At 35.6% G+C, this 136,505-nt stretch overlaps 2 protein-coding genes and 1 pseudogene across 3 annotated transcripts in view; 1 reads left to right on the plus strand and 2 right to left on the minus strand.

Annotated features, from left to right (window-relative positions):
• The window catches only part of LOC148942963 (uncharacterized), a 2,538-nt gene extending 2,077 nt beyond the window's left edge, over positions 1–461 (minus strand). Inside the window, exon 1 of the mRNA XM_089102413.1 lies at positions 1–461. This exon is cut by the window's left edge and continues 2,077 nt beyond it. Within this exon, the coding sequence (XP_088958539.1) occupies positions 1–461 (461 nt within the window).
• Positions 462–17,843: 17,382 nt separating this feature from the next.
• LOC148942964 (UBX domain-containing protein 4-like) lies at positions 17,844–109,306 on the minus strand. 2 transcript variants are annotated; one of them, XM_089102065.1, is made up of 11 exons: positions 109,210–109,306; positions 82,454–82,536; positions 76,278–76,418; positions 74,028–74,158; positions 60,359–60,790; positions 57,381–57,550; positions 43,520–43,642; positions 38,030–38,149; positions 28,224–28,341; positions 25,489–25,700; positions 17,844–18,052 (listed from the first exon to the last, which is right to left on the minus strand). In XM_089102065.1, exons 2-11 carry the CDS (start codon positions 82,533–82,535, stop codon positions 17,920–17,922), a joined length of 1,662 nt encoding a protein of 553 aa, XP_088958191.1. In that variant the 5' UTR covers position 82,536; positions 109,210–109,306; the 3' UTR covers positions 17,844–17,919. The 2 variants fall into 2 exon arrangements, with proteins under 2 accessions (XP_088958191.1, XP_088958190.1); XM_089102064.1 differs by having other exon boundaries at positions 38,030–38,152.
• Positions 109,307–134,120: 24,814 nt separating this feature from the next.
• On the plus strand, positions 134,121–134,844 carry LOC148942965 (uncharacterized; annotated as a pseudogene).
• Positions 134,845–136,505: the final 1,661 nt, after the last annotated feature.

The raw sequence follows: 136,505 nt of genomic DNA on the forward strand, positions 1-136,505 counted from the left end.
CAAGTATCATCACCCATCTGTACAACACTACTCTTTTGTCTCAGCAATTGGTCAATGATGTTGTCCTCACTGATCTCTAAGCCACCAAAGTTGAATGCAGCCTCAATGAATGTTGGAAAAGTTCCAGTTGTCATACTTTTCAATCTTTGTAATGTAGTGGTCGGTGGATCTGCTACTAATTTATAGAGTCTTGAATGACTGGTATTCTGTTTTGATAATTTGTAAACTTTATTAAGACCAGTGGAGCTCATTAAATCATACTTCCTGGAATATATGATAAACAACACGACTTGACCCCACATTGGCTGTCCATGATATATAGGTAGGTTGTTAGTATTAGGAGTCGAGACCTTTTGGAGCAGAAATCCTCTGCAGAAAAACACTAGGCCAAACAATGCAACCTGGCATGTGAGAGCCAAACTTAGCCACATACTTTGGTTTCTTTTAGATAGTATTTCCATTGCAACAAGCTGTAATTTAAGGGAGGCTGCCTAAAAGTGAATTTTGTACAGATAAATAATTTTATATCAGTAATTTAACAGCATTATAAAGTGAGAATTGTTTCTTAACGTGTTTTCTTCTCAATAGCCCCAAATAAATTTGCGTTAAATATAATCTAGCTTGGATGAAAGTGAACGTTTGTCTTTTTTCATTATTGGATAATTGCTCCTGATAAAATTTTTATATAGAAACGATACTGGAACCTTTATTGGTACAATAAAATCGATGAGCTTGCAAGATAATTTCAATCTGAAATACAAAACTTCGGATGTCATATGGGCAACCAAGGTTATGAAGTAAAATAGTCACAGTAGTTATAGCTCCAACCTTATAAAGTTCAAGCCACATCAAAGAGTAACAAAAACTTAAGCTACGCGTTCAAAAAAAAGGCAAGTGAGAAAAATTTGTCATTTCTAGGCGATTCAGGAATGTGTTTTCCTAGATATTCAGTATATTTCACCTTTGTTTCTTCCTGGCTATAGAGCCTTACGAGGAAGACTAAGTTAAAGTATTTTTGTTCTTTATTGATGTATGAATAAACCCACAACTTAACTCTTATCTAAATTAATCTTAACAGTAAACGGTTATTTTGAAAATAAAGTCAAGAAAATTTCGAATAATAGCCTGAAATCCATAATTAAGATACGAATACGGCCCATAGTAAAAAATTATTTGTCTTAAACCTCTAAAACTGGTATCTGATCGAAACAAAATGTATCTTTTTTTCACCCACGCCCGTTTGTCCTAATTTTGGTCCAGTTAATACCGAAAACTGCATATGTCAAATGAAGTCTTTTCTTTTTTAAATTAAAATAACGAGTTTTTTCAACTAAAATTGGGCAATTTTTCTCAGGCTTGTAACTTTTGATGGGCACCATTAAGCTTCATGGATTTTACATATTAAGACAAAATGTTTGATTAAAAGTAGGATTCCCTATTTTTCCTTGTGTTTTAAATATATAAATGGCTGCTTGAGTTTCCACTGAGACAATTCAAATAAATAAGATTTCACAACAATTCAAGATCTTACTTTCATTGTCATTGGTATATCATCTAACTATTGCTGAAACTTTGATAGCTGAAAGTTAGCAAGGACTGAATCACGGCCCATAGTGTCCAAAAATAAAAACCCTTTTTAAAAAAAAATCAAGGGATAAAAATTTCGGTTAAAAGCAGATGAAGAAATGGTAAATATATTTCGATTAATATTAACGGTAAAAAATTGTCACAGAGACAAATTCATGGAGTTTCGAATGATAGCCTGAAAACTCTCACAAATAGGGCGGTATTGAGATGAAAATTACTTTGTTTAAATCGCCATTTTCAAAACCCAAAACAGGAGAGGTACAGAGCCCACGTTGAACAACAAGGAAAATTACTCTTTCCTCCACTGTACATCTTCTCATTCTTGTTTTTTCCGTCATTGTTAACAGGGAACTGAAACAAATACAGAACTGTTTAATGACTCATTTGAAAGAAAGTTGCAGGATCTATTACCTTTTGTAGTGAAAAAAGATAACATTGAAATAAAATAAACTTTTTGACATAAAAACAACATCTTCATGTGCAAGAAGTTGAATGGCGTCTTGCATCGCAGCTTACAATTATAAATAACGTCATATCAAAACTTTGATTATATAAAAACAGTGCAACACCCATCGCCATTATCTTCTGTACCAATATAAAGTTATTACTGAAGTTGTCTTAGATAACCTTGTTGACAGGGTAGTTTGTTGTTTACTACACTTGTGAAAGAAAAACGGAAAAGGAACTGTGTGAGATACATTGTTAAGGGTCCTAGCTGCAGCTGCAACCTAGCAGAGTGAACCATGGCCCACATTAACCTGTCGACCCCAGAGTTTTAATTTCTAATGTTGGAACTATTTTTAAGAAAATAGTCATCTCCAATTTTTATGGGATGGGTTTATCCTTCCGATAAACCCAAAGGCGTGGAGGGCGGGAGGGACTTGTTGCCCTCCAATCTTTTTTTACTCAGAGAAAATGAACTAGAACTTTTAATTTCCATTCAAATGAGCGATCTCTGAAGTTTATACGAGCATCCCTTTCATAAGAACAATATACGGCGCCAGAACGTAGCTTACAATGCCTGCCCCCTGGGGGGTTGTGTCAACACCGGAGTTTTTGTTATCTGACCTTTGAACTATTAAAAAAACGAGATGAGTTTGGGGAAAAAAGGGTGTAAGGGGAGGGGGCTAGGGGCCCTCCGATCTCTTTTGACTCTTAAAATTTGAGCTAGAACTTTCGATTTACATTCAAATTAGCCCTCTCGAAAGTTTACCCGGGCATCCCCTCCATAAGGACCATATATGTCCCCAGGGCATAATTTTCAACGCTTGCCCCCGGGCCCTGGGTGGTTGTGTCGACACCGTAGTTTTTTTTTTATCAAGTCTTTGAACTATTTCTAACAAAATTGCTATTTCCAATTTTTTTTTTGGATGTATTTGGGGGAAAAGGGGCGTGGGGGATAGTTGCCTTCTGATTTCTTTTGACTCCTAAAAACTGAACTAGAACTTTCAATTTCCAATCAGATGAGCCCCCTCTGAATTTTATGCGAGCATCTCTTCCACAACAGCTTTATATGCCCTCCTGGCATAACTTACAACGCTTACCCCGGGCCCTGAAGGATTGTGTCGACCCTGTTTTCGCTATATGATCTTTGAACTGTTTTGAACAAAATGGCTATCTCAAAGTTCTTACCGGATGGGCTTGAGGAAAATAGGAAGTGGAAAGGGGGACTAGTTGCCCTCCGATCTCTGTTGACTCTTAAAAAGTAAACGAGGACTTTCAATTTCCAATCATATGAGCCCTCTCCGAAGTTTAAACGAGCATCCCTTCTACAAGAACTATATATACCCCCAGAGCATTACTTACAACTTCTATCTCCGGGCCCTGGGGGTTGTGTCGACCCCGGAGATTTAATTATATGATCTTTGAACTATTTTTAAAAAAATGGCTATCTTGACGTTCTTATCGGAGGGGTTTGAGGCAAGACGGGCATGGAAGGGGGGGGGGGCTAGTTGCCCTCCGATATGTTTTGGCTCTTTAAAAGTGAACTAGAACTTTCAATTTCCAATCAAATGAGCCCTCACCGAAGTTTATGCTCGCACACCTTCCATAAAACCATATATGATCCCAGAGCAATACATACAACCCCTCCCCCGGCTCCTGGGGGGTTGCGTCGAGACAGAGTTTTTCTTATCTGACCTATGAACTATTTTTAACAAAATGGCCATGCGTAAGAGTTTGGTTATATGATCTTTGAACTATTTTTAACAAAATGGCTACCTCAAACTATTATCAGATGTATTTGGGGAAAAAGAGCTTGGGGGGCTAGTTGCCCACTGATCCCTTTTGACTCTTAAAAAGGGCACTAGAACTTACGATTTGCAATCGAATGAATCTCCTTTGAAGTATATATGACGACCCTTCTATATGAAGCGCCTCTGGGAAAACAAATAAATGGAGTGTGGGGGGAGGCTTCTGCTCTCTGATCACTTTTGATTCTTAAAAAGTGAATTACAACTTTCAATTTCCAATCAAATGAGCCTTCTATGAAGTTTATACGAGCATCCCTTCCATAACAACCGTATATGCTCCCAGGGCATAACTTACAACGCCTACCCCCAGGTCCTGAGGGGCTGTATCGACAGTGGAGTTTTGGTTATCTGAACTTTGAAAAAAAAAAAAAAATATCAATCCCGAAATTTTTATCTGATGCATTTAGGGCATGGAGGGGGGGGGGGGGGCTAGTTGGCCTCCGATCTCTTTTGACTCTTAAAAAGTGAATAAGAACTTTCAATTTCCAATCAAATGAGCCTTCTCCGAATTTTATACCAGCTTCCCTTCCTTAAGAACTATATATGCCCCCAGAGTATTACTTACAACGCCTGCCTCTGGGCCCTGGGAGGGTGCGTCGACACAGGAGTTTTTCTTATCTGAGCTTTAAACTATTTTTCGTGAAATGGCTATTTTATAAATTTTATCGGATGAGCTTGGGGGGAAAAGGTTGTGAAGGGGGGGGGGGCCTAGTTGCCCTCGGATATCTTTTGACTCTTAAAAATGAACTAGAACTTTCAATTTCGAATCCTTTTTTCTGACAAACTGAACACCTACCCCCTGGGCTCTGGGGGTTTGTCTTGACACCGGAGTTTTTGTTACCTTATTTCTTAACAACTTTCAAAAACTGGCTATCTCAAAATTTGTAGCGAATGGGTTGGGGAAAAAAGGGCGTGAGGCAGGGGAGTTGTTGCCCATAAATATCTTGACTCTTAAAAAGTGAACTAGAACGTTCAATTTCCGATCAAAGGAGCCCTCTATGAAGTTCGTACGAGCATCCCTTTCAAAAGAACCATACATGCCTTTAGGGCATAGCTTAGAACGCCTTCCCCCGAGCCCGCGGGGTGGGGGGGTTGTATTGACACCTGAGTTTTTCTTATCCAAACTTTGAACTATTTTTAACAAAATATCTATCTCAAAATTTTCATCAGATGGGTTGAGAAAAAAAAAGCGTTGGAGAGGGGGGGGGGTTGTTGCCTTCGGATCACTTGTGACTATTAAAAAGTGAGGTCGAACTTTCAACTTCCAATTAAATGAGCCCTCGCTGAAGTTTATACGAACATCCCTTTCATAAGAACCATATATGCCCCAGGGCATAACTTAGAGTGCCAGCCCGCGGGCCCTGGGGGGTTGTGTTGACACCTGAGTTTATATTATCTGACTTTTAAACAATTTTTAACTTAATGGCTATCTCAGAATTTTTATCGGATACATTTGGGGAAATAGGGGCTTAGGGATCCCTAGTTGCCCTTCAATCTCTTTTGACTCTCGAAAACTGAACTAGAACTTTCAATTTCCAATCAAATGAGCCCTCTCTGAACTTTTACGAGCATCCCTTCCATAAGAACCATATATTCCCCCATGGCATAACTTACAACGCCTGCCCTCGGGCCCTGGGGGGCTGTGTGGACCCCAGAGTTTTTGTTATATGGTCTTTGAACTTTTTTCAAAAAAAAAAATGGCTATCTCAAAGTTTTATGCGAATGGGTTTGAGGAGAAAGGGCCTGAAGGGGGGGGGGGCTTGGTACCCTCCAATCTCTTTTGACTCTTAAAAAGTGAACTAGAACTTTCAATTTCCAATCAAATGAGCCCTCTTTGAAGTTTATACGAGCATCCCTTCCATAAGAACCCTATATGCCCCCAAGTCATAACTTACAACGCCTGTCCCAGGGCCCTTGGGGCTCTGTTGACACCGGAGTTTTTGTTATCTAACCTTAGAACTATTTTTAACAAATATCTATCACAAAATTTTTATCTGATGCATTTGGGAAAAAATGGCAGGGGGCTGGTTACCCTCCGATATATTTTGACGCTTAAAAATGAACTAGAACTTTCAATTTCCAATCAAATGAGCCCTCTCTGAAGTTTATACGAGTATTCCTTCCATAAGAACTATATATGCCCCCAGGGCATAACTTATAACCCTTGCCCTGAAGACTCTAAGGGGAGTGCCCTGCTCAAAGATATAATTTCCAGAACTTTCAACTGCGTTGAACAAAACGGTTACCTCAAAATTTTGAGTGGATGTGTTTGGGGAAATGGTGGGTGTGGATGGGGTGTCGGTTGCCTTCCAATCATTTTCGACTATTAAAAAGGGCACGGGTCATTTGCATTTCCAATTGAATGAGCCCTTTTTGAAGTTTCTACGACAACGCTTTCAATAAGAACCTTATATGCCCCTAGGGTATAACTAACAACCCTTGCCCTGAGGGTTGTGGGGGGGTTGCCATCCTCAAAGACTTAATTTCCAGAATTTTCAACTACGGTGAACATAATGGCTATCTCAAATTTTTGATTGGATGTGTTTGGGGAAAAGGTAGGTGTGAGAGTAGTTGCCCTCCAATCTCTTTCTTTAGTTCAGAACTTTCAGTTCATTTTAGTTCATTATTAACGCGATTCTTGAGGACACCAGTTAGTTTGCCTTGACTAGTGATAGAATATAGTGTCTCACCATTAAGATTTGGGATTTGCCAAGAACCAAAGAACAGGCAATTATATTTTTCCAGGATAAGGGGTTGTTACCCAAAACAAAACACTGCGTCAATGGACACACCATGACTGGGAGCCTATTTCCAAGTTGTAGTTTTCACAATTTTGCAAATAAAATATTCAATTTTCATCATATTTTGTTTTGTTTTTTATTAGCATTAACCAAACTTTAATTCTCGAGTGTGTTTTATATACTAGACAAGCACCATTTATCATCTACACTTATGGTTTTTCACGGATGTAGTAACCTCCATTCCATTCAACATCAGTGATTAAAAGCAAAATTGAAGATAAAGAGAAGCTACTAGCTACAAATCCTTAGAGGATCATTCTTTACCGGGGTTGTCCGTGAAAATTAGGTAAGAATCTTCAGACTTTTAAACAACCTTTATGAATTTTATTTTATTTATTTCATGTGTGTGACTCAGCATCTAAACAAACCATCACCAACGTTTCGTCTCCTTCGAATTAAGTGACGATCTCTCAAATCAAAAATGCGGAAATCGAAACACACCAAGGGTCCACTATGCCTCTCACATGCCTGTTTGAGTCTCAATCTCGGCGATAAACGCTTTAAGCCGAAGATCATCGTCAGTCAAGCAGCCCTGTGACTGCTTGACTTCCTCGTTCACTCACAACACAAGGCAGTCTAAAATTATTACCATGCGCATAGGCTAAATTGTACAGTTGTGGCACAAATTGTGCAGTTGTGTAAGAATGCAAAAATAAAATGATCTGATTAAAATTCAATTAATTAATCCTTATCTAAAATCTCAATTCATCAGACTCGTCAGAAAAAGAATAAACAGTTCATAAACATGTTAAGAGATAACAACAAGTAAAACTAAATAAAAAATATGTAAAAAAAAATAAAAATAAAAGCCACATTAAAAACGTGAGGGTTGCACTCAGGGTTTCCATTACTTTAGACTAGTATTTTCGGTTTTGAAACTTGACGCATTTTTGTCAGGAACCCTGAAATTAGCACAATGATAATGTGTAATTAAGTAGCTTTATAATAAAAAGCTAAAATAGTACAATAAATAGTAAATCTGATCAGATACTAAAATAAATAGCTTGATAGTGAGTAAAAAAAACGCTTTTACAGTTATTCTTTTACATGTTAAAATTTTCTTAGACTGATTCGCAAAGACCTAGCAAAGAATTTGTCAGGCGAAAATGGTTCGAGACAACCTGCAAACCTGTTTTCCTGTGTTTTAGATTCATTTTTATTGGGAAAGACCATTGATTAGAAAAGCCATTAGCCAGCTATCTACGTAAGTAGTTATTATAATGAAGACTCTATTGTTGGGACAGGCCATAATTTTTTAGTGGGACGGACCAATGACTAGAAAAGCCACTAACCGACTGTCTGCGTTAGTAGATGCTAACGCATTAAGCCTCTATTGTTAGGGACGGGCCATCATTTTTTATTGGGAAAGGCCAGTGGTTAGAAAAGCCAGCAGGTAATTATCTACGTTAGTAGATTTCATCATTAACGCTCCACTGTTGGGAAGGGCCAACATTATTTATTGAGACGGGTCAATAGTTAGAAAAACCCTTTAGTTTTCTATCTACGTTAGTGGATATCATAGGCAGCGCATATCATAGGCATATACTTAGGCAGCGCAATCGCGCTGCCTAAGTAAAGAACGATGTTAGCACAACGTATTATTTTCGTTTCCTTTAGATCCGGTCACTGCGTATCGAAGGAGTTGTCGTAAAAACTTGGAAAAGGGCTCATTCGATTGGAAATTGGAATGGTTAGTGCCGTTTTTAATAGTCGAAGTGACTGGAAGGCAACTAACACCCCTTCAACGCACACCATTTCCCCAAACACATGCAATGAAAATATAGATATAGCCATTTTGTTCAACGTAGTTGATTTCCAGATAGAAATTATGTTTTTGAGGGGGACACTCCCCCACAGCCCTCAGGGCAAGGGTTGTAAGTTATGCCATGGGGGTATATAAGGTTTTTATAGAAAACTTTGTCGTAAAAACTTCAAAAAGGGCTCATTGATCGGAAATTCAAAGGCCTAGTGCCCTTTTTAATAGTCAAAAGTGATTGGTGGGAAACTAACCCCCCTCTCACGCCCACCTTTTCCCCAAACACATCCAATATAAATGAAAGTCGTTTTCAATAGTCGAAAGTGATTGGAGGGCAATTAGCGTAACCCCCCTCTCATGCCCACAATTTCCCTAACACATCCAATCAAAATTTTGAGACAACCATTTTCTTCAACGTAGCTGAAAGGTCCGTAAATTATGTCTTTGAGGAAGACAACCCACTCACAGCCTTCAAGGCAAAGGTTGAAAGTTATGCCCTGGGGCACTTAGGGTTTTTATAGAAAGAGGTGCCGTAGAAACTTCAAAAAGGGCTCATTCGATTGGAAATAGAAAGGGCTAGTGCCCTTTTTACTAGTCGGAATTAATTGACGGGCAACTAGCCCCCCTCTCAGGCCCACCATTTCCCCAAAAACGTCCAATCAAAATTTTGAGATAGCAATTTTGTTCAACGTAGTTGAAAGTTCTAGAAATTAGGTCTTTGAGGGTGACAACTACCCCAGCCCTCAGGGTAAGGGTTTTAAGTTATGCCCTGGGAGCATATAAAGTCTTTATTGAAAGCGTTGTCGTAGAAACTTCAAAAGGGCTCATTCAATTGGAAATGGACAAGACCAGTGCCTTTTTAATAGTTGAAATTGATTGGAGATCAACTTACGCTCATCTCACGCCCACCATTTCCCAGAACAAATCCGATCAAAATTTTGAGATAGGTGTTTTGCTCAACATAGTTTAAGTCTCTAGAAATTAGGTCTTTGAGGATGACAACCCCCTCACGGCCCTCAAGGTAAGGGTTGTAATTTATACCCTGGGGGGATATAAGGTGTTTATAGAAAGCGTTGTTGTAGAAACTCAAAAAGGCCTCATTCGATTGGAAATTGAAAGGGCTAGTGTCCTTTTTAATAGTCGAAAGTGATTGGAAGGCTTGACATCTTTATAGTAAAGATCGATGTGGGTACAATGTATTGTTTTCTTTTTTTAGAACAGGGCAGGTCGCATCGAAGGAGTTGTTGTAGGAACTTTGAAAAGGGCTCATTCGATAGAAAATAGAAAGGGCTAATGCCCTTTTTAATAGTCGAGAGTTATTGGAGGGCAGCTAATCAACCTCCCACGCCCACCTTCCCATTTGCCCATTATGTTTAAAAACTAAGTATTGCCTTAAAATTAAATCAAAATGCACTGTGTTAATGCTAATTCCCAATAAGGCATCTCAGCACTAACCCAAGAACGACTGAGGGTATTATGTTCCAACTTTCCGGGCTACTTCTGCTCTTAAAATTTAACCAAATCAAAATAGCGTAAGTTTATCCAAGCTATCAAAGAAAGTAAACAGACTTTTTTGCAAATGGTATCAAGTTTTCCATTTCAGGTCAACTAGAGGAGGTATGAAACTCAATTAAACACTACTTTTTGCGTCCAGATTTTTAGAAGGAGGTATGTTGTTAAAAATTGCTGAAAACTTTTTTCCAGCATACAAATAGCAGGACAAACTATAAAGTCTTAAAAAAAAACCAAAGGATTTAAAGTATTATTTTCTTTTTCCCTGAAAAGACTATGTCAATATAAAACGACCAGAAATTAATTAAATAAGCTTTTTCCACAAAATAAGCAAAAAAAAAAAATCTGCAAAAAAATTTGCAAAAATAAAATCAAATAATCTACCAAGCGTGAAACAGCCACAAATTAGAATTGATAAATAAATGAAACCCAAAACGAACAGAAATTACAATAAATGACCGAGTAAAACTCAAAACGAGCAGAAATTAACATGAGTAGAAACTCGGTTATCTATTGTAATTTCTGTTCGTTTTGTGTTTCATTTATTTATAAGGCTGATAACCCACATGCCTTTTCAAAATCAGAAAAAAATCGGCACTTTACTGAAAAAAAACTTTGGGACCCATTGATTGGGCGGTTATTCCCACATTGGGAAGCATTTTTTGGGCTTCTGTGGCGGTCCCAGACAGGAGACCGATGTTGTCTCCGTAATCTAGACCGCTCAGTTTAAAATCGGGACTAACTTGCGTGCCATCAAAGGTCGACATTGCCCTGGACATTATCCAGTCGATTACGAAGTTGAAAAGCACAGGTGAGAGAACGCATCCCTGTCTTACACCGTACTTTATGAGGAACATCATGGAGAGCTCTTCATTAGCCTGGATTTGGTCACGTATATTGTCCTAATACGCTTTCATCAGTCTCACCAGCTTGTCCGGAACTCCGTCTTCATTTATAGCCATCCAGATGCTACCTCTTAGGACTTGAAGTCTATAAACTAGGGTCCGACCGATATTATCGGGCCAATATGAGGGTCAGTGTCATTATCGGATATCAGAAAAAATATCGGTTATCGGCCAATATGTATATATTTTTTTTTTCGCAACTTGCCCAGAAGATGGCGCCAGATTTCCTCAAGTAGTTTTTGCTTGCCCAGTCCTTGGAGGCCGAGCCACCAGCTAAGTCTGACCAGATAATTTCGAAGACCACACTGCCTTTCCATGACGATCAATAAAAGTTCAAAGAGCGATAAAATCCTTTTAGTAGACAGTGATGATGATAACAGTGACTCATCATCATCACTGTCTATTCTTTTGGTTGGTCTGACAACGAGGATCCTCCGAAGGCAAGAATGGTCAAAGACTTTCAGATCATTATTTCTGATGCTTTCAGCGTCAGAAATCAGACTCGCATCCGTATAGGAGAACCGATCTGACGAGGGCCTGGTAGACACAGATCTTTGTTTGCAGCGGGATTGGACATAGACAACAGTTGAGCTGGGCAAACACTTTTGCCGCGGATGCAATTCGAGGGCAGAATTCGTTCGAGCTGCTTCCGTTGCCGTCAATCCGAGATCGTAGTTTAATTCTTCCATCACCTTAATTTCATCTTGTTGGAGATAGATCCTGAATTAAAAGCCGTCAAGAACCACCCTAAATTGTTGCCGAGGAAATGGAAAGTCTGTGGTCGACCAAAGAGAGGTTAAGTATTTGATTTAAAACATAGGTTTAAGCTGTATTTTAAACGGTATTTACGCAGTGTTCGATATAAGGGCTCTGATTTTCCTAAAGATGCAGCTCAATGGAGGTGTGTTATCAATTCAACCAAGATGAATTGGTCTGTTGACAGTGGTCTTTGTATTTCTAGTGACGCTTGGCTGAATCATTATAAAGGGATTTTTGATGTAATTAATTATGATGTGCATTATTTTTTCACAGATCTTTGCTGTAAGCTTTTGCCCACAAATGTCCAACAAAAACGTGATTATTCCTGTTTCCCTTGCGACTGTTCTAAATAGAGCAAATCATCTTAAATAAAAACTAGGACTCTGATGGTATTTGTGTGAATCACTTGAATTCAGAGTCAGTTGCTTTGATTTCACATTTAAAGTTAATTTTCCAGATGTGCTTGTTATCTTCCCTTGTTCCAGATTCATTTTTATGCGGAACTGTTACTTCTATTTTGAAACACGGAAAAGGCCCCTTGAATTGCAATTCTTCACCAATTACAGTTGCCTGCAATCTAAATCAGGTATTTGAATATATTCTTCTGCCACATATCAAAACAAACTGTGAGCTTGATGTGAATCAGTTCGGATTCTCTTCACGTTTTGATTGTCAACATGCTCTTCACACTAGCTATTCCATTGCAGGATGCTCAGACCAACGGTCATGAACTTAACATTTGTACGCTTGAATAATCTAAGGCATTTGTTTCTGTTTGCCATGCTCAGCTTTGGCATTCTCTCGCTGTATCAGGAGTTAAAAAAGAAACCCCGTCTGCACTGGTACGGGCACATCTAACGCCGACCACCTGAGGTACTGACTAAAAATGTCCTCCACTGCCAGCCTCTCCCCGGCTGAAAGAAACACCAAGAGGGACAACGCAAAACATGGCATGCCTGCGTCAAAGTTGACCTAAAACCCAAAGAGGGATTTCTCCGCTTTGACCAACGGTGGGACAAGAAGTGGCTCAAAATCACGCAGGAATGGATACTAGACCACCAAAGATGGAGCTCAATCGTTGACAAACTATTGGATGCCAGGGAAGGCTCACAATCGCTGTCCTGACCCAAGTACAAGTACAAATTATTGTAATATTTATTCTCTGTTCTGCTAATCTTCTATTTCTTTTGAGAGCGGGTATATTTCGATTGGCTCCTAATTTATATTATTGTGTATTAAATTAGTTTCCATGATTATTCTGTGTACATAGGGTTCAATGTGTACTCACTCACGTCTCTATTCAGGGATGTATTATTATTTAAGCTTCGTTTGATTTCAATTGCTTCGCGGACAATTTATTTGATTCCTAGGTAGTTGCTAATTAAAAATACGTCGTCAAATACCACAGAATGGTTCGGATTATCGAAAACGCGGCTGCTTAAAGCTGAATCAAAAGATACTGATTTGTAATTGGATTCTAATGATTTTTCTGTACTTTCTTTGTGCTGCTGTAACCGTGTTCCTTGGTCTTGGTGAGTTAGACTAACGTAATAGTTTCCACAATTACACGGTATCTGATATACTTCTCTATGAGGAGCAACCAATGGCTTTTATTTACGGAGAGTATACTTCAATCGACCCAATAGTGAGTGCCTTTATATCTAAACACGTCAACTTTGAATTTTTTAACAAAACTTCTGGGCAAAATCTCAAACCCATTTGGAGAGCTATCAGCCCCTGAAATACCCCTTGCGATGATTGTCTTCTTAATGATGGTATCTACCTACGTAGACAATCGGCTAATGACTTTTCTAACCATTAGCCTGTCTCAATAAAAAATGATGGTCCGTCCCAACAATAAAGCTTCAATGAATGCCAGTATAGGCTATTTTCACGAGTTGGTTCGTTCAATTCTGATTTTTTTTCTCTTTATTTAAATAATGTGGAACTGAAATGGGTACAACAGTTTAGATATCTTGGGATAATTATTGATGAAAATTTGTCGTTCTATGAACAAGTTAAAACTCTATCGTTAAAAATTTCTAGGAATGTTGGGATTGTGTGCCGTCTCCGCCATGTTTTTCGGGTTAATCAATTTGCGTTTCTCTGGTCCACCCTTTTTTTCTATATTGTGTTTCTGTGCAGCCTTCAACTTATCCTTCAGTTTATAAGCCCCTTCAAATTTTACAACACAAAGTGAAAAGGATCAGGTACTTTTTCAGATTGATAATAAGTCTTCTGTTACTCATCTTTTTGGATCAACTGGAATTTTTTCTTTGCATCAACTTCATTTCATTGCAATATCCCAGATATGTTACAACTATATTTTTGGTCAGTTAGCATCAGATTTCCATGGAATTTTCCCTCTTAACTCGCAGCGTCATTCATATCCGACATCACTCATAGGAGTTTAGGCGAACAACTAGAGCAGGATTTAGTTTGAGGCATATTGGTCCAAAGGTGTGGAATTCCATTCCCCTGGATATTAGAGAGTGCGCTGATCACCAGCGGTATCGCAGAATGGTGGGAAAGTTTAACTCTGAAGGTTAACTTTGTTTTTATTCACGTTGTTTGTATTTGGGCAGTTGTCCAAGAGGGTTGTTGTTTTTTTCATTTAAATTGTTAACAGTATTTAATAATTTGTTGTAATTTTTCATGCGCTCAATTGTGTCACTTTTAATTTTTTTTTTCTAAATATTTTTATCCATTACTTCATTTTATCTTTTAACATATTAGAACCTATTTATTCTTTCCTGAAGAATCTCACGAATTGTAATTTTAGATAATGATTATTGAATTGGTTTACGTTTTGATCACTGTTTTTGCATTCTTACGCCAGCTTTCAAGTGTATAGTTTTTTTTGGCTGTTTTTGTCATGTTTTATGTATTCACCCCGAAACCCAAATTCAGCCCTCCAGGGCTTGTGATAGTAATTCTTCGAAATAAACTATTTTATCTTATGATAACTATTTAACTACAAATTCAGTCTTAAAGTACGAAAAACACTTAAGATGTAACCTGACTTTTCAAATCGGTTAAGTGGAAACTTACACAACGATACACGTCTTAAAAAATTATTAATGAAAAACAATTAATACTAAGAAAATCTATTAGATAATTAATAAAAAACGATTAATTTTTTTTGGAAAACCCAGGACCTCAATTTTCAATACAAAAAAAAACTTTCGGTACAATCATGTAGTTTTAACACTTAGTGGGAACTAAGTCAAACAGTTCGTGGTAACAAACTGTAAGTAAGGAGCGACCCGGCTCAATGGTAACCGAAACTCTATAAAACGGGTTTTTGATACCAATTGATACATCAAAAGAATCAGATTTCAATGCTGATTTCAAATATATAACTTTCATCAAGTTTAGTGCTACCCATCAAAAGTTACGCGCCTGAGAAAATTTGGCTGATTTTCAAAAAAAGGGGGAAAGATCCCTAAAAGTTATAGAACCTTAATGAAAATCACACCGTCATATTCAGCATATCAGAGAACACTACTGTAGAGGTTTCCAGATCCTATCTAGAAAAATGTGGAATTTTGCATTTTTTGGCAGAAGAAAGATCACGGACGCGTGTTTATTTGTTTTTTTTTCTTCTTTTTGTTTTTTTTTCCCAGGGGTGATCGTATCGACCCAGTGCTCCTAGAATATCGTGGGTGGGCTCATAGGAACGGAAATTAAAAGTTCTAGTGCCCTTTTTAAGTGACCAAAAAATGGAGGGCACCTAGACCCTCTCCAACGCAGATTTTTTCCCCAAAGTCTTCCGATCAAAATTTTGAGATAGCCATTTTGTTCAGCATGGTCAAAAATAGGATAACTATGTCTTTTAGGATGACTTAATTCCCCGAAGTCCCCGGGAGAGGACTGACAGTTATGAACTTTACCCAATGTTAACATATGGTATTGGTTATTGGGAAGCATAAAGACGTTTTCAGGGGGATTTTTTATGGTAGTGGGGGGAGGGGGTTGGGTTGGGGGTTATGTGGGAGGATCTTTCCATGAAGGAATTTTCATGGGGGAAGGGACTTTGCTATGAAGGGGGCGCCAGATTCCCCAGCATTCTTTAAAAAAAAAGACCAGAAATTAAATATAAAAAAAATAAGTTTTTCAACTGAAAGTAAGGAGCAACATCACAACTTAAAACGAACAGAAAATATTACGCATATGATTGGGTTCACCCCCTAGTCAATACCTCCCTCTTTAAGCCAAAGATGTTCTAGTACTTTCATAAGAGCTATTTATTCTAATTAACGGCCTTTGTGATTAAGGGTCATTTTTAAAGAACAAAATTCAAAATTTAGCTTAAAGAGCAAGGTATTGACTAGGGGGCGAATTCCCTAATATACGTATTAAGAATATATGAATATAGAAGTTCGTTACGTAAGTTAATTCGTAAGTTACGTATATTTATTGCTAATAAAAACGTTCGTAAATAAAATTGAACAAGTTTCGAGAAAGCCATTTATCCTAATAAAAGCATAATTAATATGAAAATTTTGTTGTAATTATTCATGTACGGTGAGCCAAAATCAAAACCTGTACTAATTCAAAAACGTTCAAAAATTAAATAAAAAAAAACAAGTTTTTTTAACTGAAAGTAAGGAACGACGTTAAAACTTAAAACGGACAGAAATTATTCCGTATATGAAAGGGGCTGTCCCCTCCTCAACGCCTCGCTCTTTACGCTAAAGTTTGACTTTCTCACAACTCTATTTTTTAAACAATAAAAAAATTTAGCGTTAAGAGCGAGGCGTTGAGGAGGGGACAGCCCCTTTCATATACGGAATAATTTCTGTATTGGTAGTTCTGTAAAGTATTGGTTTTGGTTTCTTGGAAAGCCATTTAGCACAAGAAAAGTAAAATTAATATGCAAATTTTGTTTTACTTATTCAGTGACGGTAAGCCAATATAAAAGCTGCATTAACTAAAAAACGATCAGAAATTAAATAAAAAAAAACAAGTTTTTTTAACTGAAAGTAAGGAGCGACATTAAAACTTAAAACGAACAGAAATTATTCCTTATATGAAAGGGGCTGTCCCCTCCTCAACGGCTCGCTCTTTACGCTAAAGGTTTTTATTGTTTTAAAAATTAAAAGTTGCGAGACAGAGTCAAACTTTAGCGTAAAGAGCGAGGAGTTGAGGAGGGGACAGCCCCTTTCATATACGGAATAATTTCTGTTCGTTTTAAGTTTTAATGTCGCTCCTTACTTTCAGTTAAAAAAACTAAAGGAACAAACTAAAACCTAACTAAAACCTAGGAACAAAGTGAACATTCCAATAAATTCCTTTTTTGGGGTAAATTCAATTTTAACCTAAGTGAACCTAACCTAACCATTCTAACCTTGCCCATATATATAGCCCAGACCCATATTATGTATTTCCCATGTGTTTATTGATTCTTGAATTTGTCACTGTCGATTCAATTTCTGGATAAACTGGTTTTAACAAGAGTGACGCTGACAGATAAGCCGTATCTAAAATAAGAGAAAAATGTATCATCCTTGAGGGTCCGTAAAGGGATTGGATTGAATTTGCGCCAAAAATGACTATCATATTCGAAAAGAGCATAAAAAGGGGCATCGAGTGGAATCTTCAATCTATTTGTTGGTCATTTATGTGAATTATTCAATAATTACCAGCTATTCTATTTTATTGTATTTATCCATTGAGTTGACTATTGACATTTCAATAGAATCTTTTTTTCATCGGATTCAAAAAACATATTTTTCTTACTTTTTGACATATTCCCACTAGCCTACATTTGTCGAACAGTTGTAATACTTGCACCACCCGTTTGATTGATGAAATAATTAATTATATTTGTGCGGTAAAGTCCTTCGGGTCGAATTCTTGTATATATAGGACACGTTTCCGCTTGTTTCTCTTCACAATTCGGTGTTGCAATAAAGAAGAGAATTTACGCTATGAAAAAGATGTTAATAGTTGTAAAAAAACCAAAATAAAATTGTAGAAGACCTCAGTTTTCAGGAATAAATAAACCTAAAAGGGGGCAAAAATGTTTTCATTTTTTATATCTTAGTACATTCAAATCTACAATTCATGCCTGAGCTTCAATCAAAAATTAAATTAAGATACTCCTATATTAGAGATGATTGGTTGAGATTCAGACATGCTTTGTACCTCCAATCTCCCAGAACAAAAAAAGCAGACAAAATAATCCTACATTAGTATATAGTCAACGATCTTTCCTAAAAAAAAAAAAAAAAAAAAAAAAAAAAAATAACCAACGACCAAAATTAAAGCCGTTTAAAACATTTAATAAGTCAACTTGACAACTCAGTATTTAAGCAAAAACAGATTAACCCTAAAAAAGAAATTTACATTTGCTGCGTGGAATTCCCGTTCCACGTATTATTTTCATCATCTTCATCTTGTCGATTGACAAAACGATGTACATTGCCTTCACGCCTGCTTGTGCTCCCTGAATCGGTATTCCTTCGACGAACACCGCTAAAAGGAAAAATATATCAACATATGTTTATCTCAGAGCTTTGTTGTTAGTAGTTTCAAAAGCAGGCAAAATAGGAACAAAATTGTAGTTATTCAGTGCCTGAACTAATTTGATCAACTGCGGGAACTGAATCAGTATTCCTTCAACGAACACCAATGAAAGGGTAACAGGTTAAAAAAAGGGATAACAACAATTATAATGAAGAAGAAAAAAAATAGAAAAAAGGAAAAACATTCAAAAATATAGAAAAATAAATAGATACAAGATAAACAGATAATCGATAGAACAGATAAAAGTGTAAATATATTCAATTTATATTCGACTCAGGCGCAATGAAAAGTTTAGAGAACAAGAAAAATACAGATGACATTGAAGTTATAGCGTAACTAGAGAGCTGGGAAGGATGACAACGCAAATTGTCATTTCGGCAAGAAATTTTGAATGAAGGTTAGAAGTGTTTTCGATCTGAAGAGAGCAATTGAGTTCCCTGTTTTTAAATGTCAAGTTATTCTTTTTTGCACGGTTTAAAGATAGTAGAAGCCACAATAGGCATGCTGGCTTCAGGTGACTTGAAGTTGATAAGTTGGTTAGTCTTATTTATTAGGACCCTAAGAGGGACCCCAGAAGAAAAAAACATGTCGATACACCGGTATGGGATACCAAAGAGTTTTTATTTTATACTGTAGCAAAATTTAGTTTACCGCAAAAGATACAACGATAAATTATCAAAATACAATACAAAATAAAGTATAATGCTATGCAATATAATACAGTACTAATACGTAATACTATTAGTACTAAAATGCATTTTGTTTGCATTTTTGGTTATCAATATATAAATCGTTATTCACCGGAGTGCTTTTGGTAAATTTTCAGGTCTAACTCTTTCTATCATCATTATGAAACTAGGCATTTTTCGCAGATAGTGTCTGAGGCTCAGCACGTGCTCAGGGTTGCTACGCGAAAGGGCTATTTTAGCTCTATTACAGTCAATTTTTTGACAATAGCACCGAAAATCGTAGTGTAGCACGCAAACATGGAAAACTGTAGCACTTTCGGAACTGACTGCGGTGGCAACTCTGAACAGATAATGTTAACCATTTAAAGAGTATGTTGAAAAGTTACCTTGTGGGAAGTTGTTAATGATTTAAATTTTTTTTCTATTATGTGATTTTTGATTTAAAGGTGAAGTGTGAATATACATTAGTATATACGGACAGAAACAACCATCATATACAATCCAGTGGGTTCCCCCAATGATGTTGAAAGACGATGTGAGCATTTATATGTTAATAAATTTCTTTGTCTTGTCCATAACAAAATGCGATATAAAATAATAAAAATAGAGGAATAGAAAGCAGACAAATATCTGTAAACTGTGTAATTGCAATGCCAATAATTACCTGTGTAATTACTTGACAATTATAACCTGTTGGTCGAGTATATTATATTGAAGTAATTAGTATATTTTGTTTGCACTTGACCTCTTATGTCACTTGATTATTTTTTCATAAATGTGGAAATCACTTTTACTGCTTTATGATAACTAATTTACCAACGCCGTATCCTGGGGGAGGGGTTAGGGGGTTTGACCCCCCCCCCCCCCGAAATTCTTGTCTGACTCGTAAAAACGTAACAAAATGGATATAAACAAATTTTATACGCGGTTTTTGGGTTTTCTTTTGTGTAACCCCCCCCCCGAAAATGTTTTTTTAGTAAAACCTCCTCCAAAAAAAAAAAATCTTGGGTACGGCCTTGTAATTTACTGCTTTGAAGAAGATGGCAGTAATTTTTTGGTAACTTTTTAAATTATAAGTATTTATCATAATTTTGTACCATGTTCAAAAATGAAGGTAGGCAAAAAAAGGAAAAGAAAAAAAAAGAAAAAAGAAAAAGCAAGAAAAATAAAAAGGACACTTCAGGACACACATGTACGAGGGTGTTAAAAGACTCATTTTTAATCGAATCCTCGGACATCAATATTCCGGTGCCAACAATTCTACCATGCTTTATCTGCATTTTTTATCTAAACTTTCTATATATTTTTTTTTAATGTTGGTAGGAGAAAAAAAAAACAAAAAAAAAACATAAAATATATGACTTGTAAAAAATATTGGAAATGATAGGAGAGACCGTACAAGTTTCGATATTTGGAGTGTTACAGGCTTGATGAGAAAAAAAAATAATAAGGTGTACTGAATTTTAACCAAAAACAGTAATATCTTAATATTTTAAAAACTATATAGGATAAGAGATAACAACTTTACTATTGGCGAAATCGTTTTAAAATCTGATCCGTTTTCATGAATTCCTGTTTAAAAATCAAAAGCTAGTATAAGAAGGGCAATATTAGGATAATACCAGAGAGTTCGTAACTCTAAGTTTATATATATATATATATATATATATATATATATATATATATATATATATATATATATTACAATATGAATATATGATAAATAAAAATAGCCCAAGCAACATAAAATATAACCTTTCAAATAATAAAAGATATCTGGACGATCTCTTGGTAATAAATTGTGCAGAGTTTATTGATATTTCAAAAAATATTTATCCACAAGAGTTAATTCTTGAGCCTAGCTATGGGATGGGACACTCCGACCATTTCTTAGATTTAAATATTAATATTTCAAATAATAATAAATTAGTTTTTAAATTATATAATAAAACGGATGATTTTAATTTTGAAGTAATTAATTTTCCATATCTTGAAAGTAATATACATTCAAATATTACTTATTCGGCTTATTATTCCCAATTATTTAGGTATGCAAAAATATGTAGTAATTACACAGATTTTAAAAATAGATGTAAAAAGCTGAGCAAAAAACTGATCTTAAGAGTTTTTTCAGCCAAAAAAATTAGTTGGCAATTAAAAAAATTTAGCTTAATGTATCATTAACTCTTAAGTAAATATACAAAAAATTATAAAGAAATAATGAATGATATTTTAATATAATTTCTCTCAGTTTGAGTTTCTAGGGGTTTCAAACAAGCATGAGGATCTTTAAATTGGTAATTGGTTCCGATACCAATAAAAGACACATCTGGACGTGTCTTCATTTGTTCCAGAATGGTCTCTTTCAGTGACCTCTGGGATTTGATTATGGAAACATTGAAACACTTTTTGTATGTATTTTTTGATGGCTTGACTATTATGCATGTATTTCACAGGTTTGACCTGACATAGGGTTACCATATAGATCTTATGGTAGAGGCGCCACCGTGCTGGGTAAAGAATGTAAAGCCTCGAAACCCGTTAAGGCCGGTGGTATTCTTCTGATGAGCCCTAAATGGAAGGTTTTACTTGGAAATATTTTGCTATATTTAAGGTGCTTTTGTGAGTAATTTTACAACGACGTACATTTACTGATGACAACTTTGCATGGATTTGGACTTTTCTATTTGGGTGATGGTTTGGGTATACTGTTTGGTCCTAGGTAGTTGGATGGATGTGTAAGGTGAGAGCCTCGTTCAAGTGCACATTTGTCTCAATTGCTGGATTAGGACGACAGTTTTTTTTTTTTTTTTTTTTTTTTTTTTTTTTTTTTTTTTTTTTTTTGCCAAGTAATTACCTCTTAAACATAATATATATATATATATATATATATATATATATATATATATATATATATATATATATATATATATATATATATATATATATATATATATATATATATATATATATAAATATATATAACTATAACTATATATATATATATAACTATAACTATATATATATAACTATATATATAGCTAGTATAAGAAGGGCTATATTAGGATAACCCCAGAGAGTCTCGTAACTCTAAGTTTATATATATATATATATATATATATATATATATATATATATATATATATATATATATATATATATATATATATATATATATATATATATATATATATATATATATATATATATATATATATATATATATATATATATATATATATATATATATATATATATATATATATATATATATATATATATATATATATATATATATATATATATATATATATATATATATCAAGGTGGGGGGCTGCAACTACCCTGAATGAAGTTTTCGACTAAGGCAATTCCAGTGGTGCAGTTTTTATTTCGATCTGACCCCTTTTCGAGGGTTTTCCGGCCACCTTTCGAAATAAATCCGTATTAAGACCACACTGGCTACACATGACGTTGAACAAAAAACGAGAAAGTTTAATTAAAAAATAACCAGGAAACAAGGGTGATTCTCAGCCCGCGGACGAAACGAAGCGAAAAATAACAAAAAAAAGGTACTTCGGCAAGGACCTCTCCTAAACTGCTATAATATATATAACCTTTTGTGGTGAACTCTAAGAAAGCAGAAGAAGTTATCATTGCTGTTACCCTTCTTCTTCTTTAAAAAACACTTGATTTGTTTTATCTGTAAACCTTTTTTTAAAACTTGATTGGTTCTCTTGTTTTCTGGCGTAATGCCAATAACAAAATCGAACAAATAAATCCAACCTGAATGGTTCTGGTCCTTCTAATTTTTATTTTATGTTAATTTGTGTTTATTTGTTTCTATATTTTTCAAGTGTTTTTCCTTTTTTCTATTATTTCTTTTTCCCTTCTTTATTATTCATGCTGTTAACCCCTCTTCTTCTTTTTTAATTAAATTTTAAAAAAAAACAAGTTTCTTTGACTGAAAGTAAGGAGCGACATTAAAACTTAAAACGAATAGAAATTATTCCGTTTATATAAGGGTCTGTCCCTTCCTGAAAGCCTCGCTCTTTACGCTAAAGTTAGACTCTTTCTCACAACTCTATTTTTTTAAACAATAAACTTCATCGTAAAGAGCGAAGCGTTGAGGAGGGGACAGCCCCTCTCATATACGGAATAATTTTTGTTCGTTTTAAGTTTTAATGTCACTCCTTATTTTCAGTTAAAATAATTGTTTTTTTATTTAATTTCTGAACATTTTTCAAAAAATGGGGGTTCGAATTTGGCTCACCGTACATAAAAAATTAAAACAAATTTGCATATTAATTTTGGTAGATTTATTCCGTGTATCTGCCCCCTCCTCAATACCTTGCTCTTTACACTAAAGCTGCTAGCACTTTTAAAAAGCTTCTTATTCTAATTAAACTGTCCCAGTGTTTCAATAGACGCTCTTGAAAAATTGGGACAAACAGTCAAATTTTAGCGTAAAGAGCAAGGAACTGAGGATGGGGCAACCTTTCATATATGAAATAATTTCTGTTCATTGCTCAAATAATGCCGTTAAATCTGGCTCTCCTTCTATGAAATATACCCCTCCCCCTCATGGAAAACTCCTCCTTGGAAATTTCATCCAACGTAAAATCCCCCCCCCCCCCATCAAATTCCCTCCAGACAGTTCCATCCTTGTTGAGAACCCCCCCCTTCCTTTACAATTGCTTGCTGACGATTCAGCCAACAAAATTTCCTTAGCATCCAAAATATTTGAATAAAACTTTAATCTCTAATCGGTTTCCTGATCACTCCAAAAATGCCCCCTTCCACGGAAGTTATTTCTCGGAAATCAACGCGGGAAAAGGGCCCTGGATAATTCCACTGGAAGATCTCCACATCAAAAATTTGGCCAAGAGAATGTGAAACAATTAAAAAGAATTTCGTATAATAGTTCTGTCAAATCTCTCCAATTTAAAATTTCCCCTGGAATATTAACCACCACCACCCCCAGAAATTCCCTCCCCAGGGAAGATTCTCTCTATAGAAATCAACCCTAAGCACTCCCTCCCCCAAAACAAAATGTCTGTGTAATACCAATAACAAATTCTATACGTAAACGATGGGCGAATTTCATAGCTTACAGGCTTCTCCCCACGGACTGGGAGGGGGGTCATTTTACACCAAAAGATATAATTATTTGATCTTTCAACTATAATCAATAAAATGGCTATCTCAGAATTTCGAGCAGATAATTATGGGGTAAAAATGGGCGTGGGAGGGGGTCCAGGTGCCCTCCAGTCTTTTTGGTCACTTGAGAAAGGCATTAGAACTTTTAATTTCTGTTCGAATGCAACCTCTCCCGATCTTCTAGAACCATTATATCAATACAATAGCCCAAGGGGAAAAAAATTTAAATAAACACGAATCCGTGATCTGTCTTCTGGCAAAAACACAAAATTCCGCTTTTTCGCAGATATGAGCTTGAAACTTCTACAGTAGGGTTCTCTGGTACGCCGAATCTGACGGTGTGATTTTCATTAAGACTCCTTTAATTTTTAGGGATGTTTCCCCCCCTATTTCAAAAAGCAGTCAAATTTTCTCAGGCTCGTAGTCTTTGATGGGTATCACTGAACTTGAAGAATTTTATTTGGAATCATTATATATTTGGAATCAGAATAAGCTGATTCTTCTGATGTATCTACTGATATTCAAATTCCGCTTTTTAGAGTTTCGGTTACTATTGAGCCAAGCCACTCCTTACTTACAGTTCGTAACCACGAACTGTTTGATATGTAAGATGAATTGGCATGAACGATATTCTTGAGGTAAAATGGTAGAAAATAGAACCAGCAACTTGATACCAAAAAATTGGTAACAGCAACAGGTACATTACCTAACTCCGAATTAAAAATAATATTAAAAGATTCAGTCTTCAATGTGTTATTATTCAGGAATAATTTCAAACTGTGTCAGGAATAATTTCAAACTGTCCCGAGTTGAAAAAGAGAAAAATTTCCAACAGTTCGATAAAAATATTGGTTATTGTTTCAAGATTTGGTAAATGATCATCATAATTGTTTCAAGATTTTGTAAATGATTTATCATATGATCATTCAAACTGTTTGATCTCGAAATTCAAAACATTTCGAACAATCCCGAGCTAAAAAAGAGAAAAATTTCCAACTGTTCGATAAAAATATTGGTAATTGTTTCAAGATTTGGTAATTGATCATCAAGGATCACGGAATATATTGTTTTTGAATGTGACATTTTTTTTACTAACGTTCGGACCTACTTTTCAAGCAGGGCTGTGGAGTCGCTTATAAGTCATAACTGATTAAACTCCAGACATTTTCAATATACCAACTCCAACTCCTACTCCATTCATCAGCAATTTACCAAAATTCCGGTTCCGACTTCACGACTCCACAACCCTATTTTCAAATCTCTATTCATTCTCCTTCCGCTCCTCGCTCATCTATCCATACCATGATAATTTAAACTTGAACTTAATTTAAGTGTTAAATCATCGCAAGCTATGATTTAATACGTTAAAAAACATACTGTGTAGGTAGTTCTTCACGAATGAATTATTATACTGTACAACCCTGTCTCAGTACAGATAACATACAACAACTTTCATAACAGACACACTAATGTCTAAAAACTTATATGATTAAAAAGCCTGAAAAGAAGTGGCCAAATTTGTAAATTTTAGCTCACCTTGAAGAAGTCACGTCACTATTTTCATCATTTCGATTCAATGGAGTTGAATTATCCCTTTGGCGCGGTCCTTGATTTTCAGTTGCTGCAGCTGGAGGGAGGGCGGTTCCGAATATGAACAAGCGAACATAGCCAAATAAAGTGATTAAATGAGCAGTCAGCATTTGAACAAGAGAGGATATCATGCCATCACCACCATGCCGAGTGACTTCCTGAAATATAGCAATGATGAATATGAAATTGTCACTCTCAAAAATTCTTTTATGAGAAAAAATATATTAGAAATTCCTCAACTGAAATGCTGATGGACAATACTTTTGGATTATAACTCATTATTTCGAATGCTCTATCAGGACGACTTGACATACAATCAGCCAATCAAACTCAACATAGAATAATCACTATAGATAACCATATTCAAATTATAATCGAATATAATAAAATTATATTCAAAATATAATCAAATTATAGTCGTTGTTGAAAATATCTAAAATGGACTTACAGTCCTTTTCCTATCCAAATATAAACGAAATACATTTAACAGACAAAAGACTAGTCATTCCAACTTCTTACATGAATGTCTTTAAAGAACTCAGCCTGCCTCTGACCGGGAGTTTTTTCCGCCTCCCAATGGATTTACTACACAGCCAGTTCGACAATAAACTCTAAGCGTTAAGGAGAATCACATCAATATATCTTGGTAAAGTGGAACCAAAATATAACTGTAGTTGTAGCAATAGCAGCGACATAATACAAGGGGAGCAACAGCCCGCAGTAACCGAAACAATAAAAAACACATAAAATAAATTTGCAAATGTAAAACAATTGATAATTCATATAGTGTCGGTCTTCAGCATTGAATTGGGATTGTAGCTAAAAAAAAAATTAGGAGAGAAAATGTAATAGGTACGACATCAAAATCAGGTATGTCCAAACACAAAAAGTAAATTATTATACTTTAAGATTCCCACCTTTCTATTAAATTTTATACTCATCTTTACTTCATATTCTCACATTCCTCAAAGTAAAATTGAGCAATTAGCGATGAGCAAAGGAGTAATATATCATCTTGGGATATTTAATCTTCTTTTTGACGAGATAGAATAAAATAAATAAAGAAAATGAAATAAAGAAAACAAGAAAAGAGGATGATTTTCAAGCAGTTGGAAAAATCGAAAAGACAAAGGAGATACTTCGGTAAGATCCTCCACCAATCTGAACACGGAAACTTTCAAAGGTTAGCTTTAACACTGAGGACGGCTTGCCGGAGGTCCTTGCCAAAATATCTGTTTTCTCTTTTCACTTTTTTCAACTAACTAAAGATCACATTCATTTTTGGTTTTTTATTATTTTTTGTTTTGTTTTTTACTTAATGTTATGTATGGCCGTGTGGTTTAACAACGTATTTAAATTTATTACCCAGACCCTTTCAGCTAAGATATTTGGTAAATACTTGTTTTAATATAAGATACTTTAAATTTATTCCACGTTTTGATCTGCCAATGTGTACTACTTTCCTATTGCCTGGCTTTGGGACTGTATTTCTTCATTTATGATAATTAAACTGTTATCAGCGACTGAAGGAAATAACATATACAAATTTATATCCAAATATTGATAAAAATCCTTAGATGGAAAACAAATTTATCATAATAATATGATAGTTATACATCACTATTATCACTGACGTGCTGCGTCCCGGAAAAACTGCGATATATATTTTAAGTCAGATAAATATTTTTATACCCTTATATTTTTTATACCCTTATATATTTTTATACCGATATATATTTTTATACCCTTAAAGTACCATGAACATCAAAATAAGAGCACGCACTTCCACCCCAAAACACCACTTCCACCCCCGCAGACCTATGTTAGGTCTACTCACACCTATAGATTTCACGAATTTTTAAGATTTTGCTTTTGGCTGTTTCAAAATTTTTTGCCGGAGTTGTTACTTTGAACTGTAAAAATGAATAAGTAAAACCAATTAGTGAAATTTGACAACACCTTTGGTCAGTAGAAATTCAAAAAGCCGAATATTAGCAATACGTTAATTCAATACGTTAATTAATACACCTTCAAAGGAAAGCTACATCATTTTGAGCTTTTTGATGTCATATTTTTAGCTGAATTTTTTATTTTTACCCACGTTGTTTTTTTTAAATTTAGCGCCCGCTACAACCAAAAATTCCATAACAACATGTTGAAGTTTTTTTTTTTTCATATTAAATTTGATTCTTGATTATTTTTTTTCTAATTTCGAACACATATATGGTTGTGCAAGTTTCCACTTAACCAATTCAAACAATTCAATTTCATTTTCACGATCCTTGGAACTTTACGCAAGCTTCTGATAGGAGATAGTACATTTTACGAAGGGAAAGCGAAGTAAGTGACGTCACAATATGAAGTCCATCGCTAAACGTTTTCCGGCTCTTCCATTTCGAGTGAGAGGATCGTAGAACAAGAGCATATCCAGGATTCTGTTCAGGGAGGGGGGAGTTAAAAAAATCTTTACAAACGCATCAAAAACTACTTTAGATGCATTTTTGTTGCTTTTTTACGGATCGGATAAAAATTTCAGGGGGGAGGGTTTTCAACCCGGTACCCCCCCCCCCCCCCTGGATAGGGCCTTGTCGTGGAACATGCAATCATAATGCCGAAAGGAGATTTTGCTGCTTGTCCAAACCAAGCTTTACCGTCATAGAAAGCATCATAAATTTACTTACGGTCGAAGGAATGACTAGAATACACGCAGATGGTGCAAGCTGTAGTTCTTGGAATGTGCAAGTTCTATCATCGTTACCAAATTCTCTGCGTGGGTACGTTGTTAGAAGACGGAAATCACTGGAAAAAAGAACATCAATAAAGCAATAAATAAATAGTAAACTTTTATTGGTAAATAATTGTAACTTAAGTAAAGAATTACGAGTTGGTAAGATTTTGATCAAATCAAATTGGCAAAATAAAAATAAAAAATAAAAAAAATAGACCTACCATATAAATAAAGTAAAAATAAAACAAATAAACATATATAGGCAGAATAAATAAAAACAACATTAAGCTCAATAAATTCCTTGAATGATCATAATATGAAACAGGTACAGCATCAATATATGTGCAAAGTATCAGAAGCAAGTTTCAAGGGGGACGTTCTCAAGATACTCACTTTGACCTCTCCAATCATAAACATTGATAATCATTCCTTGGTTAGGATTCCAACCGGGCGTTAAAATCATTTTCAAAACATTTATTAAAGATTTTTTTCATTTAAGATGTTGATATTGCAATATTAAGCTCACACTTGAACTCGAAAAGTTCAAAAATCCAGAAATTCCGACTTAATGAGCATACCAATCACCAATTGAGAAATATTAATTTAGTGTGTTTTGATATTCGGATCACGATCTTCATGGTCTGTAATTACTAAAATCAAATCATTTATGGGTGTCCCTGGGCATATGGGGTGCTGAAGCGCCACAATTAGTGGATCGGCTTTGTGTATTAAAAATGGCATTTAAATTTACAATCACCGACTAACTGAACAATCTCTCAGTTTTGTACGACCATCCGTTCCCAATATCGAATGCTATTCGTGACATGTTTTCGTATTGCGTTTAAATTTTGACACTTTGATGTTATGGTATTTAATGATTGCATTTTCTCATTTAGGAACTCTTACTAAACAGTTCCCGCACTATCGTGAGTTAAAACAAGAACAACTCGTTTAAACTTACAAATTTGTAGATAGGAGTAATTGGAGAGAGAACTGGTTTAAAAGCCTCACTTTGAATTCCCCAATCACAAACATTTTAAAATACTTTCACAGTATGAACCTCGCTTCACCAAGACCCAGCATTTCCACCTCCCTGCAAAATGAAGATTTTAACCATTGAGGTACTTTGGAGCCTTTACCCAAGTACCCAAGGAAATAATCCTATCCCTCTTGAAGGCATATTTGTCAGACCCTAAAACGTTTTAATAAGACTGGCTGGCTTGAAATTCTGATGGATTGCCGTGAGGGCTACTAAGACGCCGGGGGCATATTGCATGTTGGGCGATGAATTGTTGGTGGTTCACCCTTCCATTTTTTCAGTCCTTAAAAGGGGCGCATTAACTCAGAATCTGAACTCGAAAGAACATATCCCGAACTTTTACAACCATGCTTTCTATATGAAGACCCTTGGGAGTGCTTTTTAATACTAAAGAGGAAACATATCACTTCTCATCATATTGAGTTGACATCATTGAGTTGACAGACTTTTCATCATTATTTAGTAAATATCTGAAAATGATCATTTAGAAGGGGACACAAGACACTCTATTTTAAGTCCAATGATGTACTAACAGAAACATGCCTCTAATAATCTAATTTGATATATTGGCGTTTGTACCTTAATTGCGTAGTTAATAAGGGGGCTTGGAGGAGGAACATACGGGAAGTGTTCTTGCAAACCTCTAGTTAAGGGTTTTGGACAATAATTATTACAATGATGATATCGTTTTATACTTCCAAGCTTTTCCACGTAAAAAGTGACACGAAAAGCAGGGGCGTCGTTTGAGGAAGGCAAGGAGGGGGCAGTTCAGACACCCATCCATCCCCGTGCAACTGCCCTTCCAGGCCCCAGTTTGCCCCCCCCCCCACACACACACACATACCCCCAGTTTTCCATCCCCCCCGGCTGAAATTTCATTTGTTCAAAAATCCTGTAAAAACTAAGATAAGCCTGCATAATTCAGAGAAACGGGTCAGTTTTCTTCAGTATTTCTTTGCATCTATGGTACTATAAGGCTTAAATTTCTTTTCTCACTGTCATTTTAACTTGTCCTGGGAAAGTTTGGTCCACCTTTACCCCCCCCCCCCAGATTTTGACGAAATTACACTCCTGTTTTTGGTGCTATATCACACTTACGGATGGTATAATTAATAAGTCACGTAGATATAAGCAATAGCTTTCAAATGAGTCATTAAACGTCACTCTAAAAAGTTCTGGTAGCCCACTAGCCCCAGCTTTTCCATTTGAGACCTGGCACCAAAAGTGCCGTTTTCAGTGCCATTTGAAACTTGCTGGAGGTGGAATTTATGGGAAAGATGTAAATAAGAGCAATATCTTTTATATGAGCTATTAAAAATCTGTCAAAGAGACCTGCGATACCAATACGCCCAGTAACAAAGCGCCCATACCGATACCTGTGATATCAATACGCCCGATACCGATACTGCCCTTTCCCCAGGGACTATGGAGGGTCATATCATCACCAAAACCATAGATATTAGACTTTTGAACTATGTTGAACAATATTGTTATCTCAAATTTTTGATTGGACGACTTTGGGGGAAGGGGGTCTTTAGGGAGAGGGGCTAGTTACCCTCCAATCTTTTTGCTCACTTAAAAATGGCACTAGCAAACTTAATTTCCGTTCGAATAAGCTATTACACATCTCTCTATGATGTTCTGGTCACCCCCTAGCTCTGATAGAAAAAAAAAGAAAAAAAAAAAAAAAAAAAAAAAAAAAAAGAGACAGATCAGTAAAAATAAGTGATTTTCCTTGTCGTTCAAGGAGGGGGCTGTAATTTCCCCTAAAAGCGTTTTCGACCATAATGATTCCAATGTTACACTTTTCATTTTGATCTGACGCCATTTTGAAGGGATTTCAGGCTTTTTTTAAATTACCATAAATTTCTTTTCGCAATAAACTTGTACTTTTAGGACTAACCGAAATAATAGTTACCATTCCTGAATCAGTGTTAGATGGCAATTTTTTTCACTAGATACCTTTTTTCCAAACACATTTTTTAATTTTTGGTTACTATGGGCTGTGGTTCGCTTTAATTAGGTTACAGCTTCTGCTGCAACCATGAAACCAGGAAAGTATGCTGGAGGTTGTTAAGTTCAAATCCCAGTAATAGTATATTAATTTAGAACGGAAATATACCATGTGTCTGAAATATGTGGTTGCGCAGTGGATTGATCTCTCCTTGGCACGAGGCCCTGGGTCCAATCCCATCTCCCACAGTACCGGCACTAGTACGCTTGTAGTCAAAACGCGTCGTTAAATCCATTGATAGAATTTGGAACAGAAAAGCTTTTTAGCTGAACCATAAGTCACAAGCATCCTTTATCCTTATCCTTAGAAGTGTATTACAGTCTAAAAGAATATCCTTAACGGAAATAAGGAGACTTCTCTGGAGGAAGACATCTGCACCCGCATACTAAAAAAACATTTTTAGTTTTAGATATCCTCATTTTTCATAAAGGCTTTTCACAGTAATTTGTATTGGAGAATCAGCTAGTCTTCACACCTCTCCCGCGGTGTGCACTAATACTTTTAGCTACCAAGATCGTTAGGAAAAACATGTGGCAATTGATAGTACAAGTAGCTACTTTTATCGGCAATGTAACACATAGTAATTGGCTGCAATTAGTCAAATAACCAAATCGTAAAGCCTAGAAACACGTCATACCAAACAAAAGCGACATTAATTTTTTCACAATATTTCATTTAAGGATTTGACTATCCACAAATACAATTACATTTTCGTTCGACTTTTAAATAAGCAATCAAATTAACTTATCTTCTAAGACTGGGAATAAAATCTCAAGAGTGATCAACTCCACAATAAGCTATTTACACAACTAATATTAAGTACATGTTTCTCTCTATACTTACATACCAAAAATGCTAGATTTATTTACAGAACAAGTCAGGTTATCAATAGCGTACATCTTAGGGCTGATAGCCAATGTACTATTTTTAGTTTTTCCTTCCCCTACCGAAAGGGTCATCCTACTAATTGTGGTGTTAATATTACACATTTTCCTATTAATCACATGGTATTCATGCATTAGGAGGAGAACGGCCAACCCAAATGATGCGAATCAACAGAGCTTTGGATTAGAGCGCATAAGGCTTTTATGTCTAAGTTCGTCGCGGTTGATAGGAAATCTCTTCATATTATGCACCTTAATTATATCTCCGTTTGTAATGGCATTTGCAATTCTAGAGGTTAAAGCAATCACGTGGGCCCTAATTTTAATAGCTTATTATGCTTTGTTTATCATCCTCGATGAGGATGCTCAGGATATTCTCCCTACATACAATGCTAGAGTGGGCTCAAGTGCTGGAACTGCCTAAGGTATGGTGAAACTTTCCCTAGATACGATGTTCTTGTATATCCAATTCTCTAAATTCTGAAAGAACCAAAATCTCAACCTGGTTTAAGTTATCAGAGACTCATTCTGGCAACTGGAAGAAACAGCAGCCCGCAGATGTATTCGGCTAATAAAATATAGAGTAAAATAATTCCCAGTATTGACGAAATTAGTGGTACAACAGTCTATAATTAATTTAAACTCCCCCCTCCACTTTCCTTGTTTTTATGCTGGCTCCCCCTAGATACGACACTCCTGTATATCCTTCTCTTAATTATGAAAGAAAAGACATCTCGAACTGGTTGGAGAGATAGGACACTCGATCTGGAAGCTGAAAGATACAATATTCTGTAGATGAATCCAGCCAACAAAATGTAGTGTAAACAAACTCCAAATATGGAGTTTGTTATGGAAAAATTAGTGTTACAGGAAGATATCACCATTTTGAACATCAAATTTCCCTGGTTTTTACAACTGATGAAGATACCAAGCTCTGCCTACATAGAACGTTCCTTTAGATACAATTTTTTAATCCTGGCTGCAGCAATGGCTGCAACCTAGTAAAGGACGAACCACGGCACACAGTAACCAAGAATTTAAAAACACCTTTTGAAAAAAACTATAAAGTTAACAAAAATTATCAGGGCCACGCGAAGCTGATTCAGGAATGAATCTATTATTTCGATTATTCTTAATGGTAAACATTTATGGCGAAAATGGTGGAAGTTTCAAAAGTTAGCCTGAAAAGCCTCAAAAAAGGTGTCAGATCGAAACAAGTACTGCACTATTGGAATCAAACAAATAAACTTTCAAATGGGGATAAATCCATTTATTTAGACAGTGATTGTCTATAAAAAAATAAACAATAAATCCATTTATTGTCTAAATAAATGGATTTATCCCCATTTGAAAGTTTATTTGTTCGTCTTAAGAACGGCAGTGTGGAAACGACAACACCTAATTTAATGGTGTTACGTCGAAAATGCCATTGGAATCGCCATTGTTTCACCGGTAGAAGTTGCAATATTTAGTGTCTAGCGTAATTAAAACAAGACAACACTGCAATCAAAAGCAAATTTCGACAAAAAACTACATCTTCATATAAAAGATGATATTCCTAATCGATATTGAATACTGATGACAAGATTAATTGATTCTGTTACCTGATTTTCTGAAATATTGTCAAGTACATGTTTTAAATGACACCATGACGCCATATAAGGTAGATTACAACCATAAATGATGTCATATTGAACCTTAAATCATGATATATAAAAACGAAGCAACGTATAAAAGAGTGCAATACAGTTAAATTGCCTTATTAGGCAAGTTGAAATGGTGAAATCGCCCCCCCCCCCTCACACTACTACTACCACAAAATAAGAGAAAAAAAAGTCAGTTTGGAGCACAGTCAATTACTATAAACGGTCCGTAGTAGCAATTCATTTTCTATAGACAGCAAATCTCTTAGGGTTGAATTTACTAGAACAACTCCAGAAACTTATAAGCTATTTAAATAGTATTTTAATAATACTCGGCTATTTTATAATTTCTGGGTATGCTGAAATGTTGTCTCAAGGTATGTTCAAGGACTTGCTTTATCTGACTGTGCAAATTTAACAATGTCATTTTGTGGTTGTCCCGAGTCCAAGTTATTTTATTCTTAGCTTTATCTTAGTTCTTTTATTCAATTTCTTTTTATCTTAGCTTTATTTTTAGGATCCCTTTTCTGCCGGGTAAGATCATTATTTGAGCTTTTCTCAAATATTGATTAGTTAAGAAAAATGCGCATCATAGTCAGCGTTGACGTAATAAAAAGTGAAGTATCTTCCCTGGATTTCCCACTAGTAGTATTATAAGAAATTGATGGCAGTAGAAATCCATGATTTTAGCTGCTACGTAGTAAAGAGCAAACCACGGCCAGTACTATTTAAATCTTAAAAATGTGTTTTGGAAAAAGACTCAAGTGAGGAAGAATCCCCATTTGAAGCAGATTAGGGAATTGTATTCATTATTTTTCCATATCATAATAGTAAAATTAAACAGTTTGTGGTAACGAACTGCAAGCATTAAGTGACCTGGGCTAATAGTGACCACAACCCTAAAAAAAGGATTTTAATAATGATTGATACACTAAAAAAATACTTTTTTTTGTAATACTAAGTATAAAAAATTAAGTTTAAAGGTACCCACCAGAAGCTATGAGTCTGAAAATCTGGCTTATTTTCAAAAAAAAAGAGAGGAAATATTACCAAAAAGGGAAGTAATCTTGGTGAAAATCCCACTATCAAATTCAACATGTGAGAGAAACCTAATGTTGGGGATTCAAGCTCCAAAGAACAAAATTATGTAATTTTGCTTCTTCTTCTTCTTCTCCTAGAAGAAAGATCACGGTGGCGTGTTTATGTGTTTGTTTTTATTTTTGTCCTTTTTCAGGCGTAATCGTACGAAACCAATCGTCCTACAAGATCATGATATGTATATCAACAACATGTAATATCAGCAAACACTGAATTGCATCAAAATTAGTTGTGCTGGCAGTAACTTTGATAACCTATATTTCACTGCTTTTTTACATAAAACCTACGGAATTCTTCCTTGGCAGACCAACTTTGTTGCTGTTGCCCCGGTTTTCCAAATAAACGAAGGGAGGAATTGCTGAAATTCCAAAATGGATTTAAGATATCTAGGCAACTAATTCTGACAGCTGTAAGGATAAAGACGCAGCTTCACTACGCCCCTTAAAAAGGTATTGTTGAAAATCTACGGAGATAGGGTAAAATATTTCTAGAGGCGGGGGGAGGGGTGAATTCCGTCAGAGCCAAAGAACGCCATAAAGAAAGAGAGGGGGGTATATTCTGGACAGGTAAATTTGTCTAAAAAGAACTTCAAAGACGCATCAGATGAAAAGTATTAAATACATTATAATTAAAGATAAATATTATAAAATAATAAATTGTAAATAAAATTCGACGTTAAGAGCGTGGACTTCAGATGTGGCTACCGGAATAATTCTATATAAAAATGTAAATAGTCAATTGGATTGAATCCTAATTGCAAATATTGATTCTTCTACATTCATTAAAAAAATACAAGCTTGACAACGCCAATTTATATGTTCTTCGGTATTATGCAGCGGATAAGTAAAAACAAAATATAGTATAAGATAAATTTTAATACAAGATAAGAAATTTAATAAAAGCATGTACAAAACTATGCGATATAAGAAAGAAGGGAAGCTTTATTTTAGCAGCGCTCAAAAAGAAGTAGGGAAAATTAACGCTGAGATTACCGATCGTCTCCAATGAGGATATAAATCCTTTAAAAGTTAAGATTTTGTGAAGGATACACAGGAAGGAGGACTTGAATTCAGGCTGGAAATTTTAATTAAATTAAAATTGATTATTTGCGACTCCAGAACTTAAAATGAGACAATAACACACGAATTAAGCAAATGCGTAATTCAAGAACGAGCATCACAATGAATCGCAAACGAAAGTGCTGCACAACAAAATATACTATTAGAAGAGAAGGGACAGGGAGAATCACAGCGAATCACAGACAAAAAAGACGTGCAACGAAATCTGAGGTTGGAAAAGAAGCAACAGCAAGAATCAAAACGAATCGCAAACGAAAATAATGCAAAAAGAAAATATCCCAGAGGAACATAAATTTTATAAAAGTTACGATCCTTTGAAGGATAAACAGGAAGGAGGAATTGAATTTACGCCAGAATGTCTTAATTCGATTGAAAGTGCAGATTTGTCACCCCATAACTTAAAACTAAAGAATAATAAGATAAATATATAATAAGTAATTAAAAAAATACGTATATATAAGTCTGCCGTTATATAAATATATTTATATATATATATATATATATATATATATATATATATATATATATATATATATATATATATATATATATATATATATATATATAGGGTTTTTCCAGAAAGAAATAGGACTAATTTTCTTTCGCCCCGACTGTACTTCGGAGCGTGCGCGCTCCTACTGGATTCTGTAGAGGGCTTTCCTACCTAACAAAGGAGCTGCTGGTCAGTTGTCCCCGAGCACTTGGAGAGTCAGGACAGGCAATTTTGTGTGACGTGATTTCTGTGAGTGGTGCAAGCCGAGAATGCAGCGTTCGTTAGAGCAGAGGTACGCGATTAAATTATGTGTGAAACTCAGTAAATCTGCGACAGATACATTTGATATGATCAACCATGCTTATCCAGATGTTGCTTTAGCAAGAAGTGGGGTTTCGGTTGCACCAGGCCTTTTTGGAGGGCCGGGAAGAGGTCACCGATGACGACCGTTCTGGAAGACCTTCGACTTCGACAAAAACCGACAATGTGACTCGGGTGCGCAAAGTTTTGAACTCAGACCGTGGACTAAGTATTCGTTTAATTGCCAAAATTTACCAAAATCTGTCGTTCATCACATTGTGGTGGTACATTTAAACATACGCAAGGTGTGCGCGAAGATGGTCCCAAAAGTACCCACTGACGACCCGAAATTGCGGCGAGTGGAAGTGTGCCAAGAGAATTTGAACATGTGTGAAAGTGACCCCCAATTTTTGCATAACGTAATCACAGGTGACGAGTGCTGGATCTTTAACTTTGATCCCGGGACAAAGAGGTAATCTTCCGAGTGGTACACGTCGGCGTCTCCTCGCCCAAAAAAGGCAAGAATGAGGAAATCCAAGGTGGAAACAATGCTCTTTGTCTTTTTTTGACACCAAAGGCATCGTCCATCATGAATTTGTTCCTCCTTGACAAACCGTCAACGCCACGTTTTATGTGGAAGTGCCCAAGAGACTCAAACGAAGGGTCAATCGGGTCCGACAAGAGATCGCATCCGACTTGAAGTGGCATCACGACAACGCACCGGCTCACATCGCCTTTCTCGTCAACAGCCACCTGACCAAGGCTGGCATCCCAACACTTCCGCAGCTGCCCTACAGCCCAGATGTGGCCCCCCAGACTTTTTTTTTCTTTCCTTGCCTGAAAAGGCCGATGAAAGGCAAGTATTTTTGAGGCGACAGAGCGGATCCAAGCAGCATGCACCGTGGCTCTCAAGGCTATTCCGGAGAATGCATACCATGACACCTTCAATACTTGGAAATCGTGCTGGCAGCGCTGCATTGACGCAGAAGGAGCCTATTTTGAAAGTTTTTAAAGATATATGACGATTGCTTTAATAAATGTTTGTAAATCAACTCAGTCCTATATATATTACTTCGAATCAAAATGCGGAGAATTGCAGCTTATTTGGTTTATTCGCACAAAAATGCATAAAAACCAAAATAGAGAAGCAAAGTGCCAAACTACAATATAGAGGTTGCGTGGATACACCAAACATAAGGTCTCATTTACCTGAAAGGGAAGTTCTGCTGTTGTCGAAGAAAAGAATAAACTTCATCAAATCTACTCTCAGCTTGGAAAATGTTTGTTAGGACAGACCCATCTGGTAGACGAAATTGAATCCTTGCACAGCTGCTGCAAAACCCAAAAAGAGTTAATAAAAAAAATATATAAAGTGACAAACAATAGTTCTGACCAAGAGTAATTTTTAAAAGCCAGTGCCTTTCTATTTATACTTTAAAAATTACATATAAATCTACACACAGTTAGAACCTTTAATTAAGACTGTACTTCGAAAAAGTTAAAAATCTTTTATACAAGAATACTAACCAAAGTCCAAAGCAAACTTTCATTAGTAATCACGATTTGTTTTGTTTTAAGTTCACTGTCTCAACGAGAATTTTTACCCATTTTTTTTTATTTTCCATTCATTTGAGACCTTCTCATCAACCTTAAGCTTAAAGGAAAACTAGGCTTTTAGACAATTTTGTAGATAAAAACTTACAATTTTTTGGAATAACTAAAAGAAAATTTTAATCGACTCTTCAAAAGTATTTACTGACCCCCAAACCCACCCAACTTCCCATCCGATTTAGTTCAGTTTTAGAATAGGTAAATTGTCCCCTTCATAAATTATTCGCTTTGATATCTCACGCTTAATGGGTCTGGCTAGAACTGCGAGAAAAAAAAGGTTCCAAATTATTTCCCACACGTTTCCATTTTTAGTTATGCAGGTTACAAATATTAATATATTTACGCATTACAACTTTATTTTCAAATGTTGCAATTCTTTCCTATAAACGGCCATCTTTTTGTCAATTAACAATTATGACATCCTTACATACTATCCGAGATCCCATCCAATTTTAGCTCAGCGTACTTTTCTAGTGCCTAAAGTAAACTGCAATACTTTAGCAGTTACTATTTGTCACGTTATCAGTTACTATTTGTCCGTTATTAGTCCTAAATTATGCCCGTTATAATTACTATTTGTCCATTATTAGTACTATTTGCTCGTTATCAGTTACTATTTGTTCCGTTTCCCTTAAACAGGAAACCACAGCTGCAATCGATTTTAATCGCACTTATCTCAATCTAGTTGAAAAGATTAATCTAAACATTTTTATTTTATTTATTGCAGGTATAAAATGACGTACAGAGATTATCTTGAGCTGTAAGGTAAAAACAAATCCGTGAACAGATCCCATTTGAGCCTGATTATTTATTTGAGCCTATTAGAGCTTAAATTATTATTTTAATAGTTAATTATTTGAGACTATTAGATGAAAATGGCTGAAATGATGCTTCATGACAAGTTTTTACTTACAATTTGGTCGGACCCTTCAAGCCTTTACTCTTAAATGTCATGTGACTTTTGCTGAAAAGATGCTGATATAGAAAAATTTAGGTAAACAGTGATGATTGACTCAGATGAGGATGTTAAACAATTACTTTATAGTAATTGTTTGGAGTGGCCAACAATCAGCAGTTACTCTTCAAAGGAAAGGAATATGCCATCTCCACAGTGCTGTTTTGTATATGCTTCTGCAATTTAGTACTAGGTCTGTTTTCCCCTTTTCCTTCTCTCATTTCGTTTCTGTCACGCCTAAAGGCGTGACAAAAACCGTTTGCTAAGCAGTTCTCAAAAGGGGTATCAGCAGAGGAATTTAGATCAGGAGTATCAAAGTATGACTGAACTAAAACTGTCCAACATTGAAGGCATAGCGTTCTCTATACACTTCAGTTTAATTTCCTCTTTAGCTATTCTCTATTCCCTTAGGTAAATTCTTGCACTTCGGTACCTCCTTTGTCACTAAACTACTTTTTTATGAAAACCATTTCCCCAGCTCTGGAGTCACGCATGTTGCCATCATCTGCGCAGTATTCTGTTGCCAATGGTATAAAAATTTTTGTCCAGCTTAAGGAGCATTGCAGTTTCAAACATACCAATAGCCTACTTTAATTGACTTGAAACAATACTTTTACTTGGTTGGGTACTAATATTTCAGCAGTAATTGCAAGACTAGGATCTTTGAGACCTTTGAAACTTCCTTCCATAGTTTATAATCAGCTTATATACGATTGGTACATTTTCTACTAAGTCTGACTAATCACTCCTATCATAGTAGACATACGAATAAGCTAGCATAGAGAAGAGAAAGAGAGAGCCCATGTGTTTCATCACCTGAGTGTAACCCTCTGATATACCCTCCCTTAAAGCATTGGGGGCTCTGAATCTACTTCTTCATTTAATTCACATGTCAAAAAGTTTCTCTCTAGTCGAAAGGCACGGTAAAAGTGGGTTCCTTGAGATGACCATAGTTTAGATTTTTTTTTTTTTTTGCTTTTCTTCCTCTTCTAATTTGAATTTAATTGAATTTAATTAACTAAATTGAATTTAATTAATTAAGCCTTTTGTTGAGCTTTATAATGGCCAGGAAAACTAGTCATTAATTTTATTGTTATCTTTTTATTTTTCACTTTTTAACTAAGTTTTGACTCATCATATTTTGTATGTATTTTGTACAATGAATTATGTTTGACATACAGGTCGAATTCTTTTGATGTGATTATATATATATATATATATATATATATATATATATATATATATATATATATATATATATATATATATATATATATATATATATATATATATATATATATATATATATATATATATATATATATATATATATATATATATATATATATATATATATATATAGTGCTGTTTGTTAGTGCTGTTTGTGACGTAAAATTTAAATTTAGCAACCATGCTGTGAAAGAAATTTTTAAATTCTATTCTATCTAGCTAATGGTTATGTTTAGTTAATTCTTTTTGTGAATATTTTAAAAATAGAGCAAACTTTCTAACTATAATCCAACATTTATAAATATTACACAGCAAGGCTGCTGATGAATCATCAAGGCTATCATTGCAACCATTACATGACCCAGCTGCTTTTTTCTCGTTTTTTTATCACTTTTTTTTCATATGTAGATATTTATTTCAGGTTGGGAATACATTTTTTAGCTGGGGAAGGGGGGATATTAAAAAAAAAACTAAAAATAACAGTAAAATACCTGAAAGCAGAGAAGCTAATAGAACACTTCATAAATTAGGACTCTACATAGGATGTGTTGGGAAGCAAGTTCTTGCATCGTCTGTCGTAGAGCACATTGAAGTTAAGAAGAATGAGGTGGTAGGTTTTACATTAAAAAGTATTTTATTGCTAAAAAAAAACTCGTTAATCACGTTCCTTATAGGGTCTTAAATCACGCAACTTATCTTGTCATTCACTAGTTCTGAGAATTTACCGTTTCATTGCTGGCTCATGACCTGGATTCTGATCAGATAAGAAGGCTATTGTTTTTCATTTTTTTTAAATTTAAACCATGGTATGTGTAGTAGAACTTCAGTAACAAAAACAGAGCTTAATTTAAATCGTGAGCTACAGTCCTGAATAGTAAGAAACTCAAAGAAGTAATGGATAAAAGCATAAAAAATAAGAATAGATTTAAATTCTCATAGGTGAGATGCTAAGTTTGGTTAATGGATCGAAAACTGCTGAAATAATACTTCGTGAGACCGAATCATGAATTTATGAAAAAAATATAAATTAAGGACGCACCGTGACTGTCATAAATCATAATATTTCACAGTTGTGAAATATTTCACAGTTGGTTTTAAGCAAAATTAGCTTCCTGCTGTTCCTTCCTGCTGAATTTCTGTTGAATTAGCTTCCTGCTGACAACAAACCTGAAGTTGAAAATTCCGATACAACCAAAAATAAAAGACGCAAAGTTTACTTCTTGTTAGAATCTAAGTGGTACAAAAATCTTTAATCTACATAATTGGATGACCAAAAATAGGACCCTTGGACCTGTGTCACCTCCGCCATTCAGCCACATTCCAACTTCTCAAATGTAAGTATGTTGTAGTACCGTTTTCGGCTGATGATTCATAAAAGGTTATTGAGGAGATAGTCCAATCGTAATAATTATAAATTGAATTAAGGTCGCAGTGTGATTCTCCACAATCAAAATACACTAAATATGAACTGCACATGTAGTCTTTGATTTCTACCTTCTTCTTCTTCTTAAAAAGAAGCACCTGGAATCTTAACCGGGCTCTTTCTGCTTCTAACTGCACTGTACTTCTTCTTCGTTAGAAATCACTGGGACTCTATCATTTGGTGTCTTTCTGGCTTCAAAGTTGGTGGATTCTCCTCCATGGCATTGAATTTATGTTCTCCCAAGGTGGGGGGGGCAACTAGTTTGGCTTTTTCATAAGGGCCAAACAAGCGAAGCATAGGGTCCTGCTACCATTTCCCCGCAATTGAATAGTAAAGTCGGCAGATACCCCTACGGCTCTTGCGACAGGACCCTTCTTCTGCTTGTTGGCTATTCTTCTTTAAATTTACGATACTTCGGAAGAAGTCACTCATTCAAAGAACATCTAAATTCATTAACACATCAATTACCTAAATTTAGACTTGAGGATTTTTGTGTTGATTTATCAGAAGCTAAATACTGCAATAGAAAACAACAGAAGAAAAAACACTGCACGTATTTATCAATTGGTGATAATATTCTCACCAAAGCTGGTGACTAGGCGGTGGCTCCAAATCAGATGCCAATTTGCAGTACAAAAACATATTATATATATATATTTCATTAATAGGGTTTGATTTTCAAAAATTGGCATTTAAGGATTTCTCTGACATTGCTGATACAAATCAGTTTGATATGGGAACACAAATCTTCACAATCATTGTCATGCTATTCCTATCCCAACTACTATTGCCCCGTTTCTGCAACTAACTAACAAAAATTAATATTATTGACGAAACTAATTGGACAATATTAAAACTATTTCATATATACAGAAACTAAATCAATTACAATCGCCCAAGGAGATGGAGTTACCTGGTAGTTTCATTGTTTACCCACCCTTATGAAAGAACATTAATAGGGGAAGAAAAATACATTTAGGAATAACTTCCATTAAATCTTCCATTTTAAAAATTCATTTTAAACCGTTCAAAAACTTCCATGTTCTTCCTTTCTGCAACGGACTTCGAAAACTGTTGCTCCGTCGTTCCAAAAAAAAAGAGAAAATTTCGCGAGTTTCTCTAAGCCTTGACAGCCAATCCACCCTCAGTGTTTGAACCAATGTCTGAAAAGTGATCGGAAAGATGGGGCAAATTGTATTTTTCAAAATCTAGACGGGTCCATTTTTGGATTCTTTTTTTCATTAAAAATGCAAAAAAGTTAGCAAATGTAATGAAAAAATTTCTGCAAACCCTGCCCCCACTCCCATTGACATACCTGCAAGTATATCAACATTTTGATCGAATCTCATGCTTCTAGTTTTAATGTTTATGTTTTATATATGAAACAAACCAACTCAATATGAAAAAGTGTCCTTTCACCTTCCGCCACAAATATCCCACCCTTTACAGCAAACTATATTCATGAAGGTGGCTGATTTACCTTCTTGCTGCAGCTTCTGCGGCACTTCTTGCCTGCGCCTCGGCTTGTTTTTTGGCTTCAGCCTCTTTTTCTAATTCAACATCTGAATGCTTCACCATGTTAAACCTAGCTGCTTTGTCAATTCTGCAAAGTAAAAGAAATCATTATGTGAAAAATAGCATATGAAATTTTTCCTCCTTCAACAGTCATTTTTAGTGATTAATCTCCTTTACTCTTTCTCTCCCTCTCTGCCCCAGTCCCTTCTCTTTCTCCCCCAGGAAAATAGCCTTCAAAGCTCCCTAAAATTTGGCTTGGGTCATTGGCTGCAAGCTCCCTTATACTTGGAATGCGTATATATTAATAGAGATCAAGGTTTTAACCTGATTCTTAGCATTTAGTATCTAGTCAGGAATAAGAACAGAAAATAATAAAACTTTTTTTTAAGAATTTCAGTACCGTACTTCATTAAAAGAAACTTAGAAGCAAATATTAGTCTCGATAAATTTTAAGCCCTTGCTGCTAAGACTATTTTTCAAGAATAGTACTGTGTTATTTAAGAATAGTAGTTTAGCTATAATTCAAGAATAGCAATGTATTTGCTGCACTTAAAACTGTTCTATTTTTATATTTAAATTCAGACAGGGGTTTGAACTGCTTCAATCCACCGAAAAAAAAACAACAAAAAAACAAGCAAATTAATAATTAAGTAAAGGTTAAAACGTACAGAAATTATTTTGAATGAAAAAAACATAACCTCAAACAAGAAGAAATCAAATGAACAATCTACTGAAATTTGAAACAAAAAGAAATAATCTCGGGTCACTTCCAACTCAAAGGTCTTACAGGAAAACGCTTCATTTATGCTTTACTTAATTATTTTCTTTCTGTTTTATTTCAGTATATTTGAATCAATAAATATGGTATTATTAGTCTCATATACAATAATTTTCATCAATTTTTCTTCCTTTTAAATCTATGGACAATCAAATTGATGAATTCTCCAATTCGAAATATCGCTCCAGTAAACTAAACAGGTTTCTTTGAAGTTTCAAATTGACCTCTTAAAGCTTATGAATAGGTTTGAATTTCCGACACTTTTAAATTAGATATAAAAAAAAGAAAAAAATGTCCTTTTTAAGCAGTAAAACATATTATTGGGGGGGGGAATGTACGGGGAACACTACTTATTGGTGCAAAAGAGGCGCGAAAATGTTGCTGTGCCACTTACTCGAGGGAGAGAATCCCTTGTGGGCCCAAATGTTAGTGGGATTCCCGCACTTACCCCAACAGTTCCGTATCTATCGGGTATGTCAGTGCCCGATTTATAATATACCCTGCCGTAGGGTACGATAGCGTGATCGAATGGTCCCAAGGGCCACTTTAAGGCCAAGGGTTACCTGTAATATTTCTAACTATCTCCTTGGACTCGACCTAGGCTAAGAAGTCAAAGATTATATAGGATAAAAAATTTTACTGTAATCAGTCACGCTACAAAAAAAGGAACTCAAACGGAACTAAAGGGAAAACTCTTACGATTCACCAATACACTTTAAGACACGCGCTTGCACGCGCACCTCTGACCAAAGGCGATGAATGGCCGAATCAAAATAAAATTCCAAGCATCCTTTGAAGCTTTTCAAGCTGTAAATTTAAGCAGTATGAGTCATCGCTCAACTGGCTTTTTCAGACACTCGATAATTAGTAGATTCTTCAGACATCGTAATAAAAGCTTTCCCAGGATTTAGATATGTAACAAAAATGAAGCTAAATTTATAAAAAGGACATTTTTCTGAAACAAAAGGGGCCATTGGTCCCAACACCTCCCTCCTAAGAAAAATAACCGCCATCACGCCATGGGTCAGAGCACAAAATAGAAGCATAAAATAAATAACCCAAACTTCAAAATCACCAAACTTGTTTATTTTCTCTTCTTTCTTCCACCAATGCCTGTACTTCCACCGCTTCAGGATTCGTCGTCGTCCCAACGTCTCTACCGTAGAACCACCATGGTCTAGATCGTATAGCATCCGCATTTGGTTTTGAAAATTGAAGTCCCGAAGATTCGTAGAAAACGATCGTGCGCAGTACAGTCAAAAATAAAAATTTTATGGCTCTCACGAATTTCCATTTTAGAGGAGCAGAGAATCAGTTCCTGGCACTTTCGATGATGCCAGCCATCATGAAAAATTTGGCTGCACTAGCCTCTTAATTTCCATCTGTGGAAACAACCCCACATCTCAATTAAACTGTAAATTGCCCCTTGGCATAATTTCAAATAATCTAAGGCCGAAAATACACAGGCATGTGCAGGGAAATGAAGTAAAATTTTGAGCGAACCATGAATCACTTTTTTCTGGGTCCCATCCCCTAAAATAATCGAATGAATAATGCTCGGCGATGAAGTTGAAGATGAAATTGAAGACTGGAAAGACAAGGCTTCAGTAACGGGATCACAATTTGTCAGCCAGTTGTGCATTGAGGAAAAGGGCCATCTTTCACGTCTTCCCGCAGGGGATCTTTCCCAAGTGATTCCTCCCCCTCATAAAGGAACAAACTCTCTTTTGAGTTGATCAGACCAATATCAGATTCCTTCCCAAATTTCTTCGATCCAACCCAAAATTCAGCACCTTTCAATCCTTCCGTAACCCGTTGTTGACAAGTCAATTCTATGTCATGATTATCTGTATTTTCTCTTAATATGTCATGGGTCTTCTCCTCCCTCCTAAGTTTTTCCGTCTTATTGTAATTTTGCAATTTTCCCAGTGGGTCTTGGACCTCTTTGTCCCCCCTATTATTTATTTTAGCTAGGCACAGCCCAGATAACTTTTTATTTTTCTCCACAGCATGCTGAATCTCCAAAGTTTGTCTGGTTTTTGCATTTATTTGTTCTATTTCACTTTTCTCAATTTTTTCCATCGCGCAAAATAAATCATCATTAAATTTGAATTGGACTCCAGTGTCCACCATCTATGACTGCTTTTCTTCATTGTAGCTCCGTTTAATATCTCTTTTCTCCCTCTTAGTTTTTTTTTCTTTTGTAGTAGCATTAAATAAATCGTCATGAAATCTGAATTGGACTCTAGTGTCCACCATCTTTGACTGCCTTTCTTTATTGTAGTTCCGCTTAATATCTTTTCTCTCTCTTTTAGTCTTCTTTATTCTTACTGCAGAAACAAATATTTCGTCATCAAATGGGAACTGAACTCCGACATTTGGTTTTTCATATTCTACTAAAATTTCTCGAACTTTCCGAGGAAAAGTGCGTACAACAAATTTCGTCTCATTTTTCTTTGGTAAAATCAGTGTTTCATTTTGGCCTGTACTTGTTAGAGTCTCATATTCATTAAATGTGTTCTCAAGTTTTCCATTTTCTGCAAAGATATCTCCAAGGTCTCCTCCTACTAAAACATCCACTGCTAGCGTAGTTATTAAGCCTACTTTTATTGCTTTTCTCTGGACCGTACCGTCTTTCTTTGCAATTTCTATTCTTACCCAAGCGGATGGGCTTTGCTGCTTATCTCCATGATAAAACACTGTTGTAATATTATATTTATGGTCTTTTTTCGTCTTTTTAATCAGGTCCATTCGCACAAAAGTTTGCTCACTCCCTGAGTCAATTACCATTTCGGTCAGTTTTCCGTTTAATTTTCCTTCTATTTTATGTGATTTCACAAACTCGTCAATATTTCCTTGATTATGTGATATATCCCAATTTGTTCTCTTATAGGTTACTTTCTCATCTCTATTATGGCAATTTCTAGAAAAAGGCTCCGAGGAATCAAATTTTAGCAGATTATCAATATTTTGAGTATCAAGCATTTCATTTTTCCGACAGGGTGACACAGCCTCCCAATTTGTTTTATGCGCCGGTCCACATCCTCCCGTAGTCAACGAAGTTGTATATTTTCCCGTAAAAGTGTTTAATGTTTGGTAATTTTCGTTTTCTCCCAATTGATCCTTAGACAAATTATTATGGCTATCCGACGGCTTATAAGTAACTTGTGATAAAACGTGACTTTGCGAATTTCCCCAACGAGTTTTCATTAGTATGTCAATTGTTTTTGCAACATCCTGGTAATATTTTTTATCAGCTTCCCAGTGGCTCTGTGTTTCTTCCTATCCTTCTCTTTACCCTTTCTCTCTCTGTTTTCTCTCTTCCTCCTCTTTTCGCTCTCTGGTTTTTCTTTCAGCCTCTACACGTTCGTTCCTATCCACCTCTATCTTGTCTTCTACTATTTTATGTAGATTATAGATGTATACTTTCTGCGGTCTAGAAATTTTCTTAATTAATAGAAGAATCTTGCCAATAATTTCCATCTTTCTAATTGCATCTTTCTCAGCCTGCATTTTTTCCTTATTTTCTCGGTGCGCTCTCTCAAAGGCCTCCATATTAGCCTTTCTTTCTATTTTCCTACTTTTTCTATGGGCTTCACTCGCCCTTCTCAGTCTTGAGTTAATCTCATCTCTGTCCGACATAATTTCAAAATTCTGTCTGTCATTATTTCTTCTTAGTTCATTTTCTGAATTCATTTGTTCCATATCTGTACTATCTCTATCCCGCAACTCCCCTTCATTTGGCACAGCCTCTGAGGGATGAGTTCGTCTTGTTTTTTCAAATATTATTTCTGCCTTGTTTATTTCGTACCCCCCTCATTTTACCGCGTATACTTCTTTCCGATCATAATATCTCCTAATTAATTGGTCAATCGTGGTAAGCTCAAATACTGCCACGCGAAAATTATGGTACGCAGTTACTATTGTCTATTTTCAGCTCTGTATAATTATATTCAACAAATTTTCAAATGACAAGAATATCAAGACTTCATTAGGGATTAACTACTTCTTTCACCGCAAGCAGTTGTACGTAATTCAAATATATTTCCAAAAAACGAATTAACAGGGGTTGGACGAGAAAGCAAACCGAAAAACTGCGCAAATATTCCACTAGTGAATTAGCTGGACTAAACTCAAACAGGGGAACTACCCTGTAAAACAAATCACATATCCTCCCTGGATACTCGTATTCCAAATATAATCTCCTGGGCAGGTTACTCAATAGGACAGGTACCTCCCATCCTCCTTGTCCCATGTGCGCACAAACTGACAAATTCTCCTAATTGGCCGTCCTGAATACTCTTACAACCTTCGTCACTGAAGATTATATCTAAGTCCGCCAATTCACTCAAATAATAACCCAACTCTCAACGTTTTCTTATCTGTCCTTAAACCCTGTAATATTTTCTAATATGGAGATTCCCCCACTGCAAACTCAACTCATTAATTTCACGTTATTCTTTTTATATTTGTCTAACAAGGCACAGCCCATTATAGACCTTCTTATTTATTAATTCCGTATTTTTTTTCTCTCTATATATAATCATATAGGCCACTCTCTAGGCCAAATTAACCCGTCTCTTCGAAAACGCAAAATTCTTTTGCTATCAGTGCTGTTGATAGCTCCTTTTCTTGCTGCCACCACTTTTTGGGGGGAAAGTACGGGGGTCACCACTTATTGGTGCAAAAATGTTGCTATGCCACTTACTCGAGGGGGAGAACCCCTTGTCGGCCCAAATGTTAGTGGGATTCCCGCACTTACCCCACCAGTTTCGTATCTATCGGGTATGTCAGTGCCCGATTTACAATATGCACTGCCTTAGGGTACTATAGCGTGATCGAATGGTCCCAGGGGCCACTTTAAGGCCAAGGGTTACCGGTAATATTTCTAACTATCTCCTTGGACTCGACCTAGGCTAAAAAGTCAAAGATTATATAGTATAAAAAATCTTACTGTAATCAGTCACGCTACAAAAAAGGAACTCAAACGGAACTAAAGGGAAAACTCTTACGATTCACCAATACACTTTAAGACACGCGCTTGCCCGCGCACCTCTGACCAAAGGCGATGAATGGCAAGATCAAATTAGACTCCCAGCATCCTTTGAAGCTTTTCAAGCTATAAATTTAAGCTGTATGAGTCATCGCTCAACTGTTTTTCAGACACTCGATAATTAGTGGATTCTTCAAATATCGTAATAAAAGCTTTCCCAGGATTTAAACATGTAACATAAATCACGTTAAATTTATAAAAGGAGCATTTTTCTGAAACAAAAGGGGCCATAAGTCCCAACACATATCTATTTATATTCACTATTATTTTTATTAAATTAATTTCTATTTTGTCACTAAAGTATTGTTTTTTTTTTAATAAATTACTATTTTCATTCTTGTAAACTGAATTAGCACTTTTTTTCCATCGTATGGCAAATGAAAAATACCCTGAAATACATACAGATTTCAATAAAGCACAAATGTCCCTACGTTTCAGGGAGTTTATTGTGACACGTATTAAGATTGAATATACTATAATATTCATTGTAACATTTGCTAGAAATTTCTCTTTTCCTATAAAAGGGAGATCTAGCCATTTCTACTAGAACATCCTCCTCCTCTCCGTTTTTAAAGGTATTTCTGGTTAAATGCCAAGGATAGTCAAAACTGAATCTGAATGTCTGGGAACTTTCAGCGGAAACTTCCACAGTTTCGGCGGAAACACAATAATATAAACGTTATCGGGTTTGAATGTATTAATTAACTTTTTTGTGTAAAACACACCCTGAAGAAACCCCCCCCCCCACCCCTGAGCAGAAAATCTTGGTATATCCAAATTTTTGTCCGACTCGTAAAAACGTAACAAAACGCATATAACCACATTTTTCATGTATTTTATACCTTTTTTGTGTAAAACACACCCCGAAGAAAATCCCCCCCCCCCTGAGCCGAAAAACTTAGTATACCCCTGAGGTTCAACAACGATACAGTAAAATAGCGTAAAGTTATGAGAAAGAAGGAATCCATTTTTAAGAAAAGACATCCGTATGCAATTATTCCGTTTTCGGTAGTACCGGACGCCTAGTTTAAGAAAAGGCATTAGGTTGAAAAATCGGCTAAAAATAGTCTTAAACATATGACAATCAAACAGCTGAAAAAGGTGTAGACATTTTTGGGAATTACTAAGTATTGATCTTCGAATTTATACGGACAAAAGTTGCTATTTTTGAAGCTTAAATAATTATTTTTACTTTTTTATTTCATGGCCACGTCAACCATGTTCCAACATAGCTGACGAAATCCTGGTTCTGCCATCAAAACTGCATAATCTCGAAACAGCCAAAGGAAAGATTTCACAAATCGCGGTTTTGAGGTACGGGTACGCATAAAATTATTTTATTTTGTAAAAATGTTCATTTTGATAATCTAAATAATTTCAGCCAGATACATTCTCAGCTTTACAAAGTACTAAATAAGGAATAACCCTAAGTTGCCAAATAAGTTGGCAATTTGAAAAAGTTGACTTAGTTGCCGACTAACGACTTTTGCTTTGTTTTGGCAACATTGCCCGAAGACACAAAATGTCTTCTTTAAAACGAATTTCAGGTCCTCTTTAGTTTCAAGTCAGAAAAAAAATTCATTATTCAAGGCAGAAAAATTGAGTTCAAATTCAATGATTCAACTGATTCAATAGAATTTGATTACGGAGGAAAACGGCTCAGCGTGGTATAATTTTTTTTGATTTGCGGGTTTGTTATTTTTGATTTTGTTTGGGGATAAGTGGTGTGTTTGTCTGAGGTGCAGGTGAATTGGGATCCACATCACTCCCCTGGAGTGATGGTGAGTCCAAACGCAGTTGGTCTGAATAATGAACAAGGGCAGGCCCCCATGTACACAACATTTATTCCACAAGTAATGCCTATGTCTCAAGCTATACAGTATCAGGGTCCGGTTATATAACAGACACCAGGATTTAATCAGGCAAGACAATCACCACATGTCACTACTCTAGCTCCTCACAATAGTCACTACAGTCAGCATCAAATTTATATTTCACCACACTCTCAAAATAGATTCATTGCTACAGTCCCTACATCAAATTCATTTGAAGTTTTGAATTCAATAGATGAAAATTACCCACCTCTTCCCTCTGATGAAGCCATTAATTTAGGTAGTGTAAACCCTAAAGAAGAGGAGGGTATCATAAACTTTCCTAATCTAGGACTATCTCATGACTTAGGAAAACGAGCCAAAAGAGCTATATCCCCAACCCTCCTTGAGGAAAACAATAGAGTTGCCAAAAGTCGCTATACAGCCCCTTCTAAGTCCAGCCTAAAAATAAGGGAATCCAGATTTTAGATAGATTTGACAATAGAGTCATCTTGTCTAGCAATGATGAAACAAAAACCTTGCCTATGGAAAGAGAAACTACCTTAAGCCTAAAAGAAGCCTTGGAACCTGAACAATTTGAATTTGAACTAAGCAAAGACAAAAAAAGAGTCACAATATTTCTTCCCATTAAATCTGCTGTTGCAAAAGCATTAACAATTAATAAGATAGGTGAAACAGAAGTCCAGGCAGAGGAATTTAAACCCAGATGTCAAGGAGTTTTTAGAGGAATACCCAAAGAAATCACTGACGAGGAGATTAAAAGTGATCTTGAATCTGAGGCTAATCTGTGAAATCTGTAAAAAAATTGAAAAGATTTAATAGAGAAATAAAACAATTAGAAGATAGCCTATCAGTCTGTATTACCTTTGAAAATAATCTTTTACCCGCAGCTCTCTGGCTATATGGAAGAAAAACAGAAGTTCAAGAATACCAAACACCTATTATTAAGTGTCAAAAACATGGGCAAATGCAGGCACATTGCAAGGCACCACAACCAGTTTGTCTCAGGTGTGCAGGTCCCCACCAGTCAAAAGATTGTGAACTCAAAAATGTAACAGAAAAAGAAGAAAAATTTCAAAAGTATAGCTGTGTAAATTGCAGGGGTAACCATTCTTCAACTTCTGGCTTATGTAGGGTCAGAGATCATAATAAAAACAGTTTGAGATTATCTCATGGAAAAAATATCGGCTTTAATATGGCTTCCATAGCATATAGATCCTATGCTGATGCATTAAATAAGAAACAGGCCTTAGAAATCAATGAACAAAACAGACTCCAAAAAGAAATTCTGACAAAACTAGTGATTTTTGTTTCAAGTGCACCAGAAGTGGCTGACTTGAGGGACTTGGAATTACAAGAAACGGTCCAGAAGCTATGCTCTTTCATGAAAACACTATTCAATGAGAAACTAGAATTAAGTGAAATTTTAAAGCTAATCAACATGACCCCTTAAATGAGAGTTTTATCATTTAATACTGAATCAATCAAAAGAGTAAAAAAAGACTTAACTGAGAGCTTTGCAAGGAATAAAGAAATTGACATTATCTGCCTACAAGAGACATGGCTAACAAGCAGAGACATATGTATAATGAACGATTTCTATGTAATCAGAAAGGACCGAGATGAAGGTAGAAGAGGTGGAATGATTACAGGCATCAAAAAGTCAGTGTACCATCATGTGTTGGACTTTGGATCAGTGTTGAATCAGAAGATGGAAGTTTTGTTGTGTAGAGTTTATAGATATAGAAAACCAGCACTGATATTAGCTAATGTATATAACCCAGATGGAAACAATACGGGTTTGGAAACTGTGTTTGACTTAGTAAAAAATGCCATAAAACCAACAGAAGAATTTTTAATAGTAGGTGATTTTGATGCTCACTCTGGTATTTAATGTGGTTGTGGAAATAAAAATGGTAGTGGAAGTGCACTGGAGAAGATCCTGGAAGGGCAAGATGAAGTAATTCTATTAACACCATATGGGTTACCCACTAGGGTAAATCCACACAGAGATTTATATTCTACAATCGATGTAGCCTTTGCATCTGGTAGAATGGCAAAAAGACAGCTGTCACATCAGAAATAAACAGTAACCTCACCAGTGACCACTTACCTGTAATTGTGGATATTGAAGGTAGAATTGAAAGCCCAAAAACTGATAACCAGGCAAGGTTCATATTCAAAATAGCTAATTGGAAAGAGTACAGAACAAGTCTGGAATCTATTGAACTGGAGAAAGAATTGAATCCTTTTGAAAACACAGAGGATAAAATTTGTAAATTCCAACAACTCCTGCTAGAGACAGCAGAAAAAATTATCCCACAGAGCAAACTAAGGAAGAATAGCCACAGAGAACCTATTTGGTGGAATACTGAATGTGAAAATACCAAGAAAGAAATGAATAGGGCAGCAAACAACTACAATAAAATTCTATCTACAGATAATTACATTAAGCTAAAGTCAGCCAAAGCAAAATTTGCAAGAGCCACAAGTGATGCTTGAAGTGATTCATGGACATAGTTTGTAGCGTTTAAATTTTAGAGATTCATATGGAAAAGTATATAAATTTATAAAAAGAATGGGTAGTAGAAATAACCCTCCAAATCCAAACATACCAGTGCAATTTAATGGAGAGCTAATAATTGATGACAGGAAAAAAGCTGAAGCAGGAGTCAGGCACCTAAGACAGACCATTGGCAAAGAGGATCCATTTATAAAGACAGTCCTACATTCTAAAGTATTTGCTAAAGCCAGAAAACTAGCTGAGGAGGAAAATAATGAACCATATAACTTGCCTTTCACAGGTGTAGAACTAGAAGCTGTGTTAAATAAATTGCCAGAAACAGCCCCAGGACCTGATAGAATCCACCCAACATTATTGAAAAATCTTCCAACTAGATGGAGACAGGAATTATTAAAAATTATTAACATGTTATGGGAAAAGGGAAGATTTCCAGACTGCTGGAAAAAAGGCATAGCCATAATGGTACCAAAACCTGGTAAAAAAAAACTTAGTGGAAAATCACCGATTTATATCATTACTGCCAGTTGTAGGAAAGATCTATGAAAGACTGGTCAAAAAAAGGTTGGTTTTACACAGTGGAAAAAACACAAATTCTTCAGGACATTCAAAATGGATTCCGGCAAGGTAGAAGCACAACTGACAGTCTTTTAAGTATTTTGAGAGATTCACTTTATGCGTTAAATAACAGGAAAGTCATGATCCTTCTATTTCTAGATGTTAAAGGTGCATTTGATAACATTGTGCACCGACAAATATTAAATGGACTTATAAAAGCAAACATCCATGGCCTACTCATGAAGTTTTCAATAGACTATATGTCTGGCAGAGAAGTTGCTGTACTTGTTGGAAAGTCAATATCAGAAAACAAGGTTCAAATTAAAAGAGGAGTTCCACAGGGAAGCGTCCTTGGTCCAGATTATTATAACATAAGTGAACATGACATTCCTGTTAAAGATGATGCATGTAATGTTTGCATTTTTGCTGACAACAACAAGACTTGGACTATCCAGGATACCTTAGAGGAAGCTGAAAAAGAAGCTCAACAAATACTTCTCCAAATAGAAACATGGGCAAGTACCCTAGATATAATATTTGAACAATCCAAAGCAAAAGCCATGGTTATAACACAGAGGAGAAATACCAGACCACCTGTTTTGAAATTTTATGGAGAAAATATAGAAATAGTAAAAGAATACAAAGCCCTGGGGATAATACTGGACAGTAAGATGAGATTTGCCAAACATATTGAAAATCTGAAACTCTCATGCCTTAAAAATATAAATCTTATGAAAATGATGGGAGGGGGAAGGTATGGAGCTAATCCAGCTGTAATGAGAGAATTTTATATTAAGCATATACTCCCAAAAATTGAATATGGGGCCACTATATATGGAAGTGCAAATGATGGTCAGCTAAATAAGCTAGAAGTTATACAAAACACAGCTATAAGGATTGCTTTTGGAGCAAAAAAGACCACACCAATTCCCTTCTTAATAATTGAATCTGGTATAGAAAAACTGTCAACAAGAAGAGATGTACTATTACTAAAATATCTTCACAAACTATGGACATCAGATAAAAATCACCCAATCAAGAAACATATTGTCAAACGTGGACTATTCCACACCATGAACCCAAATAAACTAAGCAAACATTTAAACCCATTTGAGAAAACAGAAGCACTGATGAGAGAAGAAGGTTTGAATTTCTCTATTACTAAAATGTTACAATATAAGAAACCTCTAGACACTCCACCATGGCTTTTGATGCAAATACCTTGTACCATAGAAGAAATACAAAAAAATGAAAGAAATCCATTATCCACAAAAATTTAATTTATGAAACTTATCACAGAAAAATTTCAAAATTTCTGTCTAATATATACTGATGGATCCAAAATAGAAGGAAAAGGAGTGGGAGCTGCAGCTGTTGTTCCCCAGAAGAAATTAGTGGCATCCAGATCTCTAGGACACTACTCAACATTCTTCGAATCAGAAATTAAAACCATAGAGATAGCACTAGCTTTAAGCCAAAAGACCACAATAAAGGACTAAGAAAATAGAAAATTTGCTATCTGTAGCGACTCAAAAGCTGCTATACTTAGCTTACAAAATTTCATTTCAAACCAAAACCAAGAAATCTTTAGGTGCACACTTCTTCAATTGCTCCAAAAAGGATTTGATTTTCAGCTAGTATGGACACCAGCACATGTAGGCATACAAGGCAACGAAATGGCTAATATACATGCAAAAAAAGCAGCAACACAACCACTGAACTATGTAGAGGGAGATGAATACAAGGAATTGAGATTAATCAGAGGAGGATTGAGACAATGGAGACTCGGAATTTTAAAGTATCTAATGCACAATCAGCTTGTAGCCGAGAAAAAACACAACCACTCTGATAGTAAAATTTATAGTAAACTGGATAAGAGGAATTGTAGTTTGTTATTCCGTTTTCGATCAGGTCATGTAAGTACTAATGCTAGACTATTTAGGATTGGGAAAAGCGATAGCCCTGTTTGTAGAGCTTGTAATTTTCAGAATGAAACTGTACACCACTATCTAATTGAGTGTTGTTTCTATGAGAGACTTAGAAGGGATATGAGAAATTTATGTCAAAGAGAAAAGCTAGGCAATCTCAATGTTAGTCTTATGGTTGGGATAGGGACCAATGATGATGTTATAAGACTGGAAATGATTATGTTGTTTCTGAGTTTTGTGAAATTGAGCGGTAGAATGGATGATTTTAGCTAGGATATTATGTTAGTTTGAAAAAAAAAAAAAAAAAAAAAAAAATTTGACCTGTTTCGGTTAGGGTTTAACTACTGAAGAGGGTAGACTGGAAAATCATTGATAGCTGTATAATGATTGTAGTGTGTGTTCTTTCTGTATTATTGTTTGTTTAGAAAAAAAAATTGCAGATAATGGTATTCAAAGTGATACGATAATGTTGTCTCAAATAATTTGGAAAAATGAGAAGAAACAAAAAATGGTGTTTGTTTCAGATTATCCCATCAAGAAACATAGAAAAGTGTGGAACAAAGAAGATAGTATCAACAGAAACTGGTTACTAGAGGAGACGTTAATAATCAACAACAACAACAACAACAATAGAATTTAAATTGTAATTAAGTACAAATTTAATCAATGCTTCGAGTTTCTGCACTGGTAGAAACAGACAGTAAAGTTATCTTTTTTTAATGTAGGCATTCCAAGGATTATTTTTTTTCCATATATTTCTTCACATGTTTAAAAAATTTCACTTCCAATCAGACATATGTAGCAGAATTTACATAGCAACATCGCGTGGCTGTCTGCGATAGCACAGATAATAAAAAAAAGCTTTTCCGCACGCTGACCAAGGGTCTACGTTGCGCAGGTACCGATCTCCTAATTCGATACCTTCGGCCGGGAGTGCCATGCGTGGTTAGGGGGAATGTCACCCGACACTTCCCGTGTTTTCCCCACAAATTTTTCCAGGTAGTCATTTAGAGCTGGGTCGACTCTGGCTGAGCTTACAGGGTCACACCACTGACCCCGTTCTAACCAAATAACCAGAGAAACCAGGATTCGAACCCCTTGACCTCAGGATTTCAGGTCTGGAGCGCCAAGACAAATAATAGCACAAGTTTATTACCTATCCTGTTCAATTTGCTTCTTTACTTTCTCCCTTGCAAGTCTATCAGCTTCTTTTTCTTTCTTCCTCTGTTCAGCTAATTCTCTCATTTCTTTCTCTTCTTGTTCTCGTTTAAATTTTTGTATATTCTTTAAAGTTTCTCGTCTCTCAATTTCAAGCCGCTTTTCTTTCTGTGGGATAAAACGTTCGATTAAAAGTTATCCAGATGTAAAAATAACACGAAAAACACAGTTTGTAATTATAAAAATACCGTATATCACGAAATTTTAGGATATCAATACTATAACGTTTGACTATAAGCTCCTAAAACCCCTCTTAACCTCATTTCGCGGTTTTGTTCATTCGGAAAACAACAAGGAAAAAAATGTACCAGAAATAGTTGACCATTAAGAGAACAGTAAAAGTAAGCAGTAAAAGAACAGTAAAACAGAAAAAATGAAATCTGAAAGAAAACTTACACAAACATATACCTGTATTTTCAAAAATTACAGAATATCAGGAATTTAATTGTTATTGAAAGTACAACCACATACAGTTTTCCAGACTTTGGTCGCAGTAGGCGCCTTATTAAGAACAGAAATGTAAATGAAAAATCATGAGAAAAATAGACTAAAATCACATGGCATCAAACAGCATAAATAGGTCTACCTTTCATTTGAGGGTGCAGTTGTCTTAAATAGGTCTACCTTTCATTTGAGGGTGTAGTTGTCTTTAGGAATCCATAGCTCAAGTTTTTTATTGACGAATTTCATTGTCAAATCTAGCTAATCAGTTTTGCTAATTTATTTTACCGATTGCAGGCGGTAATACACACGAAACTATTATATTGCCCCAAAAAGTTTAGAATTTTAAAACAATCTAAACAAATCTTAGAAAATCTGAGATGAGTTTAATGATGAAAATTTTTTTACTTTAATTTCTTACTTTAAGCGAAAGTTAGTCACCTGGTATAATCCTGTATTATCAAGAAAATCCTACATCTTTAAAAGCAAAGAAGTTTGAGAAGATGTACACACGTAAAACAATATTTTATTCATGAAAAATGTCCATCACAAACCCAAAGTGGGCCGAATTCAGATTTAGAGTCAAAAAGTACAAAAAACTAGTAAATATAAGCCTGGCAATTTTTGTTCAAAATGTCAAAAGGGTTGTTAAAGAGCAATTGCTAAAACATAAAAAAAAGTCAAAACATTAAAAAACGCATAGAATTAAAAAAAAGAATAAATTAAATTAAAACAGAAACACACACCTGACAATTTAGTCTTGCATAAAAAAGCTACAAAACACAACTTAATTAAAATTTGTAATACATTTGCAAAATAAACATTAAACAATTGTAAGATAAAGAAAAGGGGAGGGGGAGGAGACAATTTTACTGGGATAAGAAGGGGGATTTTTGCTGAAGCAGAACGAATGATGCGAGGTCAAAGGGGGGAAGAATTGACTAGCGAAAAGGTAATTCGTCAGGGGGTGATGGAGGCCGTTGTGACGAAGCGCAAGGAAATTTTGTTCTCCTTTCCGTGAGGGTGACCAGATTGGCTCTCCAAAAAAGGGTGATATAAGGGAATTTACTCTCATTGAAAATAATTCTTAGGCACTTTTTTTAGTGCCTCTATTTTTTCTAACAATTCATTGGAGATACCAGGATGCCAAACAGAACAAACGTACTCAAGGATAGAACGTACAAATGAAAGGAAAATTCTCAAATAATGGGATTTAGTACACTTACCTTTTTTAAGGATTCTAAGGAGGGAAATGTGGTATTTGCGCGTTTTAAGATATCATTAATGCTTCAAGTAACGTACATAGAACATTATGTACACATAATGTGTACATAATGTACATACACACCCAAACAGAATATGATGTACTCATGAACTACAAAAATTATGTACATATATACACACAAAATAAGATGTGCATATGATTTGTACATGTTGTAAAGATGTAAACATATCCACAAGTACATAGAATATGATGTGCACATAATATATACATGATGTACGGACCCACAAACATACGCACACATAGAATATAAATGACCGAAAACCATGCCAAACTAGAAAAAAAACAATATGAAAAAAAAAAAAAATTAACTAGTATAAGACAACAATTAAAACATCCCTACACACTTTTTTTTCACTACAGATTCATTTTCATCATTAACCACTGTGATTTTTTTATTATACTTGGGTTTTGAAATCTATTTAGTTTTTTTTTCTATTTCTTTCTTTCTTTATTTTTTTTTCTGTGAATTTAATTTACAGACACTGTTGTTGTTCCAATTTTAAATTTAAATTTCAAATAATTTTTGTGCTAAAGTGGCATTCTTTTTCTTTTTGTGTGTATCTGTGCTTTTGTGTCAAGAGAATAAGTTTGGCATTGTGGGCTTGTGAAAACAATTAAACAATTTTTTTTTTTCCTAACTGTGGTTTTGACCGAAGACGGTAAATCATTTTAATCAAAAACGACACAGCTAAAAGTAAAAGAATTTTAGAAGTTAATATGATGGATTATCAAACAAACAAGTAATAATAATATAAAGAAAATTTTTGGTAATAATGATTCTGCCACATAATATTTTAAGATGCCACAGTCCATAGACCTGACAGGCTACAAAAAACAAATACTATAAAAAAGAAAAACAAATCAAATGTTTAATAAAAATAATTTTAGCTTCAACATCAATGTCATTCATTGATTCTAGCGATTGCCCTTTCATTTTCTGAAGCTGAAAGGATTTTCCCATAAATATGTACACTTAAACCTTTGTAAAGGGGAGGGGGGTCTTAACGAATTTGCTCCAAGCATAAAGTCGAGAGAATATTAAAAATCAACCTTTATTAATGTCATGAACTCATCCAGGTTAGACATTTATGCGGAATTCCACCTTTATTTTCCCTAAAATTTCTGGTGTCTTGTGTGCCGATATGAGTATGGTATTAAATAGTACTAATAAGACAAAAATCAATACATACTTCTTTTTCTTCCCTTTCTTTCTTAAGTCTAATTACTTCAGCCAGTTGTCTGGCTTTCTCAACTCTCTCTTCAAGACTTGGACTGTCAGAGACACTGGTACCCCTTTCTGATGTTACATCGCCAGCTACATCAGGAGCTGCTGCGGTTTCGTTACTTGAGTTTGCACTTTCATTATCAGTTTTAACAGCTATATCACTACCTCTTGTTTCCTTCTTTACATCCTGGGCATTGCTACTTTCTTTAGCTTTCTTTATCTGTGGTTCTTCTTCTGACTCATGGCGGCCCTTTATAGTATAAGCCGTGTCAGCATCTTTAAGCGATGAGTTTAAATCCTGAGTTGCCATTTGATTATCACTCGTTTCATTGCTTGTTCCTGGTGTAGATTCAAGAGACTCAGCAGGTACCTCGGACGGACTTGCACTTTCGATATCCTAAGATATAGAATTATAATTTCGTGTAAATAACAATTTAAGATAGAAAAATTCTTTTAGTTTAAAGTGAAACACCAATAAATTATCTGGATATTTCGGTCACATAAACAGTGGCCATCTTCAGCATATAAACTAAAATAATACATCAAGAACATTGACATTCATACAAAACAAAAAATTAGTTACACTTTTGAACGCTCTTATTTTCTCCAAAGCAGTTACAGATGCAAATCTTTGACTTCCTAGCTTCCCAATCATTGACTTGATTTTTATGTGAAAGTTCATTATCAAATTAACAACGGTCATTGATATTGAGAGAAAAGAAACTTACTTTATTGGACTGAAGCAAATTATCATAAATTGAATTCACCAGCACCTCTGTTCAAAGCCAGGTCCTTGAATAATATTTTCTAATCTCAATGGTTTCTTTGGTTCGACTATATAGTGAGGCTATTTGTCCTAAAACTCCTATTTGACCTTCCGACGCAAGCGCAGTGACATGCTACTAATATATAAATATGTTGACCAACCCCAAAATAAGCTCTTTATTCAATTACTCAAAGAAAGACAAACACGAGGTCACTCTAAGAAGCTTCATAAGCCCAGAGTTAACTGAAGAATCAGACAAGCTTTTTTAGCCAAAGAGTCGTCAATGATTGAAACTGTTTAAGTAAAGAAACCGTGTCTTCAAAATCAGCAGAAGCTTTCAAAAGGAGACTTTACAGAAAATGGGAAGCCAAACCTTCAAGATACGACTGGAGCTGCCATTCATCTGTATCTCACAGATGCTGATTAATATGCATGTTTATATGTAAAAGAATCGGGCTAGGATGCTGATGCAGCTTGTCATACCTGACTAACTCGCATTCTCTAACAGAAATTGACGTTGTGCGGCGGTGTCTACTCTAAACCACAGAAGAATAGTCCTCTTGATCATACCTATCTGTGGTTACCGTTACCAAGTGGGCTTAAATTGCATATATCCTAGCACTCTCCTAGTCAGAAGACGTGTCACTGGGCAGTAAACACAGTCACAACCCTCTTTTTTATATTTTGTGTTAAGTGTTTTAACTGCCATCTCAACAACGGAACAAAACAGATTAAACATTGGACTTTATATTTCCCCCAAAAGTGCTAATTAAGGTAATTATCAGGTTCTTTCGACTACAAGTTATTCGTTTCTCTCTCTCTCTTTGTTTTTCGTGTGCGTATTACTCCACGTATTTTACTATTGTATAGTGTATATAGTAACCACTATAGAGACCACGGGTGTGCCTGATTCAAAACAGGAAGAAGGATATTTTCCTCTGGAAAAGGGTTGAAGAGTTAATTACATTCTTGTACTTTACCCAAAAATTCAAAAGTGAGTGAAACTAAAGTTACCCTAAGGAAAACATCTTCCTTCCTCAACATCTAGCAATATGAACAAACGTCATATAGCAACAACGTCCCATAACAGCACCAAGCCGCCTGGGACCAGCAAAGATACGTATAGGACTAACCCACTTCATTAAGGGCATGCCTCCCTCAAGAAATTTAATTCCTACCTCGTATAAATCTTTTTTACGACCTCTTCCCATCCCATTTAAGGATGTCCTGCTTTTTCGTCCCCTCCCCCCAGATTTTTGGTAAAGTCGATAAATTTGGTAAGTTCGATTTTTGGTAAATTATCATTTCTCGTCCATGAATCACGAGCCATCCATTTTAGCTTTGTTTTCACCACATACCCAACATTTTTTGGTTTAGATTGCTGTTTCACATTCGAGTTCAAACGCGCAAATGGCATTCTCTTCAAACAATTTCTCTAGAAATATCTTGTACGTGGCGTAAATACCATAGGTGACGCCCAGCCCAGACTAAATAAGTGCCGCCCCCCTTTTGATTACCCCTATACCTTCCATACCTTCATCATGAAAATAATTGGGTTTCTATGCTGATTCCAAATATGTAAAACTCATTAACTTTAATGTCACTTATCAAAGGCTACGAGCCAGAAAAAATTTGCCTGATTTTCGAAAATGGGGGGAAACACCCCCTAAAAGTCAAATGATGTTAAGAAAAATTACATCATCAGTTTCAGCATGCAAGATAATTCACAATTAAAATTTCGTTATTACAATTCCGTCTGCATTTTTTTCCTAATTTTTCGAGAAGAATCTCGTTCGTGTGTCTCTGACTCTTGAAAACAACATGTTTATGAGCCTTCATTTCCCCGAAAAAAGGACTAGCAAGAAAAGGCAATTCATTTGGACATTGCTGCTTGCAACGTCGAATTGTATTACCATCTATATCAGTATAAGTTTTCTTTATGTTAGATGCGAGCATTTACTGTAATTTTTGTTCGGTTTGGATTCATTTATTCTTTAATAGTAATTCTAGGTCTTATTTATATACTTATTGTAGGACTTTATTCACTGACATAGCCTAATCATACTATGAAAAGATAAACAAATTCATGAAACAGGAACGAAAACAGAAAAAAACACAGGAGATTGAGAACAAAGCAACACACAAAAGAAGGAGCAAAGACAGCAGCTCAGGGATAGAGACAGGGAAACACAGAAGTGGAGGAGCAAACTATAATGACAGACCCTAATGAAGGACAAAATGCCGGAGAAAAGCTGGAAGAAAGAACATAGGAGCGATACAACATAAACATAACCATACCAACACTCGCCATAGAACACTAGAGCCATAGAACACTCACCAACCATAACAACACCTAGTGTATGTAAACTACAAACAGGACTGCAGCCAGATTGAGGACTATGACTTTTTGAATTCTTTCTACATTAGAATATCTTTTGTCTTCAATTTTTTTCCATTTCTTGATTTTTTTTTTCATGCATCGAAGATCTCCATCATTCCTCAACTCGGGGTTCTTTGGTTGTTATCTGTGGTCTTATCTTATTATATGATTCTTATCTTATGGTCTTATGTTCTTATCTGTGGTCTTATCTTATGGTTCTTATCTTTCTTGGCTTTTCTCTTTCTATCTACAATTAGCCATGTCTTGATGCAACCTACTGCAAAATACTTGATAATTTCAATTCAAAATCAACGGACTTCCACCCTTTTTCGAAAATCAGGCAATGTCATGATATGCTAAATTCCAAATAAATCCTCATTTTTGTAGTGATTTTGGAAAAGATTAATCAAGTGACTCTTATCTAACTTATCTGGGTAGCATGATTAGTAAAGTTAGTTGGTTCAGTAAAGACGTTAAAAGTTCAATTCTTTTAGCAAATTAAAATGTAACAATTTAACAAACTAAAAAGTAACAAATTAATTCAACAAATTAGAAAGTAACAAAGTTGGTTACAAATGACAGTAAAAGCTTAGTGATGACGGAAGTTATAATGACATCACTACACTAATGACACCATCATTACACTGTATAGTCAAACAGTTTCGTGTTAAAGAACTTAAGGAGTGATGCGGCATATTAATAGCCGACACTCTAAAAAACATAATTTTGATATCAATAGATGCATCGAAAGAACAGGATTATTACGCTGATTCCGAATATACAATATTCATCAAGTGTTACCAATCAAAAGCTACGAGCCTGAGAAAATTTGCTGGATTCTCCAAAAATGAGGGAAACACCCCCTGAAAATCAAGAAATCAAGTGAAAATCAATCATCAGAATCAACGTATCAGTGAACCCTATGTAGAAGTTTTAAGTTGCCATCTGCAAAAATACGGAATTTTTCATTTTTTTACCAGAAAAAAGAGATTTTTTTCAGTGGGGATCACATCAAACTTTTCACGGAGGAGGGAATTCTTGGCATAATTTTATAAAAAATATTATTTTCCAAAAATGAAAAAAAAAAAATCAGAAATAATCTACAAATAAAAGTGCGCTGATAAAATTTTTCACCCAGAACCATCCACAAGAAATTTTGAACAGTGAATTTTCATCTAGAATGGAATTGTCTGGGGAATTTTCATAGCGGGGGGGGGGGGTATTTTCCGTGAGAAGAACTTTCCATGTTGGGAAGGAATTTTCCATGAAGGGGGATCCGGATTTCTGGGCATTATTTAAAAACGATTAGAAATTAAATGTAAAACAAAAGAAGTTTTTTTAATTGAAAGTAGGGAGTAACATCAAAACTTTAAACAAACAGAAATTATTACGTACATGAGGGGATTTTCCCCTCCTTAATACCTCACTCTGTGCGCCAAAGTTTGATTTTTTGTCCTAATTCTTTAAGAACGACTCCTGAAACATAATTAATCAGAACAATAAGAAGCTTTTATGAAATACTAAAAAACTGAAGCGTGAAGAGCAAGGTGTTGCATCGCTAGGCAGCGGTAGTGTGATATCCTTGGCAGAAAATAAAAGAAGATTCATCAATGCTACCCATATAAAAAAATTAATTTCCTTTTTTTCAAGACTGAAGGCTCATAATCTCCACGTAGGAGTTTTTTTTTACCATTGTAGTTCCAATATTGTCATTTTATTTCGATCCACAGTCCTTTTATGGGAGTCTCAAGCTATTTTTAAAAATTTTCGGAAGTTTAATTTCGTAACAAACTTTTATTTTTAGACAACTTGTATGATAGTTCTCATCCTTGAACAATCTTTAAGCAAAATCTTTCTCATTTAACAGGCTTTTTCTCTAAAAGTGTTTTAAAATTTTGATTACTTTGGACCATGCACTGGGTTGCAGCTACTTCTCCTACCATGATATGCTGTTCTTGGTCGCTGCTTAGTTATCGATTGTGGCCCTGACATCTTGATATAAAACATGAGCTGTACCGGATTATCGACAACTTCTACACTACAAAGGTCCTTGCGTCCCTGTAGTGTGTTGCTTTAGCCATGCTTGATATATGGGTCCTGTAATTACCAAGCTAAAGTCAAACCCACTGGGCCACCACATTACATACACGATCTGTTAATCTTATCTTCCTAAATTTTATAATATTTGCAGAGGATACTATAATTTTGAATTAAATCACAGCTGCTATTGATTCCATGATATAATAAATAAGTTTTTTGTATCTCTAATAAACAAGTACCCAAAGAACTGAGGATTAGACCTAATGCATATGGTATAGATTAATATTTAAATCTGAACACAAAAGTTCAATTCTCATCTTCAAGATACCTGCCACACATAACGATTGTGGAGTATGTACTATTCTTTATATATGAGAAAAATTCCTTAGAAGTATATTAGTTATTATTATCCGACGATGACAGTAGTGTCAGGCTTTGCCTTTGACCAACGCGGTAAAGGGCTTCGAATTTGATCAGCCCTCTGTCGATATTTCCTTTTGAAAAAACTGTAGCCCAAACCCAAAATCGTCAAAATAATGGATATAACAATAAAACACCGGGTCCTATTTTCATTTTGATTTATACAGATGGTTACGGATAAAAGTGACTGCGCTTTTATTATACGAGGGCAATTCAGAAACTAACCTCCGGTTGATTGAAAAAAATACACCAAGTTAAGTAAAAATATTTTAATATATACATCTTACAACTACATCTTTGCACTATTTTTCGACATAGTCTCCATAACGATTGAGGCACTTATCGTATCTCTTCACAAGCTTTGAAATTGCTTCTGCATAAAAATCAGCCGCTTGTGCCTTGAGCCAGCCTGTGACCGCATCTTTGAGTTCTTCGTCGTCATCAAACCGCTGGGAACCGAGCCATTTCTTCATATGCATGAAGAGGTGAGAATCGCTTGGTAACAGATCGGGGCTGTCAGGTGGAAGGTTCAAAATTTCCCACTTGAAGGACCTAAGAAGGGCTGTTGTTCTGCGAGCAGAGTGATGACGGTCGTTATCGTGGAAAAAAATAACACCACAAGTCAGTATACCATGGCGTTTGCTCTGTATAACCCGTCGTAATGTTATTAGTGTTTCACAGTACACGTCTTGATTAATGGTCGTCCCACGTTCCATGAATTCAACCAACAGCAACCCTTTGGCATCCCAAAACACCGTTGCCATCAGTTTTCTCGCAGAAAAATCTTGCCGGGCTTTTTTTGGTTTGGTAGGCGAATCTGAATGTGCCCACATCTTTGACTGTTCTTTTGTCTCAGGGTTCACGTACTTAATCCAGGTTTCGTCACCGGTCACGATTCTGTTTAACAATGGTTCTCCTTCGTCCTCATGACGTGACAGAAAGTCTAATGCAGAGGCCATTCTTTGAGTTTTGTGGTGGTCGGTAAGAATTTTGGGCACCCATCGTGCACAGAACTTACTGTAACCCAATCTTGCTGTCACTATCTCGTACAAAAGAGTCTTAGAAATCTGTGGAAAATCAGTAGACAACTCCGCCATTGTGAAACGTCAATTTTCACGAACTTTTGCATCAACTGTCTGAACGAGTTCGTTAGTCACCAAGGATGGTCTACCACTCCTCTCTTCATCATGAACGTTTTCTCGTCCACTTTTAAATAAACGTACCCATTCACGGACAACTCCTTCACTCATAACTTTTGGTCCGTACACGGCACAAAGCTCACGATGAATAGCTGCTGCCGAGTATCCTTTGGCTGTACAAAAACTTATAACAGCACGCACTTCACATTTGGCGGGATTTTCTATTGCAGCACACATTTCAAACTACCACAATAACTAAACTACAACTACATCTTTGCACTATTTTTCGACATAGTCTCCATAACGATTGAGGCACTTATCGTATCTCTTCACAAGCTTTGAAATTGCTTCTGCATAAAAATCAGCTGCTTGTGCCTTGAGCCAGCCTTTGACGGCATCTTTGAGCTCTTCGTTGTCATTAAACCGCTGGGACCCGAGCCATTTCTTCCTATGCATGAAGAGGTGATAATCGCTTGGCGCCAGATCTGGGCTGTAAGGTGGATGGTTGAAAACATCCCACTTGAAGGACTCAAGAAGGGCTGTTGTTCTGCGAGCAGAGTGAGGACGGGCGTTATCGTGGAAAAAAACGATACCAGAAGTCAGCATACCACGGCGTTTGTTCTGTATAGCCCGTCGTAATGTTTTTAGTGTTTCACAGCACACGTCTTGATTAATAGTCGTCCTACGTTCCATGAATTCAACCAACAACACCCCTTTGGCATCCCAAAACACCGTTGCCATCAGTTTTCTGGCAGAAAAATCTTGCCGGTCTTTTTTTGGTTTGGTAGGTGAATCTGAATGTGCCCACATCTTTGACTGTTCTTTTGTCTCAGGGTTCACGTACTTAATCCAGGTTTCGTCACCGGTCACGATTCTGTTTAACAATGGTTCTCCTTCGTCCTCATAACGTGACAGAAAGTCTAATGCAGAGGCCATTCTTTGAGTTTTGTGGTGGTCGGTAAGAATTTTGGGCACCCATCATGCACAGAACTTACGGTAACCCAATCTTGCTGTCACTATCTTGTACAAAGGAGTCTTAGAAATCTCTGGAAAATCAGTAGACAACTCCGCCATTGTGAAACGTCGATTTTCACGAACTTTTGCATCAACTGTCTGAACGAGTTCGTCAGTCACCAAGGATGGTCTACCACTCCTCTCTTCATCATGAACGTTTTCTCGTCCACTTTTAAATAAACGCACCCATTCAAGGACAACTCCTTCACTCATAACTTTTGGTCCGTACACGGCACAAAGCTCATGATGAATAGCTGCTGTATTCCGTATACGAAAGGGGCTGTCCCCTCCTCAACGCCTCGCTCTTCACGCTAAAGTTTTTTATTTTTTTTTAAATAAAGTTGTGTGACAGAGTCAAACTTTAGCGTAAAGAGCGAGGCGTTAAGGAGGGGACAGCCCCTTTCATATATGGAATAATTTCTGTTAGTTTTTATTTTTAATGTCGCTCCTTACTTTCAGTTAAAAAAACTTTTTTATTTAATTTCTGAACGTTTTTGAATTAATGCATTTTAATTTTGGCTCACCATACATGAATAATTAGAATGAAATTTGCATATTAGTTTTAATGTTTTGGCTAAATGGCTTTCTCGAATTTTTTTTATGACGTAACTTACGAATTAACTTACGTAACGAACTTCAATATTTGTATGTATTTATTACGTATATTAGGGAATTTACCCCTAGTCAATACCTCGCTCTTTCCGCTAAAGTTCAAATTTTGTTCGAATCACAAACCCCTGAATCACAAAGCCTGGTTAATTAGAATAGATAGCGCTTTTGAAAGTACTAAAAAAAAACTTTAGCGTAAAGGGCGAGGTATTGACTAGGGGGGACCCCCTTCATATACGTTATCATTTCTGTTTGTTTTAAGTTTTAATGTTGCTCCTTAATTTCAGTTGAAAAAACTCGTTTTCTAAATTTTATTTCTGGTCTTGTTTTAAATAATGCTAAGAAATCCGGCGCCCAATGCCTAAAAAAGTCACTGCCCCCCCGGAACCATCCGCCCGGGAACGATCCTCCCCCCCCCCACCAGAAAAAAATCCCTCCTGAAACGTCTGTATACTTTGCATTTACCAATACAATATGTAAACATTGGGCAAAGTTCACAACTTCCAGCCCTTCCCCCGGGAACTGTGGGGGATTAAGTCATCCTCAAAGACATAGTTATTAGATTTCCGACAATGCTGAACAAAATGGCTATCTAAAAATAAACTTTAGAAGATGCTCATTTGATTGGAAATTGAAAGTTCTAGTTCCCTTTTAAGTATCAAAAGTGATAGTAGGGCAGCTTGCCCCCATCCTTCCCCGACACCCTTCCCCCCAAAAACATCTAATCAAAACAGTGAGATAGTGAGATCTATTGATATCAAAATTACGGTTTTTAGTTTTGGTTACTATTGAGCCGGGTCGCTCCTTACTTACAGTTCGTTACCACGAACTGTTTGATAAACAGCGATGAGGACATAATGTAGTATTATTTTTTTTTTATACAAAGGCACTTCGTGTAGAAGGAGTTGTCGTAGAAACTTCGAAAGGAGCTCATTCGATTGTGAGTTGAAAGTTCTAGTGCCCTTTTTAAGAATCAAAAGTGAATGATGGGCAATCAGCCCCTCTCCCACGCCCATCATTTCCCTAAAAAATCCAAAATTTTCTTTAAGATATCCATTTTGTTCAGTATAGTTACAAGGGCCAGTAATTATATCTTTAGGAATGACAGCCCCCAGCAGCCCTCATGGCGAGGGCATAAGGTATGCTAGTTGCCCATTATTAACATATAAGATTTTCATGGAAAGGGGTGGTCAAATAAACTTCGGAGGAGGCTCATTTGATTGGAAATCAGAAGTTCTAGCTCCCTTTCTAAGAGTCAATAGTGGTCAAACGACAACTGGCCACCCCCACGTCTCCTTTTCCCCAAATGCATCCAATACAAATTTTAAGATAGCCATTTCGTTCCAAATAGTCCAAAGATCTTATAACAGGGTCTTAGGGGTTGACCCCCCCCCCTAGATCTTGGGGGAAAGGGTAATAGAGTAGGCCCCATGGGCACATAAGGTTTTAAGGGACGGGATGGTTGTATAAACTTTAGAAGATGCTCATTTGATTGGAAATTGAAAGTTCTAGTTCCCTTTTAAGTATCAAAAGTGATAGTAGGGCAGCTTGCCCCCATCTTTCCCCGACACCCTCCCCCCCCCCCAAACACATCTAATCAAAATAGTGAGATAGCCAATTCGTTCAAAATAGTCTAAAGATCCTATATCATGTTACATAAGGTTTTGTGGTATGGGTGGTCGTATAAAATTCGGACATTGCTCATTTGATTGGAAATCGTAAGTTATAGTGCCCATTTCCAAAGTCAAAAGTGACTGGAGGCAAGACCCCTCCACCATGCCCATCATTTCCTAAAACACATCCAATGAAAATTATGAGAAAGCTATTTTGTTCAGCACTGATGAAAGGTCCGGTAATTATTTCTTCATGGATATCAACCCTACCACAGCCCTCAGGACAAGGGCTGTAAGTTAGGTAATTCGTCCATTGTTTACATAGATTATACAGTCCAGGAAACGCGTGAAAAAGGGCCTAACCTTGAACAAATTGCAAAAGAAATGATTCTTGACTATCCGACTCAGAAAAAGGTGCTGATGGTTGCAAAGTTTGTTCATCTAGCTATTCCACAAATATGATTTTTAGGTCGAGGTTGATTTTGAGGAGGTGAAATTCGTGTTTACATATAACTGCATAAAACAACGAAATTGATTACTAGAATAGGGTACTAGATCACGGCAAAAAACGAAGGGCATTCAGGTGAACCTTTAAGAGAATGTTGAGGGGAGTGTTGAACTAAATCAAAACATGTTATGGGCATATAGCTTGTCAAAAGAACGTAACTCAGGAATGTTTATTAATTTGGAACATTCAGGAATCGATAAGGGAGATAATCAATTGACCAAAAACGCAATATTTGCACGTTGATACTGATACTACTGCCACTACTACTAATGCTATTACTACTAGCACTACCACTACTAGGTAGTGGAAATTCTAGGAAGTATATGAATATTCAGGTTTTCAAAAGGAAATATCGGCAATGTCATAGCAACGGCTAATTGTATTAAGCTTAAAGTTCCAGGAATTGATAAGAGGGATGTTCGAGTGAACAAAAGGCAATATGTTAATAATACTGCTGCTACTAGTACTAGTGCTACTACTATTAATACTACTAACTCTACTAAAGCGACAAGGATTACAACTATGAATAAGGGTAAGCAGATGAATTTTCCAGGGAATATTGAGGGGGGAAGGTGAACTACTATTACTACTAAATCTAAGGGTCTACTATCGATTCTACTGCTCCTACTACTACTGTTGCTACTATTATAACTGGTACTGCTATTACTACTGATACTAGAGCTAAGGGTATTAAGGCGACAAATTTGGGGAGTATTGAAACCATATTGAACAGAATCAGAACAAACTATACCCATACAGGTTGTCAAGAGGACGTGTGAACAATGCTTCAGGAACAGTTTATGGTATTAAGTTGAAACTTTTAGCGTGTTCAAGGGGATAGTGAAGAAAACGTGCTATGTGCATACTGCTACAAATAATACTACTGCTACTACAACTATTGCTGCTACGCAAGCTAAAGGTATTAAGGTGAAGCTTTCAAGAAATATTTAGGGTGATGTTGAACTAAATCAAAACGAACTATGAGCATGTAGATTGTCAAAAGGGTGACAGTAATATCTCGAGAGCGGCTTACATCATTAAGTGAGACCTTTCAGGATAAGTTGTGGCGGATTTCGAACTAGCCAGAATGCACTATGTGTATACTTTTATTACTATTACTACTACGATTACGGTCGCCCATTGTGTTCTAAACTAAATCAAAAGGCACTTTGTGGATGGTTGCCAATAAGAAACCTCAGCAAAATATAATGAATGACTGGGGATATTAAGTTGAAACTTTCAGGGCTACTACTATTAATACTTCTGCTCTTACAATTTAAATAAATCAAGAGTGTAATTGCATCCAAGTTGTCAAATAGCACAGACAGAATTTTTGGTAATGATATTAAGCTTTGGTTTTTCAACTTGGGGAGACATAAAACCAAATTAAACACTACTACTTGTGTCCAGATTTTCAAAAGGGTATATGTTGTTAAACATACAAATAGCAAGATAAACTATAGATTCTAACACACAAAAAAAAAAAACGTATCAAAGATTATTTTCTTTTTCTGTGACAAAGACTATGTAAATATAAAACTGACGGATAGTAATTTAAAACTTTTTCCTCAAAATAATTTTTTCAAAGAAAAGTAAAGAGCTCCATTAAACCAAAATGAGGAGAAATAAAGTCAAATGATCTTTCAAGCGTAAAACTACCCCAAATCCCAAAAAATAAATAAGCGGAACCTAAAACAAACAGAAATTAAAATAACAACCGAATCAAACCCAAAACGAGCAAAAATTAACATGAGTAGGGCTGACAGCCCTTAAGCCATAAAAACATAATTTGCACATTACTGCATACAAAATACATTTCAAATATTTTCACTTTTTAAACTTTAATAAATGAAAAATTATTAAGACTTTAAGGAATAAATATAAGTAGGCTATATGTATTTTAAACTGTCAATCCAAATTCATTTTTTTTTTTCAGTAATTTTTTTGCATTTATTAAAGTAAAAAAGCGAACCCTTAAAATGAATTTTGTGCATGGTAGGTGACATACTCTTTTTTGTGGTAGTTTCCGCACGTTTTGAGTTCGACTTGATTATTTATTGTAATTTCTGTTCAGTTTAAGTTCCGCTTATCTATTGATCTATAGTATTTTTACGCTTGAAAAACTATCCGAATTTATTTCTGCTCACCTTTGGTATAATGTAGCTCTTTACTTTTCTGTGGAAAAAGTTTTTTTTAATTCATTTCTGTTGGTTTTGATTGACATAGTCTTTTTCATTGGTTAAGACAGGAATATTTTAATTAATCTCAGTTTGCCAAACAGTTCGTGGTAACAAAATGTGTAATTAAGGACTGACTCGGCCCAATAGTAACCAAAACTCTAAAAAACTAATTTTGCTAACAATTAATGGTCCTTGGAGACTTGGAGAGGGCTAATTCAAACGGAAATTAAAAGTGCCCTAGGAGAAATTTAAGTAGGAATTTTAAGAAAGAGGAGGGGAATTTCCTTGCATGACTTGTAAAACGGTCAAAAACTAAATTAAAAAAACAGTTTCCAACTTAAAGTAAGGAGCAACATTCAAACTTTTACCTGAAAAACAAAGCTTAATACCTTATTCTTTTCCTTAGACGTAATTTGTAATCACTTTGATCCCCCACCCCCAACACAAGCGCCCCACAAAGTATCAAATCGATCCCTCAGCTGTGAGAAAAAACAGGGTAGATATGTACATGGGCGTAGGGAGGGGGGGGGGGCAGGGGGCAGTTGCTCCCCCCTATACCTTCAAATTTACATTAAATATGGCTGAAAAAGCAGATGGTTTGGAAAAAACAGTTGATAAAACACCATCCCACTATCGACTGCCCCCCCCTTGACAATATACTGCCTAATGCTGCCTACGCCCATGGATATGTACCCTGTTGGTACAAAAATCAAAAAAACCTTTACCGTAACATAAGCCTTTACCAACAAGGCATATATTCTCAAAATTTTACATAAGGAAAAAGGCCTAAATTAAGGCAAAAACCCAGAACCCCAAGAATGTGAGTCTAACACTCAGCCATCTGAGCAAGCCGGGCTTATTAGTTGGTTTTACATGTTTGGAGAAATGATATATATTAGTAAAAGGTATTCCTATAAACGGGTTTCTTTGGAGTAACACACTCTATCTTACTAACTGATACTTACTTCTTTGGGTTTTGAGATAAGCTTCAAAATTCGATCTCTTAACTGTTCTAGTCCAATGTTTCCACCAATGACTTCAACAGGGCTTCCTTGTTGATCAATAAAATATATTGAAGGCACTAATATTACTGGATCTAGGGCATGAGGAGTTAAGAATAATTTAAACACAAGAACTGAAAAATGCAAAAAAAAGAAAAAAACGGTATTTATCATCATTGTCAATGTTTGGGGAAAAAAATATTAATTTGTTTTTGTTCCCACAAATACTGTTTCACACAAAACACGTCCTTTTTGGTCGCATTACGAGCTATCCACCAGCAAATTTACATTAAACGGTGCTGTTAGTTCAAGACTAAATTGAATCAAAGACTAGTAATTTTTATTTTCTGCAGCCAATTTAAATATTTACATAAACAGATAAACTGAAACAAAAAGAAACAGAAATTTAAAAAAAAAATAGAAAAAAAAATATAAATGGGGTGCTACCATTTCGGCGAACCGTCACAAACACGAAACGTCAGAACATCGAACCGTCAGAACCTCGAACCGCCATAGCATCTAAAAGAAATTTATAAGTATATAAAATAGTAATAAGTATATAATAGTTTAGAAACAAATTTCGGTCATTTATTTGCACATCAGGGGGGGGGGGGGTAGGGGTAAAGCATAGCATGTATTAAATACGTAACCTAACCTAGGTACCTTTCCCCCCCCCCTAGACCCCAAAAAAATAAAGTTTTAAAATTTTCGATGTTATGACGGTTCGAGGTTCTGACAGATTTTTTTTGTCGATGTTATGACGGATTTTGTAATGCTCCTGACGCTAGTGCTCCTGACGGTTCGATGTTATGACGCCTTCCACATAAAAACAATCACCATCATCGCTGCAAATGGTTTTATCAAAAGAATAAATTTGCCGCACAGCAACAACTTCACGCAAACTTTTCGCTTACATTATGATCAATCCGCCGACAAATGCATAATTGTAAGCAGCCAAAAACACATAATACTAAACATTTTGAGAAGGTGTAGCTCTCCTTTTAAAGTAGAGATGTCGTTGGAATCAACGGCTCGTTAAGCACTGGATTTTTACGAACGAAAAGAGTTTTAGAATTCAACTAACCAGTTTTCCTTATCGATTCTTACCATAAAACATGGCAACACTGACAAAATGTAATACTGTCCTAAAAACTTCAGTTTTGATAATTAAAACTTCAGTTTCAATGGATGAAGAATCGTATGAATGAAAAAAAAGTGTTTAGGAAAAAGGAAGATAAAATGTACTAGGAGAGAAAAAATTATGTATGTGAGGAATTATAAAAGTGGAAAGCTATGGAACGTCGAGTAAGAGGTAAGATAGATAAGTAGTAAAGTGAAGGAATAATTAGGTAGTAAAGTGAAGGGACAAATTAGACTACAAATAAGCAAGGACTCTTAGATAAAAAAAAAAAGAAGAAAGAAACAGGATTGATTTTTTTTTTTCTTTCAGGAGTACGAAAAGGAAACAATAATCGGTTTTATCCATCATGTGAAGTATCACCAACCTATTATTAAGAAAACTAAAAAGAAGAGGAAACGCAGAAAGGAGGACCAAATACCGCTGGATAAAAGAAAGAAAAGAAGAAGAAGTTAAAATATGCATTAGAAAATGATTTTGTATTTTTTCAATATTATAGCCTATTTTTGAAAAAAAAAAAAAAACTTCATTTTTGAAACAAACAAAACAAAAAACTTACTAAATCCAAGTTTTACTCCAGCTTTTTTGCCCTACCTTGGGTCAAAAAGCTGTTATTTTGACGTTCTTGGAACATTCTGACGTTCTTAAACTTCAAGCATTGCTAGCCTTTAATTCCTAAGTTAAATACTATTTTGATGTTTTACAACTTTTTTACTTTTGAAAGCTCATATTTAACTTTTATGTTTTATAGATATTATTACGTTATTATTACTTTTGAAATTTAATATCCAAATTTATTTCTGCTTGGCTTAGGTTTTAAAATGGTTCTTTAATTTTCTTTGAAAAAATCCTCTATCGGAAAAAGTTCCTTAAAATAAATTTCTGTTCGTTTTTGACTGCCATGGTTTAGTTATTGATTAATATTATGAATATTTATTTAGATGTTCAGGTTTACTGCTTAAGAATTAGGAAATTGGATTCATATATAAATTATACATTGAATTATATTGAATTAGGCTAAACCAAATTATCTTTCATATTTGAAAAAAAAAATTATGTATTTCGTAAAAGGATACAAATCTGAGAAAACTGGCTGCATTCGGGCGTGTCTAAGGTAAGTTGAATTTTGACAAAATTCTCCAAGTCTAAAATCCTCGTCATCTCTTCTGAATTGAGAAGCAAAGTAAATTCTTCAGTCTTGGTGTCACCATCTTTACCTAAAAAAATACTAAAATATTCAATAGTTTTTTTCAACTTAAAAAAAAATATGGTGTAAATAAAAACCTTAGAAAACTAAGAAAAACTCTATAACTTAGAAAACTAAGAAAAACTGAACAGAATTGACACGCTGTCAATTATTCCATGATCTTGATAGTTAATTTCACTGTTTCATAAAGAGAGTTGCTTCAATTTTCCAAATTAAATTTTCCAAAAAATTTCCCAAAAATCTTGATAGTTAATTTCAGTGTTTCATAAACAGAGCTGCTTCAATTTTCCAAATTGAAATTTTCCAAAAATTTTTCCAAAATATTTTCAAAAAATCTTGATAGTTAATTTCAGTGTTTCATGAACAGAGTTGCTTCAATTTTCCAAATTGAAATTTTCCAAACATTGCTTGTTACCCAAAGATTACTTCTTGGCTTGTGAAATTCACAATAAACAATTAGCTGACGATACAAAATCAAAACAGCATTGTGGACAATTTTGTGGTCAAAATTCGCATTTCAAACAGTTCGTGGTAACGAACTGTAAGTAAGAAGCGACATGGCTCATTAGTAACCGAAACCTTAAAAAACCGAATTTTTATATCAATAAATATGTCAAAAGAATCGGCTTATTATGCTGATTCCAAATATTCAATATTCATTAAGGCTCCATAAAAGGTTACAAACCTGAGAAAACTTGCCTGATTTTCGGAAAAGGGGGGGAAACATCAAATTAAAAGTCAAAGAATCTGAATGAAAATCACGTATCATCAGATTCAGCGTATCAGAGAACCCCGCCGTAGGGGTTTCAAGCTCCTATCTGCAAAAACAGTTCAAGCTCCAATCTGAAGAAAGATCATGGATCCATTTTTCTTCAAGGGTGATCACATCAAGACAATGGTCCTAGAACATCGGGAGAGGGCTAAGTGCAGCCTTCTCCCGATGTTGGTTGTTGGGCAGTACACAGACATTTTAGGGGGAGGGGGATTTTGTGCTTTGGGTTGGTTAAAATATCCCAGGGATGATCGTTTCGAAACAACGGTCCTAGAACATTGGGAAAGGGCTCATTCGAACAGAGAACAACTAGCCCCCCGCCCTCCCACAACCCTGTTCTTCTCCAAAATCGCCCCAACAATTTTGAGATAGCCATTTTCTTCAGCATAGCTGAAAAGCCCCAAAACTATGCCTTTGGAGATAACATGATCCGCCCCAATCCTGGGGATAAGTCTTTAAGTTATAAAATTTGCCCATTGTTTACCCATAATATTTGTTATTAGAAAGTATACAGACATTTTTCAGGAGGGGGAGAGGGAAACTTTGTGCCTGGGGTGGATTTCCATGTGGTTAATTATCCGTGTCGATGGAAATTTTCGGGGTGAACTTTCCAGGGGAAATTTTATACTGGGGGAATTGGAAAGAATTCTTATGCGAAATCCTTTTTATTTGTCTTATTTTCTCTTTGCCTACTCAGTTTTGCACTTTGATTTGTTCCGGGGAAAATTTTCTTCGTTTTTGGATTTCCGGGAAATAACTTCCACGGAAGGGGGGTTTCCGGAGTGATAAAAAAAAACATTAGAACTTAGTCTTTTTCAAATGAAAATATACTAAGGAGAATTTTTCAGGCTGAATCTTCTGCGAGAAGTTTTACAGAGAGAGGGGATTTTCAGCGAGGATAGACTTGCCCGGAAGGAATTTTACGGGGGTGATGTATTTTACATGGGAGGAACTTTCCAGGGAGGAATTTTCCATTGATGGTGAGCCAAACTTACCGACATTTTTGAAAAACGATCAGGAATTAAATAAAAAAAACAATTTTTTTTCGGCTGAAAGTAAGGTCCAACATTAAAACTAAAAACGAGCAGAAATTATTCCACATATGAAAGGGTTGCGGCCCCCCCCCCCCTTCCTCAATACCTTGCCTTTTGCACAAAATTTTGAGTGTTTATCCCGATTTGTTAAGAACGACTCCTGAAGAGCCGTTTAATTTAAATTAGAATAGGAAGCTTTTTTAAAGGTGCTAAAAACTTTAGCGTGAAGAGCAAGGTATTGAGGAGAGGGCAACCCCTCGACATACGGAATAATTTCTGTCCGTTTTGAGTTTTAAAGTTGCTTCTTACGGCTCCTTGACTCCCTAAAATCCGCCAGTTTAACATTAAATTTTCTTGTTTTAAAACAATCGAAAGTGGATAAGAATACACTCGCTACATCTGGAAATACAACAGAAACGGAAATACTGAAAATAAGAAGATAGATATATAGTGAATATAGTTTTCCGAGTGAAAAAGAATTATTGAAAAAGGAAGCGTGACTTAGTATTTTTATAACAATATTCGTACTATAACTAGGTAGGCCAAATCGGCTGTAGTTTGATTAAGGAAATTGTTAGCAAATACGGAGGGGGATGGGGTCTGCTGCAGGAATAATTCAATGGTTTTAATTTTTACTTTTCTTCTAATTTTCATAGCTTTTTACCGTATTAGAAATGGAAGTTAGGTATGACTAATAGCAACAGCAACTAGCCACAGTGCTGATTCAACTAAGGCCTAGACAGCTAAACATGTCAAACACTCATCCTGGCCCGTTTAAAAGGGTTAGCTTAGGAAAATTTCATTAGTGCTTCAAATTCTCTTATTTGTAAATGAAACGTCCAATAAACATTGACAACATCCTATCCCTTACGTTTTGACTTTATATACTAATCCATAAATGTCGAATCATCTCGATTTACGCTATTTCGCTTTTTTATATCGCTGATTTATTATATAGCCTATTTTTTATATAGCCTATTTTTTTCAGCAGCTCTGAAAATAAGAATTAATCTAAATGTATTAAGAATTATTACTGAAATTAGTAGCATTTCACCCAACACCAGCGCTACTTGTCGGACATTGTATCAGCAGACTGCACGAAATGTCTTTGAAAGCAGGACACAGTGAATCCGAAGAGTACAGATATATTTTTCTAACATTTATAAATATTCTAGGCACATATAAACGGTACCCTATCATGAAAAAAGTGGGTTATCAAAGTAGCAATGCTACTTGGCAGTTTTCAAAATTGTTGGCAGACTTTGTCTGATACCAGTTTTACATATTAAAATACTTTTTGCTCAAAGAAAAACTGTCAAAACACAAGTTGCGCTAGTTAAGTATCGGCAGCTTTTGGAATTCTGTCGAATTCTGCTACTGGCAGCTTTGGAACTTTGTCCATACCTGGCGGTATCAACCCCTATTCTTTTCTATTGTTATTAGTTTTAACAGGCAGTACCAGGAGACCAAGCTTCACTAGGTGAAGGGAATTTTAGACATAAAAACGGCCCACCTGGAAATATGTACCCCCCCCCCTCATACCTAATTTCTGCAAAAAAAAAAAGTGTAATTTTTCTAGATTTACTGTATTTAAACATAGAGGCAAATGGGAAGGTCATTTTCAAGCTCTACGGGTCAATTTCCCCTTCGACCGGCATCCCAGATAAGTTTTAATTATTGCAAGTTGTCTGCCCCAATACCACCAATAATTATTCAAGTTTTCAGGATATTTACTATCAAACAATGCCCGATGGGTAAGTTAATACTTATAATTTTATTTATCGAACACTTAAAAAAAACACAAATGCTATTTTAAATTTGGAAAAATTTCCAGGGGAAATTTTCCGCGGAGGAGAATTTCCGCGGGGGTGGTGGAGAAACTTCCAGGGAAATTTTCCCCGTATTTTTTTCATCTGCTGCTTCAGCTGAGTAAATTAAATTAGAACACGTTCTTTTTTCAAAATATTTAAAATTTCATTAAAAAGTCAACTAAACATCATGCAGTTTTTGAGAAGTTTCAGAAGAGTTTCGAATCTTCTTATGTCGGGGATGGGCGTGTCCCATTTAAGCTTTGCGTACACTGTTGGACGACTTTGAAGAAACTCTGACAGGTCTAGATAGAATTTTAGGGACCAACCACGATGCAGGAGGACAAGCCAATTGTATTAAGAAGATTTTAGCTTCTTGTCTGGCCTACTCCTTATAAGATGAGTTTTAGTGCCCTGCGACACATTAGCGTCCACAAGTATGACATATGAAGGGGTAAAAACTGTCAAGAACAGTATTATTGAAGTTCTTCAGTCCCTTCAATCAGAAGAGTTTTTCCTCAAAGTATTCAGTCACACCACTCATTTAGCTTATTAATTGTGGTTTTAGAGATCCTGAATTGCCCTGAAAACGTAGATCTCGTTCAAAATTCGGTTGTGGCACCATAATTCCATGTGAGAAAGCGCAAAAGTTTTTCAAAAATGCAGTATTATACCCAGTTATTGCCGTTCTAAATACAGAGATTGAAAAGTAGCATGGAAGATCCTTTTGTTTGCCTTCAATGGATGAAGACTAACTGCCGCAACATCACAGAACAAGTAAGGTTGTCTCTACTTTAACTGTTGGAAAATGAAAGAGAAGTACAAATTAACCTTGATAAAGAGATAAATGAACTTGGCGTACAAAAAGGCACACTTTGTGTGGCATGTCTGTGCAGTACAGAGCCAAATCATTGGTTTTTTTTATTCCAAGATTAAGTGTGTATTGTAAGTATAGTATATTATAAGAATCTGTAATAAAGATTTTCACTTATCCTGTTTTTTTTTTTTTTTTTTTTTTTTTTTTTTTTTTTTTTTGCTTTAATGTTACCTACTGATATCAACGTTATTTATTAATTAGAATACCAATTGTCAATGGGAAGTATAAAATCAATATTATTTTTTTTAATATGGTCTATTAATATTATTGTTATTTATTTGAATATTATGTTTACAGGGAAATAACCGGAAATATATTTTTAGAAATTTATTCATAGGGGCCTAGGCCCCTAACTGATAAATTGGAAAATTGAAAAGTAAAATTCTTTCTTTACTAGCTACTTTGTTACAAGTCCTTTAGGTTAGCCAAATTCTAGTGACGGTTTCATACATTTTAATATAAGCAAAGAAAACTCAGGTAGTGTATAAAAGATCTCATAAAAATTCAGCATTTGTGGGTAGTTCTTAGTTCCAGTGGTGGTTTCTACTATAGGTTCACTGGTTTAGTGAACCCTCTAGCAAATCAATTTAATAAAAAATTTAATTTTTTGAATAAATCAGATATAGTAAGTGTTCGATTCAATAAAATATGTTCAAAATTGCATGCAACTGAATGATGCTAGACACAAGACTGTTAGAATAGTGTTTGGTTTAACTGCGAGAATAAGCATCCTGTGTTGGGCGTGGGGGTTGGGGAAAATGGAGGAGGATATGCACTGCAACATTAGTGGCAAAGCTGACAGAAAAAAGCCAAGCGTATACAAAATTCACCTTTGCCTACCCAAAAGCCTGTTTGCACTACCCTACTGTCGTCTACAGCAACTCATTGTAGACAACTTCAGAAAGCCGTTCATCAGTACTTAATTTCATGTTTGATTGAAGTGTGTCTACTCTTAATTATGTATTGTGTAATATTTCAAATTAACCCAGTAGCGACTTTGCTAAATAGTAACTTTTCTTTGTTACAGCTTGAAGAAAAATATACTATTTAAGAATTAGGGCAGGCACATGCCATCTTTACTTTTGTCCATTGGGTGTTCAGTATCCATTATAAAATAACGGAATTATCCAAGGACAATTTATACCGTTGTTTGACTGACCATATGTACAGCAATATAAAATGTGTAAAAAAAAGTGGTTTGGTCCCACTTTCTATAGGATGAAGGATGATATACTGCCAAAGATTATGCTATTTGCCCAGCAATCTGGGGTCAAACAAAAATAAGATCTTCCCCTGAATGAGGTGAGAAGCTAATAAGAAACGATTTAAAAGAAATTAAAACTTCATGTGAGAAGGTAGAGGGTGAAGCTTCAAATCCATTGGGGTGGACGAGGAGCATATGCAGCTTTGTTGCCCTCCGCAGCATCAGTTAATAGCAGTTAGATAGCAGTCAATCAGTTAATAGCAGTTTTTGCATACTGACCAAGCGTCTGCGTTGCACTGGTAGCGATCTAAAGCACAAATAGGTGGAGTAAAAACATACATTAGAATTACCTTTAACGTAGACAACAAAATAAGATTTGGTTGACCTTGCTTGGGCAATAGCATCTGCTATAGGACCAGTAAACCAATACATCCTAAAAATAAAACATGCAGGAAGTTAAAAAATATTGGCTTCTTTCCAAGTTCTATTGGTGAACTATAAAAATTAACTGTAAAAATTAATTACCATTAAAACTCAATGATACCAGTTTTTGCACTTCTAATATATTTCTTTTGAGTTGCTAAGAGAAGTTAACAGCAAGGATGTATAGTGAAAAAATAATAATCAAGTTAAGCCTGTGACTGTGAGTAGGCTACCTATGGCAGCAACCTTCACCCAGAGAATGAGTTGTAGCCAAAAGAACAATGGCTATTGTTTTACTAAGTTTGTTTTCATCTGTCCAGTTAGGTTTTAATTGATTTGTATTAATTGATTTAATAAATTAAATGAATTAATTTCATTTAATTCAATTAATCAATCAGTTTAATTAATTGTAAGCATAAATTGATTTGATCTTATATGTTGATTCTTTGAATGTATTCAGTTGGTTAAGCCACTCCCTGTCTGCTGATATTTTGAGCACATCCACAATGGTAGAGGTTATTGTTTTATCACTGAATGAGTTCCATGAGCTCCCAACTCTATTGGTAAATAACTTGTTTCTCAGTCTGATGTTTAATCGTTTTCAGAAAAGTTTATGAGAATGACCTTAAGTTCTTATTGAATCTTTACATTAAAATAGGTCAAAGATGGTTTTATTAGTATACAAAATTTTATAAGCTGTAATTACATTGCCCTGCTTCTTGACTGTAAGTGAAGCATGGCATTTGAAACTACGAGGCATTTGAAATTAAAATGATAATAATTTCAACTTAAAACAAAAACAAATCATTATCAACGAATGAATGAGATCCAAAATGACAGAGAGTACAATGAATAATTAAATTAAACTTGAATTTGAAAATAGACCAACACAAACAGAGGCAAGGTATGAAAATAGACCACCTCGTATTTGATATTTGAAGCACCTATGTTATGACCAGTGTTATTGTGGCTAAGTTTGTTTATTTTCTGAATATTGTTGCAGAATTCATCTGAGGTTATTATCCAACTAGCTCTCTATCCTCTAACAATAGATTTTTAAAAAGCAAGTATTTTAAAACCTTCTCCAATTATTGGTGTAGGTATTTCTCTCTATGCATCTTCACTAACGCCACCTTTTTTTATGTAGATCAGCGGGCCACCTGTATTTATCAGTATTTATAGCGTCATCTATATTACATTACAGTAAGTTGCATTCAGTTTTCTCTAGAAACAAGCAGAAGAGGGAAGAGAAAACACCGCAAATGCCGTATTTGTACCCACCAGTATTCACTTATCCCTAAATTGCGGGGAGTAAGCAAATGGGTCCTGACATATCCCTTGTTCTAGGATTTATTATTAGAAATCCAGATAGTTTTTTTTTTTTTTATCCAAATTTGTTCAAGGTAAGGTTCATATGAGAGTCAATACTCCTTCTTGGATGTATAAGACAATTTTCCTTCCTTACTGTGTTGTTAGGTTCCTGACTAGTTTGTATACTGGTATCTTAATATGTTCTTTGGTTAGAGAAACAGTAGTTCTTATAGGTATCACTTCACAATAAGCACAATTTTCTGACAATGTTGATATGAAGACACACTCAATTTCTTGGAACTTTGAAGTCAGGCAATTAACAATGCTGAACACAACACAAAGTCTGTTAATTGTTTCATTGCTTCTACTTTCAGAAGAAGTTGATGGTTTTTAGAACTTGGAAAATTGGTGATCTGTTCTGATCTTATACTATCAAAACTATTGTCTGAATATGTACTAAGAAAACTATCATTCGCTAATGCACAACAGGAGAAATTATTCACAGGGTTAAGGTTCAGTTGAGCTGAACCTTAAAAGAACCACTTAAAGTTTCACTTGAGCTGGTGGGGGTGGTGGGTAGTTTTTGATTCCACAATATCCCTCTCTTTCTTTGCTCGCCCAACCTGGATCTCTTCTTAGAGTTTGGTTCTTTTGATAGGTTGGCTTTTGATACATCATTTCGCAATTAAATTCTCCCAATTACTGTTTTGTATGACTTCTAGAGGATGTGTTTCTTTGCTGCAAGATTTGAAGCAGAAAATGATGGGCGTGTTGCTAGTTGGGCGTATATATTCAGCACCGTTAAGCCATCCCTGTCTGGTAATTCAATTCTCGGCATGCCTCCATTTTAAGCAAGGGAGCAAAAACAATTCTCTTTAGAAAAGCAACAAAATGAAAAATGAACAAAAGCAACAAAGCAACATGTCTTTCAAATAAACTGATAATTTTCTTAAACCTTCTTCAAACAGGTTTGCAAGTAATAAAAATCCAGGAATGTCAATCTAGATTTATGTAAGGACTGTAGATATCTTTTGGGGTTTTAACATCTATAGATTTTTATGGTAATCCTTTTAACTGAAGTCAGTTAAAAGATCAAACACTTTGGATAGCTGAGCAGTGATTATTAATAACATAAACAGCCTTAACTGAATAGCCAATTCCAACCAAATTCCCATGAGACATTTTTTTTTATAATCGACTTAACTGATTAGCTGGTTCCAACCCATGAGACTTTTTTATAGCCAGTATTTATCTTAAGCCTGCGATTATTCCGTGTGATTAATTCACTGATCTTGACCTAATAGGTGAATAGTTTAAATCATTGATTGTTAGGAATTTTGGATCAATAATAAGGATTCAGTGACCTTGACCTAATAGGCGAATAGTTTAAATCATCTATTGTTTGGAATTTTGGATGAATAATGCTATATTTTATAACAAGTACTAATTGCATGACCACAGTTGCCGTTAAATAAGTGAGAATAAAAGTTTCACCGATTGGGTTGAAGATCCTTTCACTTTTCCACTTACTGTTTCTCGTCTTACGAATCTTCTTTCGACTATGATATAAATTCGCCCGGCATCCACTCTGTGATATGTCCAAACCAAAGAATTATTGTCCAGAGTGCCGACTGCTGGTAACGACAAATTCTGTCCAATGCGTGTCAGGATGCAGCCGCTGGTACCACGCAGGCGTTAATAAATGTGCCCAAATCGGGCTGAAGGACCATACCGATGAATGGTTATGCATGAACTGTCTTGCAAAAAAAAATTCGTGACTTCGAAATCGCAAGCATCTCAATCCCCACAAAAGCCTAGTGCAAAGAGACCTGTGAGAGGATGCGGAATCGGCACCTCTTCACCACAAATTACTTCGGGACCTAAAACCACCTCGGAGCTACCGAAAGGGACTAAGCCGTCAGCGGTAAGTGTAGACATTCTTAACTATGAATCCGAAACAATTCGTCTAAGTGAGAAAATTAAGATCCTGGAAGCCAGTTTATTGGCATCTCAAGCAGAAAATCTAGAAATCCCGGACAAGACACTTAATGTTTCTGTCAGAAATAAAGTGTTCACAAGTCATTTGGAGGTTAAAGACTTTCTTATAGCCCAGCTGAAACAAAAACTCTCGGTGGCTATTGAAACCCGCCCTTGTGACCCTTTGCAAACTTCCCGGGACCAAGTTAACATGTCGCTGTTGCTAACCGAAATTCACCCCCTGATAATGAAATGCAAAACATAAAATCTGGCCCAAGCGTAGATAACGACTGTGTGATCTTAACAGACGAAATGAATCCTGGTGTTACGTCATCAACTAGTGCAAGTGCACCCATTCCAAATCTCGCTCAAAATCTGTTTAACCTCCAGATATGAAAAAACCTTTGTCCCCTTCATTACTGATCAAATAAACCACTAGTTTTTTTTTTTTTTTTTTTTTTTCACTTTTTAATACCATAGTGGTTTACGTTTTGGTCTTCCAGTCCCTCCCCGTTTTATATAATATATTTTAAACCTTTTTAAAAATTTTTTTTTCTCAATTTTTTTTTTGGTTTTGTTTTAATTTGTGCCTTTTTTACCTTCTTACATTTGACACTTTTTGTTAGACTAATGAATGGCTTTGCCTTTCTGATATTTTTGTTTTTGCCATTGTTTAGCCAGTTTTTTAGTTGTTGTGATATTTATGTCTATTTTTATTATATGACCCCGAAATGCGAATTCGGCCCTTCTGGGCTTGCGATAGCCATTTTCTGAAATAAATATCTTATCTATCTCGCAGAGAAGAGTGACGTAAGACGGTAAAACGGACAGTGCCGATCGTAAATACAACACGCTTTGCCGGTTCTTTGAACGAGGGTTTTGCAGATGGAAGAAAAAGTGTCGGTTTTTACATATATGCTTTAATTTTAGATCAAAATGTTGCAGCAAAAATGACTGTAATTTTGACCACGTAGATTTGTGTAGTGTTTTAACTTGTACTGACAGAGAATGCGTTTTCGCTCATGTCACTCCTGACTTTCGGGAAATAAGAGGGCGTGCGCCACGAGCGCGCCATTATCACTCCCTGATGGTCGCGCTTGCCAGTGTCAGCGACAACCTTGCGAATATCAGACAAAAAATAGTTTCGAATTTATGCCAAGCTTTCAATCACCAGAATTCAATTCCCAAAGTCCCCCCCCCCTGAATACCCCTACTTTAGTATCTCCGTTCAGTTTTCCTCCCCCTCCCCATATGCACTTCTCCCTCACCTCTTCCCACCATGCCCTGGCAAAACCATTTTCAAAATTTTCAGATAGCAGGCAGAACGATCTACAGGTAATAGCTCTGTGCAGAGTTTCTAAAACTTCAAATAGTGAGACGAAAACTAATATATTTTCTGCTCCTTTATCACCGTTTCCGCCTCGTAGCTGTTTTCAGCCCTTCATGATGAATCAGATAGCCTAGTTATTGAATTAGATGAGCCTGAAGTCTCTCTCCCACCTAAACAGATTTTCCCAAAACAGACAAAAGTAAACAAACGTCAAGTTGTAGAAAAAGAAGTCCCTCGATCATATTTTCCTTCTTTTTTAACTTTAAATGCGGAAAGTCTCAAAGTTGATAAAATGGGGGAATTTGAGGGTTATGTCCATGTAACCAGAGCTGATATTATTACAGTTACAGAATTACATAGACAAAGTCCTGAACATCTTACAATATAAGGTTACAAACAATTTATTAAACTAAGACATCAGAATCATCCGTTAGGTAAGATAGGTGGCGGCGTAGCGTGTTTCGTACGTGGACAATTGGCACCGCGGCTTCTGAAGTTTCCCCATATTGATGACGATGACGAAATGATTTGGAATATGATTCGATCAAAAAAGCTTCCGAGATCTGTAACTGGCATTGTTATTGGAGTGTTTTATTGCTTGTTTAGTATGGCATCTTTCCAAAAAAAGGTCTTTGCTGAAAAGTTAGATTTGTGTTTTGATTGTATTACTTCTAAGTACCCAAATGTTGGAATTTGCATTTCTGGTGATAAGAACGATCTAAGAATTGAAAGTTTCCTCAGAAGTCAAGGATTCAAGCAAATAGTAAAGTTTCCGACTACTAAAGGTAATACTAAACTTGACGTAATTTGCACCAATTTGTCAGAATATTATAATGAACCTCAAGACCTACCTCCCCTTGGTGGTAGCCACCACTACACGATAAATGGGGCTCCACTGCCTTCGTATAAAGTAAATTATGTCACTGAGAAAGATTCCTACCAACCTCTTTCGGACAGGAGTCTCTTAGAATTTGGAAATTGGATTACATCCAAGTCCTGGGATGAGGCAGCAATTTTAGAGTCCTCTGATGAAAAAGCTAAATTTTTGCAAGATAAATTAAGAAACAAATATGAGGAATGCCTTAATGAGAAAACTTTCAAGCGGTGCGACACAGATCGTCCTTAGGGTAAAGGCACCGATGATTCGACAGTGCAATTTCGGAACCACTGTCGAAATTTTCCTTCAAAACGGGATAGCTCTGCTTAGCCGTGACTTAGAGCGCCATCTCTTGAAACGGTCGTTATATTTCGACGATGCAAAACGTGGACACTATATCCAGTACACCCAGATAAGAAAAGAACATTCAATTCAGTCAGTTTCCTGTTTTCGACACGAAAGGAGCTCCGGACAATTTTTCAGGTATGTAATGTTTAAAATGCCATTACTTGGTTATTTATTGCAAGAAAAAGTTGGGATCAGCACCAATGCGTCAAGATACATCTGATCTTCTTTGAAATGTAACCATGTTAGCTTTTTCTTGATAAAATTTAATGAAAATGGTGACGAAAATTGCATTGTCGAAACTAGGTTCCAAGAGTCGAAAATTCTTGTTCGATGTAGTGGAATACCAGGCAGACTAAAAATGTTCGTTCAGCTGCATTCAAGCATAAATATTGGCTTCTATCAAGGGATTTATTTCTTTGGTAATTATCTTGTAGTAATCTTGTAGAAATTTTAGACAGACAGCAACGGGCCTTCTCGAAATATAGATGACTTTTTCGAAACTTCACTGAACATTTAAAACAGATGAAAAATAATAGGTGTCGAAATTCCAGGATCCACTGACAAAACCATACGCACCATAGCTGTCGAATTTACGGGTGCTTTCTGTGCAACGAGAAATTTTGCTGATTATTATTTCTAATAATATTTCAGATGAAAGAACATTTAAACAAAAGGTTTTTTTTTAAACTTTGAAGTTTTACTTACAGACACTGGATTTTTCCATCATCTGAGGAACTGCCGCTTGGCCTCATACCATGCAGGGGCGTAAATTGCTATGGGCAAGACCTGATTTTGCCCCCCCCCCCCGATTTTTTTAGATTATACCCTTATTTATCCTTCATCCGAATAAAAAATACAAATTTTTTCGAATACAAAATCTTATACGAAATGACGCGTAGGCCTATGTTTTGGACGAAACTAAGAATCTGCATATGAAAATAAAATCCACTAAATCAAATAAACTTCTGAAATTTCTTGAAATCCAATCCCGTTTTCCTAGACCCTATCCCTTCCAAAACGCTAGTGAATCAATTTTATTATACTAAATCCGTTACACTCAATACTATTTGTATTTAACAATGTATATTAAAATTTTTTTTACTGATTTTGTTATACCAAATACTACATACTTGAAACAATTTTGTTGGTTTTGTGACCTGTACTTTTTGCATATTCTTTTATACTTTTATACATTAAATGAAGTTGAAGAAAAACAAAGAAACAAGAATATACATGTCAAATACACCAGGTTCCGCCCACAAGTATTCCCCAAGTATTTAGACGGGTTTCGAATTGGGTTCTGACTTGCTTTGAAAACAGGTAACTTTTTTGTTGTGTCAAATTTGTAGGTGAAAATGCTCTAATTTCGGAAAATTCGAGTTTTGTACCCTTTCCAGACAAAATTTCAAACTTCTCATCAAACAGTTAGATTCCTAGATGTTATTCCTACATACTGAAACCCTTTTCCAACCGAAAGTCTTTAAATTAAGACTTCTAGAGTAGAAAAACTGTTTTTTTACAAAAACTGTTGAATCATCAGTTCAACACCCAATTCGGGTGTCAAATTGGGTTCCGACTTGCTTTGAAAACAGGTAACTTTTTCGTTGTGTCGAATTTGTAGGTGAAAATGCTCTAATTTCGGAAAATTGGAGTTTTGTACCACTTTCCAGACAAAACTTCAAACTTCTCATCAAACAGTTAGATTCCTAGATGTTATTCCTACATACTGAAACCCTTTTCAAACCGAAAGTCTTTAAATTAAGACTTCTAGAGTAGAAAAACTGGTTTTTTACAAAAACTGTCGAATCATCGGTACCTTTACCCTACATAACCCAAGAAATTAAAGATTCGATTCAGTATAAAACTCAACTAAGAAAAGAAGGGAAAATAGGAAATGCTAATATGATCCACAACAAAGTACATAAAATGACAAGAAAAGCTGCAGTTGAGTATTACCACAACTAAAATGATAACCTTTTTGAATCAAAGTCTAGTATGTGGTATAAGGAAATAAAACAAATTTGTGGAAAACCCCCTAGTGGCGTTGATTTTTGTTCAGATTCAAATAATGAAACAGTTGCTAACCAGTTAAATGGTGATTTGGCCAGAATAATTCAGTCTTTGCCACCTCTTGATGTAAATAAAACGAACCAAGAGTATCAGAAAATTCCACATGATGGCGCACCTTTACCTATTATTTCTGAGGATCAAGTTTTTAGTAAAATAAAGAAACTTAAACGAATTAGTATAACTCCCATAGATATTCTAATTGAACTTATAAAAGCATTTTCTGACAAATTGACTAAACCACTAACACAAATTTTTAATTGCATTTCAACTTCTACAGTTTACCCACAAATATGGAAAATGAGGTATGTTACTCCAAACCCTAATAAAGATACTGAACTTAATTTCGATGGTGTGAGGCCAATCACTTTCACCCCCTTGTTCAGCAAAGTGTACAAAAGCTTTTTTAGCAAATTGACTAAAAGCTGAAGTTGAACCCCTCCTTGATCCTCATCAGTACGGTAACAGAAAGAATACATTAACATTCCATTATCTAGTCAGTCTTTTACATTTTATTTTGAAGCATGTTGATGAGCCTGGTAAATGACTAAACTTAATAAAAATTTATTTTTAGAAGGGTTTCGATTTGATTGATCATAACATTTTAATTTCTAAGCTTTTAATGGATTTTAGAGTGAATCCTGCTGTTGTGAAAATGATTCAGAGTTTTTTAATAAATAGGTTCCAAATTTTAAAATATAAGAAGTCTTTCTCTGAACCCAAGCCAGTTTTTTGTGGTGCGCCTCAAGGTACCATTCTGGGCCCTATTCTTTTTCTAGTTATGATCAATGATATTGCTAATGATTGTGAAGACTGCTGGAAATATGTTGACGACCTTACCCTTGGACAAATCTGTGAAGTAAATGAATGTAGCAAAGCTCAAGTTTTAATTGATAGCGTGAAGACTAAAGCTCCCAGTTCAAATATGACGGTAAATCTTGAATTTCAACTATTTCATTTTTAAATTTTCCGGACCAAATTTTCCACCAACTGTCTCTGATTCTCTTAAAGCCAGGAAGATTAAACTCTTGGGAGTTATTATTACCAGTGACTTAAAATGGGAAGCAAACACATCTAGTAAAAAGGGGTGATGCTGGGCTGCAGATGCTGAAGCTTATGTCGAAACATGGCGCCCCTCCAGAGTCACCTCCTCTTAATATATACATCTTTTATTCGCCCAATTCTGGAATATGCAGCTCCAGTATGGCATTTTGGACTGACGACTGAGCAAAGCGCCAGGATGGAAAGAGCTCAGAAAAGAGCTCTAATTATAATATCAAAGCAGGCAGAAATGTCGTATGAAGAGCTGCTGACAAAGTTTAAAATGCAAAATCTGAAAAAAAGAAGAGAGAAACTGTGCATGGATTTCGGAAGAAAATCTCTGATACACCCATTCCACAAACCCCTTTTCCTCCCTCAATCCACAACAAAACGACTCCCGTGCAGGATCGCAGTGCCTGTTGAGAAACTTCAGCTGGTAGGCTGTGCACATCAGCGGTTAGAAAAGTTTTACACCTAGTTTTATAAATATGTACATTGAAAATCAGGAGGATTGATTAGTTGTTTTTTTTTTGTTTTTTATTTTTTGATATTCAATTTTTAATGTGACTATAATGTGACTATGCTTGTTTTAATGTGACTATACCAAAGAAATTTGGCAGTGCCATGAAGATTTTGGTGAAAATAAAAGTTTATCTATCTAACCCAGAAACATTGTTTGGGATTCCTTTAATACTATTTAACAGGATGCTCAGAAATTATGATCCTTCCCTGTCCGGTATATCCCTTTTGGGCAAACCTCCACTTGAAAGGGCACTGAAAAATTTAGTTAACTAGTAGTTTGATGTTCCAGAAACATAGGGATAGGAATTCAAACTAAGAGCATAATATATTAACCAATTAGCATTACTTTAATATTCAATATCAGGCAAAAAAATAGTCTGTATATGTGTAAAACACATGTATCTTTGCTCTGTAATTGACTTGTATCATTTTTGTCTTCCTTCAAAATGTTTTTTGTGGGATATCTTTATTGACTCTATGATGAGAAAAATCCAGATAAGAATTGGTAAAAAGAATTGCACAGGTGGTGTACTGTCTTGTTGAATCAGCAAGATAAGTGAGTAAACATTTTAATTTGCAGGTTCACTTGTAAAATCCACAATAGTTTGTGTCATCTTCTCATTGTAGCACAACATACAAATTGTGTTTAATTTAAATATATTCTTGTCTTACTTCTTGGAGCTTAATTACTTTATTTAGTCACCCAACATTTCTTTGGGAAATAGAGATAAACACTTTTTCCATGGGAAGGGATAAAGCAATGACAAGACATGTTGCTTTCAATTTGTGGGAATATCCCCTGCTTAATATACATTTTGCAAATGTCTCCTATTCCTCCCTATCCCCACCCACTTGCGCATCCTCATTTACATTGAAAATGCTTCCAAAAACAAGTTGCTTTCAATTTGTGGGAATATCCCCTAATAACATACATTTTGCAAGTGTCTCCTATTCCTCCCTATCCCCACCCGCTTGCGCATCCTCATTTACATTGAAAATGCTTCCAAAAACAAGTTGCTTTCAATTTGTGGGAATATCCCCTAATAACATACATTTTGCAAGTGTCTCCTATTCCTCCCTATCCCCACCCGCTTGCGCATCCTCATTTACATTGCAAATGCTTCCAAAAACAAGGCAGTTTAACGCAAATTTAATGCTAGTTACATACTTCCATCTATCCTCTAGTGTCATGCAAAAAGTCTAACATATGTGAAAAGTGATTGAGCTTGACACCACACCCAAAATGCTTCATTCTTTTTTATTTTTATATCTAAAGTACCCAGTTAAGATTTAAATTTACAAAAAACGTCCAGATTCCTTTCATTTATTAACTTCTAAGATCTTTGTATCATTATTTAAGGGGGAAAAGGGGAGGGGGTATAACCATTGTTAATGATAGTTTACATCTTACATTTTTGAATATTCCCTCTCTTAATAAGTATGATGAAATTTAATGGGTAGAAATACAACCAAAGCAACTCCCTAAACCTTTCCCTATGGTAGCGGTACTGTATATGTTTTTCGTTTTTATTCTTCACCTGGCCAACCTGCTGCTGTAGAAAGGATTTTAGGGCAAAGTTTCAGGAATTGACAGATTGTATCCAGAAAACACATCCTTTTGTTGTATAGCTATGCTAAGAGATGGCACCAAACTAAGTAGTAATCTCCAGCCAGTTCACCTAACCTCAAGAAGGATGTTCCAACAAACAAAGGTGTTATTTCTCTGGATGTAATAATGCTGACACTCTACAATTATATTGAAACCAAAGTAAAATCAGACCACTTGGGGGTAACTATCATTTTATGTTGCCATGAAACCACTTAAGGAAAGTTAACGTCAATTACTCAGCAACTGAAATAACGTAAAGACAAATTACTGATTGGGAACATTTACAGTTAAGGTTTGTATATCAGAAATAACATTGGGCTGAAGTCTTAATTGCTACAGACTTGGATACACTGTTAAGAGAATTTTCATAGCAAATTAGGCAAATATTTTTTTTGAATATTTTTTGGGGGAAAAGACCAAAATGTGCCAAAAAAAACTGAGAAACCATATTCAAATTTAAAGATTAAACAAATTATCAAACATAAACTACACTCAATTGGAAAAGAATTGGAAGCCAGCTAATATTGAACCAATGCACAATAAAGGGAGAAGGGACCTTACTAGCAATTATTGGCCTATAAGTCTTACATTGGTTGTATAGAAAGTACTTGGGGGCATCATAAACGAAGCATTGGTTTAGCAAAAGCAATATGGTTTTCGAAAAGGACATTCAATTGATACCAGCCTAATTGAGTCATGTGATTTTATGACTAGACTCTTAGATATTGGTCTATCAGTGGATATAATGTTGTCTTGACAAGGCCAAAGCCTTTGACAAAGTTAATCACCAGCTATTAATTTTGAAATTAAAGGCATTTAGACTGCACAAAGATATTGTAGATAGAGAGTGATGGTGCACAACTACAACGGCAATGCTGTTTTTTAATTGCAACTAGTAAAAAATAGAGTACCTCAGGTGACCATCCTGGGTCCTGCATTACTTAGCAAGTACATCAACAAAAGTACAACATACTTTAAGAATCCTTTGATGCTATATGTGGATAATTACAAGCTCCTAAGAATGCCCCAAGATGATATAAACCAGTGAAGTACACAAGAAAGGTTGAACTAGCTATCCAAATGGTCATTGGATTGGTGTCTAGAGTTCAAAGACGAAAAATGCAGAGTCCTACATCTTGGGCATAATAGTCCCAGAAGTCCATATTATTTAGGAGGCATCTAGCTTGAAGCAGTAGGTGAGAAGAAGAACCTAGGGATCATTGTTTACTATGAGTTGATGTTTTGTTGCCATATACAAGCTCAAGTTATAAAAGCAAACAGAACCATGGGCCTAATAAAACAAACATTTGGCATCAGGAAGCCAAGTGTGATAATGAACCTTTATAAAGCCATGGTTTACATTAACCTGGAATTAGGCATGACCTTAGCCTCTCCCAGTTACATGATGGATACAAAGGTACTGGAGAGCGTTCAAAGAAGACCAACAATGCTTATCACAACATTGCAAGACAAAACCTACAAAGAATATCAAGCCTCACCCAAACTGTCTACTTTAGAAGGCAGTAGGAAAACAGAAAACGTAAAAGCAAATCATAAGCTGCTGAAAAGTAGCCTTTTAAGTCACGTCTTTGCCCTGTTCCTCTAAACTACCATGAAGGGAGGCACACCAGGAAGTTGCAGGTCCCCTGTTGCACCAGGCAAGAGAGCAAGATTTCTTCTCAGTCTGTTCTGCCCTCACTCTGGAACAGCCTGTCTAAAGCTAACATCCAGTCTCAAATCCTGAAAATTTACAAGAAAGGATTTGATCAAGACTGGGTCAATGCTGAATGGAGGCTAAACTGGGATGACAATACCATGAGCTTCAATACCAACAGGAATAACTTGCTAGATATACAATTTCAGGTAAATATCTGCTTGCACATGGAATAACTATGCATAAATCCTGTTTGTTGCATTCTTTGGCTATTTTAAGCATGCTGGAGCACCTGTCAAAGAGATTTATTATCTTAAATCACATCATCCAGCGAAATAAGGTATTATTCTGCAGGTGCTACTTATTGAAGATGTTGAGCCAACACGTCGGTTGCATCCCATTCTTGAAGCCATGGCTTGGATGACCAATCTTTGTCCACAGCTCCCTTGAAGGCCTCCACACTAGGGTCTGAGACTGTTTCATTGCAAACAGTCCATCTACTGCAGGGAATACCATTGTGCCCCTATAGTTAGAGCATTGGCTACTGGATCCTTTCCACTTCCAGAGTGGTAGGATTAAAGTTAGCCTAGTTGGCAATCTCCAGCTAGGTTCATAATATTCACCTAGTAGGATATTATCACTAGATGGATATTATAAACTAATTAACAAAATAATAATATATCTGCCTAGTTGGAAGTTATAACAGAATAGTTTGGAAAACTATCCACTGGGGCTAGTCAGATACATGTCCAAAAGGCTAAGAGATCTTACTATCCACTGGTTAGATTTTCCTATTTGGGCATAATCTAGTTCATATTCATCTAGTTGAATATTTGTGTTATGGCTTTAGCAACTTGATTTCCAACTAGGTGGATATTTTGTTTGATACATATTTTGTTTGAATGATCAAAGGTGAAGTTTTAGGTGAGGGGCTTCATGTTATCTAAGAAAATTGTTGAGTTAGGGGATTGAAACTTTCTTGAATGAATTCATAGCCCAGAATACAGCCAAAGAAGTTGCTATTAAGCTGTTACCTCTACCCCTTCCTAATTTCTAGGGCTTTGAAGATAACATAAATGACAGGTCCATACCTGCTTAAGATTTGGCAAAGAAAACTTTTAACCCTAATTTCAGGGGGTTTAAACTTCTTAATTGGTTCTAGTTTTTGAGAATTATATTTCTCTTATTTAAGCAGGATTTCAAGCCATGCATTTAAAAAGCAGATTTTCAAATGTTTAAAATCAGGATTGAGTAAAGGCATGAAGCTCAAATTACCTTCCTTATGATTTGACTGAGCAGTAGATCAATCCCTAAATGGTTAGTTTTCATAACATTAAAATTACAAAAGGTCATCTAAGGTTAGTGCCCTTTAGAGGGGGACGGAGCAAAGGTAGGTACTTCAAAACACCTTCTAGGGGTATCTACAGATTTCACTCATCTGCCAGTGCTAGTTGAATGTTTGGATTTGATACAAAGGATAACAGTCTAGAACTACCACTCTTCTGAAGAGAATATTTTAATAAAATAAAAGTAGTTCCAATAGATTCTGTATTTTATTTTCCTTTTAAATAAAATAGGTGTTACCCAAACAATACAAACCCCCCCCCCACCCCTGATAGCCCAACAAATACCACTAATGATACACATCTTTATTAATACAGTAAGTCATACATCACAGATTCTTCATTAAAATATATTTTTTTGCAGTCTGGAGTCTATCCTTGTGTGCAATTGAGTGCAATAATAACCAAAGTTATAACTAAAATTATTTAAACAAAAATGGTTAACAATGGAGACAAACATGATAAAATAGTTACATAACATTTTTACACATAATAAAAAGTATATTTCTTGGTAAAATCCCCTAGTTGCCTTTCCAAATGACTTGGGCCCAATGTTTTTACAGGTTAAGAATGTAGCTATCTATTTACAGAGACAGGACCTGTGACACATCACAAGAAGAAGAGAATGATGGAATATATTATTTTGGGCTCCGTCTAAGACCAAGGCATTATAGCAAATGCTAAAATGATATTTATAAAGAGTGAAAAACAAGAAATTTAATTGTACTAAGAAATTCTTTTTTTGGTAATAGTGCTGCATTCCTACTCTCCAGAAGGAAATTTTATATAATTATGAAAACTATTTTAAACATTGTCTTGTCATACATTATGTGAGTACCAACAGTTAGTCTAAACCGTGGTCTATGTGTACCTTAAGCGTGGGCAGTGACCTGGGAGTGGCCTTGAGATAGAAATGAGGTTTTTGGCCAATATACTTAAATAGACGTCAACATGAACAAGTAGGATAGCCTATTTGAGCAAAATAAGATAAATTTATTATAGTTACTTATAGGTTACAAAGGTTCTCATAAACAAATGATATAGTCCTGACAATACTCTATGAGTGAATGCCAAAAAAGGACTCCAATAATAACACAAAAATGAATGAACTCTCCTTACGTTTATGTTGTACTATATATTAGAAAAATGCTGACTGCTTACAAACAAAAATTCTGTTTTAGTTTCTTTGAGACAGGAAGCGTTTCTGAGTTTGAAAGGAAGATGCCTATAGAATTTCTGAAGCAATGTTTGCCTATTTTCTCTAAAAACTTCTGTACATTTTGTACCAAGTTTGACCTTGATTTCTAACGTAATTTTGACTTTTAGTTTCTCCTTTTTATTTCTTTAAAAAGTTATTCAAGGTTATGGCACAATTTGCTATCTCATAACACAATGGATTTTCTGTATGTGACTTTTCTTTAAATTGATTTAATGGCAAACAGGCAACATAACAACAAATTCAACATATAAAGATTGAATTGCATAGCCTAGTCTGTAGACTATAGACCTATTCTGCATTTTGGGCATATATTTGATCATTAGGGGGGAAGGGTAAAGTTTATTGGTATACCTTAAGGAATGATATTAGGTTAGCAAGTATTGTAGAATATCTTAAAAGTAGTTTTCAGAACTTTAAAGCATTTTCATAGCTCTGTAATATTACAGACTCAACTAATTTCTAAGATAGCCTAGCCTAGCCAAAAGCCTCTCATTTAGAATTTTACTATTAGCCTGGGCCTGCATTTGGACCCATTAGAAGAGAGGGGATGGGGTCTGGTTAAAACAGCAGTGACAATTTTATTTGGAATGAACCCCGATGTTTACCTTGGATTATCTTCTCTCAATTTTGTTAAGTGAAACAAATGTAATTTGTCTATTTTACCCTTCAAACCCTGGTTAACTGCCAACTCATGACTCTGACAACATATGCAGTGACTTATGTCTTTGTCTTTTAGCTAAAAACTAATTGAGAAAAAAAATTAGGTAAATTTGTAGCTGACAACATAATTTAGTTTCAATGAAAGTGAATACATCAGTTGATTTTTTTTTATGTGCTTTCATAATTCATTAATCACTTTTAAGGGAAATTCGCCCTTAATAGGCCCTAAAAAGTATAACCATCCATAGTAACCCAAAGTTTAAAACATGAAAAGAGCCTGAAACTCCTCAAAAATGAAATCACAACACTGACATTATATTTGATGGGTTTCTGTTTTTTGCTTTTGGAAATTTCAGCAAATTTGTTTCCATAATATTAAGCCTGAATCAGTTGCAAATGGCAATTTTTCTGGCTTACTAGCAGTTTAAAAAAAAATTTATACTTGTGGTTAGTATGGGATGTTATTACATTAAATTACCTTAAATCACATTGTCCAGCAAAATAAGGAAAAATCCTGTAGAGTTGCTGGTTAGTGATGATGGGGAGCCATTGGTTTTGCAGTGTCCCACTCTGTTTTCCATGGTTTGGTGGACCAATTCTTATCAACGGCGATCTTGAATGCATTGACAGAGGAAGCAGTGACAGCTGCATTGGGAAGACTGTTCCAGGGATCCACTACTCTATTGGAGAAATAGTGGTTGAATAGTCTGCTGTAACCTCTCTTCTGGAGCAGCTTCTTACTATGCCCTCTTGTCCTGGAGAAAGGCTTCTGAGAAGATGAATCAGCATCCAGTAGCTTGTAAGCCATGATGACATCATCCCTCCATTGTCTGTAGACAAGTGTTGGGAGCTGTAGTTTGCTCAGGCGAGATGGATAGTCGACGTTATGAACCCTTTTAGAGCTTAAAATATAATTTCCTCCAAATATTATTATTGAATTATGGATAAAGGTTTAGATCACAGGCTACTGAGATGGAACCATGTTAAGAAAAAAATTCATACTTCATAATACGCATAATAATTGTAGGTAACACATTTTGACTGCAATTCCACTTTTCTTTACCCATAATCCACTTAATGTGCGAATATATAGCCCAAATTATACATTTCCCATGCATTTTGTCAATGAGTTTCTCTTGTTTCAACACATATATTGAATCAACTGTGACAAAACAAGAACCAGAAAATAAGAGTGACAGATGGCAGAGTACACGGGAAATATATAACTTGGGCTATATAGTTGCATATTAGGGGGGGGGGGGGGTGGTAAAATGTAGTGGAGCTGTATTCAAATTGTGTTAATGACAACTTACCTCACCATAGATCCTCCTGTGCCACCAGGGCATCCACAAAGAGCTGCCAGTTGACCTGCATGTGTGCTGCTGCCACAACATCTTCTCATTGGGGTGGTATTGTTGTATGAATGTTGAACAGGTCCCATCTATATCTGCAATGCAAGGTGTTTTTTGGTTGATCTCTCCTGTGGTTTCCCTGAGGTTGCCATTCCAAGATCTGTCTTGGGATACTGTCATCCTTCATATGGATCATGTACCCAAGATATTGCCACCTTTGTTGCCAAATGATGTCTGTAACCATGGGCTGGCCTCAGATAGATTGGACTTTCTGGTTTGTGACATGATCTCTCCAGTCAATATTCAGGATCTACTGAAGGCAATTGTTTTTGAACGCAAGAATCTGTCTCTATTGTTGTTGACTTAAATTCCAGCACTCACTACTACAGAGGAATGCAGAAAGGACATTGCCATTAAATAGCCTCATTTTTAATGTTGTAGAATACTTTTTTGATCACCATACTGGTTTTAGTCAGTTAAAAGCTCCACTTGCTTGCCCTATCCTCAACAGCACTTCCCAATAGCTTGACCCTGAATTTTCCACCATGTGTTGGCAAGGTACCTGAACTCTACAGCCTGCTCAACAGTTGAATCTCCACACTTTATTTTCAGGGGGGAATTAGTTGTTGCCATGCTGTTTGTCTTCTCTGTGTTGATCTTGAGGCAAAGTCGGCCAGCATTTTGACAGATAGTATTGAGGAGATCCTAGAGTTTGGTCTTGTTACTTTCTATCAAGGCAATACTGTCAGCGAAATCCAGATTGTTTAGCATTAATAACAACTACTGTTAATATAATGAAGTGATAACTATTTGCTTAGCAATTCCTTCTCAATAGGCTCTTATCTAGACCTTTACCAAATTTTTACTGAGTCTGGGCATTTTCGACATATATGGAATAAGGGTTTCATAGCCGCATTAAAAAAGGAAGACAGTAAGCCTGGTTTTGAAGGTGTTTGTCCTGTCTCTCTAATCCCTATATTTTTGAAACTATAGGAAGGAGATTGACTAAAGAAAAAAATCATACCTCTTACTGACCAGAGGCAGTTTGGGAACCTAAAATCTAGTTCTACCTCCCATTACCTTGTTTTTCTTATTGAGTCCAGGGGGGGGGGAGGGTAGTGAGCTATAATATTTAAATGATAATACCTCTATTTTTTTTTGAAAGCAGGGATGTCAATAAGTTAATTATCTTTTTTTTAATTTAAAGCAGAGACGGTATCCTATCAAGATGGTATCCAGGGGAGGGGGGGAGGGTATAGGGAGTTATTATATTTAAATGATAGTACCTTAATTTTTTTTATTGAAAGCAGGGATGCCAAAAAGTTGAAAAGTTGACAAAAATTAACAAGATTTTCGTGAGTTATACTTGATATATCACTTGCATAGTTTTATCGTCCAAAGAGAAAGGGACATATGTGTCCAACCCGTTTTTTTCTTATTGATGGAACGGTTTTACTTTGAAATCATTCGTACATAAGTACCAGGCAGATTCACACTAAAACGATTTAGCGTGACGAAAGCAAAATCAACATCTCCACTTAATGTTGCGCTCGAGTGACAATGGCGACCTTTGTCCAGTGCCCAAGTTCATGGGTGTAGGGAGGGGGAGGCAGGGGGGCATATGTCCCCCCCTAGACCTTCAAATTTACATTAGATATGGCTGAAAAAGCAGATGGTTGGAAAAGCAGTTGACAAAAGGCCCTCTATCACACTATTGACAAAACTTCAAATACCATATCACAAAATTTGTCAGTTATCTGGGTAAAAACTTTGAACTTAGAAGCTTAATTTTTTCATAATGCCCTTTGCCTATATCTGTTTTGTCACCTTTAAACAGTTGAAATGGGCGACTTTGATATTGATTGTTTTTTTCTGCTATTTTGGATTCCTAAAAAGTCTTCTTGTATTGGAAACTGGTTTTTAATAACAATTAAAAAAAAATGCATTTAAAAGATTTTTGTCTTCTTTATAGAATAAATGTCATGTAGGCTAAGGCTGAACTGCTGCTTTTTTACTGGTTTTGGCTGTTCTTTTGGATATTATTCATTTTGGGATTCATTCCAAATTATAAATTGATAAATACCTAATATCAGTCAAATTATAAACTGCATCTAAAAGGAGTAAATTTATCAAATTGATAAATACATGATGAACACTTCACATGAGAACATTTCAATTACAATGAAACAAAAAACACTTAATGGTTTATTTGCTATGAAGTAAAATGAAGTGCCAGCTATTTTCTTAGATAAAAAATGAAAAGCTCATCCGTTTTAAATGTAATTAAATGAAATAATATGTAGACTGAAGTAGCTTCAGGAAGATGTTGTGATTTTAATCCTAGTTTGTCACTTTTAATCCAAGCAAAATGTTAGGACACTTAGTATCAGCTATTGAGTTTAAGCTTTGATTTCCAAATGCTCACAAAAATTACCAAATTTAAGAAAGTCGCAACAATAAGTCACCTGTGGTCAAAATGCTCAAAGACTCCTCTTTGATCCCCACTCAGGCTCAAAGATTCTGGTATGGTCATTTCTATGGAAATCTCCCAAGAGTTTCTTTTTAAAATAGCTTTCAAGCGTAGTTAGGGGTATTTAGCCTTTTTTGCTTTTCTTCAAAGCTTTGAAAAAAGTGTTATAATATTCCAAATGTTACATTTGTGCATATTTTTGGTAATCATTTGTGGGGCGATCAAATTTTTTAAACCACTGTAGATACGTAAGAACGTTACAACATCTAGTACCCTGAGGTCATAAGACTGTCAAAGACTCCTCCTTGAACCTCCCAAATTGAATGCTTTTATTATGACCTGGCCTTTTAATGTAACTTTGGCCCTGGACAAAGGGCACCATTGTCACTCAAGTGCAACATTAGGTGGGGATGTCGATATCGCTTTCGTCACACCAATTCGTTTTAGTGTGAATCTGCCTGGTACTTATGAATGAATGTTTTCAAAGTAAACCCATTTCATCAATAAGAAAAAAAACGGGTTGGACGCAGATGTCCCTTTCCCATTGGACAACAAAACATGCAAGTGCTGTATCAAGTATAACTCACGAAAATCTTGTTAATTTTTGTCAACTTTTCAACTTTTTTGGTATCCCTGCTTTCAATAAAAAATAATCAAGGTACTATCACTTGAATATAATAATTCCCTATGCCCCCCCCCCCTCTGGATACCATCTAGATAGGATACTGTCTATGCTTTAAATATAAAAAAATGATTAATTTATTGGCACCCCTGCTTTCAAAAAAAATTAAGGTATTATCATATAAATATGATAGCTCCCTACCCCATCCTCCAGGATACCACCTTGATAGGATGCTGTTTCTGATTGAAATTAAAAAAAAATTAACTTTTTGGGATCCCTGCTTTCAATAAAGAAATTTCGAGATATTTTCATTTAAATATAATACCTCCCTACCCCCCCCTCTGGATACCACCTTGATAGGATACCGTCTCAGCTTTCATTAGAAAAATAATTTACTTAATAATTAACTAGGTCACTGTATGGTTCAAACTAAGTCAGAGATTTGCCGTGGCATTCAATAAGATCCAAAGAATCTAATTGAAAAGGAGCACAAACAAAAGCTAAATAAGGCCAGTAGCCTATGAGAAATCGTAAAATACCCAAGACAATGAGCAAGTCCCAATGGGAGGCCCTGTGTCTATCAAAATATATCAATGATTTCCCAGGGAATTTGGTATCATTTTCTTCTGTTTCCCTTTTAAATGAAAAAAAAAAAATAATTATCTTTTTGGCATCCCTGCTTTCAATAAAAAAATGAGGTATTATCATTTAAAAATTATGGCTCCCTATCCCCCCCCCCTATAGGCAATAATTTACAATTTATTTATGAAGCATATTTTTGGGGTAACTTCCAGTTCAATCTTTAACTCCCCAACCTTGTACATAGCTTAGTCTATAGCTAAATTTTGTCTCAATAGAAGGTTTTTTGTTTTTTTGGAGGGGGGGGGGGTAAAAATGTTTCAGAAAGAAGATTGTATTTTCTGTCAGGGTTCAACAATTGAGTATTAAACATTAAGAAAATCTTTCTAGAAACAGCAAACAAAATCTGCAAATTTACAATTAAGCAGTAGAAACACTGTGTCTGCTGGCAATTTCAAAATCCAATTGAAGGCTGAATTTGTATAGCAGCTAAATACGTACTATAGTTCGGTTCAACTTGAAAATAAAATCCTTGACTACAAATGATTTAAAAATAGCGATTGGGAAACTACATTCAAAATGATTTAAACCCATTTCATAAAGACGATTCTTTTTTTGTCAACATATGAAGAACTGTGTATATTACAATATTTGCAATTGCATATTGCATCTGTCTGGTTTTTATGCAAAGTAACAAAAGAGACAAAAATTAATGAACAAGAGAGTAGTGAAGAATTATGGTATGCAAAGTAATATTTGGCAAGGAAAGTCACTGGTGATAAATTGCTAGGGGTGGTACCATGATTGGGTGATTATTGGGGAACCAAATTTTTTTGGGGGTGATGCATAGATTTTTGGGAAAATACCCAAAAATTTGGGGATAGTGCAAGCCCTGCTTGATTTCTAATCAGGCAAGTTGAAATACTAAACCACACGAGAAGAAAAAGCTCCGCCTTTGCAGTTGACGCAATAAAGAATTGCTGCAAAATTAATTTGAAGTTGACCAAACACCACCGCCTCTGCTGGCGGCAGCGTGCCTGCGACATGCTGGCAGTGGTACAACACTTCAGCAGCATTCAACTGGGCCTCTTGTTGGCGGCGTTTGGTCAATCTGTCAGTGCGGCGCTGGGGTCTATATATATATATATATATATATATATATATATATATATATATATATATATATATTTATATAGGGGTGGGGGTAAAGTTCATTTCTGATGAAAATGCATGTTAAATTTGGATTCAGAATGCAATTCTGACTATAGAGGTAAGCCTATTTCATAGCTACCTGAATAGTCCACTAATATAAACATTTCTTCTCATTCCTCTAAAGTCATCAGTCTTCTTTGTAAGGGACTTGTGCATCCTAAGCTTGAAGTTGGAATTTCTCTTGCCTTTCCATATTTTAAAAAAGACATAAAAGTTCTTGAAGATGTGCAGAGATGTGCTACTAAAGTGATATCTGGCATGCAAGACCCTTCCTACCCTGTAAGACTATCTTCTGAATCTCCCAACACTTCTTTACAGGAGGAATAGAGGGGATATCAGTTTAGCCTTTAAGTTATTGAAGGCTAATATTCTCCCAGGATTATTCCCTACTGTTGGTACCAATTCTATAACTAGAGGTCATCACCTGAAACTTGTCAAGCAGTCTACAATTTCTAGAGTCTGTACTCAATTCTTCTCAACATGTATTGTCAATAATTGGAACAAACTATCCAATGAAACAGTTACTGCTGAATACATTGATGTTTTTAAACAAAGGCTAGATGATGAGTGGTCCTCCAGAGAGTGTAAATTCAATTGGGATTCTACCAATAATTGAACAGTACCTGGTCACCAGTGTACCTGCATACAACTAGTCATCATTCCAGAGCTCTACAAGGAGAAATCCTTAGATAGCTCCAAGCTGCAATTTAAGGTAATTTATCCATTAATGAAGAAATGGGAAAAAAACACTTGAATAAGTAGAAAATGAGCTTAGTTCCATGCAAGATGTGTTAACTAACCTACAATTAGGCTGTTCTGTATCTTATGAAGTAATAGTTGTTTTCTTAACATGTCTCCTTCTCAAGAGCCTCTGTTCTTGGTTTACACTGGAAAGAGGATTGAAAGGAGAATCTAATTTCCACAAATATACCTATCAAAATGGTATAATTTTTAAGGTACTTTTATGTTAAATCCACTCTTTTATATATGTCAAACTGGAGACACAGCAGAAAACCAGTTTTGTATGGGTTAATTCAAGACACTGCTATACAGTAATGAGTGCTTAGCATGGTTTTCAATGCATTGATGATATTTAAACTGTTATTTTTTGGGGTTTAGGGGGAGAAAAAGGTACCTAGGTTAGTATACATAATAATGTATGCTATGCTTTACCCCCACCCCCATAATGTGCAAATATATAGCCCAAATTTGTTTCTAAACTATTATATATTCATCCTATTTTATTTATTTCATCAGCATTAACCAAACTAGCACTATATAAAAGAGTGCATTTAACATAAAAGTGCCATTTTAAATAGGTTAATTGAACTAACCAAAAACTGATCTTGGGAAGTAGCCTATAAGCCTTAGCTGTAACATAAAAATTTAAAATTCTACTTTAGCAACTTTTGGCTATCTTGGAAAGGGGTTAGGTTAGGAAGATGAAACTTTCAGGGATGGGTCTATAGGCTAAAATATGTCTTGAAGGGTAAATTTCTACCAAATCATATTATTGACTTATGAATAAAGTGAACATACCACTTGATGCCTTTTTTTATGCTTTTTCCAAATATAATAATCATTTTTTGTCAGAAATGAATTTTACCCCCACCCCTATTTATACCAATTCAGAGTAAATATTTGCACATTAGGGGGGGGGGGCAAATTTTATTTCTGATGTAAATGGGAGGTAAGTTTAAACTTTACCCCCACCCCCTAATGTGCAAATATATACCCATGATTGGTATATGGGGGTGGGGGTTAAAGTCATTTCCGACAAAAATGATTATTATATTTGGAAAGAGCATAAAAAAGGCATCAAGTGGTATATTCACTTTATTTGTTAGTCAATAATATGATTTGGTATAAATTTACCTCTTGAAGTACCTACCTCCATTCCTTCTCTCTCTAGAGGGTCCTGAAATTTGTCTACATGACAGGTCTATTTTTTTGCAGTTAATATGGGCCTACCACTTAAGTAAACATACCACTTGATGCCTTTTTTATGCTCTTTCCAAATATAATAATAATTTTTTTTGGAGATGAATTTAACCCCCCCCCCCCCTCTATACAGCCTACAGCAATTCAGGGTAGGCCTATATATTTGAACATTAGCCTAGGGGAATGGGGGTAAAGTTTAAAACCTCTCATTTACATCAGAAATAAAATTTACCAACACTCCCTCCCCCACCCCTAAAGTGCAGATATATACCCTGAATTGGTATATATAGCTCATAAATCAGGACCCCCACAGAACGGACTACCTGGTAAAGTTCAAAGCCACAAGGAACAAAGTTTGAGCCCTGTCCAGAGAACTGATAGAGAAATACAAGGAGGCCATTGCAGCAACCTCAAAAACCAATCCCAAGAAGTTCTGGAAATATGCCTCAGCACATAAGCCTGGTAGACACACGGTTTTGGAGCTGGTTTGTAATGGAGCCCAGTCAAACAACCCCCAAGAAATTGCTGATGCCTTGAACCACCAGTTTACATCAGTCTTCACACCCGCAGACAAAGCTCCCCTGCCAACCCCACCATGCTACAAAATCACCACTCAAATGTCACCAATAAGAATGGATCAGGCTGAGCTCGAATCTCGGCTTAAAAAACTTAATCCAAATAAGTCTGTTGGGCCAGATGGCATTCATCCATGACTCTTAAAAGAAGCTCATTCCCAACTAGCAATGCCCCTCTCAAGACTCTTCCAGAAATCTATTGACACTAAACTCATACCAATGGACTGGAAAGTAGCCCATATCTCGCCAATACATAAAGGAGGAGACAAGAGCAAAGCTTGCAGTTATCGGCCAATCAGTATTACGTCTGCTGATGGGAAAATCCTTGAAGGTATTGTCAACACTGCCGTTCTTAGACATTTGATCACAAATAACCTTCTATCGAAACAACAAAATGGTTTCCGACCAGGCAGATCAGTCAAAACCAATCTGATTGACTCGTATAATTACATAACTGAGCTCCTTGACCAAGGTCTCCCAGTGGATATGATCTTGTTAGACTTTGCTAAAGCCTTCGATAAAGTCTGCCATCAAAGGCTTCATTTGAAACTGAAGGCAATTGGAATTCAAGAGGGAGTGGTGGACTGGATCATGTCTTTCCTAAAGAGAAGAAAGCAGCAGGTCAGAGTTTTTGGTGAAGGTGGCAGAGCTTACTACTCCGAAATAGCTGAGGTCTTAAGTGGGGTTCCCCAAGGAACAGTTTAGGGACCTACACTCTTCAATGTATATATTAATGACGCTCCAAGAACTGTTACAAGCAAGCTTAGCCTGTACGCCGACGACTCAAAGCTCATTGGTCCTGTCGGAACTCAGCAAGGTGTGACCTCAATACAGTCAGATCTTGACAGCTTTGGCAAATGGGCCAAGATATGGAGGCTCGAGTTTAATGTTGAAAAGTGCAAGGTTCTCCATTTTGGAAGAAATAACCCATGATGGCAATACTCAATGTCAGTAAATGCTGGTGTGAGACAGCCACTCTCTGAGAGTACCTCTGAAAGAGATCTGGGGGTCGTTGTAGACAAAGACCTTAATTTCAACTGCCACATCCAAGCTGCAGTAGCAAAGGCGAACCAAACTCTTGGTCTCATCAAACGTACAATGACAAGTAGATCCCCTGCAATCACAAAACTTTACAAGAGCCTGGTGAGACCAAGATTAGAATTTGGAATGTGTGTCACCATGCCAATTAATAAAACAGACCAGATGGCTCTCGAGTCTGTCCAAAGACGGGCGTCAAAATGCGTAAAGGGGCTCAGAGACAAAGAGTATGCATGCCGACTGCAGAGCCTCAAGCTACCAACTCTGACATACCGTCAGCAAAGAGTTGATATGATAATGACCTACAAACTGCTCAAGTCTGACAACAAGGACCTCTTTCAGCCTGCCCAGTCGTCAAGAACCAGGGGTCATTCAGAGAAGCTTTTTCAGAAGCGTGCTAATAGCCTACAAGGAAGAGGAACCATTTCTTCTCCAACCGCATAATAAGCCTCTGGAATGATCTGAGCAAAACCACAGTGAGTTCACCATCCGTTGACAGTTTCAAAGCCAATCTTGATAAGGAATGGAAAACCAAACTATGGCTCATGCAGTGGGATGAAGCTGATGTCCCGTGGCCTTATCATCACTAACTGGTGTACACTGGACTCGTCCATATCGCTAGCAAGTGCGATTTAAGGTAATTTAAGGTAATATATATAGGCCTAGGGGTGGGGATAAAATTCATTTGCAACAAAAATTATTATTAGCCTAGCCTATATTTGGAAGGAGCAGTAAAAAGGCATCGGGTGGTATGTTTACTTTATTCATAAGTCAATAATATGAACTGCGAAAAATGTACCAGGTATCCTAATTCAAAATACATTCCCATGACATTCTTTAGCCTGTAGACCCATCCCTGAAGTTTCATTTTCCTAACCTAACCCCTTTCCAAGATAGCCGAAAGTAGAATTTTACCCATTAAAAGTTTAATCTTACCTATTTTCTCAAAAAAAGGAAACAAGTTAAGGTCTATTCGTTTCAAGTAAAATAATCTTGAAGGAGAAACCCTTTTTAATATATTTTCTTCTCTTTGTTCTATAAAACAGCTGATTGGTTACTGCCGACGTCGGCGACTTCTCGACGTCTTGAATATCAGGGCCCAAAAAGAAGGATTTTTGCTCAGAAAAGAGTGCAAGTCGAGAAATCTGAGCGCGCGTGGCTCACTCTTCAGGTTACTCTTTTATTTAGGAACTAACCCTTGATATGGCTTAAAATACTATTGAAATAGCAGGAATTGCAGTTTCAGAAACTAAAAGCAATGAAAAGGAAATCGAATTTCAAAAGTGAGGGGAGACACTTTTTGTCAGAATTAATACAAGTAACTTATAGCGGTAGAAAAAATACGTTTGACTTACACCCTCTGCAAAACCTGTCATGTATGCACTCCTCTTAGCCCAAAAAATAAAAAGGGAGTCGTCATAGTGACTCACCAATAGCTCCCCAGGTTATATTCTTAGGTAAATATTAAGCAGTTCACATAAATGACCTAGGAGTAAAACAGAACATACCAATCGACGCCATTTTTGTATGCTCTTTCCAAATATAATAATCAATTTAGTCGCAACTTCAATTTTAAGCCCTTTATTGACCCTTAAAGATGATACCTTTTTCTCTTATTTTAGGTACGGTTTGTTTACCTCTGTTAGCGTCATTTTTTTTAAATTAGTTTAACCGCATTTTCAGTCCACGGTGACAAAATCGAGAATTAATAAATGCATGGGAAATATTTAATATGGGCCATATATTTGGGTAAGGTTACAATGGTCAGAATAGCTTAAATTGAATTTGCAACAAAAACTTTTATTATATTCGGCAAGAGCATAATAAAAAGCATCAAGTAGTATGTTGACTTTGTTCGTAGGTCATTTATGCAAACTTCTTAATGTTCAACGATTTTTGGCCCTGGATTCATTTCTGAAAAGGGTATTCACTTAAGTCAACTATTTTCCAAGTTAGCAAGAAGTCTCTAAACCACAAATTCACCTCATATTTTCGTAGTTTACCCTTTTTGTCATTTTGATGGCACGGGCCCCGTCCAAACCTAATTCTGGGGCCCCTGGCTGGTAAGATTTTTATTTCAGAAGAAATAGCTATCACAAGCTGAGATGGGCAATTTGCACTTCAAAATAAGGCGTAGGCCTAAAATCTTTGCAGAATTCTATTAGTTTGAGGGGAGATTTTTAAAATATTTGTTTTCTATCACCTTACTGCATTGTCACTTTTCCATTTCCATGGTGAATGGTTGTGCCAAAAAGCTTTTGACTTCTTTTATTAAATTTGAATTTCCACTTTCCACATTTCGACTTGTTAATTTGACTTTGATTTGATCTAATTCTTCTTCAATGGTTGCTGGAAATGCTGAAAAGACGACTAGAGGAATTGGGGAAAGCACAGGCAGAGATATCAGAGATCATACAGGCAAGTGGTTGTATCTTTTGCACTCAAATAATTTGATTTGAATTTTTTATATTTCGCAAGCACTTTTTCTATCATCATTTCGCAAAAGAGGGCAAAAAAGTGGAATTTTAACCAAAATTTGCAAAAAAATGCAATTCCTGTCCGTGTAGAGAAATTCAATTGAATTTGAATCGAGTTGAATTGAATTTGTTGAAAAAGACAAAACAAGAAATATTTTATTGAATACCAAGGTCAACGGTAAATTACACACATAAATAAAAAAAAAACACTTCCACATAGTCTCGCCTGTAAGGAAAAAACAAGAGAGAAACAAAACTAAAAAAAAAAATGAATAAAACAAATACATTTATCAAACATTTTTTAAATAATAAACTCCCTTCACCAAACCAAACAATACCCCCCCCCCCGAAAAAAAAATCCAAGATTGGCAAGGGAGTAATACATGGTTCCACTCTCCCAAATAAGTCAGAAAGAGTGTTATGAAAAAGTGCAAAATCTACTGTGTGCAAGTTGGTAACTCTACGTAGAATCCAGAATAGATTTCTTCTGGTTTTTAGCAGGTTTTTTACCTCAATCAAGTCATAAATTCGAAATAAAGTGTCAAAATCCCAAAAAGAACCAAGAAGTAGTTTTGCAAGGTTTTAAACCGGAAACAAGCAAGAAACTTTGGAAAACAAGCCAAATATAAGCCAAGGGCTTTGAAAAGCAAACCAAAAATAAGCAAGACAACGTTTTGCCCCAAATCCAACTCAACTTTTTGGTAGTAGAGAGCATGTTCGTCCCAGGGGGGGGGGAGGGGCGCCTCCCCAATTTTTATGGCATTCGGTAAAATTTTCGCTGAAGGCAAAAATTTCGGCAGAAATTTTGCAAAATCAGCCGAAATTTAGCGAAATTCTTGATTTCTGCAGAAAATTCAGCATAAATCAGCTAGCGATTCAGTAAAACTTACAAAAACACCCCCCCCCCCCCAATAAAATGAGCCTTGGGACGCCCCTGGTAGAGAGTGGTTAGTCATTGTTCACTTGTTTTATTTTTTAGTCATTTTAAGATAGAGTTTATTGTTTTACACGTTTTGAGTCTATTTTCTTCAACCAACTAGTCATTATTTGTCAGTACGGTTTGACCTTCATTAGAAAGTATTTCCTTGTATTCAGTGTTACTGTCTTCATGGAAAACCTGACATTGATCATTGGAAACACGATTCTTGGGACTTTGTGTCAGAGGTCCTTGCAATGTTTATCCTTATGCATCCAAAAATGAAAGGATCAAAAATGGAAAATTTTGACTTGATAGTAAGGCCTGGACCAAGCATTTGCATAATAAGTTTGATATATATCATAAAAAGCAAAATCGTGCAAGGTCCTCCAAGACGGCCCTATTAGGCGACATATGTAGGCTTCCTTTTCAGTGATAGTGATTGAAGAAGGAACTTGTCACAGAGTGGACACCCCTAACCATCTCACCATACCACAACAGCTCTAACCTTATGTACTCTACCTATCATCGTCAGGACATTTGTCAGAGACATGGTTCAGACTAAATAAAAATTCAATTTTTGCAGAGGGTTTACTTAATGTCAATTGAGCCCAACTAGGGCTTCAAACTGAGGGATCATAAAAAAATCTTTTAAATAAAGGTAACCCACTTCTACTTTGCTCTTTAGACTTACCTCTTCATGTACTTTCTCCCACGTTTTAGTGACTATGCATTTCTTATGATTGGTTTTCAAGAAATGAAAAAAAAATAATAAGAAGAATCTCTTATGATATTTTTAGGCGAAATATACCTTAACCTGTTTTTATTGGTCGATCGAAGTGAATGAAATTTGCCTCAGCTTATGTGCATCAGGGTTGTCCAAAGAGCGTATCTTTAATATCTCTTGAATGGTGAAGGGAATAAGGCTGAGGCTTTCAAAAAATGTTGAGAGAGGTATTGAACTAGATCAAAATGTTCATACAGGTTGTCAAAAGCGCTAGTACTAATAGTAATACTGATGTGACCTTGACTACTTACGACTGTGTTTATGACTGCTTACGACTGCGAAAGGGACTATGACTACTTGTTACTGCAACTGCGAGTACTTCTGACTGTGACCACTTGCAACTATGATTGCTTTTGACTGGGACTACCTAGGGCTGCGACTCTGAGTAAGACTACTACTACTATGGTTGCTACTACTGTGACTACAACTACAACATCTTCTGCTAGTATGACTATTATAACTTCTACTACTAATAATGTGTTCAGATACTACGACTAGTACTACTACTACTGCGACTGCTGCTTCGGTGACTACTACTTCTGCTGCGACTACTGCTATTACAACTACTGCTACAATAACTAATACTACTACGACTAGCCTACAATGATTATTATTACTATGATTACTACTACAGCGGCTACTACTGTTACGACAAATATTATTACTAAGACTTCTACTACGATCACTGCTAAAACTACCACTGCTAATACATATTGGCCTACTATGACTACTACTAGTGCTGTTGCAGGTACTACCACCAAGAATATCACGACTGTGAAAAATCATATAATACTTCACAAACATTCCTTTTGATAACTAATGGAAAATGCTATATCAATTGAAAATGAACGAAAATTAATTCGGAAAAGTTTATTCAGAAAAGAGGTTTTTAAAGAAAAGTTAAGAGTGGCAGAGTGAAGAGTTTTAAACAGTTACATTATACCTATGGTGAGCAGAAATAAATTAAAATAGTAATTCAAATGCAAAACGAACACACATCATACACATTTATAAGTAAAAACATACATACACACAAATAAGTGAAACCTAAAATAAGAGATATTGCAATAAATAGTAAAGTTAAACTTAAAAGACACAGAAACTACAGCGAACAGGAGTGGGGCTGACGCCACTCCCATTTTTCGGAAAATATTACCATTTAAAATCGCTGCAAACAAAGCTCCTGGTAGAATTTGCGACCGCCCTAAGACATTTCTTGGCAACGTTCATAATCCCCCCCCCCATCCCCTCATGCATTTCCTCTTCTGTGCCGGTAGGCTTGTGAGTGTGGTATTCTAAGCTACGTAAAAAATATTGTCAAAACGGCGGTGTCAATTATAGCCCCCACCCCCTCTAGCACCAATAATAAAGGCTTAGACCAAAAACATTTCGAAAATCAAGGGGGATCGCATATCGGTTTCTAGTCCCCCTTCTCCAAAACTTACTAAATATTTATTTGAGGCTCAATGAGTGTTTGGATGTTTGGGCATTCAAATGCACTCTTTGAAGCATATACCCTCCACCCGCAAAGCGGGTCCCCCCGTCCTCCGCAGCCCGTCCTCCTCCCTCCCCCCCCATCCTTCCTTCATAAAATTTATGCATTTGTATACATCCCTATATATAATTTTATGAAATATGTAGCAACTCAGTTTAGTTAAATCAACCTTTAAAATAAAAGGTTTTACCCCGTAGGACCCATATTCTGGTTCTTTCTACTTTAAGGAAGATGAAAGATTAATTCCTGTGAGTCCAAGAAAATTCAGTCCCCGATTTTGCATACAAGTCCAGTTGACATTGTCCGTCACGAGTCAGCCCAAAAATCTCGATCATTCCTTAGTTCTATCACTATCTACTTTAGTTCTGCCCTAGGATGGCTTGATGGCAACTTTAGTTTTGATTGACAGAGTCCGTTGATTTTTGATTAAAGAAAAATTCAAGACGGATAGTCTGAGTGATAGGCAAAGCTGGTTTGTATAAGCCTATTTCAGGATTGTATAAGACCTTGTGACCATATGTGAAGGTATCTACAGCTACAGTTCCACTATCAACAATTGCCTTGTTGATATCCTTAAGAACACAGAATTAATAATAAAAGTGGTTGCAAGCTCCAACTCCACCTCGGCCATTTGGGGATTGTTGTACCAATCCCTCACGGGCACTTATTAAGAGACGATAAGTCAAAACTTGAAAGTGTGGGCATGAATGATGAACGATGGCTCTTGGATCAGTTAAGAGAAACAGAGATGGTAATTAGGAATTACCTAATTACCAGAGCCTATTCGCTGTTGGCTTTGGCTATTCTCATCTTTTTGAAATCGACATTTCTTCACTGTCAATATTCTACGCTTTCGGAAATCTTCTACAATTGCGGTAATTAAATTTTAATTTGAATAGAATCACAGGTTTAGAATATTTACTATAAAAAAGAATCTCTTATTAAGCTTGCACCTTAGTCAATGCGGATTGATTTTTAAAGACCTGATTTACTTAATGAATTCAGTTCATTCTAAGTCTCTAATAGTACTTGGTATAAGTGATAATTTTTTCAGTGATAAAGTTAGTTTAAAATATTTTTATCCGCTTTTCATTAACAGTTTGTTGTACTTGATGCCGATAGCCTAGATTTATGTGATCAGCCAGTTGATTTTAGAGTAATATTACAAAAACATGCTGCTTTGCGCTATATATCCCTTTGGCATTATCCCTATAGGCTCGAAGAGCTAATGTTTGTCTTGAAAGTTCTTTGCGGTTCTACAAGTATGAAGACTCTACTTTTGTATCCTCACACTATCCTCTGTTTCGGTAACGAAGCGGTTTATAATGTAGAAAGGATTATAAAACAGCATAATGGCCTGTTCATAATTAACCGACGATGACAAAATATTTTGTATCTTTTACAGTTGAATGAATACTTTTGGTACTTCCTTTTATCTCATTTACCCAATAATATTGACACAGCAAGTGCCTAGTGTAAATACTTGGGACATTACAAGTTATAACTACTTGTGATTTAATGCAATTACTTAGAATTTCTATTGAGACATTTACAACTTCTTGTAATTTATTTTTTAACAGTTTTGAGAAATCTTAATTCTTGACATCAAAATAAAATCAGACTCAAAAGTAAAACTTAAAAAAAATTAAAATGTCAGCCAAAGTAAAAATGAAAATTGGATAAAGTACACGTTTGGTTCAAACTCGTCTAGAACAGAAAATCCAGGGATTGACTATGCTGCTAAACACATCAGAGACTTGGGAGGCCTGCAGAAAATAAAAAGTTATGCAGATTTTCTACTCGTATTTGGAGAAACCCCCTCCTTATTCAGTCAAAATTTTATAGTAAAGCTGTTACAAACATTTGCTCTGCAAAGCTACTGTTATTCAAAAATATTGACTGAATATTCAAATTTCGTCCAAAATTTGAAATATAATCCAATGTAAGAATTCTTATATTACTATAGACATCAAAATGGAAACATTTTTCGCCACCCCCTAGCTCCATCTTAAATCAACTCATTCCTGAAAACCGGGATTATAAACGATTTTTACTTTGGCTGTCACACAACCCTGATTTTTCTCTGTCTTAATTCTCTTCATTATTACCTCACACTGAATCGTGGAGACAAACAAGCGCACACTTTTCCTGTTTATACAAAAAGCCAAACCGAACAGTTTTATAGCCCAAATCACGTGCATCATAGATTCTGGTATTTCAATAATCAATCGGGTGGTACAACCATTTTCAATTGAACAACTATTGACTGGTGAGAATATATAACAAATTGAGCATTACAATTAATGTCCTTCAAATCAAAGGAAGTGCAATAGCTCTGCCTAGGTAAAGAAAAAGGCACAAAGCTTTTTTTGTACCAAGGCACTTCGTATAAAAGGAGTTGTAGAAACTTCAAAAGGAGCTCATTCGACTGAAAATTGAAAGCTTATGTTCACTTTTTAAGTGTCAAAAGTGATAGGAGGACAAGCAGCCCCCCCCCCCATATGCCCATCATTTCTCCAAACACATCTTATCAAAATTTTAAGATAGTCATTTTGTTCAGTGGAGTCAAAAGTTCCAGTAATTATGTCTTTGGAAATGTCAACACCCGCCCACAGCCCTCAGGGCAAGGGCTATAAGTTATGCTAGTTGTCCATTATTAACCTCTAGGGTTTCAATGGAAGGAGTGGTCGTATAAACTTCGGAGGGGACTCAATTGATTGGTAATCAGAAATTCTGGCGCTCTTTTTAACAGTTAAAATGTGATTGGAGGGAAAACTAGCCCCCCCCCCTCTCACACTTTTTTTCCACAAATGCATCTCATCGGAATTTTTAGATAGTCATTTTGTTCAAAATAGTCCAATGAATATTTAACAATGCCTCCATGGTTAAAAAAAAAACAGAGCCCAGGGGCAAGGGTTATTGGCTATACCCAGAAAACATATAAGATTTTCACTGAAATTGAAAGTTCTAGTGCCTTTTTAAGATTCAAAAGTTATGGAGGGCAATAAGCCCCCCCCCCCTATGCCCTTCATTTCCAAAACCCCATCCAATCAAAATCTTGATTTCGGCATAGTTGAAAGGTCCAGTTATTACATCTTTGGGGATGACACCCTCCCCCCCCCCCAACCCTAAGGGTAGGGTACAACTACTACTACTACTACCGAACTACCAGTAAAACTACTGCTTCTGTAGAGTACTATCACGGCTGAGGATATTGAATTGACCATCTGAGGATATGTTGAGGGGAAAGTTGAGCTAAATCATAACATACTGTCTGCGTACAGATTGTCAAATGGCGAATCAGCAATATTTTCAGAACGGCTTACCTTATCAAAATGAAACTTCCGCGGCATCATGAGGGGGTATTCAAAAGACAAAAAGGCAACATGTACGTTCTACCTGTGCTGTTAATACTTCTACTACTATTGTTACAACTGCTACTAATACAACACTATTACTGCTATAACTGCTCCTACTGCTACCACTACAACTATAATACTACTGCTATTAAGGCTAAGCACATGAAGCTAAAATTTGCCCAAATTTTGAGGGGAAATTTTAACTAAATCAAAACACACCATGTGCGTGCAGATTGTCAAAAGGGCGGATCTCAAGAATGGGTTTGGGTATTTAGTTGGAATTTTCAGAAAATGCTAAAAGGGGAAGATCAATTGACAAAAAGGTAATATGCGCATGCAACTGCTAATACTACTACCATTGCCACAGCTACTACCACCACGACTGCTATTACTGCTTCTGAACAAATCAAACTACTTCTTCAATTGCAACTACTTGTAAGGCTAAATAACACTTTTAGTACTTGTAACACTTTTTTACCAGTCAAAAGTACACTCGACTGCAGCGAAAAAAAGCTACGAATTTAAAGAAATATTGGGATTTATTTTGAGTCTAATTTCAATTGATTTAATTGATTAAATCGCTTATATAAGACTGAAAAAAATCACAATATTTCTTTAAATAGGGATTTGGGGGAGTACTCACTAAATGTTTTATACACAAATTTAATTAAAAATGATCTAACAAAATACATTACAAAACCAATAGACAATACTGGTGAACGTGCTACAAAAAGGCCATTGAGGTTAGCTGCCAAAAAGGCAAAATTTACATTGAAAGCCTGTATTTAAATATTTATTATTCCGTCTGAATGAATTGCATCGACTCACCTCACTTTATATATCAGTCCTGATTGAACTTCGTTAAAGTTATGACACCTTTTTGGCAGCTAGCCTCAAAGGCCTTTAAAAGCATTAGTAGCGGATGTAACAATAGTAGTAGAAGTATTAATAGCAGAAGTAGCACGTCGTACATGTTGCTCTCTGGTCTTTTGAATACCCCCTCATGATGCCGCGGAAGTTTTATCTTGATACGGTAAGCCGTTCTAAAAATATTGCTGATTCGCCATTTGACAATCTGTATGCACATAATGTTTTGATTTAGTTCAAGTTTCCCCTCAATATTTCCTCACATGGTCAATTCAATATCCTCAACCGTGATAGTACTCTACAGAAGCATTAGTTTTAGTGGTAGTTGTGGTAGTAGTAGTAGTAGTAGTAGTAGAAGTAGTGGTAGTTGTAGTAGTAATAGCAGTAGCGTATAAATATTACCTTTTTGGTCAGTTGATCTTCTCCTTTATTATTTCCTGAAAGTCCCAAATTAATATGCAAATAATGTGTTTTGATTTAGCTCAACACTCCCCTCGACATTCTCTAAAAGGCTCACTTGAATTCTCTCCATATTTTTGGAAAGTAAAGATCAAACATGCCCACCTTGCCCTTAGGGCTGGGGGGAGGGCGACATCGTCAAGGACGTAATAACTGGACCTTTCAACTATGCTGAAATCAAGATTTTGATTGGATGTGTTTTTGGAAAAGAAGGACGTAGAGGGGGGGGGCTGATTGCCCTCCAATCACTTTTGCATCTTAAAAAGGCGCTAGAACTTTCTATTTCAGTAAAAATGCTTCATGTTCTCTGGGCATAACTAATAACCCTTGCCCCAGTTGCTCTGGTTTTTTTTTAACCCTGGAGGTATTGTTATATATTCATTGAACTATTTTAAAAAAATGGCTATCTAAAAATTCCGATGGGATGCATTTGTGAAAAAGAAGGTGTGAGGGGGGGGGCTAGTTTTCACTCCAATCCCTTTTTAACTGTTAAAAAGGGCACCAGAATTTCCAATTTCCAATCAGTTGAGTCCCCTCCGCAGTTTATACGACCACTCCTTCCATAAAAACCCTGTATGTTAACAATAGACAACTAGCACAACTTATAGCCCTTACCCTGAGGGCTGCGGGCGGGTGTTGACATTTCCAAAGACATAATTACTGGAACTTTCGACTTTGCTGAACAAAATGAATGTCTTAAATTTTGATAGGATGTGAACATAAGCTTTCAATTTTCAATCGAATGAGCTCCTTTTGAAGTTTCTACAACTCCTTCTATACGAAGTGCCTTGGTAAAAAAAAGCATTGTGCCCATATCGCTCTTTACTTAGGCAGAGCTATTGCACTGCCTTTGATTTGAAGGACATTAATTGCAATGCTCAATTTTTTATATATGCTCACCAGTCAATAGTTTTTCAATAGAAAATGGTTGTGCCACCCGATTGATTATTGAAATACATGAATCTCTGATGCACCTAAATTGGGCTATAAAACTGTTTGGTTTGGCTTTTTGTATAAACAGGAAAAGTGTGCGCTTGTTTGTCTCCACGATTCAGTGTGTGGTAATAATGGAGAGAATTAAGACAGAAAAATCAGGGTTGTGTGACAGCCAAAGTAAAAATCGTTTATAATCCCGGTTTTCAGGAATGAGTTGATTTAAGATGGAGCTAGGGGGTGGCGAAAAATGTTTCCATTTTGATGTCTATAGTAATATAAGAATTCATACATTGGATTATATTTCAAATTTTGGACGAAATTTGAATATTCAGTCAATATTTTTGAATAACAGTAGCTTTGCAGAGCAAATGTTTGTAACAGCTTTACTATAAAATTTTGAGTGAATAAGGAGGGGGTGCATCCACATACGGGTAAAAAATCTGCATAAATTTTTATTTTCTGCAGGCCTCCCAAGTCTCTGATGTGTTTAGCAGCATAGTCAATCCCTGGATTTTCTGTTCCAGACGAGTTTTTGACCAAGCGTGCATGGGCGCCCATAAGCTGAATTCCAGGGGGGGGGGGCAAACCTCGTCTAATTGGCACTTTTAATAATACATAATAGAAATCTCAGAAAAAAATATAAAAATAAGGCAACATCATTCAGCCAGGGGGGGGGAGCCCCCCCCTGCCCCCCCATATGGGCGCTCATGCAAGCGTGTACTTTGTCCCATTTTCATTTTTACTTTGGCTGACATTTTAATTTTTTTTAAGTTTTACTTTTGAGTCTGATTTTATTTTGATGTCAAGAATTAAGATTTCTCAAAACTGTTAAAAAATAAATTACAAGAAGTTGTAAATGTCTCAATAGAAATTCTAAGTAATTGCATTAAATCACAAATAGTTATAACTTGTAATGTCCCAAGTATTTACACAAGGCACTTGCTGTGTCAATATTATTGGGTGAATGAGATAAAAGGAAGTACCAAAAGTATTCATTCAACTGTAAAAGATACAGAATATTTTGTCATCATCGGTAATTATGAACAGGCCATTATGCTGTTTTATAATGCTTTCTACATTATAAACCGCTTCGTTACTGAAACAGAGGATAGTGTGAGGATACAAAAGTAGAGTCTTCATATTTGTAGAACCGCAAAGAACTTTCAAGACAAACATTAGCTCTTCGAGCCTATAGGGATAATGCCAAAGGGATATATAGCGCAAAGCAGCATGTTTTTGTAATATTACTCTAAAATCAACTGGCTGATCACATAAATCTAGGCTATCGGCATCAAGTACAACAAACTGTTAATGAAAAGTAGATAAAAATATCTTAAATTAACTTTATCATTGAAAAAATTATCACTTATACCAAGTACTATTAGAGACTTAGAAATAACTGAATTCATTAAGTAAATCAGGTCTTTAGAATTCAATCCGCATTGACTAAGGGGTCGGTCAAAAACAGGATCAGCCGCTTTGTGGCATGTTTGAAACAGGTTTTTGTGTGGCATGGCCGCATAGAAACAAAAATTAATTCTTGTCGAAAAGGGGCATGTTTAAGAGCTGACGTCACAAGACTTGTTTTGTTTCTTAAGCTAATACGAAGGTGATGATATGCCGATTCTAAACCAAAAACGACTCTATCGAAATGTGGCATGTATAGGCATCATTTCAAAAAACTGGTTTTTATCACAAAACTTGAATGTCTCTTGTTTTGGCTTTTGCCAAGGATACAAAGACACATCGATCGTATATATGGGTCTGCTAATTACGAGTTATGGAGTTTGTACTTTGAATAGAAGATGGCATATGAGACGCAAATCTCTTATTCTCTTAACCCAAATCTCTTAACCCAAAAAATATATCAAACAGTTCGTGGTAACGAACTGTAAGTAAGGAGCGACCCGGCTCAATTATAACCGAAACTCTAAAAAATGGATTTTGATACCAATAGATACATCAAAAGAATCAAATTTTAATTCTGATTTCAAGTATATAAGTTTCATCAAGTTTAGTTTTACCCATCAAAAGTTAAGCGTCTGAGAAAATTTGGCTGATTTTTGAAAAAAGGGAGAAAGACCCCTAAAAGCTATAGAAGCTTAATAAAAATCACAACATCATATTCAGCGTATCAGAAACCCTACTGTAGAGGTTTCAAGCACCTATCTACAAAAATGTGGAATTTTGCATTTTTTCCCAGAAGAAAGATCACGGAAGCGTGGTTTATTTTTATTATATTTTATTTTTTTCCCAGGGGTGATCGTATCGACCCATTGGTCCTAGAATATCATGGGAGGGCTTATTGGAACAGAAATTAAAAGTTCTAGTAACCTCTTAAGTGACAAAAAATGGAGGGCAGCTAGGCCCCCTCCCAGGCTCATTTTTTCCCAAAGTCACCTGATCAAAATTTTGAGATAGCCATTTTGTTCAGCATGGTCAAAAATATGATAACTATGTCTTTTAGGATGACTTAATCCCCCAGAATCCCTGGGGAGAGGGCTGAAAGTTATTAAAATTACCAAATGTTAACATATAGTATTGGTTATTGGTAAGTATACAGACGTTTTCAGGGGATTTGTTCTGGTAGGTGGGAAGGGGGGGGGTCGGGGGTTATATGGGAGGATCTTTCCATGCAGTAAGTATTCATTGGGGAAGGGACATTGCCATGTGGGGGGGCGCCGCATTTCCAAGCATTATTAAAGAAAAAGATCAGAAATTATATTTAAAAAAAACAAGTTTTTCAACTGAAAATAAGGAGCACCATCAATACTTAAAACAGACAGAAAATATTACTTATATGATTGGGTTCAACCCCTAGTCAATACCTCGCTCTTCAAGGCAAAGAATTTTAGAACTTTCATAAGAGCTATTTATTCTAATTAACGGCCTTTGAGATTAAGGAGTCATTTTTAAATAATTTGAACAAAATTTGAACTTTAGCTTAAAGAGCAAGGTATTGAATAGGGGGTGAACCCCCTAATATACGTATTAAAAATCAATGAATATAGAAGTTCGGTACGTAAGTTAATTCGTAAGTTACGTATATTTATTACTTATCAAAACGTTCGTAAATAAAATTAATAAAGTGATAAAGCTGGAGCCAAGTTATCCAAATTAAGTGAAAATGACAGTGAATATTTTTTTTTTGGGGGGGGGGTGGGCAACGGAACCGAAAAAAAAAAAAAATGCCAAATTGATATTTACTCCCTTATGATTTCTGGGAATACTTCTGGTGTACGCTGTTGCTATGAAAGTAAAGAGTAACATTTAACCCCAAAATGAGCAGAATTTATTCCGTATAGGAAAGGACTATCCCTTCCTCATCCAAACCTTTGCCTCATGGTCGCAAAAGCTTCAGAGGGTGCTCATTAGATCGGAAATTGAGAGTTCAAGTACCTTTTTTCATAAGTCGAAAGTGATTGTAGACCAATGAGCTGTGCCAGGGAGAGGGGGTATTTTCTGAGGGAAAGAACCTTCTACGGTTGATTTTACTGCAAGAGGAGATAATTTTATCATGCAGGGAGAGCATTTACCATCATTATTTGAAAAACGATCAGAAACTAAATTTAAAAATAGTTTTTTTCAACTGAAAGCAAGGAGCGACGTTATAACTCACTACGAAAATATATTAGTCTTATATAGAGGGGGTTTTCCCAGGTGCTTCGTTTGATGGGGCCAGGTGGAGGCAGTTTTCCCCTCTCTCAGTAATGTGGAGAAGAAAATTATTATATATCCGATTCCCGTTGACGTTTCTCAGGATATTTGAATTATGTTGGCTTATCTTAGTTTTGACAAAAATTTTTACAAAATCTACAGGTCTACTGGGTCGACGGGCAGAATGAGGCTAAGAAAGGTCTTTGTTTCTGAAGTGATAGGCGAACCATTGTCCCACATTACATAACGCCGACGGGTTTAGAGCCCTACTCTGGTTAATTTTTGCTTGTTTTGACTCTGACTCGGTTATTTATTTAATTTCGGTTCGTTTCGGGTTTCATTTATTTAATGAGGATGATTGGTAATAGTTTTATGCTTGGCAGGTCATTTGATTCTATTTCGCTCATTCTTAGTTTAACGGAGTTCATTTCTAGTTTTTTTATTTTGAATTGAAGTTATCAAGTATTTTGCAATAGGTTGCATAGGTTGAATCAAGACGCTGGGTAATTGTAAACAGAGAAAAGCCAAGACAGATAGTCCAAGTAATTGAGAGGCCTTCCTTTGAAAGATTATTTAGTGGAAAAAGTTTTTTTATTTAATGTCAATAAAGAACGAACACAAATTAATTTTAAAGACTTTTTCCACAAAACAAATTTTTCAAAGAAAAGTAAAGAGCTCCATTGAGCCAAACCTGGGTAGAAATAAATCCAAATAATTTTAAAGTTTTGCTTCTAACTCTACTTTTACCTTGCTTGCTTAAACTTGGTTCACCCAGTTCTAGGAGTTTACCCCCCCTCCTCCCAGTATTTACCACCCTAAAAAATACCCCCTCAAGAAAATAGTTCTACCCCCTCCATGGAAAATAGCCCCGTGGAAAATACTTCACCAGAAAATATCCCTAAGAAAATACCCCCCTCCAGAAAATACCTCCAGGGGGAACTAAGACTCCAAATTTGATATTTTAATTTTGGTTTTGTTTTTTTATTTGTTTCTTGAAAATGCACTTTTGCAATTTTTTTTATTTTGTATTATATGCCACTCACTAAAATGACCGCTTTGTAAAACTCGAAAACAAATTGGTTTCTTAGTTCGTTTCTTTCAACTGAGCGTGAGACAAGACAAAGACAAGTGACATAAGAGTGACTTTATTTAGTGTCGTATAATGCACAAGTACCAAAATTTCTTCCCCACTTGGACAATAAAAAACAAAAGTAATATAAAATTCCAAAATTTTGAAAGACTTATTTTTCCACAGAGGGGGGGTCTTTTTCCGCTGGTCACTTACGGGGAGGGGGTGTTTTCTGTGGGGGGTATTTTCTGGGGGATATTTTTCTCCGGGGGATGGGGGTATTTTCCAGGGGGGGTAAATTTAGCGGACAGCTTCGAATGTCCAGACGCATTTGTGCAAGTACCAAAATTTCTTCCCCCACGGAAAATAAAAAACAAAAGTCATAAAATTCCCAAATTTTGAAAGACTTATTTTTCCACAGAGGGGGGGGTCTTTTTCCTTGGGTTACTTACGGGAAGGGGGGTGTTTTCTGTGGGGGGTATTTTCTGGGGGATATTTTTCACCGGGGGATGGGGGTATTTTCCAAGGGGGGTGAATTTAGCGGACAGCTTCGAATGTCCAGACGTATTTGTGGCATATTTTGCTAGCTCAATAGAAATGTGCCTTTAGGCTTAGGGAATTATTTCACCTGTCCCTAAATACATAAATAAAAAAACAAGCTTTTTTAACTGAGAATAAGGAACGACGTTAAAACTTAAAACGAACAGAAATTATTCTGTATATGAAAGGGGTTGTCCCCTCCTCAATGCCTCGCTCTTTGCGCTAAAGTTGTTTATTGTTTAAAACCCAGGTGTCGAAGACTAATTACCAAGATCTGTAAGACCTGTTTCGAAAATTCAGCGAAAATTGGTGGAATTCATTTGGGAATAAATAGTATATTCAACTTAATAGATAACTCTGTTCCCATGAGTTTCCGAACTTCTGGCATCGATCATCTTATTGCCTTTAGGGTGTTTCAACCTTTTCTTTCACAGACAAAGGCTGGGACAATATTCTTTTGAAATCTAGAACTAAAACGAGCAATATATCTTACAAGCAAGTCAAATTTTGTGTATACCTCAGAATTTGGAATATCAGAAGTTGGAAGTTCTTGTAAGTAATTGTTTAATTATATAATATTTTAGAAAAAAAATTGGGATTTATATTTATACTTTTGCGGAGGGGTGGGGGTAAAGCATAGCATATGCTTTTTTTTAGAAAACTCATTCACAGATTCTGAAAGGTGATATGGACTTGTTTTTGTTAAAACTACGTAGGTCTATTGTGATGCTTAGATTTTGGTTGAAGCTCATTAGGTGTAATGAAGATAGACTAGTAAGAGCTGCTTATTATCAGATGTTGAGTTATGGTTCAAAAACGTCGTGGCCATCCCAAATTAGCTAATTACGCAAATTATAACGGCAAAATCTTTCAATTTGCTTGCGTTGAAAAGTTTTTCTTTCAATTCAGATGTCAAAACGAAACTTTTGGTTACCAGTAGACTTTGTTCCAGGGGTTGTAGCATTGTTTGTTTGCTTAGGTAAAAGTCGACACAAGTAAAAATTAATAGATCATGATATCAGAGACTGTAGACCAAATACTATTAAGATTTTCAGGAATAACTATCAGCATATGTATATTAAACTGACAAACCGCATTCACTTGTATTTTCTTTCTAACAGTTCGTGGTAACGAACTGTAAGTAAGGAGCGACCTGGCTCAATAGTAACCAAAACTCTAAAAAACAGAATTTTGATGCCAATAGATGTGTCAAATAAGTCAAATCTTTATGCTGATTTAAAATATATAAGTTTATATCGAGTTTATTCTTACCCATTAAAAGTTATGTGCCTAAGAAAATTTGACTTATTTAAGAAAAAAGAGGGAAATACCCTTAAAAGTAATAGAACTTTAATGAAAATCGCACCATGGGATTTTGCGTATCAGAGAACCCTACTGTAGAAGTTTCAAGCTCTTATCTTCAAAAATGTGGAATTTTGTATTTTTTGTCAGAAGAAAGATCACGGATGCGTGTTTATTTTATTTATTTTTTTTTATTTCCCCAGGGTTGATCGTATCGATCCAGTAATCCTAGAATATCATAAATGGGATCATTTGAATGGAAATTAAAAGTTCAAGTGCCCTTTTGAAGTGACCAAAAAAATTGGAGGGCAACTTGGCCCCCTCCTACGCTCTTTTTTTCCCCGAAGTTACCCAATTAAAAGTCTGAGATGGCCATTTTCTTCAACATAGTCAAAAATCTAATAAATATGTCTTTTAAGATGACTGAATTCCCCACTGGTCCCAGGGGAAGGGCTGCAATTTATGAACTTTGCCCATTGTTTAGATTTTTTTTTGGTTATTATGAAGTTTACAGAAATTTTCATGAAGGATTTTTTTCTGGTTGGGGGGGGGGGGGTTGCAGGAGGAGGGGTTTAATCGGGAAAATCTTTCCGTGGAAGATGTTTCCTTGGGGTAAGGGACATTTCTATGAAGGGGGCGCCGGATTTCCAGCATTATTTAAAAACGATCAGAAATTAAATTAAAAAAAACAAGTTTTTTCAACTGAAAGTAAGAAGCAACATAAGAACTTAAAACGAACAGAAATTATTACGAATATGAGTGGGATCATCCCCAAGTCAATACCTCGCTCTTTACGCTACAGTTTTTTATAGTGCTTTCAAAAGAGCTATCTATTCTAATTAAACAGCCTTTGTGATTCAGGGATTTGTGATTTAAACAAAATTTTAACTTTAGCGTAAAGAGCGTGGTATTGACTAAGGTGAGAACCTCTTTATATACTTAATAACATATGCGTAATAAAAAAAAAACAATAAAAAAAACAAGCGATACGGCTCAATAGTAATCGAAACTTTTAAAAACGGAGTTTTGATGTCAATAAATGTATCAAAAGAATGGGCTCATAATGCTAATTCTAAATATATAAATTTTATTAAGTTTAGTATTACTCATAAAAGGCTACGAGCCTGAGAAAATTTGCCTGATTTTTGAAAGAGGGGAAACATCCCCTACAAGTGAAATAATTTTAATGAAAAGCACACCGTCAGATTTAGCGTATCAGAAAGCCCTGTTACATATGTTTCAAGCTCATATCTGCAAAAATCTGCAACTTTGTATTTTTTGCCAGAAGAAAGATCACGGAGGCGTGTTTATTTTTTTTCGGGGGTAATCGTACCGACCCATTGGCCCTAGAAAATCAAAAGAGAGCTCATTCAAAATTCCATACTTTCAGTTAAAAAAACTTGTTTTTTTATTTATTTTTTGAACGTTTTTGAATTAATGCAGGTTTTGATTTTGGCTCACCGCACATGAATAATTAAAAAAAAATTTGTATATTAATTTTCTTTTTTTTTTTATTAAATGGCTTTTTCAAAACTTGTTTATTTTTATTTACTAACGTTTTGATAAGTAATAAATATACGTAACTTACGAATTAACTTACTTACAGAACTTCTATATTCATTGATTTTTAATACGTATATTAGGGGGTTCACCCCCTATTCAATACCTTGCTCTTTAAGCTAAAGTTCAAATTTTGTTCAAATTCTTTAAAAATGACTCCTTAATCTCAAAGTCCGTTAATTAGAATAAATAGCTCTTATGAAAGTACTAAAATTCTTTGCCTTGAAGAGCGAGGTATTGACTAGGGGTTGAACCCAATCATATAAGTAATATTTTCTGTCTGTTTTAAGTATTGATGGTGCTCCTTATTTTCAGTTAAAAAACTTGTTTTTTTTAAAATATAATTTCTGATCTTTTTCTTTAATAATGCTTGGAAATGCGGCGCCCCCCCACATGGCAATGTCCCTTCCCCAATGAAAACTTACTTCATGGAAAGATCCTCCCATATAACCCCCGCAAAAAACAAATACTTTTTTTTAATGAGCAAGGTGTTGAAAAGGTGTTATATTTGTTTTAAGTTTTAAACTTGCTCCTTATTTTAGATGAAAACCCTTTCCTATTTGTTTAATTACATTTCATGAAACTGTAAAGTTATATGAAAACAGTACTTTTGGTAGCGCAGAAAAAAAGATCAGTATTTCTATGTTCTCTGTTTTTATATATAGACAAAAAAGGTACAAGAACTTTTCATTTCCATTAGAATGAGCCCTATCCTTATGTTCCAGGCCTACACGGTCGATACGATCACCCCTGGAAAAAAAAACAACAACAAAAAGTCAAATAAACACGCATCTGTGATTTTTCTTCTGGTTAAAATTGCAAAATTCCACATTTTTGCAGATATGAGCTTGAAACATCTACAGTTTCAATCTGATGGTGTGCTTTTCATTAAAATTATATGACTTCAAGAAGGTCTCTCCCACTTTTTCTGAAAATCAGACAAATTTTCTCTGACCCGTAGCTTTTGATGGGTAAGATTAAATTTAATGAAACTAATATATTTGGAATCAACATAATAAGTCAATTCTTTCGATATATCAATTGGTATCAATATATAAAATTCTTTCAGTTTATTGTTCCACACCCAAAACCAAATATTTGAGAAAATTTGCCTAGTTTTTGACACAGGGGACCTCCCCCCCCAAAAAAAAAGCAAGAGATCTTACTGAAAATCTATTTATCAGATACATAAAATCAGAGAACCCAACCGTGGAGGTTTAAAGCTCCAGTTTAAAAAAATGAATAACTATATTTTAGATTCTCCAGTTGTAAAAGAAGTAATGGCACACGCACTCTGTACTGGTTTCACTAAAGGTGTTTAGAATTATGGTTCTCTCACTTACTCTGGGTTGGTTTTTAGGGATTTCGGTCACACAGAGACTGCGGGAGGGGGGTGAGCCCTGGGGCAGGTTTGGGTAGGTACGGTCGTTTCATATTCATTAAAAAGTCAAATTAAAAAAAAAAGTTGTTTTAATTTAAAGTAATGAACGAAATTAAAACTTAGAACGGAAAGAAATTTTTCCTAATATGAAAGGGGCTTTCCCCTCCACAACTTCTCGCTCTTTGCGATAAAATTTTTTTTTTTAAAAAAATAGTGGTTTGAGAAAGAATCAAAACTTTAGCGTAAAGAGAGAGAGAGAGACGTTGAGGCTGGGCCCGCCCCTTTCCTATCTGGAGTAATTTCTGTTCGTTTTAAGTTTTCCTGTCGCTCCTTACTTTCAATTAAAAAACTTGTTTTTTATTTTATTTTTGAACGTTTTTGAAATAATGCAGGTTTTGATTTTGTCTCACCTAATAAATAAAACAAAATTACCCCCCCCACGGAAAATACCCCCTGTGAAAAATAAGACTTTCAAAATTTGAGTGGTTTATGTGAGTTTAATTTTTTTTTATTTCCGTAGGGGAAAGGACGTTTGATACGTGTGTCTTATACGCCACTCCCTCAAGTTTACGCTGTGTAATATTCGAGAACACACCAGTTTTTTCGTTAGTTTCTTCGTTACTTTAGAAATAAATTTGGGCTATATATTTGCATATTATAAGGGGGGGGGGTTAAATTATATCTTGTATGCATTAAAAATTTTTTTTGTTTAATTATCATGCATATTAGATAGATAGATATAGAAGCGTATTTTAAAAACAAATATAAGGCAATGAACATAAAAAAATAAAATAAATAGATAACCAATTAAAATTCTGAGATAGACATTTTGTTCAACATAGTCGAAAATATAATAAAAAAGTTTATTTAAAATTTAATTCAGTAAAGTGCAAATTATGTTCTGGCCTCTGGAATGCATAGGGGTTTTGACCGTGCCGTAATTTCTTCAAAATCCTGGGACGAGGGGCAGGGAGGGGTGGTGGTAAAGCGGGACCCAAGTTATCCAAATTAAGTAAAAATGACGGTGAATTATTTTTTTTTTTTGGGGGGGGATGCAACGGAAACGAAAAAATAAACAAAAATGTCAAATTGATATGTACTCCCTTGTGATTTCTGGGAATACTTCTGGTGTACGCTGTTGCTATGAAAGTAAAGATTAACATTAAACCCCAAAATGAGCAGAATTTATTTCGCATAGGAAAGGACTATCCCTTCCTCATCCACACCTATGCCTCATGGTCGCAAAAGCTTCAGAGGGTGCTCATTAGATCGAAAATTGAGAGATCAATTTCTTTTTTTTATAAGTTGAATGTGTGGTTATACCACGGCGCTGGGGTAGGGGGTTTGTTTATTTTCTGAGAAAAAGAAACTTCTACGGGTTATTTTGAAAATCTTCCGAGTACTGAGGTTAAAGTTTGGAGAGTGTGGGCAGGTCTTTTAAAAATGGTCACCGACAAGAGGAGGCAGGGGGGCATGGCCTGCCTGGAAGTTTGGGACTATAAAGTAATTATAAAGAAACCAAAGGAAAGAAAGCAGAATAGGGAAAAACCATGGAAAAATATTTGGTGCCCCATTTTTGGCTGCCATCAATAGATAGTGATCCATAATAAGGAAAATATAAGTTCTAATTTGTGACTGAGTAAACCCTAACCAGCTTTCCACAAACATTTTTTCTATCTGATTTGGTTGGAGTAAAAATTGTTTTTGTAACTAGGCTATTGTTTTGTGTATTTTTTTTTGCTACTTACTTTTTTCATTTTTAAATACTTTTAATTTAATCGAAATACTTTTTCCATTTTCTTTAGAAAATTGTTTGTCTCAAAGTTTCATTAAATAAAGAAAATAAAACAAGCTTATTCAACGGAAAGTAAGGAGCAATATTAAAACTTAAAACAGTTGAATAAACTTGTTTTTTTATGATCGTTTTTTAAATAGAACAGGATATATGGCTCTACCTCCAAGGAGAAATCCTCCTCTACATAAGAACATTCTTTGGACAATTACATCTTGCCTTATATTTACCCCTAACAATTGCCCTTAACATCTCGACACGACAATTGAATCGGTAAAGAGAAAGCAAGACATATAAAGAAATTTCGTATATGAATTCTAGCAAATTCACCCAGTTTAAAATTTCTTCTGAAAATTTCACCCCCTGGAAGCTTTCCTCTCCATTGAAAATTCTCCCGGCAGAAAATTCGTCCTCCCTGCCCCAGCCGAAAAATTTATGCACACTTCCCAAAAATTGATAAAACACAGGGCATTTTTTATAACTTAAAAACTTACCTCCCGGGGTTTTCGGGGGTTATTTTATCTCAAAAGACCGGTATTGGACCTTTCAACTCTTTTTAAGAAAAAAGCTATCTCCAAATTTTTTTGACTATTTTGGCATTGAAATGCACTCTCTTGGTCTGATATCCCTCAAACCAACACGGTACGGGGTGCAACCCAAGGCCGTTTTCAGGGGGGCTCAGGGGAATTTCCCGGGGGGAATTTATCGAGGGGGGACAAAAATACTTTTGTCCCCCTAATTTTATATGGTCAACAAAAATTACTACCAATAGGAGTTTGGCTACTGCCAATTTCTCCCTTCCCAAACCATAAAAGTCTTAGGTATGTTATGTCCTTTCATTTTTATTTAAAACTATATTTATCTCTAACAGCGTGCTTTTGTTTTTCAAAACATCAACGACAAAAAGTGTAAAATCAATATAATAGTCCGTATAACTGTAAGGAACTGTTGAAAATAATTAACATTAATTACAGTAAGCTCAGCAGTTTAAGTTTTTATTTCACTTTAATTTTTATTACAAAAAACTGTTTTATTTTACTTTAATTTTAATGTATTATTGAAAATTTACCAGTATTATTAGAAAAAAGATCAGAAAACAAATTAACATAAAAAGAATGAATATCAACTGAAAGTAAGGAGCATTTTTACAAATGACAAAGAAACAGAATGGGTTTCGTATGAGGAGGTGTTTCTACTCAGAGATACAAGTCTCGGGGAGATCCATTTTGAATATTTTCAATTGGTTTCAAACAATGTGTATCTTTTACTAATTACACTCACTGGGTACTTAAAGTTAATATATTAATCTTCTATATAGCTACAAAAAATACCTATTCATGTTTTAAAAGTTATTTTTAAAATCAGACACCTCTAATGTTTACTGCTTCTACTGCAACAATTGTTCTTGAAAAAATATTATGTGCATAGTCTGGTTTATTTTTATATTGTCAACAAAAATTACTACTAAGAGGAGTTTGGCTACTGCCCCTTTCTCCTTTCCCAAACCATAAAAGACTTAAGCCTGTTATGTACTTTCCGTTTTATTTAAAACTATATTTATCTTTTGTTTTTAAAAACATCGACGAAAAAAAAAAATAAAATCATAGGCAGCGCAGAAGCGGTGCCTAAGTAAAGAACGATGTTGGCACAATGTATTTTTTTTCAGATCAGAGGGATATAGTACGAGTCCGTTGTAAGAGGGCAGCTACCTTTTACACCCTACCCGCTCGCTGTGTGGTCATACAGTGCGTAAGCATGAAATTTTGAGAGACCAATTACCGTCTCTAGTGAGTAAATATGTAACAACGAGGATATTCTGAACGAGACAGACACCAGAGAGGCTTGTCAAGGGTCGTAGATGATGACCAGTGGTTATCTAAGGTTCTTATGGAAGTGATGGCTGTTTAACTTCAGAAGAGGCTCAATCTTTCTCCCTGAAAAAAACTATTTCAATATAAAACTAAAAAAAAATAATCAAAAAAAATTTTTTAAAAAAATAATTTTCAAAAAAAAAATAAATAACTCAATTAAACAAAAAATTAAACAAGAACAGAATAAAATAATCTAACAAGAACACAACTACCATATATCAGTATCAATAAATAAATGAAACCCAAAACAAACAAAAATTAAAACAAGTCAAACTCATAACAAGCAGAAATTAACCTAAGGAGGGTTATAAACTATATGATTTAGAAAATATATAATATAATTTATAATTTAATTAAATTTTTTTAATGTTTTCCCTTTTATAACTTCAATAAATAAAAAATAATCAAGATTTTATGGAATAAATTTCATCATATTTTTATGAACACTTTACAATAACAAATAAAACAAACGACATTTGTTATAAAATATAAGCTTAACTCCAGTGGCTGTATGGGGTCATTTTATCTCAAAAGACAGTTATTGGGCCTTTCAACTATTTTGAAGAAAATAGCAATCTCCAAATTTTTTTGACTCTTTTGGCATTGAAATGCAATCTCTTTATCTGATATCCCTCAAACCAACACGGTAAGGGGTGCAACCCAAGGCCGTTTTCAGGAGGGGCTCAGAGGAATTTCCCGGGTGGAATTTATCGAGGGGGGACAAAAATACTTTTGTCCCCCTAATTTTATATGGTCAACAAAAATTACTACCAATAGGAGTTTGGCTACTGCCCCTGTCTCCCTTCCCAAACCATAAAAGTCTAAGGTATGTTATGTCCTTTCCGTTTTATTGAAAAATATATGTATCTCGAACAGCGTGCTTTTGTTTTTCAACAAATCAACTACAAAAAGTGTAAAATCAATATAAAAGTCCGTATAACTGTAAGTAACTATTGAAAATAATGAATATTAATTCCAGGAAGCTCAGCGGTTTGAGTTTTTATTTCACTTTAATTTTTATTACAAAAAACGTTTTTATTTTAGTTTAATTTTAATTCATTACTTAAAATTTACCAACATTATTAGAAAATTCATCATAAAACAAATTTAAATAAAAATAATGTATTTTAAATGAAAGTAAGGATAAATGTTATTACTTAAAACTATAAACTAACAATGCACATTTTTTCAGTAAATTCATTTGAATTTTTTTTGAGCAAAGTTCCAATACACTGAAAGAGAAGCAGTTTTATTACCTTTTTTAGGGGGATTTGACATACAACTGCTCTCTAGTAATGGTATACTTATTTAAGTTTGGATCCCCTTTCACGGACTCGTGGATGTAGTTTTTAAGACAATGAAATAAGTGTCTTTTTAGTTTCACTCGTAATTTCTATTCGGATGATGGGTCAAAACAAGAAGAAAAGAGGCTCTCGTGGCACATCCATCAACATATACAAAGAAAAAAATGAAATTCTCAAGCTTGAAAGAATAAATAAGAGGTATTTGAAAGAATGTTAGCTAAAAATGGTAAGTACCATATGTAAATCCACAGATGAAGATGAACAACAGGGAGTTAAAATCAATAAGGATGGTTACTAAACACACTTTAAAGCAAAGGTGTCAGAAAATATTGATACCGAAGGGGACTTTGAAAATGATAAGCTGAACATGGAGTTCAAGCAGTGCATGAAAATTAAAGAGTGCATGGATATTAAAGAGTGCATGGACACTAAAGATTGCAAAGACATGGAAAAGTTTGACTACTAAGAGAATATGGTGGAATGTTTTCGACTGGAAGTAGAAAATGAGTTCCAGATTAATGACGACTATGATGAAAACAATAAAAGAAACCAAGAACAAACAAGTAACGTTAACAAAACGGTATACATAGCCAATTAACTATGTGAAGACAAATACCTGGGCTCTTACGAAACACAGATTTATATTACACAGCCGGAGAAAAATAAATTGGCTTTTAATAAGACTTCTCTGAATGTTTGTTTTTTGTCAAAAAAAGCACAAGATTTTCAAAATGATCGACTAAGTGTAAGTCAAACAATACATGGCGCCTCACGTCATACTTCCGTGATTGATACCTAAGAGAACTTTGAAAATTATTAGCTGAAAATGAAGTTCAAGGAGTGCATGGAAATTAAATAGTGCATGTAAATTAAAGAGTGCATGGACACTAAAGAGTGCAAGGACATGGAAAAGGTTGACTGCCAAGAGAATATGGTTGAATGTTTTCGAATGGAAGTAGAAAATTAGTTCCAGATTAATGACGCCTATGATGAAAACAATAAAAGAAACCCAGAACAAAAAAGTAACGTGAACAAAACGGTATACATAGACAATGAATTATGTGAAGACAATTACCAGGGCTCACAGATTTATAGTACACAGCCTGAGAAAAATAAATCGGCTTTTAATAAGCCTTCTCTGAATGTTTGTTTTTTGTCCAAAAAAGTACAAGATTTTCAAAATGATCGACCAAGGGTAATTAAAACAATACATGACACTTCATTTTCTAAGCCAGTAGACCCACATATTTACGAAACCAAGAAATTGACATTTAGATCTACTGAGGCTGCTATAATCTTAAGGACCGTTCTCGAAACTGGTATATCAAAGTTTAGACTCTGCAAGAACAAAGTTCCAGCTTATCCTACTGCAGATAGTATTTTTTTAGTATATTCAGATAGTTTTGAATACTTACAAGACTACAAGGCCGATGGTTACCGTTATAGCAGAAGTTGTGGGGGAACTTCAGAAAGAGAGTTAATCAACAGATGATTGAAAGCAAGATGGTTGATTTGAAGAGATATATCTTTAGATATGAGCAATGTGCATTCAACTGTCCCTTTGATTGATGCATATGCAAGTTGATTAATTTATTTGGTACTTGTTACAGAAAAATCAAAGGTGCATCCCCATTTACACAATAAAATTAAAAGTTGTCCAAACGATTTCAATATTATTACCTCAGATAACCCTAGCGTCATAAGATACAAAAAAGTCGCACAATCAGCACAAAAGACGCCCTGTGACCATTTCGATAACGAGTTGAGCAAGACAGTCAAAAAATTACATCCAACGATTTTAAAAGACATTACATATCCTCACGTCAATCTCAACCAATACAAATTAAACAGAACGAAATTATGAATAAATAATCTCTGAATACCACATAGTTATAAACACTAGACTACCTAAAACTTGTGATCAACCCTACAACTAACACCACTTGATTATTCAAACGGCAATATACCAAAGAAGACATGCCAAACACGCAGCGCGACCCAATACACGGTACGAAACTCACAATATAATATAATAACAATCCCACGAAAGATAGCAACAAACATATTAAAACACTTTTTCACTAACTCACCTATCAATACGGAACTACCTAAAATGGAGATGATAAACGCAAACTCCTCACACTAAATTTTAAATCGAAAAACTACACAACCACACTTTTAATACACAAAAAAGCTAAAAATGACGAGAAACATCGATAAGAAGAAATGTAAGCAACTACGTCCAAAAGTTAAATTTATCCACCAAACCCGGATTGAATGGAACTAACGAATGCTATCGCTATTAACGGCAAATCAGTCCTAAAGATTAAACATAATACTTCAAACCTCCACTCTTTCTCAAAATTCTTGCCAAGAATAATTCCGGCTAGAACTGGATTCGAGGAGTTTTATCAAGAGTGTATCTTGTGAAAACCAGTAAGTGAGAGGGCGGAGCGAACT

Source organism: Artemia sp. Qi Xiang Cuo, chromosome 16, assembly GCF_049724085.1.
Source record: "Artemia sp. Qi Xiang Cuo chromosome 16, ASM4972408v1, whole genome shotgun sequence".
In the NCBI taxonomy this organism is placed as follows: Eukaryota; Metazoa; Arthropoda; class Branchiopoda; order Anostraca; family Artemiidae; genus Artemia; species Artemia sp. Qi Xiang Cuo.

Coding starts and splice junctions, on each gene's coding strand:
- LOC148942964 (XM_089102064.1), bottom strand. CDS start 82,535: ATGTATTGGTTTACTGGTCCTATAGCAGATGCTATTGCCCAAGCAAGG. Junction 74,159..76,277: donor CAGCCAGTTTTCTCAGATTT/GTATCCTTTTAC, acceptor CTCATGCCCTAG/ATCCAGTAATATTAGTGCCT. Junction 28,342..38,029: donor CAGCAGAACTTCCCTTTCAG/GTAAATGAGACC, acceptor TCTTTTTTCCAG/TGATTTCCGTCTTCTAACAA.